Genomic DNA, 140,691 nt, shown 5'->3' with positions numbered 1-140,691 from the left:
CATACATGATGGCACAGAGGCATAATTTGCCAGTGTAGCATATTTGTTGCTGTCAGTTGCCAAAAACTACAAAGGAGCAAGGGAAACAATTATGCTGTAGTATTATAATTGCTCAACAATCTGAAGTAACAGTGTAATTGTTGACTCTCAGTAATTGCTCATGACTTATGAGTGGATGAGGTAAAACAAGGACTTTGCAAAAGAAGCAGTAGAACAGCTGTAAAAGCTAAGACAGGAGATCTGCGGAAACCATTAGGACGGCAAACTAGACATGGAGCTGGTGGACAATTGCGCTTTTTAAATATTGCACCTTGGGTCCAAAAATGTCATTTTTACTCATAGCTGTACTATTGCTTTTGGAAGATCTGGATTTTAGGTTACAATTTGCACTTGCTGTGGTTCCATGTGGTTAACACACTCCCAAAGCATAAACCTGTTGTATTTATAATGCTAGGATTTTTGAAGAGCCCTTTGCTCAGGGCATGACCAGTGGTCAGAGGGAGTGTGGCAGAAGGCACGCAGTGAGGGGACCTGGGGGAACAGGGTGGTTCCTACAGGGAGCTGGGCATGGTCTGTGTCTGTGTGGGTAAGGGCTGGGGCGGGCAGAGGCACCGGGGACGTGGGTAAGGGCTGGGGCGGGCAGAGGCACCGGGGCACTTCTCTCCTGCCCAGCCGCACGCCGGGCGCTGCGGGGAGGAGCCGACATTGCCCGCTCCTACATCATCCTTCTGAGGGAGCCGCTCATTGAATCACATCTCCCCTTTCATCAGCAGCATTTCCACTGCCCTGTACAGTCCTTCGTATTTACATCTGTGTACAAAAGAGCAAAATATGTCCCCTTCAGAATATACATTTCCCCTTGTTTCTAGAAAAGAACAAATTAAGATCCTGACATGGAAATTAAGGCGTCATCTCTTAATTGCCCTGATGTCTCCAGCATCTGGGGGAGCAATGACACCAGGGAGGGGGAGCTGACAGCAAAGCAGACATGCCTATTAACGTTGTTGCACAATTAGTGCAGGCAAGTATGCTCTGCAGCTGAGCAGGACCGGTAGCCTGCGGCAAGGAAACCAGGGCAGGGGAATTGAGTGCACCCTCAGCAAGTTTGCCGACGACACCAAGCTGTGTGGTGCGGTCGACACGCTGGAGGGAAGGGATGCCATCCGGAGGGACCTGGACAGGCTTGAGAGGTGGGCCCGAGCGAACCTCATGAAGTTCAACAAGGCCCTGCACATGGGTCGGGGTAACGGCAAGCACAAATAAAGGCTGGGCAGGGAATGGATTGAGAGCAGCCCTGTGGAGAAGGGCTTGGGGGTGTTGGTTGATGAGAAGCTCAACATGACCCGGCAATGTGTGCTCGCAGCCCAGAAAGCCAACCGTCTCCTGGGCTGCATCAAAAGAAGCGTGACTAGCAGTCGAGGGAGGGGGTTCTGCCCCTCTGCTCCGCTCTGGTGAGACCCCACCTGCAGTGCTGCGTCCAGCTCTGGGGTCCTCAGCACAGGAAAGACATGGAGCTGTTGGAGTGGGTCCAGAGGAGGCCACCAAGATGATCCGAGGGCTGGAGCACCTCTCCTATGAAGACAGGCTGAGCGAGCTGGGGTTGTTCAGCCTGGAGAAGAGAAGGCGCCGGGGAGACCTTAGAGCAGCCTGCCAGTACCTGCAGGGGCTCTACAAGCAAGCTGGAGGGGGGCTCTTTACAAGGGCACGTAGTGACAGGACAAGCAGTAATGGCTTTAAACTGAAAGAGGGGAGATTTAGATTAGATGTAAGGAAGAAATTCTTCACTCTGAGGGCGGTGAGGCACTGGCACAGGCTGCCCAGAGAAGCTGCGGATGCCCCATCCCTGGAAGTGTTCAAGGCCAGGCTGGACGGGGCTTTGAGCAACCCGGTCTCATGGAAGGTGTCCCTGCCCATGGCAGGGGGGTTGGAACTAGAGGATCTTTAAGGTCCCTTCCAACCATTCTATGATTCTATGAAAAAAGGAAAACAAAACTGAGGAATAACTGCGTTGTATATCTCTGAACCTGCCAGAGGTAAGGCACGTCCTGGGTCAAGTTGTCTGCAAATTTTACAGCACGTGCTGTTATTTTTGTCTTCTTGTCACCCTGAATAATGCAGCACTAAAGCCACAGGGAACTCTTTGGAAGTGTTCGTGCTGTGTTTGGGAGGCAGAAGATCCTTTTCTCTCTGGAATGTGCTGAGCTAGACTGTCTGTCCACCTCTTCCTAGCAGGCGTCTCTGGCTGAGACTGGTGCCCTCACTTTTCTGTTGCTCCCCCCAGTCCCTCTCCATCCCCTTCCGGCTCCCACCTCCATAGGACACGCAGCCCTATAGCTGCACACGCAGCCCTATAGCTGCACACGCATCCACACGCAGCTCCAGGCACATGGATCTCCCTGGAAATCTCTGTGAAACAGTGGAGAAGAGAGCATGGCTGGCTGGAAGGGTGGCTGCTCTCACTGCCACTAGCACCAGCTCTTCTTGCTTTTGGGGCATTTGGTCCCGTGCAGTGGAGTCCGTTTTTTCTGCAGGGGGGCTTGAGGGCATCCCCTGCCCTGCAGCTGCCTGCGGCAGTAGCACACCCATCCGTGGAGCCCACGGGTCACATCTCCAGGAGACATTTCCAAACACATTTCAGAATCAGTCATTTAGGGCCAGGTTTCAGAGAAGCCGAGCACCGGCTGGCACCCGTGCCTGGCACTGCCAGGAGCAGAGGACGGGCATTTCTCCCTGGCTGGAGCTCAGGTGAGAAGCTCAAAGCAGAACCCTGGAATGGAACTGTCAGGGACAGGACTTCCAAGGCAGAGGCTTCAGGCATCCTGAGCAACCGAAACTGCTGCCTTTGGGTTAATTACAGATCGTGAATCAATCTCCCACCGGCGCCGGCGAGGTGCAGTCCCAAGCTTGGACACGATTGCAGAAAGCGAATGGTGGGTGGGCGGCTGAGCCAGGGCCGCTGTGGGCGATGCATAGCTGCTCCCCGGGGATCAGGCACTGGCTTGTCTCCCAGCGCCTCCGCCACTGCCTTTCTGAATGGCTGCTGTGCTGCGGGGTGAGGGAGAAGACTTGTTGCCAAACAACTTTTACGGACAGAATTTGAGCCTTTAAATGGGCTGAAAAGTCTGAAGAAACCCCAGGGGGAGCTCCTGGGGGTGCAGTCACTGCAGGTTGCAGGACCCCATGCAGCCCGTTGGCTCCGCAGCCCATCCTCCTTCAGACGGGCAGGTCCCCTGCCGCGGGGACTCTGCTCGCCCACCATCGCCGCTCCTGCATGCAGCAGGGACAGATCTGACCATTTCAGGTATCTCTGTGAGGTAGGGATGCAAGACTGGAAGAATGGCCTCATTTTCATTTTATCAAGGTAACTTCTGTCAAATACCACACCAAACAAGTGACTTGCGGCTCGCCAAGATTAGCCTCCTACAAAGGCCTGGTCTCAGGTCGTGTGTCACTCGAGTTAGCATATAAAATATTAAGTACTGGAGAAAACTGAAGTCTCTGCTCAGTGAGACAGTTCTGTTCCCTCTCATCATTTTCCCCTCTGCAATATCTTATTTTGTTCTTCTTTTTAAGAGAGAGAGTGACAGATCCACTACTATAACCAATATTAATTTAAAAATGCAGTGAAAATAGAAGTGCTTTCTTTCCTGGATTCTGCAACCCCAAATTCTCCTTGGTGCGTATAAGATGCACACTCAGTGCTCCACGTGCGCTGGCAACTACAGCTCTAAGGGACCAATAAGTCAATTCGGGCAAAAGCAAAGTATCAAAACACGATATTTGCTATTAATTTTATATATTAGAAAATAAGGCTCTCTTATAACATAACTCTGGAAAAATAAAACTTGAGGAAAAGTTGTAGTAAGAGGGATGTTTCAAACCTGGCCATCTGGGTTATTTCACATTCTAGCAACGGGCTTACAAGGCAGCTGTGTATAAATTCAAACGGACAAGCTGACAAAGCAGTGAGAAGAGTGACACTGTATCGGATTTCTCTTTTAATTAGTCATTTTGATCACTGCCATTTACAATGCAGGCTGCGAAGAATTTTCTGATCTCCTTGATGACAGGTTTTTAATCCCTGAGGCATTTTGTAGAGTTGCTTAAGGAGATGAATCTGGACGGAACACATGGCTGGAATTGTTCCTTCATTTGTTCATGGCTCATGCTGCTGTTGTGGCAGCATCTGTCTGTAGGTGTATACGTGCCATTGGTACAGATAACAACCCTAATAGCAGCAACGTTTCCAGTGCACCCAGGTGGAGCTTGAGTCCTGTGTGGGATTTGTGCTTCAAGGGCTGTGTTTCCCTCGTCGTTTCGTGGTGACGTGAAATTCCCATTCAATAATTATTTGCATCTCCAGGCACTGAAAAACCTTTAAAAATCTGGGGGCTTGTCAGCTTACGAGGCCAACTGACATGGGGGCCTGAACACGGCATTGTTATTTTACCAATTACAGTTGTATATATGCCATCATTAGACATTATGGCATATATAAAACAATTCTAAAATGTTGTTGTTATCGGCAAATCCTCAACAAACCAATCTGCTTTTAAGGAAGTCCTATGGGCACACACACTGGTCCAAGGATATTTGACATTCACACCAGTTTCTAAGAAAAAAAAGAGGAGGAAGGAGCCGAGGACGGGCTGCAAGCACAAGCACATCTTTGGGCAGGCAGGAGACCGCCAGCTGAGATACACTGTGGAGACTGAAACGCATAACAGTAGTTTCAAGTGAATTGCAGAAATATGAACCCAGGATTTTCAGAGTTAATTTTGTAGGAGATGTATGGAAAACACCTGCAGTATGGAAAACCACAAGCAAGAACTCTGTTGAGAACAAGGGAACACCATGAAATAAGCATTCACTGACGGTCACTGCAGTTACAGCGGCAATGAGGGTCAATGTCCGAAGATGCATTTGGACTTCCTAGCCTTCCTTCTCGTCGTTGTTACTGAGGTCTCTCTAACATGGAGTTAGGACTACTTGGAGTTAAAATCCAACCAGTCAATTATACATTCAGAACTTCCTCTGTAGTGGTGTGGAAGAAGAGGTAGTGTCATGAGAGGCTGCTGCAGCTCCACGTCCCCAGGTCGTATCTCCAGTGCGGATTCCTCCAGGGCTGGGCTCAGGCACACAGCCTGCCTCGAGCTGCCCCTCGATCCTGCCATCCCCGGCTGCCTTCTGCACACACACACAGATGGGTCCCTTCACCAGCCCCCAGATGCAGGTCCCTCCTGCAGCTGGCCAGGAGTCCCCTGGTCCCTCCAGTCGCCAACTCGTCCAGGTGCCTCCTCCTCAGACACACGTCCCCTGGTCTGGAGACCTACTCAACGGCTGGTCTGGCTCCATCTTCGCCAGCGCCCACACCTGCGCTCGCACACCCACACTCGCTCTGGGTGCTGCGCCATGGACATGTGGGCCTCTGGCCCCTGGTCCCACCCCAGTCTGTGGCACTTGGAGCTCCCATGCACACATGTGCACACAGCATAGAGACCTCCTCACACAGGAAAAGGGTTAGAAATGGAGTTTGATGAGACAACAGGACAGGTGGCACTGGTCAGGCACAGGGCAAGGCCAGACAAGTGCACTGACCAGCAACACGTTTATGCATCGCTGGCTCCGCTTGTCTCCTTGTCCCTCTATTTTCCCATGCTTTTTCATCCCCAGACCGCCTGGATCCATCCCTTTCCCTGCCTTTCCTATAAGAAGTCCTGTGCAATCCCACACTGCTCTTCCCCTGCATCCCACGATGTCTCCCACACCCCAGGCAGTGGCCGCCCTCAGTCTGGAAGGCGGTCCAGAGAGCTGCTCCTGTTGACTCATCTTGATGGTCTTCACTAGAGGCCCATGGGCCTGAGCTTCCCCTGCGACAGCCCTGGGAGGGGCCCAGGCAGGGTGTCCTTTCCTCTGAACTCGTAATTTGGGTCTCTACCTGCTTCTGTGCCTCTGTGCTCCTCTGGGCTTGTGGAGATGGGCCTCTGATGGGCTGGTCCCTCTCCTGGGATGGGTCTGGAGCAGCCCAGGCAGGGTGTTACTTGTGCTCCCCACCACCACCGTGCCTTTGTGCTGCCACGCGTATGTGCACGGAGAGGAGAGTTTGCCACCGCCCTGACCAGGAGGCAGTGCCAGCGCCGTGTTCAGCCAGCACGGGACCACCGCAGCCAGTTCAGATGGCCTGCGGGAAGCGGCTGCCCAGAGCACAGGGGTCCCCGTGCTCCAGCAAGGAATCGGCACCAACGGACCCAGCCCATCAGGTCCGCTCCCGGTCACCGCAGAGATGTTCAGCAGCAGATTGGTGGCTCACTGTCACCTGCAGCGTGAGCATCGGTTACCTGACACAGGGCAGTCTTGTCATTGTAACGGGAGAAACAAACCCTGCAGCAGTAGAAAGTCAGAGGCTGAAAAGTGAAACCAGAAATATTCAGATCAGAAATGAATTGCAAACCTGAATGGCGGCAGCAATGGGTCCTAGTGACTCCCTGCCAGAGCCCTTCCATGCAGTCCTTGCCTTTAAAAAGTTCTTTTTCAGCAAGTTGCTGCACTGACTGCGGTTCTGCTGCACAGCAGTGCCGAACACCGTCTTCCAGCATGGGGGCAGAGGTAACATGGACGGGTTTTTGGAAAGCTCATGGTGATTTGGCTGTTGTGCTGCTGCGCACTGTGATACAAAGGCCTCTCTCTTGCATCACGTTTTATCTCTTTGAAGAGTTGTCTGCTGACGAGAGAAGTGGGTGCTGCTGGTGGAAGGGTGCTGCTTTGCACTGCACGCCGGCTGGCTGCGTACCAGTGACCACCCCTGCGAAACCGCCGGGCAGCTCTGGGCACGGCAGCGAGCAGCGGTGCCTTCCCTGACACATGCTGAGTTATCCCCTTCGCTGCAAGATGAACGGCCAGAGGCTCATTTTAGAATGCTAGCTATTGGCTTGGGAAAGCTAGCGCCACAGACCTCTCCGTGCATGGGGACCGTGAGTGCTTTCTACACAAGCTGGACTGCAGGTCCAATTCCTTTTATCTACTAGACAGAGTAAAATAAGGCAAATCAAGCCAATTGCAAAGACTTAGCAGGCTTTTAGTTTCAGTAGTGCTGAGGACTGTCTGCTTATCTTTGTATAGAAAGGTTTTTGTAATGGTAATTAGGCATTACTTTGCCACTGTGGCCTGCAACAAAAATGGGTTTCCCTGCTGTTTTCAAACCTTGATCAAGCCTCCCTTTGGATTGCTGTGTTAGTGGCTGTGGAAATGGCAGGGAATTCACATAATTTCTCTGATTTGTAGGCATCATTTCTGTTTTCAAACAACTGCTAGATAGTTCACAGCCAGCATGCGTTTTACTGGTGGGGTGAGAGGATTGTGGCAATTCAGCACGGTCTCTGCTCCTCACTTACAGAACCGCTAAGGACAAACTGACACTGCAGGGCTTGTTACCGCAGTGTAACGTGGTGAAAACTTGAATAATTGTCTGTCTTTTCACGGACCTGCCATTTTAATTGTATAGGTGCTTTTATTTCACTGCCCAGAGCTATCAATGAGGCTGGTAACTTATTACAACTCAAAACGCAGACTAGGCATCTATGCAGGCAGCAGGATATCTGCAGTTGCGCTGAATGAGCCCAGAAGCTGACAAAGGCAATCCTCACCTTTCCTGCCGCTGGGAGGGCTGGGAGGACGGGGAGACTCCCGGTGCCTCCGAGGGGGCCGCGTGTGCACCCCGGCGGAGCCCGGTCAGATCCTGCCTGGAAATCATGGGCTCCCATGAGGAGCGGATGTGTTGAAAGTATGGGGACTCCTGCTCAGCGTGGTGCTGTGGCTGCAGGGTCTGGCCACGGCTCGCCCCCGGGCTGTAGGGCAGACATCCCTGTGCAGCCCCAGCCCTGTGGCGGAGGGGCTGTGGGGGAGCTGTGCTCATCCCTGCCGGCACGGCGGGTGGAAGGGTGCTGCGGACACCAGTTTGCCCCAGGACTTCACTTCTGTCTCGGGCACGTCCGCGCCCTGCGCCCGCAGGGGCTCGCCCTGCGCCCGCAGGCTTGCAGCCCGTAGCTCGCTCTGTCTCCGCAAGCGTCCCCGCAAGCCCACGGGGCTCGTGCCAGCAGGGAGCTCAGGCAGAGATGTCCAGCCAGGAGCACGGGTGGAAGTGCTCTGCTGAGCCATCCCGGGCATCCAGCTGCGACGGCCTGCCCAGACCTGGGTCACCCTGCCATCGCTCACCCAGTCCCCTGAGCACAACCTCATGCTTTCTCCTGCCCTTTGGTCTGGGAGGGAAAATCTTTCTTGGACGTTTTCCCGTTGGCTGCAGTCCCCTGCCACTGGGAAGGCTCAGAGCAGCGCAGCCCACTCACAGCCACACCGCAACAAAGCTGCGGTGGCCTTCGCGTTCTTGTCCACCAGCGGTCCCCTACACGGGGACCGGGGACCTGATGAGCCCAGGTGAAGTGAGGGAGCCTCTTCAGTGGGGAGGGCAGCTCTGCGCAGCCGGGACACGGCAGCAGCAGCTGCGGGTGCCGACTGACCATGGCCCTGGAGAGGAGCAACCCAAAAATACGCTCGTCTTCCAGAAACCAGCAAATTTCGAGAGCATAGGAAGGAGGGGTTTGTTTTCCCACAACTGATGAATCCGTGCTCAGAAGTGTATAGGGAGCTACAGTGTCATATTCAAACACAGAGAAAGATGCTGGAGGGTATCTCATTAGCATACTCTTTTTACTAATCAAGTCAGTGTGAATAATTTTGCTTATGATTGTACTTGATTGTGTTAGTGAATTATAGATTTGAAAAAAAGTCCTTTTATTTAAGTCTGCAGAAAGCAGCAGCATTATTACTGAACCAGTTTTAGAGAATTTCGTAGATAGCATACTCTGTTCTTTTACTGTTTCATTATTTACATACAGACCTCCAAGGAAAAGGAAATGTGCCCTACACAGGTGGCTGTTAGATAGGTTGGTATGATGAGCGGGTACATTTTCTGAGTCATAAGTCATTTCACACCCTTGTACGGTCTGCCAAAGAGCAATGGTGATGCCATGCCAAGAATATTGCCCCCACCGATGTTGCTACTACTCCTGGCAATGCGGTAGACGTGAGCCAGATCTGTGGCAGGCATTAAAGCCCAGGGCCAGTGCTCACGGCTTTTGAGCAGACTCTGGCCTGTGGCTGCACCTTTTGCTAGGCTGGAATCGGCGGTCAGTAAGAAATCTGCTTTGTTTAAATCAGGTTTATGATCCAGGCTGAGGGTGATACACTGGATTGCAATATTTATGCACCCTGGAGATCTTTGATACTACACGTCTGAAAACAATTTTGATGAAGGCTGATATTCCATTGCTTCAACCAAACATACGAAACCACATGTGTACCCCACGTCGGACAAATCTTTTATTGAAAAGTGCTGAACATTACAAACATTAAGGCAAAAATACCGTGTGTTATTTTAGATGTGTAAATAACAGAGCCTGCTGTTACTTAGGCTCTGTTAATCAGCAGCACCCTGTATCAGCACAGAAGCCATGGAGAGGGTGAGGCTCTGGTGCTGTGCCTTCCAGCAGTCCCGGCGGGAAAGGAGAGCTGTGCAGGTCCTGATCACCATGCGGGTGTTGTGAATTCACAGTCCCTCTTCTAGGGATTGCTCGGGCCAGGTCAGTAACGAAAGGAAGGGCAAAAGCAAAATTTCATGATTTCTGGTGTGACTTCCACTTCCAACAGTTTCATAAACGCAAACCTTTCCAGATGATTTCAAAGTTAGAAGCAGGACATAAGAGTTCATGTGCTGCCACCTCCTACATCCGCAAGGCAGGTTATGAGAAATCCCTCTCGGTCCAGCCTTGCCAGGTATTGTCACCAATCACTGAGAAATACTGCCAGTAACTGGACAAAGAATAACCCCGCTCTTGTTTTCAGATCACCATTATATGCAATTGCATTTTTAGTTTGGTATTTTTGGATCCCTAAAATAAAATTCAGCAGGGTTGAAAGGGAGTTGGTCTACATGCTTACTGATGAAGGAAAAGATAACTCCTACCTCCAGTCTGTTCTGACTGCAGTGCTGCTAAATAAAACCCAATGGTGCCACTACAGTTTTAAAGCTCATAGACAAAATTGCATTTTTTAAATCACACATAACTTGCCTGCACTTACAATGTACCAAAATGAACGGGAGATGTTTTCTGCTCCAATGATAAAGAGTGATTTATCTGTCAAGCCTGAAGTTATAATTACAGGTGAAAACTGAGTGAATGTGGAAAGTAGATTTCCTTGTATCGTTAAACCTCAGCAACCGTCCTTTCAAGCCACAGAGGTTTTAAGGCCACCGCACAGCACAGCTTCAGCTGTTAGGAAGATTTATGGGTAGCTGCTCTCTTTCCAAGTGATTTTCCAGAAGGGGAGCAATCCAGGATGGCCTTGTAGCCCACCCGGACCGCTGGCATGCAGCGAGAGCCCCGTGAGCCGCCGGGGTGGCCAGGCCAGTCCCGAGTCCCCAGGGTGTGGGGCTGCAAACCCCTGGCACGGGCTGGGCATGGCCCCTGGCAGCCGCCGGCCGGTGGCCGGCCGGCCCCTGACAGTGGAGAGCATCGCCCCCGGCACGAGGCGTGCTGGTGCTGAGCCGGCCGGGAGCAGGGATGGCGCCTGCGGGCAGCGGGCGCTGGTGCGGGGCTGTGGCTAGAGGGGCGGCGGTGGGCCTCCAACGTGCCAGGGGAGCAGCGGGAAGAAGCAGGAGGCAATTATCCTCTTGTAAGACTGACACTGGACTACTGCACAGTGTTCTGCTGTCTGGGTTTTGAAGAAAAATTTTCCAAATGAATCACCAAAACAATTTGAGGGGTGGGAAAAAAAATCCTTATCTGGCAAGAGTTAAAGAGCTCCACCTGCTTATCCTGCCTGAAATACAATAAAATGCTGATTTAAGCATAAGTTTTCAGGGACATATTGTCTGGTACTAAGAAACCTTTTAACCTAGGTTAAAAAAACAAAATGAAGAGCCTGACTGAAAGCTAAAGCAGAGTTAATTGGATTGGCAACCAGGCGTGAGTTTTGAAAGTGCTAGAGACTAACTTTGGGTCACACAGCCAAGGTGACCAATACCTGCTCCAGCTCCTGCAATGAATCCACTAAGACCAGTTAGAACCTTTTCTAGAAGACAGATGAGAGAAAGCCCAGGCTGTTGTTTCTGCACTGGGAGGATGCTGCACCCGCTGCACGCGTTATGGAGGAGGTCCTTCTGCAGCGCTGTGATCCATCCAGCTGGGCAGGAGAGGGCTTTATCTCCAGGGACCACGCCGGAGCCTCGCACCAGCCACTGTGGTGGCTTACAAAATGCAGGAGCGATGGGTCCCCTGGACATCACGAACCCATGGATTCCTGTGATCCCAGCTCGCATTTATCCTCCACAAAGGTTATCTGTGACTTTGCAAACACCTTCTGGACTTTTGTGCCCACTCATGACAGAAAGGGCTCTGGGGGCTGTCCGGCCATCCTTGTGTCCCAAGGTCAGATGAGCTCCCCCGTGAACACTACCTCCTGGTTCCTGTAGTGTTGTTTTTAACAGAAGAGCACATTTTTTTTTAAACGAAAGCATGAGTAAATGTCTTCTGTCGTCCCTCAGAGACTCACAGCTTCTTGAAATTACCCATTCCTTTTGTGCTAGAACAGAGACTCATAAACCGTGACAAGCCATATCACTTCCTCAGTGTGCTACTTTAATCACGAGTTACACTGGAAAGTCATTCTTGCTGACTGCACTCCTGAGGCCTTTCAGTGCCGACACAGGCTCTGGGCAAGCTGCGCCTCCAGCCTGGCAGCCCCAGAGGGCTCCTGGCCAAAGGCTCGCTCACTGCCCGTCCTAGACCTGCTTACAGCACTCCTCTCTGTGGGAGCAATGGCTGGCTGAGAAACAGGCACAGACAGAAGGGATTACTTGTTTAGCTGGAAACAAAGGCACCTCTCTGAAGGTAATTAAGGAACATCTCTGCCTGAGGTGCTCCCTTGTAGTAGCGCTGCTCAGCTTTGTGGATTAAGAAGAAACTTGTGCACAAGTGAAACATTACCTAGCTCTTCAGCTGAGTGCACGTACGCACCTGCACACACATACAGAAAACTTGTATTTTTCTCCAGTGAATCCTGAAGAAGAGATTATAATAAGATTTTGAGCATACACTGTCATTACGCATGTTGACATCAACACTTCCAAGGCACATGGGAAGAGTGAAAGGAGATAAGATGTAAAATGGTGCTGTAATGGATGCTGAGGATTTTCTGGGGAAGAGACCTTTTTTTCTTTGTTTGCTAAGTTTTCAGAAATAACACTGACATTTATCTAAACAGGAGTTTTTAATTTTCCCTTGGAGATTAAAAGCCTGCAGTCTCTTGTAGTGAATTATCATATGGGCACTGCCAGCACAGGTAAAGGGATTGCTTCTAGTCATTCTATTAGCACCCAGCAAGACAAAAATATTCTGGAGTTAATTATGGATTTAATAACAAGCAATTATCAACAATTCCATCATCTTCACTCTGGTTCACGAACGGCAACTTCACTCATTCGTTGTGTTGGTGCAGGGAGACTGACTGCCCAGCAGCACACCTGCAGCGGCACTGGCAGCCCGTGCACCTTGCTGACACGTTTTGTACGTTGCCCAGAGGATGTATTGACTGGCACCAGCCCAGCAGGGTCAGTAGCTAATTGCCTGTGTCTTGGGCCCAGAATTAGGCAAACAGGTAGCCTGGGCCACCTAAATATGCCTGTCAGCAGCTGTGACAAAATTCGCATGACAACCAGCAGCTGAAGGGAAGAGGAAACAGAAGGACTCTGAGATTGAGGGTTGGCCTCCATTTCAAGAAAGGTGGCAGAGACGAGACCAGGGCATTAAAGCATCATGTTGAGCAACGGTGCTGTCTTCATTCAGTCCTTGGTCAGCTGAAACGTTGGCTCTTACACCAGTCGGAGACCAAGAAATTAGTAATTTCATTCCCACGGCCCATCAAAGAGCTAACAGGACAAGCAACCATTGAAATGGTGCGATGTATTAAAAAAGTGTGCAAGCCTGCATTAACTGCTGCTGGCAAAAATGACGCCAGACCATGTCCATGCAGTGTCCTGACCGAATGTGACTTATGTCTCAGATTAAGGCTTCCCTGGGGTTGCCCTGGGGCTGCGACCCACAGTTGTGTCTAATGACAACCACAGTCAAAGGACAAACAGTCTGAGTGTTTGCCAGCCTGCTTGCAAGACTCTAGCTGATGCTTTTGTGCCAAGTGAATTAATAAGTTTTACTCTGGTTCCCCCAGAAGGCAGATAAGAAGCCAAAAAACAAGTAAGAAGCACAGCCAGAACAGTAAACATGTTTGCTTTAAGGAGTGGAAACCATGGTTAAGTTTCTAGACCATGAAGCTACAGGCTTCCTCAAATTAAATTAATTTAATGGTTTATACATTTCCTCCATAGAGATACACAAAATGTGTATCATCCCCAGATGAGTGCAGGAAGATCTGGCAGATACTCCTGCCACCCCGCAGCAAGGTACAGATGCCACGTCTGCGCCAGGGACAGCTGGGAGAGGGACGGCCGCTCCAGGCAGTGCCCGGCGCCGGCAGCCTCCGGCTCTGGCCCCGCTGGCGCCAGCAGCACCCCTTCCCAGCAGACCTGGCCGAGCCGCCGTTGTGAGTAGGTGGGGAGCCGGAGGCTGCACAAGCCTTCCCGAGGAGGGGCCTCCGCAGGGACCCAGCGCTGCACCCGGCCGGAACAGCAGCAGCGGCACTGCAGGCAGCCCTGCCAAGGCGAGCTCCCACCTTCACCCCACTCCCAGCTTTGGCTCCTGCCAAGGGCTCTCTGTTGCTTCCTCGCCAAAAGGGTTCCGTATGCCCACTCTCCAAACGACTTTTTACTCATTTGGCCAAGCCCTAATTCATCTTCTGTCAAATATTTTTCCCTTGTGTCAAACGCTCAGTTCCTATTACTCTGTTCCTCACATCCACTTTAGCCTAACAGCATCTGTAAATAATGAATTTGCATAATGAACAGTATTTATGAAAACCAATCGCACTCTGTGTAGGTGACCTTGTGACTTCAAACAAGCTAATAACTTTTGAAGTACCGACAAGATAATGTAGTGATACATCACCGTTCCTTTGGACGAGGAGGGAGCCGATCATCGACAGCACAGGTACGCAGACCGGCCACTGCGGCAGTAGCGGGTTCAAAGAGCTGCTCACTGGATCTGTGAGCTACGTGCGTGCGCAAGCTCGCCTTGCCCAATTCCTTGGCTGAACACATAAGCCCAAAACATTGGAAACAGACATTCGCTGAACTCCCTACAAAGGAAAAGGCAATAGTGGTTGAATATTGCCAGTCAGCCCCAGCGGTGGTACCACCTGCCCGTGCCGGGGAAGCTCCTGGCACAACCCAGCCAAGCCCCGGCCGGTGCAGGGACAGCCCGGCAAAGCCCCAGGCAGCGCAGCGCCCAGGGAGCGCCGGGCCGCTGCTCCTTCCTCCCCTTGCTCGGCTGCCTTCGGGCTGCCAGCCTCCCCGCTCCTGGTTCCCTGCGCAGGGGCAGCGGTCGCAGGGGGATGCTGCAGACCCGGGAGGGCGCGAGCTGTGCCGGGGGGACGTGCGTGGCCCTGGGCTCTGCCGGTGCCGGGGCAGGGCTCGCTCCCGCTGGTGCTGCTCGGGATGCTGCAGGCACAGCGGTTCCCGGCCTCCTGCGCATTTGTAACCCAGGGGCCTCTTGTCACACGTGGTCCCATGTTGAACAAAGCACAGTGCTGCTGAAAATGATGAAAGAAAGTCAAATGACCCATTTCTTACGTTACGGGAAGTTTCTTGCACTGTTACAAGGTTTAAAAGCTGTATTACTAGATGATGCTTTAGTTTAGATTTTTGTAACATTTAAGTATTAGTGATGTTGCACAAATAAAATACATCCTATTTTGCCTCTTTTTCAGGAAAACTAAATTTGGTTGCAATATAACTCATTCCAGCCCTGAGACTTTATTCATATAGTCTCAATTTAAATTTAATTTCTCTCACTGTTTGTTAAATCACAAGCCCTTTCTATTCACATATTCCTACTTCGATCTCTAAGCTACATTTCCTTTTCTTTTCTTTCTTTATTACAAAAGTCTCCAGTCATCTTTATGAAATCTCTGAAGTGGAAAAATACTGAAAGGGATACTTCAGCAGTTACAAACCGCTGGAAGGGAAGCGACACTAAGCTGGAGGGTGGGGGACCTGTAAGAAACTTAAAAGAGTCACTGGGGCCCAGCGGGAGACACGGGCTGGGGGGACTGGGGCCACAAAGCAGCATCTGTGGCTGTCGCGTCCCGCTGGTCAGAAGGCGACTGCAGGGGAAAACGTTGAGTTCCCGGCCAGGGCCCGATGTTCGCAGCAGCACAGCAAGAAAGGTGCGGGAGACAAGAAAAGATTAAAAAAGTAATAACGGCAGGTGCCAGCTCCTGTGAACCGGTTAAATGTTCATCTGCTGGGGCAACGTGCACCCCCGTCGCTGAAGCCAGGGCTGCGCCGAAGCCAGCTGCTCTCCCCGAGGACCCGGGAACCCGCAGTGGCAGCTGGACTGCACGGGACAGGAGCAGGGTGAGCGACTCCCGGCCTGACCCTGGTGGCCACATCAGCAGAGCTGTGAGGAGTCGGTAGCAGGGGAACGTTGTGCTGGACGAGCAGAGGCTGCCGAGCTGTTCCAGCGAGCTGGGGCCAAGGAGGGCTGTGAAGAAATCTGCAGGGACCAGGCAAAGTGGTGCGACGGGCTCTACCGTGGCAACGGCCAGCCTGCCTCGGTGAAGACAGAACTTACCCTGCGAGGGGGAGAAACCATTCCTGGTGCCCCTTTCATGTCTGTAATGATGAAATCAAGAAAACCAGTGCGATGCCTTCCTTATTCTCTCATTAAAGATCACTGTGCAACTGTATTCCAGGAAAAGATTAGATTTTGGGGATGTGTACAATGTAGGGCGATAATTAATATCAGTATTATATAAATCAATAGTCTGGCCTTACCCGCAGAGCCCTGTGCAGTGCTGCCACCTCTCCCTCCATGCAGGCATATGCGACACCTGTATGGATATAGCAAACACGGAGGGGGGAAATATGGGGAGCATTAACACCGCAAGAAACGGCAATAAGAACATGTGCAACACGAATATGTAAAATATTGAGAGAGAAGACAGCTAGTTCTCTTTTCTGTGTTCCATAACATGAGAGTTGGAGTGTGATCACATAAGTTACAAGCTAGAAGTAATTGAACATAGCAATAAATAAAAGGAAACTTTCCTTTCACACTGCAGAGCTCACTGCTGCGGATGCTCTCGTCAAGAACTTCAGGTTAGAGAGGAGCTGGGTGCCGCCGTGCACAACAAGGTCCCCAGCCCAGACGGTGCTGGGTTTCTGTCCAGGCAAGGCTGCACTGGGATCCACCACCTGGGAGGAGCCTCCTGCACCCCACAGCGGAGGCCGGCTGCCTCCGTCTCCATCGGACCTCCCTGCAATGCAGCAGGTAGAGGAAACCACTGGAGACAAACACACGTGAGGTCAGACCCAGTCTGGCAACCAGTTGTATATCCCCTGCAAAACAGTTTAATAACTAGAGCTAATCAGCAACTGTGCTTTCTCCCATTAAAATTTCTCATAGAAAAAACCCATGAAAGTAATTTCCATTAAAACCTTCTGTAAAAACTGAAAGTTACTTTTTTCAGAGGGGAGAAGGAGTTGCTAAATTCCCAGATTTCCACCTATTCTCAAATAAGCTGCCTCTAGGGGAGTGTTTTCAAACTAGAGGTCTCAATTCTATGCAGAGCTGCAATACTTTTAAGCGGAGCCACAAGACTGACAGAATTCAGTCTAATCCAATATTGACGCGAAAATCCGATGTTGCACTAAATTATCAGCATACGTACGGGATTCTGACTGGGAAACGTCTTGGAGCTTCTGCAGCAGGGAGAGCCCCGGCCTGTGCTGCTCCTCGGAGGCTGCTTCAAGCCACGGTTTTTGCCAACCCCCCCGTTCCGACTGGTGCCCATGCTGCCCGGCTCAGCCTCGCTCAGCTCCGTCCTGTCTGACAGAGCTGGCGGTGCCTTATAAGAATATCCTTTGATCAGTTTTACAATATGACCTTAATGGCATTTTGCAGATCTTTAAGTGAACAACACAGAAGGCATTCGGACAACTGCAGCAGGGTGACAGCAACGCAGATCATTGTATTAACCGCGCGGGATGAGGCAGCCTGAGCAGCTCCCACCAGCAGTGAGCACTGTCCATCAGGCGCAGGGAACCACAGGGAGGACCAGCTCCTGCTGCTGCTTGCTGTCCTCCACAAAGGTATGTTTGCTTTTTGTGGACTTAAATGTGTGCTTGAAATCCATCAGCCACCTCTTTGCAGGAATGGAGCTTACACTCTCATCTGTGATCCACACAGAGCACTGCCATTTTATATCTAGTGATAAGTGCCAGGGACCAGCACTTAAACTGGGGTTTCCAAACCTAGCATAGGGCCTGGTGCTGAAGAGCTGTTCAGCTGTGACGTGGCCGGAGCGGCTCCCGCACTGAGTCCACGTCCCTGTGCCTCCCGTCCTCTGGGCTCAGTGGCTGGGCGGTGCACGGCTGGCTCTGGGAAACACCGTCGGCTCCGGGGTGAAGATGCACCGACATCAGGGCATCTCGGGCAAACTTACAAGGCAAACCCCTCAGACATGCCGTACGTGCCGTGGGGGCAGGTGGTCTGTACCTTCCTCTCTCTGGGGGACCTGTCCTCTCCACGGAAAACTTTCTGAAGTTCACTGTCCTTTCGGACGCCCCACCCAAGAGTTACTGGTATATAAATGGGCTTTAGGAGACTGTGGGCTACTGTCATGCAATAACAATGGGAAGTGCTTGACCAAAAAGACTTAAATGTGCCCCTTCTTAACTGTGGTTCCATTTCAAATGCACTCAACAAATTGCTCTTTCCAATGTGGCAAGATGGAAGCACTGAGGAAACGGTAAATGTGCATTACTCATGACACATAATTCACTGAACAATCCTGCAATTATTATTATTTCTGACAGGTCATAAATAATGTAGCAGAAGAAACAGTCCTGATGAGAGGAAAGGGATCCATGTCACTTCTGTTTATCAGCTCTGCCTGAAATGGGAGGAAGAAGGGCCTCTTTGACTCAGAGACCCTCCGGGCTGTTTCTCCAGAGGTGCTGCGGTGGAGCGCTGGCCTGAGCTGCTCTGGTCCCCCTGCTCGGGGCTTCACCAGGGCCGAGGAGGGGGTTGGCTCAGGGACCCTTATGGACATCCAACACCCGAACACAATCGATTGATCCCCTGTGAACTGCTGGCACCAACACTTGAAGGAGACCACCTGGCCAGGCAGTCCTTGTTCCACTTTAGGACCTGCAGCTCTTCTCTGGGAGCATTTATCCAGGGAAATTATTTTATGTGGCTCATGATTTTCAGGGTTTTACAGGAACAGTTTCCAAGAAATGGCCTCAGCCCTGAACCAGTCCAAAAAAGGCTTTCCTGGGGGCAGGAGGACATCTGTGCTGGGCACCAACGGGAACAGCAGAGCCCAGGGGTCTTACAGTTTTGCAGTGCCCAGGAATGGACTAAAATTCACTCCTCAGGCTTGGTAGATGTTGTGGTTTAGCCCCAGTCGGCAGTTAAGTACCAAACAGCCGCTCGCTCACCCTCCCCCCCAGTGGGATGGGGGAGAGAATTGGAAGAGCAAAAGTAAGAGAACTTGTGGGTTGAGATAAGAACAGTTTAATAATTGGAACATAATAATAATAACAAATTGTAATGAGAAGGAAAACAAGAGAGCGAGAGAGGAACAAAACCCAGGAAAAAAAAAAACAAGTGATACAATGGCTCACCACCCGCCGACGGACGCCCAGCCAGTTCCTGAGCAGCGACCGCTGCCCCAGCCAACTCCCCCCAGTTTCTATACTGGGCATGACGCCGTATGGGCTGGAATAGCCCTTTGGGCAGTGGGGGTCAGCTGTCCTGGCTGTGCCCCCTCCCAGCTTCTTGTGCACCTGGCAGAGCATGGGGAGCTGAAAAGCCCTTGACCAGTGTAAACACCGCTTAGCAACAGCCAAAACATCAGTGTGTTATCAATCTTATTCTCATCCTAAATCCAAAGCACAGCACTATAGCAGCTACTAGGCAGAAAATTAACTCTATCCCAGCCGAAACCAGCACAGTAGAGTTCTGCTAAGGAAAGTAAACATTAAGAAATATGAGAAGCAAACCAAAGTATCCATCACAGCGGCTAATGGAAGTCCTTCTGCAGGACGGAGGCGTGGAGGCCAGGCCTGTAGACGAGCTGTCTCCAGTCCTTGCGCCAACAGCAGACCGTCACTGGCAAGGGATGGCCTAAATCACACGTACAGCTCACTGGCCGACACACTCAAAGTGCAACACAAAATTTGCTGGTGTTTCCATGTGAGGAAAATACCCCAAATTCCCTGAACAATGGAGCAAGCCAACATGCTCAGTTTTTTTAATTTTTGGAAGAATTAGGATAAAAATTTGAATGAATGATGGGAAAGGTAACAAAAATTACCTTGTAGAAAAAGTTCAGGATTTCAAACTAGCGTCTCATTTTGGCTTGGAATAGGAGGAAAAAATTGCCTTTCTCATTCTTTTCCAGGAGATCTAGTTTAATGAATTTCCATAATGAGCCTGCCTCATCTTCATTTTTAAATAATTCCACAAGTGTAACATTGATGTGGAGAACTGGAAACCCTATCACGTATAAAATGTCCTTCCTGACATCTATGACATTTCACTGAGATGATAAAACTTCAGCTGAAAACTTTAGCCACTGGGCAAATACAAGGTTTCTCTGAGTTTTGCTGAAAATAGAGAGCTGGCAGTAAATTACAGCCTTGCCCTTACAGGTTACCTGGAACAGCTTAGCGAGTTCACCAGTGAGAATCTCAAATATTTTGCAAGATATCAGGCGTTTCCAAAAATCACTGTAAACTCCTCACTTAATTTTATAACATCAGATCCTGCCCTCTTTTTTACCTCCTCAATTTTCCATTTGCTCATGAGAGCATGGAGTCCCCTGCTGATAGCAAGCTGTGGTAAATTAAGTTTATCACTTTAAAAAAATATATGTTTAAGATATAACTGTTAACTCCAGCTGAAATAATTCTATAGCTTCCTCCTGCATGCAAAGAAATCCGTCAGGAGACTGTACCTCCATAACGATGTGATTTATATGCATAAATATTAAAGGCTAATCAGAAGGCTTTAAGAATGCCGGAAGCTCTGGGCGAGGCTGCGTGCCAGCATCCAGCACACCCCGCCTGCGCGTGCAAGCGGTGGAAAGGCGGGACGCCTGCCTTGCGACGAGATAACCCCCTTTGGCAGTGCACCCTGAAGCCCACTTTGAGGGCTCACCACCACGGCTGCACGCCCGGTACCCGGCCGCCCGGGGTGCCTCCGAGCAGGGAGGGTCGCAGGAACACGGCTTGCGGCCAGAGCAGCAGTCTGCGGGCGCAGTCCTCGTTTTGTGGGACTGATGCTGCTCTGCTGAAGATTTGTCTCGAGAACGTGTGTGCAATGTTTCCTGGACCTGTCAGCCTTTTACTGCCCGAAGAAACGTGCTTTGCGAAGTCCATGGTGTTAGACGCAGACCAGATTTCCAGACTGGGATCGTGGGGGGGTTACAACAACACTTCAATTCAGTGTTGGGTGTTTAACGATGCTCTGGCTGTCTTACGTAGCCATCCCGGACTCATCGGCACAGGCGTACCGGTGGCAAACCGCCACGTGCAGGGCTCACCCCTGAGCGGACGAGACCCTCGGCCCGGTCCCTGCACCGCGCCCCAGCGGGCCACGGCTGCGAGGAGCCCGGCCCCGCGGCCTGTCTTGGCCAGTGCGCGGCTGCCGAGGGAGGGGACGGGCGTCTCCTGCGTGCTGGCCGGAGAGCCGTGGCCGGGTGCCTTCGCCGGCTGCTGCTGCTGAAGCCCCCGAGCACTCCGGGCAGCGGAGATCCTCGTGGGAATGACTGCACTGTCGGCCACGGCCCCCCTTCAAGGGACAGTCATCCCCACGCTACCCCAGAGGCCTGACCCACCTCCCCCAGCCCCCAGCCGGCAGGGAGGACGGCCGGTTCCAGCCTTCACTGCTCGTTGGGCCCCAGGACCGGCTTTGTGCTGGGGGCTGTAACGCTCTCTGAGGGGCCTGGCCCTGGCAACGGCTCCATGCTGTGGGCCTGCCCTCACGCAGCCCCGCCGGCCCGCTCCCCGGCCGAGGCGTCCCCTTCCCTCCCGACACCTCTACGCTGACAGTCGCCGTCAGCGCCCAACAACAAGTGAAAGCAAAGTCCCTCCTGACACACGTGTTCTCGTTCAATATGCGTGGAAACGCAACGATCCACGGCTGTTCCCTGCTCCAAGCCTAAGGATGGTTGTGGTGACTCTGACAGGTGACTGGGGGGCCGAGGTGACCGACGCTGGAGGCTGCAGCTGCTCTGCCTGACCTTCTGTAAATCACTTATCTGTCAACCCAGCCGAGCGCCGAACTTGACAGAGATGAGACAGAAAAGTGTTCAAAATCCAATCATGCAATATTATTCCATAAGGAAAAAAAGCAGGAAGGTATCTGCGTCCTTGCTGCACACACTCCTCTAACAGCACAGCCATGGCTAGAAACCGCTTCGAAGGGTGACGCTTTTCTGTCTGTTCTTTCAATGTGCTGTATGATCATTTTTGGTGTGCTGCCTAGTTCACGTATTGTGAGAAACAGTAGATAATCATTCCTGATGCATCTTCCTCATCCCGTTGTTGGATATCATCACATCTTTCATGCAGACAGCTCTTCCTCATGCTGCAGAGTCTCAGTATATGTGGTTACATCTTACAGGAAAGCCTGTGGCCACTTCTGTGTCCTGCTCTGCACATTTCCTCACTCTCAGACATCCTCTCCGTGAGGGGGGACCACAGCTGCACGAAGCCCACCATGGGTTACACAGAGAGCAGCAAATGTCTGGTTTGGCTTCTGTCCTAGCTCAAATAGACTCTTTGCCTTTTGCTGTCCCCAAGAGCTAACCTGATGCCGGGTATTCACAGTGACATTTTCTTGTATTCCTAAGCAGAAATAGGTGATTCCTAATTATGCACAGTGAACAGTTCCTTTCACCCCTCTGCCTTGCCTTCCAGCAGTACTGACCTTAACCAGTTCATTTATTGCCTGGTTGTTTAAATCTGAAGCTGACTACAAAGACCTGAAGAAAGAGCTCAAAAAACTGAGTAACTAAAGAATAAAGTGATGAATGAAAGCCAACAGCAATGTCATTACTGCCACGATACCTTAGAGCTGTGTAGCCCAGCAGCAGAGCATTGCCCTGGCTAGTCACCAGCCGTGAGCCCTGCACTGAGTTTGCCAGGCCTCAGCACCAAGGCTTGGCACGCCTGCTCTGCCTGAACTCGCCGTGACCTGCCTGCAGCTCCCCTTCGCGGTGGAGCTGTGACAGCCATTTCTCTCCTTGACCAGGTGTCTGTGTCCGAGCTGCTTTAATTCTGTTTTCCCTTGTGCAGTGCAGCCACAGCTTTGCACAGGCAGCAGCAGCCACCAGCCGTTACTCCAGGCAGGACAGGACATTTGGGACTGACACACCGACATCCTGCAGGGCAGCACAGGCTGGTGCGAGAGCAGGGGCTTGGGAAGCGGAGACATGGGACGTGGCCCAGAGGAGAATGGGCGTGGGGTGATGAGACATGGGCGCAGGAGACCCCACGGCTGCGCACAACCCACCCACAGGCTGTTACAGAAGGGCAGAGCTGGAGCTGGACGCAACTGTCTTCAGGGTAACAAAAAGAACAAGAAATAGCATCTACCACATGTCAAGGCACTGCACATAGTGCGGTTGGATGTCATCTGGAGCTGCGGAGCACTGAAGAAGGAGAAAATGTGTAAAGCACATGAACAAACACAGAGAAAAGACCCCAGGTGGGTTCTGGGGTGAAGAAGAAGAAACCATCTGCATGGACATCACGTTCCTCCTGGTGAAGGACCCCCGACGCTGACACTCGCTGTGACACCCTGAGGGCCAGCCCCAGAGCCTGACTGCAGCACCTGCTGGGGAGCAGGAGGCTGGAATGGGGTAGAAACTACGTCTCTGTGCGTGCATGTGTGTGTGCGTAACGGCTTCGGCTGCAGTCCTCTGTGTGCGTAGCTCCCTCATCGGCGCTAATACGGGTGAGACCCTGAGGATTTCAGGCACACCAGTTAGGCAGTCTGGGATCTCCCCACGCCCGAGGCACTCGTCCTCTCTGCCCACAGCACGACCGGCAGCGTGCTGGGCCAGGCCAGGGTCTCCTGGGAGCCCCTGGGGTGGAGTGGGGACAGCCCCTTGTGTGGCCCTTTGTCCTGGCAGGGGAGCAGGGATGCAGGTAACGCCTGTCCCCATCCTCCCACCAGGGTCTCGCTCGGAGCAAGCAACTGACTCGTGGGCCACCTTAGGGGGCCTTTATAGAGACTTGCTGAAAATCTGGAAAGAGAGAAGAAACGGCCTTGAGCTGGTGAAACACGGAGGTGCCAAGCTGCTTGTGGCTGCCAGAAGGTTTCCGATGATACATCCTGCGGGGAGCCTGTTGTGTTTCTTGCATGAGCTCAAGAACTATGTGTTGCTGTTGTCAATGCTAAAGGTTCCCTTGAACTCAAAAGTGACTGAGTAAATTTATAACAGAAAAAACTATCCTGGATTTTTTTTTAAAACAAAACCATTTGAGACACAAATCACTGGAAACTGGAAGAATATTCTGGGATTGCATGCTTTAATCTCTTTTCTGGTTAAGTGCTGTCAGCCAGCGTGCAAGTCTGTCATCTTTGCTTTTACGTCTTTCTCATTCCTGCATTCTCCATATTTTGCATTAGTTTTGGCGCATTTTCTGCATTTATAAACCAGACTGCCAGATTTTCTGCCTTCACGATTTCATCTGCAAAGTCAACACGCGTTTTTGCAGACCTATGTTCTGTTATTCCCAGCATTAGGCTTTAGTTCTTTTCATGATATAGTTCACTGATTTGCACAGATTTTTAGGATCTGGGATTTGGAAGTACATTGCTTTCCGACCCAGCTCATGCTCGATAAATGGTTATATGGACTTTTGGTTGGAACCAGTGGCTGTTTGTGTGTTCTGCTGTCTCTCTCTCAGTGGAAAATGTGATTAGCTTTCCATGTTGCAGAAATAATAAACTTATAGCCCTGATAATCTAAATATATAAGTAAGGTAAAATCTGTAGAGAGAAGTTATATTTTTTAATAGAACCACTGATATGGTAGGTGAAATTTCAGATCTGAAGAGCTTTTGTTTCTGAAATATTGCCTGTTTTCTTCCAGCTATATCAGGTGGTAAGATAAAAGATCCTGTCTCTGCTATAAATCTCCCTTGCTTATATCCTTAGAGCATCATGGCTACAGCAGCCCTACTGCTGCACCACGTGAGACAAGCGACGTCATTTCTGTCCTCTGAAATGAGGAAAAACATGGCAGGTTTGGAATCCCAATCAATGGTTTTAAAAATAGTCTCCTGAAGCTGCTTACGTAAATGTTAATTTGATAAAAAATCCCCTGTAAGACAGAAATGTTTGCATTCCCTTCCTTTAGATTGACATAACAATGCATTCAGGAAGAAGGCCCTTTTACATTTGGAACTGCGCTGAGCTGTTGATAATGCTTGTAAACCTTACGTGTGTTAAGGATTACTCTGGCTAAGTATATGCGTCAAGCTCTATTTAATTGCAAACAAGGATACAAAGTTGAAATACCATAAATATAAAATGTTTCAGGGGTTTTCTTAACATTTGCTGAAGCAACGTTTTGTTTTGCTCTAACACAGGACATGCCGAATACGAACACAGTTTGTTGCATTGCCCACGTAGCTCTGCAGAACTGCCGCGGAGGAAACACAGGCAGCTCTTGCAGCTACCGGAGCAGTGCCGTGCCCCTCGCCACGTAGCTGCCCTCCACCCACCTCCTAGGAGAAGGCTCTGCTCTCCCTCAGAGGTGTCAGACGCTGCAAAGGCAGGGGAATGGGGAGGTCTAGGTGCAGCCATGCCTGGAATCTGCAGGGAGGTGCAGGGCGGTGCTCCGACATATCAACTTCAGTTCATCAATTCTGATCTGCAGAGCAGCACTTCCACAGCTGGGTGTGACAAATGTGAAAGCAGCAGCTTGAACCTGCTGAAGCCTGCAGCTGGGAAGGGAAAGCCTGCGGGACTCACCGGGCGGGCGCCTGCCTGGGCAGTGCCAGGGCCAGGTCACACCGTTGGGGCCACCGGGCATCACAGGGAGGGAAAGCTGGCTGTGGGCAGCAGCGGGAGCAGTGCCCGTGGCACATCCCTGCGGGACACCCCCGAGGCGCATCGCCCTGGCCAGGGACAGTCGGTCCTCCTCCTGGGGCGTGGGGCAGGGCTGCCGCGGCTCTGCAGAAGCACTTGACGAGGAATTAAATTCAGGGAATGCTGAGCATGAATGAGCGCCTGTGACCTCAGCAGTACCGGTGACATCATTTTCCTCCCCTTGAGGGACGGCGGGTTGTCCTGCTGGGGACTGCCCAGGCACTGGACGCTGAAGGAGGAGAACCACGCGCAGCAGCCATTGCAAGGGAGCCTCGCCTTCCAGAAACTAGCATTTATCATGATACAAATGTTATTGTAAGCTATCAATTGCTGACATAATTAATGGAATACAAAGCATACCTTGTATCATACGATACATCAAACAAGATCTGATATATTACACACATCAGAGAAACTATTACTTATTGCAGGCTCGTCCTCCACATTTTTCTAAACCTCACAGTCCAGTTTATGAGCCGCAATGTTGTGCTGTTTTGCCTGTTCAGGTGTCCTCTTCATGATTTATTTATTTTTCCTGATTTTTATTCATTTATTCAGTCTATACTGAATAGTGGTGATTATTTATCACTGGACCACACGGCAGTGAACCCTGCTTGGCTGGAATTCATCTGGCTGGAGGGACCTCATTTGTCTTGTGTTTGCCTTGAACATAAGTCATAAGCCACCATGGCTGCTCAGAAATACACCCTATTTTTCTGCAAGATAAATACATAATTCTGCAAAACAAACACACAAATGAAGTGTAAATATATACTTTAATATTTTTTTCTGCACTTTTGATTAAATAAGAATCAACCACTTTCCTCTTTTCCGGAAACTGTTCTAGTTCCAAGCCCTGTCCACCTGCAGTTTCAGGTCTCCCTTCCCTATGCTTCCCAGTTCATTTCCAGCTTTTTCCACTGGAAAAGAGGCATTAAAAAAGAAGGGCAGGAATGGAAAATGAAAAAAAAAAAAAAAAAAGGAAGATTTGAGCTTTCAGTAGAAGTGGAAAGCCATTGAGGAACCACTTGCCCCCACTTTTCACAAGAAGGTTCCCCCCCGCCCCAGAAGTATTTTCTCATCAAACAGAACAGCCTGATCAGAGCCTTTGCAAGCTGATTCTGCCACCCCCCGGAATAAACCCCCCTGGGTGCTGGGTCGCCACTTCCATCACCACTCACTTGCCATGAGATCTCCTCCCTGGCTCCGGGTAGGAACAACTGCTCATTTTCTCTCTCACTAATCTTAACGATGTTATTTTTGCCTCACGGAGTGCCATCGCTCTTCCATTTTCAACATTTCTACCCCTTGTGGGATGGAAGTTAGGGACTAACCCAAAGACAGGACTAGTGTCAGTTTTACTGCATAACTGCCCTGAATAAAATCGAAACGAGGTATTTTCTTTCCCTACGTGGCCTGCTGCAATGTACCGTGCGCATGGCCCCAAACTGTCATACGGGAATGATCAGCTGTTGGCTCTCATTGTCAGAGCACTTTCTTAGAGCTGTCATGAAGACAGCATAGGTAGACAAATCATCAGCCAGAAATTACTGGCAACCTGTCCTCCGTTAGTATTACAAGAAAGGTAATAGCTCTGTGTCCCGTCCTGTTAAGGCACAATCTGAACCGAGACATTATCTACTACTACTGAAACAGACAGGCTGTCCCTTGGAATGGGAATAGGATTATTCCAGGTAGCTCACTGCATTAGGAACAAAGTTGTTAGTTAAACTGATTAATATCAATGAACCACAGGATTAAGTGTTTTGCACCCCAGAGTTCTGTGGGATTCGGGTATGATACTGCCAAATGGCTAACTGTAGCCTATAGCCTACTGCTTACACCACTGGCGCCAGATTCCTTTCTGAGGGGCTCCGGGGGCCACACAAGACGCTGAAGGCCAGTGGGGCGTTACGCTCAAAGTCTTTCTCCTGGGCACACCTTCCATGTAAGTAAAGCCAAGACATTACTGTGAGTGTGGCTGAAATCTAATCGTTACTAGTCCAGACCCAATCGCTGCAGAAAAAGCAGCAGTTAAAATGGTTATACGCACACTTAGTGTCGCCGCTCCGCCGGGTGGAGGGGAGCTGCAGGCAGGGGATGCGAGTTCAGGCAGCGCAGGTGTGACGCCTCCGCGCTGAGGCCTGGCAAACTCAGTGCAGAGCTCATGGCCGGCGACTGGCCACGGCAGAGCTGTGTCACAGGGCTACACGCATACTCACTGCGGCAGCTATCCTCTCCTTTTCCTGGCAGTCTGTCTGGAATGGACAAACAAACAACAGTTTGCTTCGCTTTTGCAACTCACAGTCCACCCGGCTTTTGAGTTCGATCCTTTTGCTGCCCTCATTTTGGTGCTAATGAATGTAACGATATCTCCCGTATTTCCAAACTTAGTACTGAGCAGTGGCAACAAGCATTTTTTAGGGAAGAAATTAACATCTGGTGTGTGATACAATGAAGGGAGAAAGCAAAAAGGAGAGAAGAGAGGAGAAGTAAAACTTCATGGCTGGATTTCTTGCATTTGTTAGTACTGGGCTTTGGGAAAGTGGAATGGGAAAAAAACCTTAATTTAAGTTTTGTTCAGTGTCAGCCTTCTCACCATCAAAGAATTGTAATAATACTGGTGAGTTATTTAAATAAAGCACAAAACGCCCACAAAATCTACTCTGCAGAGCTAATAGGAAATCTAGTTGTTCCAAGCCATTGCTTAAGAAAAATATAAGGCCAGGCTGTAAGAGTGTTTTGAGTACCGTTTGCTTCAGGAATGTTGCCTTATTTGTTTCCACAGGATTTTCTCAGACATGTTTCCATCCTTGAAGATTTTGCAGAACTTGCCTGGAAAAAACCACAAAATGACCGTGGGTGTCCTCAGCACCTCTGTGTCCCAGGCAGCCCTCTTAATGGGACGTGCAATGCCAGGCTGGGCGCTGCACTTGGGAAGTAGTAGGGGACTCTGTCTGGGCGTGGACACTAGAAGGATGTGGAAAGCGGCGCATCCTTTTCATTTGGGGCTAGCTGGAAGGGAGGAAGGAAAAAAACCACAAAAATTGTTTGTTTGCCGTGAGAGTCTTCCCAGACAGGCATCCCTCTCCTGGCGTAAGGGCTCTCCCCTGTCGTGCTGGCTATCACTCTGAGTACTACTGCCTCGTTACACCTTTCCTATGAGTCTTCACCATCACCGTTATAGGTCTGAACTGCTATTTCCCTACTAATGAAAAGATGCTGGTCATTGAGTTTGACTTTACTATTGAAATGCCAACCCTTTTCAGACCTAGACAAAGTGAGTAACTGGCTGGCCAGGGTATAAGACTCATTTTTATAATGCAAACGTGATCCTTCCAGGAGGAATGGAAGCCCTTGAGAGTTGTTTCACAAGTCTTAAATTCATTATTAACAATGTAGAACTGCTAATTGTAGAATTGTAATGTAGAATTTGGTAATTGCTTACTATACAAAGACTTTAACGATTTAAGGAATGCATCTAATTACTGGCTTTTGACAGAAAGCAGGCTTGAAGTAAGTCCAGGGCTGGTAAAGTGAGCGGCTCAGCGTCCTCACAGAGTATTTGCAGATGAAGTTACAAGCCAAGGCTAAGTGGATCCACCAGCTGGTTGCCACTGAAGGGGGAAATCTTGCTTACCCACCTCTTCCTCATCCTGCTTCCACTTCTGGGTGTGCTGTATTTCTTCTGCAGCAAAGGGCTGAAGGAGATGCCAGGAGGCATTTGTGGGTACCACTTTCTGGCCTTAGTGGGAGTTTAACTTCAAAATTCATCCAAGAATAGCCTATGTTTTTTACTAATCATGTGGAAGCAGTGTTGAAGATTATGGAGCAGCTGTATGTGAATTAGCCACTGTGCTGGTTTTGGCTGGGGTAGAGTTGATTTTCTGCATAGCAGCTCGCATGGTGCCATGTTTGGGATCTGTGCTGAGAACAGTGCTGATACCAGGGATGTTTTAGTTACTGCTGAGCAGCGCTTGCACAGCGCCAAGGGCTTTTCTGCCCTCACCCTGCCCCGCCAGCGAGCGGGCTGGGGGTGCACGAGGAGCTGGGAGGGGGCACAGCCGGGACAGCTGACCCCAGCTGACCCAAGGGGTGTCCCAGACCATAGGACGTCGTGCTCAGCAATAAAAGCTGAGGAAGAAGGAGGAAGGGGGGACGTTCGGTGTGATGGTGTTTGACTTCCCAAGTCACTGTCACACGTGATGGAGCCCTGCTGTCCCGGGGATGGCTGAACTCCTGCCTGCGATGGGAAGGAGTGGGTGAATTCCTGATTATGCTTTGCTTGTGCGCGCAGCTTTTGCTTTACCTGTTAAACTGTCTCTATCTCAGCCACCAGTTTTCTCCCTTTTACCCTCCCGATTCTCTCCCCATCCCATTGGGGAGAGAGAGCAAGCGGCTGGGTGGGTTGAGCTGCCCACCGGCGTGAAACCATGACAGCCAGACACGTCAAGGCGGCCCGCCCGCATGTGCCCCGGTGCTGGGCTGGCGGCTGGAGGTGCACCGCGCCACGGCACCAGCTGATTATGGCTATTTACAGCGCACTGATCTCGTCACTGCCCTGAGACTCCTGCGCCTGGCTCGCGGCAGCGGGGACACAGCCTGCGGGCACAGCCTGCGGGCACAGCCTGCATCCCGGCTGCCCCCGGGGGCCCTGCCGCGGGTGCCGCGGTCCCTCTGGCCCCAAGCACAGGCCCTGGGCCGGGCAGCTCCTCTGTCCGAGCCGGCAGCGGCTCGTCCCCACTGGTAGGGGTTAGCAGGAGGGGGCTCGGGGCGTGCTGAGCCCTTGGCCCAGCTGGGGTCTGGGCTGGGAGCTGTCGCTGCCTTGCCGTGAGCATATGGTCTCCAGAGATGCCTGCCTCGATGCACACGCAGGAAGCAGCAAAGCCATATTTGGCCAGCAGGGTAGTTTTACACATTTTTCATTAAACCTATGTTAAATATGGAAATACTGCAGAAATGAGACTTGGTATTTCATGTGTGAGCTCTTTTGCACATTTTGGTGTTTCTTATGTTTGGAGATAAAAACAGGATTGACAAAACTCTCTTCTGGCTTTCTACTGTGTCCTGGTTTTGGCTGGGATAGAGTTAATTTTCTGCCTAGTAGCTGCTATAGTGCTGTGCTTTGGATTTTAGGATGAGAATAATATTGATAACACGCTGATGTTTTGGCTGTCGCTAAGTGGTGTTTACACTGGTCAAGGGCTTTTCAGCTCCCCATGCTCTGCCGGGCACACAAGAAGCTGGGAGGGGGCACAGCCAGGACAGCTGACCCCCACTGCCCAAAGGGCTATTCCAGCCCATATGGCGTCATGCCCAGTATAGAAACTGGGGGGAGTTGGCTGGGGCAGCGGTCGCTGCTCGGGGACTGCCTGGGTGTCGGTCGGCGGGTGGTGAGCAGTTGTATCACTGTTTTTTCCCCCCTGGGTTTTGTTCCTCTCTCGCTCTCGTTGTTTTCCTTTTCATTACAATTTATTATTTTTATTTATTTTATTTCAATTATTAAACAGTTCTTATCTCAACCCACGAGTACTCTCACTTCTACCCTTCCGATTCCCTCACCCATCCCACTGGGGGGGAGTGAGCGAGCGGCTGCGTGGTGCTTGGTTGCCGACAGGGGCTAAACCACGACATACTGGAAATGTACTTAGGTTTACTGAATTGCCATGATAAATTTGTTTTAAAAACGAATCTAAAATCAGATAGAGTTAAAAAAAGCTGTACCAATGCTTTTCCAGTCAGATGAACAAGGTAAAAGATTATTTCTTTTTTTATTCTTCTGGTTTTTTGAGAAAGAAAATTAATTCATTGTTGTTGTTTCAGAGTCAGAGCTTTCCTTGAAATGCAGCTCTCTCAGATGTGACCAGCAATACAATCCCATCCTGGACTGAGCCAGTGGTTCAACAAGCTTGTCTCAGAAATGAAGAGATTTTTGGTGGTCATACATGGAGCAGATTTTTGGTTCTACTGATTGAGAACATCTTATCCATGAGTATCTGTAGTTTTCCAGAAGGTAAAAAGCTTTTCTGGCAGCAGCTCCTTTTGCTATGTGGTTTGAAATCTGAGAGGGGAGTGATGAGAGAGAACGCTAAATGGAGAAACAGTACCTATTTCTTTATTGTATATGACATCTTTCCATTGGAATGAATACAGATAAAAATCTCACTCGAACATCAAAAAAGTCTTTCTGAAATCTAGCTGAGCACTGCTTTATTTAGGTTCCTTCACAAAAGGGAGGATTTGAGTGAAGTTGCCCCAAATGGATGAACAGTTTTAAAGAGAACATAAGGAGTGAGAAAACTTGCAAAGAGTAGAGGAAAAAAAAGATTATCCACCAAAGGGAACTACATCTTGGAGACAGTGAAAATCTTGGAGAAAGCAAACATTTCCAGAAGAAAAGTAAAAAGAGGTCTTTGCGAAGCATGTAGAATACCACGCAAAAGGTCGATCATCAACGCAGAGCAGAGGAAGGCAGCTAGTCTGTGTTATGGTTGAGGCGAAGACTAAAGGACATCTGGGCAAGGCATGCAAACCGAGTGCCTAATTCACTTTATGGTTATGGTTTTGGTAAGGCTGTGGTGTTGAACACCGAAGCAGACAGGTGATGGGGAAAGGAAACAAGTTTATGGAGACAGAAGCTGTGGAAATGGATGAGGATGAGTAGCAGCTCAGACCACGAAGTTTCCTATGCACAGAAACCAGGTCTTCATCCCAGCATACTGTTGTGACAGACCAGAAGCGAGGATTTTAATAACTGTCAAATTGGGAATGGTATCATCGGGTGGGGAAAAAAGCTGCGCTTGTTCCTGTATTTTAAGAAAGGGGGGCTGAAGCGAGAGGGGAAACCAGCAGTCTTTAGGTTAGTCCTCAGCAGTGTGCAAAGTTGCAGGAGAAGTTGAGAAGAAATAGCAGCTGAAGGCAAGTGGAAGTGGGTAATTTAGGATTCAAACAAACCAGGTTTCCGAGAGGCAAATTGCAGCAGAGTTCCCCAGCCAGTAACGTTTTCTTAATGACTGACTCCCCAGGCAGCATTATCACGGCCATAGTAATGTACGGACCTAACATGCACGGGCTTCAGGAGCAAAAATGTTGATTTAAACTTAGCAGGATGGAGACACATCTGATGATTGCTGGGCAGGCGAGGAGCTGGCTGCACTGGAGGGGATGGCTGGCTTGGGGAAGGGCTAGCGGGGAGCCCCTCGGAGGGGACTGCAGAGCCACTACGCTCGGTCCACAAGAGAAGCTGTCACAAAGAACTGAAGCACATGAGCAATGCTTGGAGAGGACAGCAGCAGGGAGCAACCCTCAATAGAGACAAAGGTCCTAATACGGAAAAATGGTCTCCGTTTCCACTAGGGAATAATAGTGTGAGCAGACGTGAGCCTTACTGTAAACGCAGCTTCCAGTCTTGTTACTTTTCTGCTCCCTGCCAGCCTTGGCTGATGGACTGGAAGTTAAACTCGGTGACACGCTTCTCCGCCATGCCCACCCAGCGCCAAGCCGTGGGGACGTGGGCTCTCGGTGGCACCTCCGCATCCTGCTGCAGCACGAACAGGAACTTGTAACACTGACATGGAAAAAAGCACCTGCAGGTTTTATTTCTGAGTGATCAAATGGGTGAACACCAGAGGAGTCTCTTGGTGGTGTATATAGAAAAGTGCTACGACAGGCAAAAGAGAGCCTGCCTCAGATGCTCCTGGGCCATCTCTCTGCCGTACCTGGAAACCTGAGCACAGCGAGCACCTTTGGGGCTTTATTTAGAAGAGAAATCTAGGGGAAATCCAAGGATGCATCTTCTCAAAGCAGAAGAAACCAGAATGCCCCCCAGGACGTGCCTGCTGCTCCACTGCTGCCCCCCGCCAGCGGTCTGAGACGCGGGCAAACCTCCGCCTGCTCCCAGCACCTCGACGGCCGATCCGCCCGGGGCTGCGTAAGGGTAGCGAGGCGTTAAGCAGAGCAGAGACTTTTGTGCTGAGTATTCGCGTTTCAGCCGCCAGCCGCCCTGAGCTCCCTCCTACCCAGAAATCAGGTAAGCAGATTTTCAGGTCAGCGCCAAACAACAGCTCCTGCGCGGGCTAATCAGGAGGGCTGCTGAGAGCAGGCTGGAGCCGCTGCTGACGGGAAGATGCTTTTCATTAAGATGTCTGCCATTGGCGATGCAGAATTCACACTGAGCTGCAGAAACTCATACAGATCTCTGCGAGTGGAGAGGCTGAGCTGAGGAGACTCTGCTACAGCAGGGCAGTCTCTCAGTAATGGGAAACGCACTTCTGCAGGGTATTATCTCTAACGCAGAGGGGAGTGTTTCCAGAACCGCCTTTTACTCGGTGCATAGGGACAACTGCTGTTCCACACAGCTATCTGAAGTGCTTGGTCATTGCCGTGTAAAGGACATTTTCTGGAGATATAGTTCCCATTTCCTGTGTAATTTCATGTTCTTATACACACAGAATGCATATTCACATTGCATATTCATATTGCTCACTGACTTCATACGGGCACTGCATCTTTGCAATCTTGCCTTCTAAGTCTGTAAAATAACAGTGGTGGAGGTTTTTTTTTTAGAAGTCAGAGCATCTGATTAACCGTTTGATAGTCACACACCTCATTCTGGAGAGCAGAGCTGGGTCAGGCAGATGCTTTGCAGGCAGGAAAACAAGCGTGTGAGCGGAGGAGGGCGATGCTCAGGAGCGGGGAGCGTGGCGGTGGCTCCAGACCCCGCCAGGAGCCAGGCTCAGGCCGGTGCGGGCACCCGGCTGCGGGGACCAGACCCCGCGCAGGGGGGAAGGGGCTGAGCCCTCGCCTGGGGCTGCCGGGGGTGCCTGGCTCCGCGGACACGTGCTGGCGGGAGGGGGGCCCGTGGGGTCCCTGGCTCCTGGGCTCTGTGCCGGCGCGTCAGGCGCCCCGGGAGCCCCCGCCTTCCCGAGCAGCAGCCAGGGCAGGGGGCCGTGGGCCAGGCCGGTGTGGGGAGGCAGCTGGCTGCGGGGCCGGGCACTCCCCATGCCCTGCGAGGCCCATTCATTGCAGCGAGGCAAAGCCTGGAAACCCCCGGCTTCTCCCCGCGCTGGGGCGGCAGTTCCCAAGAAGCCTCTGCCAAGAGGCTGCAGTGACCGAGCCTTTGTCACCCCTCGGGAGGGCTGGGGTGACGCTCCAGGCAGCGGACACTGTGCCCTTCAGAGGGGCCGAAGTGCCCCAGAGCAGGGTCTCGCCGTGCAAAGGAAACCCATTTCCCAGAGGGGACGATGGTGCGACCCCAGCGCAGTCTGGCAGTACTGACACAAGGGGAAAACCATCTGATAACTCCTTTCCTCTGATTTGCAGAGTTTCTCAACCTTTTCAGATGATCAACCCCCTTTTTGCAGCCACATTTTCTCAAGCCTGTGTGGTAGTATCAGCGACGCCTTCGTTCTCCAGCTTCCCTTGTGTGAATTTCGAGAGCTGGCGGATGCGTGACCTTGCAGGGCAGGACAGCTCGCGAGTGGGAAGAGAGGGGTTTTGGCTGGAGATGGCAGTTACAGTTCTTGGTATCTCCTGACACCTTCCTGTTGTCCCATGGCCATTCACAGCACACTAGCAAACATTACCCAGTGCCTGAGAAACATTTCTCTTTAGGGGATAGACATTAAAAAAAGAAAAAAAAACCAAACAACAAACCAAAAAACATGCCTGGAAGCTACAGTAGGAAACTTAAAAGTAGAAGTAAGATGCACATTTTTAACAATAAGAATAGTAAGTCATTGGAGTAACTTACCCAAGGGGCCATTCGAGTTTTGCCTATTGAAGTTGTTTTTCTTTAACCCAGCCTGGGTTCGTCTCCAGAAGAATTTCAAACAGCAGCAAAAACCATGAACGCATGGCTCTTGGCCTGTGCTCTGTGGCAGGTGAGACTGGGGATTATATACCTGCCTCTTTTCCTTAAGAAATAAAAATCCGTGTTTGCCACCTTTGAAGTGACCTGGGATGCAGCAGTTGAACCTGCTTCTGCACGGGTCGGCGCTGTCCGAGCAGAGTGCTGCGGTGCCCAGGACCGTGCAGGACTGAGCCTCCGCTCCTTGAAAGGTCAACACCAGCAGAAGCTGCGGCGAAGCTTGAGTTAGCAACGGGAGGAGTAAAAGGGTAATTAACAGTGACTGTTCTTGACCCAGGCGTCCCTGATCTCCCCGACTCTTGTAAAGGGAGTTATTAGTCAAATGGAGTGCCTGTGTGTGAAACAATTATCGCTAATTACCATCAAGTCATGGCATTCTGAGGTTTTTAAACACAGCATGGAAGTCTTGTGTGATCAGAAAGACCGTCAGGGCTAGGAGCTTTCTAAGGCAACTGTCTAAGTGTTTTCCATGCAGCATATTCCTGAAAGTATGAGATGATTCAGTGCCAATCAGGTGACTTTTAATGCCTTTTAATCTGTACATAATATTAAAAATAAAGCAGACTGGCAGACTGAGACCAAGAACGGGCACAGCTATGCAGCAGGTAGCCCTAGCCCTCCCCTTGTGCCCCCTCAAAAAAAAGAAATGATGGCAATACTTGACACCTTGTGACTATTCACGCAACTCCTCAGATTTTGGCTAACACAGCTCATACCAAGCAAGGCCTGATGTGAGCTGGGAGCAGCACTGTTGGGCCAAAGCAAGAGCACCAGGTAGGCAGGACGGGTGACCAGAAAGAGCTAAAGGGCCATGATGCAGCCACTGTCACCTGCAGTTGGCTGTCCCCTGCAGCCAGCATCGTTGCATATCGAGCGTTGGGCAGTTTTGTCAGAGTCTGCTAACTCTTGGAAACGGTATAGACCAAACCTCCAAGCTGGAACCTTCCAGCTTGCCCAAAAAGCTTTTGGAATGGACCAAACAGCAGCAGGAATGCGGAGGCTTTCGTGCCTGCTGGCGTGATGCAGGGGACGCCTGCACCGAACGGAGGAGGAAGGGTGAGCGCTCTCACCCTCGGCTAGGGAACTATTTTGCTCACGGGTGCACGAGTTAAGAGTTACAGGTTGTAAGTTATGAACAACAATGCAGTGCCTACACAAAGGAAAGGAGGGTGGGTGCCAGGGAGCAAGGGAGAGATTTTTAGCACCTCTAAATCTCTGGAAAGGTTTAAATCCAAGTGTGACTCAAGACCTTGAACCCCGTTTATGTTATGAACGTAAACAAGACCCATCTAGTGAATGTAAAATATTGCAACCCACCCGCCGACGAGCCCGTACCAAACCAGTGACCCCGAGCAGCTGCGGGAAACCCACGTGGAGAGCAGTGCGAGTCCCACTCCATGCGCAGCCCCTTGGAATCGCTGCCTGTGCGGGCAGGAGCAACACGGCCGCGTGCTGCCTGACGGAGCCGCGCGCTGTCTGCCCAAGGGCAGCAATCAGGGAAGGACATGGCGGGGGGGTGGGACGTGGGGGGCAGTGAATGAGCCCAAACACTCAGCGCAGCCCCAGCACACAGAGCCTGAGACCCTGCTGTCCCCAAACCACGTCTCGGAGCCCCAACAGGCCAGCTGGGGACTCCCCTGCCTTGGTGGCACTGTGGTGGCAGGAGAAACTTCCTGGGAAGGACACCAGTGCTCCCCATAGACTGCCCCATGGCAGCCATGTAGAGACAGACGGGTCTGAAAGGCCGTTACAATGTGCTCGCTGCCCTGACCTGACAGAGGAGTAAATCCTAGACTGGAAATACCGCGTCATGGTTAAACCGAGTAATTCAATAACGCTTGGAAATTGCTTAGTCTCTTCCTTATTAGATTTATCTCACAACTCTTCCTTCCTCCTCTGTAGGGTTCTTTATTCAGAATTTGCTCAAATATTTTCCTTCAGAAGATTTAATATCTCAAAGTGCAAATACCCAAACCCTGTATCATTTTGTAATTTCATACTCCATGGTTCTTTCATATGCATATCACTCATTTGCGATCCCTTTGAAGAATGCAGCTTGAGTAATGGAAGTGAAAGAAAACCCATTCAGTGTTGATTTTAATTGAACAAGCTCAGAAGCTGTGGGGATCCATGCCAGACTACAGCTCACTCTCTTTTGAAGAGTTATTACTAGACTTCTTTTGCCTGTGTGTCTCTGTATTTTTTTTCCAATTAGCATCTTCCCAAAAATATTAGTTACCTTATTATTTTTCCAGTTCTGCTTGTTTGGGATGCTTACGCCTAATAATCATTAAATACGCTTTATCCTCCTGTTCCAATGGAATATTGCATTCCTTGTCTGGGGAGCAAAACATCAGACAAAATTAGACCTTGCCGGCATTCAGGAGTAAAATTTTGCAGTGACAATTGACTCATTTTTGGTGTAGCTTTTTCACTTCAGTGTGGTTACGGCAGTGGTGAGCTTCTGTAGACTTTAAACTGTGACTGTAAAGACTGTAAATTAAAGTCTGTAAAGACTGTAAATGAAAGGTTTGGTTTTTTTTTTTCTTGTGTGCATAAATGACGTCTCTAGTAGTTCATTCTCCATCCCAGTCAGCGGAACATGAGCCCTCAGCTTGTTGCTTGGATATAAGAGAGGAGATGGGTCATGCAGGAGAAAGAAGACAGTGCAAATGGCTTGAATTATTGGATACTCTTTTCCATGCAAGATCTGGCTTAAGGAAAACACTTAAATCAGCAACTGGTAGAAGAGCAAACAATTTTTCAGTCTATTATGGAAACGAGCTCTCCACGTGGCTCTTACAGAACAGCAAGCATGCTAAGGGAATTCAAGCAGGCTGGTGATGTTGATTTTGCTATTTGCTACTGAGAAGTCACCTCAACAAAGAAGGAATAAATTGCATAAGAAAGAAATGTGAATAAGAAAGAATTTTAAAAGACCAAAACCCAAAAACCCAACACGAAGAGAGTGCAAGTGTTAAGGGAGCACGTTATTAAAACACCAAGGGCACACCCAAATCCTACCAGAAGAAGGGAGGAGGAGGAGGCAATGGAGAGCATCCTTAGCTCAGCTGCTCTGTTCCATTAAGTAGGCAAGGCGGGGGATGCTGAGCCCTGGTGAAGCAGGACAAGGCGCCTGTGCTACCTGCCAGGTGAAGCCCGTCCCATCCGCATGGCCCCCAACACTTCTGTCTGCTTAAATGCAGCAGAAGCCCGCTGGACCGATGGTACGTGGGCTTGAACGATTGCCAACTCGGATCAAAGGCATCTCGAGCGGTGTTCTGCCACTTCTCCAGCATCCTCCCTATCCTTTTGTACCTCCTTTGGCTTGAGAGAATCGGCAGGCTCCCTTATGCCACGCGAGGCGATCCTGCCACTGGCAGACAGCGGTGTGAGGTCTAACATCGAGAGGGGGCCCGGTGGGCGCCTTGCCGCGCACCGATCGGAAGCCTCCGTTCAGCAATGGGCAATCACTGCCCTTGGATCCAGTGGGATTAATCTCCCTCTGAGGAAGTTTAGAGCTGTTTTTCCCCCAGGCCAGCTCATCAGACAGCAGCATTGCACTGCAGCACTGAGTCCTTTCCTGGGGCCACTGGTCCGCTTTGGCTCCTGCCTCCCGTGGTTAGCTGAGATGGGGAAGTAAAAAGCACCCCTATGCCAAGAAAAGGGCTTCGTGGACTGAAGGTGAGATCTGTCCCCTCAAAACCACAGGTACCTGTATGTCTATTTACAGCTGGAAAAATGGGGCTGCTCGCGGTGTCGGGAGCCCCCTCCTTTCCATTTAACCTCTGCCCCAGCTCCAACGCGCACGTCGGCGCTGCCCTCTGGCCGCAGTGGCCCCGTGGCAGTTCCCCTACTGCTTCAGTCCCTGCCTGCCCTGGAACACTTGTCCCGTGGCCTGGAGGTGACAATGAAACCTGGCAGAAGGAAACAGCCTTTTGCAGGTAACAGGCTTTTTGGGGTAGGCTGTTTTTTTAAATTATGACTGGGCTTATTCTCTATTTTTGCTTTACAGCCCTGCAATAAATCTCTTTCTTTCCATTTCATGCGCAGGGTCTCCATCTGCCATATTTCCTCCCACTCCTATATCCGCGCACACCGAATTAAACAAGCCGTGCGTTGACGAGCTCAGGTCCCAGCCATGAAGCAGCCTCTTGGCCGCGGGGCTGGACGTGGCCAGACGGCCGCGGGGATGAGTAAAGCGATCGCGTGGAGCGTGAAGCTCTCAGAAGACAGCTGCGGCGCTTCGGCCGGACGCTGCCGCCATGCCTTGAGCTCGTGCGCTGGCTTAGAGGGTGGGCAGAGCCCTGCCCACGAGCTTTGGGGCTGAGGGGGAAAAGGCTCTTAGATGGCACAGCAAACTTTTCTCAGTTGTGCCTCAAGGTCTTTCCCAGACAAAAATGTGCTCATGTAATGCAAAATTGTTGCATGTGCTAGACCACTACTGGGCATCCAGCATTAATTTGTGTTAGTCCTCCAGCTTATATCTACAGATTAAAAAGTACTGAAAGATATAAACCACTTTTTTGAAAGCCAGGTACCAGTTGGTAGAAATCTTCATATAATCATGCAGGAGATTTCTGAAAAAGCAAAGCATATCAGTGCTTTATTTTATTTCTCAAAAAGCAAATCTGTTAAAAGATCAAGCAAACAGTGCAATTACTGTAATCATGAATTTGAATCTAAGTCGAACAGGGTTTTTTTAATAGATTAAAAATGTGAAAAAGGATACACTTCAGCTATTAAGTGTCTCTTTACTTTGTTTGGTTTCAACGGATGAACCCAGTCCACCTGAAGACAAACCCGGCGCCAGCCCCCCCTCCTCCCTGCGGTGGTTTCAGGTACGAGGACCAATTCACTGGCAGCGCCAGCGGGCAGGGACGGGCAGAGCGGGGCTGCCGGGAGGCACCCCAAGAGCAGTGAATCAATCAATCTGTGCTGGTGCTTCACCACTCGCCAACATACCCTGGATAGAAACCCAACGCCAGTTCACCTTAAACAAAATCAGAATTAATGATGGGGAAGGGGCCTCTCCAAAACCTGTTTGCCTGGGCCAGGTTTACGCACCCCTCGCCCCGTGCCTCCCTGGCTGGCGAGAGCGATAACTGGGTGCTCCGTGGCTCCGGAAAGCGCTGGTGCTTGCTGCAGCCTCGCGTGGCAGCCGGTGAGGCTTCTACCTCCTGCCTGCGGCAGCCTGGTTAAAAGGAGATGTAGTGCCTAGGAACTAGCAGGTCTGGTCTCTGCCATTTTTTGTACAATGCAACAGCTCCCCCATCTTACAGACTAAAGAACTTAACATGAAAAAAAATCCCCGGGAAATGAGTACCAGGGCAACGAACACGCTTCACTGCTTCTTCTGGAGGGAGAGGCTGGCGCTACGCTCATGCCCGCAGCGTTTCCCATTTCCCAGGTGCTCTGGAGGAGGGGGATCCACTCCACACAGCGCGGCACTTGACATTTCAGTGATTAAGGCTTTGAATTTTCTTCTTGTAAGGATGAGTAAACACTGCAGTTTCCCAATACTTTTTGATGAGGTACAACAATCTATCTTAAAGAGTAACATTTACCGCCTCTTGCCTTAGAGTTTTAGCATGGATGCTACAACTTGCAGCCACCCGTCTATTGCTCTCACTGCTACGCTGCACTGCTGTCGCTCTCCTTTAGGGTGTACACGCAGCACGCTGTATTAACGCTCGGAGGTGCCTACCGAGAAAGGGCTGCTTGTGCCAGCGTAAAGCACTTTGCTCGGTGCGGAGGGACGTATGCCTACAGTCTCTCCTTCAGACCTCTGCACAGGCATCGCCACCTCAGAAAAGAGGCATTTCTCCTTTCTTGCCCCTTGCTCGCCCAGCAGTTTGGCAGCGACTCTCAAGGATGCAACCCGCTTCAGCCGCAGCTTCAAGGACAGCTGTGGTTTATGACGTGGGGCCAGGGAGGAGGCCTGAAGCAGCCCCCGTGACCAACTGTGGAGGGCATACACGTGGGTTTGGAAGGTGTGGGGAGCCAGCTCTGTGGGCACAGCACCCCATAACCAGCCAGCTGCAGTGAGGCGGCGCTGTGCCCAGGCCTGAGGTCCCTCCTTCATGAGGTGATTAAGGGTGAGAAAGAGTGCATAAAAGCAGCTCTGTGTATTATTTGTACAAAGCACTTTCCTCAAGAAGCTCTCCTTATTTCAGCCAAAAAAAGAAATGATGAAATCATTTTAAGATGGTACCTATGAGGGGGGAAAGATTTTAGGTTAAGGAGTTACTGGCTCTACCAGGAAAAAGGCATTAATACTATGCTTGGAGGCTAGAGTAAGACAAAACTCACGGCAAGCGGAAGGGTAATGGGTGAGGTCCGTGGTGGTTGAGCCCCGGTGGGAGTGGGGGGTCCCCAAGGCAGGGCGAGTCCTGACCAGAGCTGCACGGGAGCTCAGCTGAGTAATCCTGAGCATCCCCAGCCCTGGGGGCCATGCAGGCCAACACCCTCCACGGGGGTATGCTGCCAGGCCATGCGGTGGCTCCCCTGGGCACAGACATGCCCCTTCCTAGGCCACTGAGGTCTTTCCCAAAACAGCCCACCCCCGGGCATCAAAGGGAGCGTGCAGGCACAGACACCCCCCGCACCCTCCCGGGCAGCCGGGAGCACCCCAGGGAGAGACCACAGCGGAGGGGCGAACCAGAGGGAGGGGAACGGTTTCAGGGCAAGACCTGCAACAGCACAACAGTCACACGTTGTCACTTAGGTCTGGGTCCAGGATTCGCTTGATTTGCTCTGACATGGAATAAAATGCAGTTGACCGCTCCTGTTTGAAAGCTGCTGGGGTTTCACTCCACTTCTAACTAGCCATGGAGCTATACTTGGCGGTGGGTACGCGCCCAGTTACGCCAGCACAAAGAGCCTCCAGGACAGGGGCAGCCGGGCAGAGCCGGACTGCCCAGCAGCATCACCCCCTGAGCAGCTGAGCTGAAGGCACGTCACCATACAACCACTGGTCCTCCAGACCCAGGGTCCACGCTTGTCACTGATGCTGTGCTCCCAGGAGGGGACACACATGATCTCCTGCAGCTGGAGCGGCTTGCTTTCTGCAAGCAGATCACAGCCAAGAGCATCCCGATGCCTTCGGGGCTGCCCTGCTTTCACACACAGACCCCCGCATCTGCCCTGTTGCTGCCGTGGGACAGCACCCACAAGGCAGCCTGACGGCAAGGCCGAGGGAGTGGGAGGTGGCTGGAAGAGACATGTTGTGAGTACACGAAGTCAGAGACATCACTGTAGACACATCCAGTGACCTGACAGACTGGCTGTCCATCTCACCCACCAGGGAGTGAATCTCCCCAGCACATCCACAGCTCCCCACGCTCCCAGACGCTCCAGGGAGGAGCAGTTTTTCCACGGGGTACATTAACAAGGCAGCGGTGCCATTTCAATCCCACATCCAACACGGATTTCAGGCTGGCGAAGAAGCCGCAGCTGCCCTTGCTCATACTGCTGAGGCCAGAGAGTGCAGGATGTTATCGTAACTGCCTGCAAGGATGCCGAGTTTCTGGACTGTGCTGTAACGGTACCAGTTCAGAATGGTCCTGAAGCAGTCCTCATGGTGTGTTTGTGCAGGACGGCAGCAAACCAATGTACCCTCCAGTATAGACAAGGCTCTGAGCGCAAGGTTCCACTGAGTTCCCACTGGGCTTTGTCGTTTCCCTGTCGCCAGCAAAGCCGTACCCAGACACTTGCTTCCTTTCCCGATGCCAGCCGCACAGCTGGTATCACCGTCACGCCAGCTATCCCGCTCCTGGGGCAGCCGAGAACTGACAGAGCAGCAAATGCTTGAACACGAAGCCCAAGAAGACTGTCTAATCTGGTAGACATCAGCCAAGACAACAGACGTTTTACCACGGAGCATCTTCTTGTCTCTCTGCTCTCTCCAGAGGAGAGCACGCTGTGCAAGCTGAATCAGGGCCAAGCATGAGACCGTCTCCAGCTCCAAAGGACAACCGTGCTAGAACCAAGTGTTAGGAAAAGTAACCGCAGAGCCAACCCTAGCAAAATCAGCTTATTGACATGAGCTTTCCCTCAAGGGAGTAGAAGATTTAGAGTCATTCCCTCCTGCCAGCATTTTAGCCTCTCTGCCCCTTAGCAGCAGGGGCAGCTCCATGAAATAGAAGCTGGGACATGGAGATAAACACTAACTTATGAGACCCAGCCTGGCTGCCAGGCCCTGGGCAGCTTCAGCGGCTGTTGATGGCGGCTGCTCTGGGAGGTGTGTTCCTCCCAGCTTCAGCGGCAGAGGATGGCTGCTGCTCTGGGAGGTGCGTTCCTCCCTAGACCAGGGTCACATGCTGCTGTGGAGACCACAAAAACAAACTCCCTTTCCACCTCAGAGTTTGCAAGGAGAGCCATTTTCTCAGGTCGCATGGACAGTCCTGAGCCTGGGAGCACTGCTGCGTTCCCTTTTCTCACCCGCACTGACGCCAGACGTTGCATCCCAGGGCACGAACGTCTTTTGCAAAGCGTCAGCAGAGAGGCGTGAGGACTGTCACTGCACCTTTCCTCTTCTGGGACGGGGCTCCCCCCACGTGCACGCCCAGCAAAACGCCTACGTGTCCCAGCAGCATTGCTTCTGTTGCCCCTGAGCGCACAGAGCAGTCGATGAGTTCTCCCCTGCACCCTGCGGCAGCGACTGCCCTGCGTGCTGGTCCGGCTGCAGACAGCATCCTGAGTGCTTAAGCTGGAGAAGCCAAGCAGGCCTGGGCAGCCCCAGCAGAGCAGGCAGCTGCCTGCCATCCCAAGAGGAGGGTGGCCGAGGAGACGGGGCCCATCGCCCAGCGGGTGTAGGGCGCGTGCCCGCGCCTCCCTCCATGTGCAGGGTCACCGGCGGCTGACGAGGTTCATCAGCTCCTCTTCAAGGCTCTACAGACAGCGCCGCTCCTGCTGCTCTGCTTCGGTCTGCAACATCACCGACATTTTCTCACAAAAGAGCGTTAGAGAAAGGTGTCAGTATTTTGTAGCATGAAATGCACTCTCCGGCCCGTTAGAGATCCCCGGAGGCAGATAACGATCACTGAATCCCTAAAAGCTCCCAAATTTATTGACCCCAAAGATAAGCCAGCCTTTCCTTTTCCTGCCAGGATCATCCCCTCCTACAAGTCAGGTGTTACGGCCCGTGTCCTCAGACCAGGCGCTCCGAGGACGGGTCCGCGGGGCAGGCTGCGGGCAGGGCGCGGGCAGGCTGCGGGCAGGGCGCGGGCAGGCTGCCGGCTGCCTGCCTCCCGGAGGGTGCGCAGAAGCCGAGCCACCATGCAGGTCAGAGCCGAGCCTCCGCCGCTGCCTCTTCCCCTCGCGTGGCTGCTCCTGGCGCCGCGGGGTAATTCCGCGAGTGCGTTCGCCGGACAGCGATCAGGTCAACCCCCGAACGCACCACGCAGGGCTACGGCGGCCCCCGCCCGGCCCCGCGGCCCCCGCCGCCCCGGCGCTCCAGCCTCGCGGGGCTCCCGGCCCCCCGCGGCCGCGGCGGCGGGCGGGCGGGGGCGGGGGCGCCCCGAGGGCCGCGGCCGCGCTCGGTCCCCCCGGCGCGGCGGGACAGGCGGAGGCGTGTCCGTGTCCGTGTCCGTGCCCGTGTCCGTGCCCGTGTCCGTGCCGGTTGCGCTGCCCGTGCCCGCTCCCCGCCCGGCGGAGCGCAGCCCCGTGCCCGGCGCGGCGGGGGGCGGCCCGGCGGCACGTCTGCGCGGCGGCCGGGCGGCTGCGGCTCAGCCGTGCGTGCGGCGGGGCGGGGAGGCGCCCGGCTCCTCCAGCCCGCCCCGGCGCGGCGCGGCGCGGGGGAGGCGGCGGCTGCCTCCATGCTGCAGCGAGCGGCGCGGCTGCCCGGGGCCGGGGCCGGGGCCGGGCGGCAGCCGGCGGCGCGGAGGATGGGCGCAGCAGCCGCCGCGGAGGGGCGAGCCGCGGGCGCCGAGCACCCCGCCCTGCCCCGCCGCAGCGTCCGGCGCCGCGGCGGCTCCGCCTGAGCGCGCCCGGCGCGGAGCCGCATGGCCCTGCCGCCGGCCGCCCCTGCGCGCTGCGCGGCCGCTCCGCTGTAGCTGCCCCCCTCCCCGCTCCCCGCCCCCGGAGGCGCCGGCCCGGCGGCGGGGCTGCCCGCGGCCGCGCTCCTCGCCCCGTCCCCGACCGTCTGTCCGCCCGCCCGTCCCTCCGTCCGTCCAGCGGCAGCGCCCCGGCGCGCAGGATTACGCAGCTGGGGCGCGGAGCGGGAGCGCGTTGCGAGGATTGACCCGGCGCAGGTACACGGCAAGGTCACCGGCCGGCGAGCGGAGCGGGCTTGCCCGCGGCGGGGCGATGCGAGCGGGCTCGGCGGGCTGCGCCGCTGCGTGCCCCGCGCCGTCCCCCCGCCTCCCGCCCGCCGCCGCCCGTGCGTGTGTGCATGTGCGCTGCCTGCCGCTGCCCGCCGCCGGAGCCGCGCCGCCGCGCCGCATGGGGCCGTCCGCGCGGGCTGCCCTGCCCGCCCCGGCCGCGGGCAGCCGCCGCCGCGAAGCCGCTCTAGGATGCGGCTGGTGAGCGCCGGCACAGGGCGGAGAGGCGGCCAGCCTGCCTGCCGCCAGACCCCGGAGCCCGCCGGAGCCCGGCCGCGGCCGCACCTGCAGGGGAAGCGCTCCGGACGCCGTCCTTCCCCGGGAGGCGCCAGGTAATCGCGGAGGGCTGCCGTGCCCAGCTCCATCTGCATTGCAGCCCGCGGTACTTACTCACGGGGGACGGGGCGCGGGGGGGGGGGGGGCGGCCGCGGCGGGGTCCTGAGCCGGCGCGGGCAGGGCGAGCCCCGCAGCGCGGCGGGCGGCGCCGGGACGGGGCCGGGGCCGGGGCCGGGGGCGGTGGCGGCGGCGGCGGCGGCGGCGGGACGCCCCTCCCGGGAGGGCGGCGGCCGCGGGGTGCGCGGGGCGCGGAGCGGCGCGGAGCGGCGCCGAGGCTGCGCGGAGGCTGCGCGGCGGGGCGGGTGCCCCGCGGCCGGGCCGGGCCGGGCCGCGCTGCCGCCGCTGCCCGCGGGACGGCGCCGGCGGCCGCCCGCGGCGGGGTGCTGCAGGGCCGTGTGGGCCGCGGCGGCCGCCGCCCTCGGCACCGCACCGCGGCGCGCTGCTGCCGCCGCCCGGGGAGCGCCGGCACCGCCGGGCCGGGCCGGGCCCTCGGCGGGAGCGCGGCGGGGCCGTCCGCAGCCGCGGGCGCGCAGTCTCCGCCCGCGCGGTGCCGCGGGAGCGCTGCGGCGGGGCGCGGCGCGGCGGGCGCTGCCCCTGCCCGGGCGGAGGCGCCGCGGGGCCGCCGCCGTGCGCGGAGCCAGCGCGGGGCGCTCCCGCGAGGGCCGGGGCCGGGGCCGGCTCGGCTCCGCCGGCGCTGGGAGCGGTGCGGCCATCCTCCGGCGGGAGAGGGACGTCCGCGGCTCCCCAGCTTCCTCTTCTCGCCTGCCCCTGCCCTCCTGACGGTCGCCCCGTCCTGCAGCCCTCGCCCGGGCACACTCCTGGCTCCTGGCTCCCCCGTCCTGGAGGGCTGCCGCCCGTCCCCGGCGTCCCAGGATACGTATGCGCTGCTCTGCCTTCCCCTCCCTTCCGTCCTCTGTGTAGCGAACGCTTCTCATCTGCAGGAAAGCGAATGTAGGACAAGATAAACCTTTTTTCCTGCTGGAAGGTTCCCATTAGGGGAGATGGCAGAGCAGTTGTAGAGGAGCCAGCGGAAACCCGACAGCCACGTTGGTGTCAGGAGCACACGGACCTCCTGGTTACTGGGAGCAGCCAGGGCCGAGGGGCCCGCGGAGGGGAGCGTGCACAGGCCTGGTTCGGGGGCCATCGCTCCTAGGGCGGCAGGGGCACAGTTCGGCTAGAAGCACTTAGGAAAGCCCCTTCCTGTGCTTGCCGGCTCAGGCTGGGAGATGCAGGGAGCCCGCTGAGGTCTGCCATGAGAGTTAACGTGAGTGCTGCCTCTCTCATTTCCATCTGTGGCACTGGACGGCAGTGTCTCCTCTCCTGCACCTTTGTCTTCTCCCTCTCACCTGGTCCAGCATGTCTCTGGGGCATGGACTGTTTCTCACTGCGTTGAGTGTCTAGAGCAGAAGCATGTGTTAGTCTCAGTTGTGGGTATGAACATGACCTCGCCAATCCCCCAGACTGGGGGTGGGAAAGCTGGGTGCCTCCAGCTAAGCCCAGCCCTTTACAGCCTCCAGCTGACTGTCACGGAGCTGGACAGGCCAGGAGTCCCTGCGCCTTCGTCATTGTGCTGTCTTGATAGTGATCTTTCCCATCCACACTTACATTTCACATGTTCCCAGAGCAATGGGGTGTCGGTTTGTTCCTTCTGAGCATCCTCGGGTGAGTGCTGGTGTGCCCAGGCCTGTTAAGTCAGTGCGGCCAGACGACGAACCAGTGAGATGAGATGGATCCATCCCTGGTCTTTAGAGCCTTTTTGGTTACCGTTGCTTGTCTACAGGTGGCTGTCTGTGTGGAGCGGCCCTGGCTGGCTCTGGCAGTACTGATCCTTGCCAGGGTGTGTCCAGGAGCACGGTGCGGAGATGCCCAAACTGACCACGCGTGCTGGGACCGGTTCTGCCGCGGTACGGTGGGGCTGCCTCCTGGCACGCCTGGGCTGCCCTGGACGTGGGTACTCGGGGCTGTGTGCACCTTGTGCTGCCCCAGGGACTCTGGCCGTGCTCCCTGGTGGCTTAGAGACATTCCCCAAACACCGTGGGCTATGTACGGGCTTCACCTTGGTGTCAGCCCCAGGCTCCGTGGTGCTGCCGCGGTCTGTCCTGGCAGGTGGAGGTGTGCCAGTGCGCTCCAGAGCAAGGCCCAGCGATTTCTCTGCTGATCTGGGAGTCGGGTTCGATTCTGCACAAAGAGCCATACCAGAGCCTGAGTGTTCTCAGTGCCCAAACACCTTCCTGATCTACGTTTCTAAATATATACTGTACTCAAGGGATTATACATTTGTTTAAATGCATAATAAATGCATTTAAATGCGTAAGACTGTATCAAAATGCATACCAGAGCTTGCCAGTTAGGCCTCAAGTCACAAGCCTCACTAAGAAGCTTTTCCTGGCATATTAGCTCCCCTTTCTGCTTTCAGAAAGAGCAATTACTGGTTTTATCATGGCAGTGCAGTCAGTGGAAGTGAACTCTGAATGTTTCAGGTGCCTAGGACGAGTTCAAAGCTGACCTGGTGAACCTGTTTACCGAAACACATGCAGCTGCAGGAGTGGACTCCCCACTGTCCTGTTCCAGCAAGAGCTGGAGCGCTCCTGTCTTCTGTTTGTGACCAGGAGAGGGGCTGGACCCTGTGGTGCAGCACTGTTCAGGATGGTTTCCTAGGGGCTTGGGTTGAATTTTTTGTACAACTCTTGTCGTCTGGAGAGGCTCCTGTTTGCCGCCGTAGGTAGAACGGTGGCAGGCTGCAGTGGTAAGACAGGGGAAGAAGGGTGGGGGTTGGCTGCCCAACCCAGGAACCGGGCTGACTGGGTGTATGGGACAAAATAGGTGGAACCCGAGAAGAAATGTGGCAGAGCAGCATGGCGAGGAGGAACCAGGTCTTCCCCGAACAGCTCTCCTGTGGGCTGCCATCACTGCGGGTGGCTGAGTGTGTGGTTTCTGCCCCAGAGTTGAGACGCAAAGGCAGGTGTGCCAGGAGGGACGGGCTTGGCAAGCAAGGGTGCCTGCAAGCTGAAAGCGCCTTGGGAAGGTGGAGCACCCCGAGGTGCCTGGAGGGCTTGTCCGTCCGCTGGGGCACATGCAGATATTTCAGATGCTGGAGAGCTAATGGCTTTCCATCGCTGATCAATATTGCCTATGCTTTCAGATGTGGTAACAGGTTCAGTTTTATAGAGCAATCTTTTGAATATTCTCTGAGCAAGCACCCAGTCCAGAAAATCATTCTAATAGCTTTGCTATTAATGGGCCTGCAGAACTTGAGCCAAATAGAAAAGGCTTGTCTAAGTGCTATTGAAGCATTTTGGGCCAGGCATATTCCATGCATTAGGGAAGATTTGTACTCCTTTGACCAGACATCACTGAGCGTTGTCTATTTATACACATCTAAATATATCCTGTGCAGTCTTCAGACTTTTCTAGCTAGTAGTAAAATTACTTTTCAATATCATGCTATTAAAATGTGCTTGCTGACACTATTTGATGAGTTTCGTGCTAAGAGAGGGGTGTGAGTGTGCCTTTGTGTGTTTTAAATAAAAACTGTTCTTGAGGTAGTTACCTAAACTGCTTTGGAAATAAAAGCATGTTGTCCATGTAGATGGATAGCAGAAAGAAATGTGGTTGAACAGAAACAATACTGGAGACACGCTCAAGCCTGGAAAGCCAAACCCAAACCAGTATAAGGTTTTGTTGCTTAAGAGTGAACCGTTCTTTCTAGAAATATATATCAACTAATCCTGTACTTTGCGGCGAAATAGAAACATTTCCTTCTAATTCGTCAGATATACCTTCTGGTACCCCGAAGTTTGAGACATCGTTTTGAAAACAAAATGACAAATCTTGAAGAAGAAGTAACTTCTCATTTGCTCGGGGCGCGTAGCAGGTCGGGGAGCCGGCGGGTGCCTTTGGTGTCGGTTCTCCTGCCGGGCAGCCCCATCCCGTAGGAGCTCTGAGGTGGGACCCACCCTGCGATGGAAACCGGGAGGAGTTCGGAGAGGAGGGAGTGGGATTCTCCCTCACAGATGAACTCAGCAGCCCCTTCCCATAGAGCTGTGGGTCTTGGTGCGCCGCAGCTGCCGCGGCTGGAGCCCAGAGCCAGCGGTGCCGGGCAGCCTGCTGCGTGCTGCACCCGCTCCGCGGCAGCACGGTGGGAACCGCTGGCGGAGGAGCTGATCTGAGCAGCGGTGTCGCTGCATGCTGGGGTGGAGAGGGGTAGTAATGGCAGTCCAGGTCGTGTTGTGGAAATGGTGTTACAGACGCAGGGGTGAAAGACAGTGCCCTAATTCCAGGCTATCGTAAGTATTCCCACATATCCCTGCTGCAGAGGGGTGAGTCTGTGTCCACGTACGCATTTCTCTGGAGCTAGCGAAGGGCTTGTGGGGCTCCTGAGGAGAGATGGAGACCTCTGATGTACTCCCAAACAACAAACAGGATCGCTCGTTGGGTTGTGGTGATGATAGTAATGGCTGTCTGACTGGCCTGCAGCCCGTCATGAAATAGTAATGACAATCATTTTTTGTCCTGTGGCAGCTCTCACTGGCAGTTCTTGGAGAACTAAGAGAGGCTCCAGAGGGAGGGAGAAGGATTGGTATTCACAGGGGAGGAGATGGGGCGAGGAGAGGGTGAAGGCAGGGCTCTCGGGGGAGGTCCTGGCCCACAGCCCCTTGGGCCGGGTCGCGGCATGCCCAGGGTAGCCCGAGGACAGGCGCTGTGCCCCCCCGGACAGCTCTGCCCCTTGGTCCAGGCTCCGCTAGCCAGAGGTGCGTAGCGCAGTGAAACGGTGTGGTGCCAGGAGCCCTGCCCTGACAAGGGCCGGCAGGCACAGATTCACATGGCAGCTGCTCTAACCGCTGAACTGTCTCATTCTTTAGACGGGTCTAAGGGAGTCCGTGGTGTCCGAAGGGCTCCCTGCCTGCGTGCCCCTGTCCTGGCTGGCCCGCCGTCCCCTGCCTCGGGGCGGCTGGCTGGGGCGCAGGCTGGGCACGCCGTACCTGCGGCCTGAGCCGGGCGGCGGGTCTCATGTTCCCATGGAATAAATCACTCTACAAATAATATTTGCCCCGAGCAGGCTGAATAATGCAAAAGGTGATTTGTCAAGTGGCTAATTCAAGCGATAATGGGAACCTCGGTGAATGCCTCTCTAATTGCGTAGCATGTGGCCAGCAGTAACTCTGAGTGTTTGAAGCTGGTTCCCGATGCTGCAAAACCCGTGTCCAACGCCTTGCTTTTGGGGTTGCTCTTCTAGATGAAGTTTCTCACCGGGAACTGTCTCTTAGCAAAACATTTCCATGAAAACTTGATTAGCTAGCTTTAATTTGAAGTGGAATATATTTTTTTTCCCTTAAAGTTTTTGTTCGGGCTTCTCTGTCAAGATCATGTTGGACTTCTTTTGGACTGGAGACAGATAAAACTCTTTAGTTTTCATTGCCTCAGCATTGTTGCGTTGCTAGATATCTGATATTCCCTGGGTATTTATTTCTAATTTTTTTTGTACCTCCTAGTCTCTGTGCTTGGCCAAGGGGGACAGAGGAGCAGGAGGCCTGAGCTTGACGGAAGAGCCCACAGCAGTGAGGTGTGACAGCTGAGTGCCTCCCGTAGCAAAGACTGACCTCCAGCTGTAATACAGCAGACGTACAAGGAAAACACATACAAGGAAGAAAAAGCACCGAGAGGAAGCCCCAAAATCCGTTTTCAGTACCCTGGTGACGGTGCTGCCGGTCCCAGGGTTTGGGATAGGATTTCTTTGACAACACTGAGAAGTAATGCAGAGATGTTCTGCTGCACGTGGGTGAGGTGTGGGTTAAACTTCTCTGGGTTTTAGCCAGAGTTAAGAGTTTACCCGTTACGTGAAGTCTCTGCCCCAGCAAAGAAAGGCACGTACAGTCGGCAGCACTGCCGGTGCTCTGGTAGCTGCATTGTTTTTGTTTTCACCAATGCGCTTTTAAAATACTTGATGTAAAGACCCCCTGATACGGCTCTGTGGGAGCAGGTCTGAGTAAGGCGAGCAGGATTTGTCGCCTTGTCAGCTGTGACTCAGTGGTTCTGCTGGGTACGTGGTGTTTCACAAGAGAGCCTTCTATTCGGGACCGTGATTCAGCTCTGCCGTGCTGTACGAAGCTGTTTCTGCTGTGCTGTGGGCAGATTTGCTGTGTGCGGGGCTCCTTCTGACACGTCAGCATTGCATCTCATCTCTGCTGGAGCCTGGCTGCGGCAGTGCTGCTCTCACGGGTCGGGGCCAGGCTCCAAACTGCAGCTCCAGAGCAGCGACCGCCGCTCTCCTCCTGCCAGCCGAGCCTCGGCCGTGGGAGAGGGGTCTGCAGGCCGGTGGCACCTGGTCGGGAGAGCGGCGGAGCCGTGGGTGCTACCACTGAACCCGTGCAGGCTGACACAGAAAACCGAGTGCCTTCCACTGCTGTGGCGTAAGGAAACGAGACGAGAACAGCACAAGTCCCAGTTCAGGCTCCAGTGCTGTTTGCCAATGCACAACGGCAGGGTCCTGACCGGCGCTGTGCAGGGGTCCTCTGGCACGGCCTGTGGTGGGGCTGGGGATGCGCTGCAGGTAGATCTGGATGACAGCCTTCCTCATACAGCACTTGGGCCCTATAGGTTATGGCTTTGGATCCTAGGGAGGTTTTCTTGCACATCCCAGCTCCGTGCTGCGCCTCCGTGACTTCTCTGTGTTCGAGCTGTGTGTGCATGCCCTGCTGCTGGGGGAAATAGCAGGAAGGGAGCCGGCGCACAGGCTGGGAAGAGCTGTGATGCGCTGGGGTGCATCTGAGATGTGTGCTGGGGACGGGGACTATGGGCTGTACGTGGAGAGGACCGGCCCGCCGGGTGACTTGTTGCTGCAGAGGCTCTGCCCGGCATCTGCAAGCAGAGCGTGCACAGAGGGACCCCTCCATGGGCTGCTCATCACTTGGTGCCCTGCCCGTAGCAGTGATGGACTGGGCTGCTCCAAACAGATGTGTCCTTGTCCCCAAGCTTGTGGCAAGGGTTGCTCTTAGTGACCAGTTCTGAGGGTGCAGTCTCCTTTCCAGCTGCTCCTTGTTCCCTTGCACAGAGCCCCCCTCTCACTGCGGGTGGGCACCGCAGATGGCCCACTTATGCCTCCCCTCTCTGCATCCTCATGTCGGCAAGCAGCGAGAAGCCCTCCCGTCAGGGTCTAGTGCATGTTGGAAATACCCATGGGGGTGTGGGTAGTGCCCTACGGCATCTCTTTGGTTGTCCGAGATGAGGAGGTTTGCTCCTGTTCCAGACAGAAAGAAGGTATTTCAGCTCCTGGTTTGGTAAACAGAAGTACGTGCATAGCCGCCTGTGCGTGCGGCGACGGGTGAATACTGTGCTCCCACAGTGAGCAACTCGCTGTAATGGCTGTTCAGCCCAGCCATTGCCCTCACAACTGTTTTTGCAATTAGAAGTTGCAGAGCAATGCTTTTGTCTTATCCTGGTGCTATAAAGCAGTTTTTTTGTTTTTTTTTAATAGTTTCTTCAGAAAATTTCCGTACCCCAGGGTGTAAATCTGTACTTCCAGCATCATTGGAGTAGCCACTGGAGGCCATGTCAGAGCTCCGCTGGTGCAGGAGCTGAGCGTGGCTTCTTGTCTCGCTGCGTCCTTGGTGAGGGCCCGGTGCACGGGTGGTGTCGTCCTTCTTCCAGACTGGCGCTTAACATACTTATGTAGGCTTAACTCTATACGCGAGTAATCCTTCTGCAGTCAGTGGGACTGTCCACGCGCCTCGGGGTGTTCCTGGCTCCGGGCCCCCTCGGCTGTGCCGTTACCCTTGTTACTGCAGGTGTGTAGGATCACGCTTAACGTCAGCCTGGGGCAGCCCCACGTGCGCGAGACGTGCGTTTGCCCGCGTAGCCGTGTCCCTGCTGAGGCGCGGTGCTGCCCGGGGCGGGGGGCACAGGGCGTTCTCTGAAACCCCTCGGTGCGGAGAGGCTCCTGGAAATAGAGGAGTTGTGCATGCTGTAAAACACTGGCTTTTAAAAATGTAATAGAAAGCCATAAAAATCACCGTGCCTAGCAGTTCTCTGTGTGGGGTGGGAGGTTTACAGTAAAACATGTCTCTGCAGAGGCTACGGGCTTAGGGGGAGGTTTGTGTTTCTTCGCGTGCCATGTGGTGGTCTTCCGCGAGTGTCGGCCGTTAGCGTTGAGTCCCGAGGAGTCACGACGCGGTCCCCACCCGACAGGGTGTGATCTGACCGGGCAGGGTGGCGGGACGCGCCGGCTCGCACCCGCAGCAGTGACTTGCAGGTGGCCTGCCGGGCTGGCTGCTTGTCACGGGTGCTGCCCGGGGCCGGGGCCCTGCCCGGGGCCGGGGCCCTGCCTGCCCCGACGCCGCGGTCCGGGGCTGTGAAGACGGACCCGGGGGTGCCGCTGCCCGGGCGAACCCTGGCGTGCGGGTGTCAGAGGGGCAGCGGCCAGGAGCCCCCAGAGCAGCGCTGGCCGCTGCCCGCCTCCGGTCCCGCCCCCCCCCCCCTTCCCGGAGCGGCTGCGGGACGTCGGAGCTGCCTGGCGCCGAGGTCACCCCCAGGTCCTCCCCCCCGCGCCTCGCCGCGGCGCAGGGCCTTGGGGCGTCCCCTGCCAGCCCCCGCAAAGCGCGGGGCGCCGGGCCCCTCCCGGGGAGGGCCCGCCCTGGCTGGGGGCCCGCCCTGGCTGGGGGCCCGCGGGCCCCGGGGCCGGCAGCGGGGCCGTGCGCGGCGTGGCCTCTCCCGCCGCCCGGCGCGGCCTCTCCCGCCGCCCGGCGCAGGGGCTGCCCGCCCGGCTGGCTGTGAGGAGGCAGGGCGCGCTCGGGCTCGCTGCTCGCGTTCCGGCAGCCTGACCTGTAGGCGTTTTGGTGCGGTGGTTGAAACGGGAGGTTACCTCCCCCAGGGCTCACGTTTCTGTTGTATTCATTATTGCCCATTGCTGCCCTGGGTCAGACACTCTGTTTCTAACTTGTTTTATTTAAGAAGCATTCTGCAAACAAACACCTTCTGTGGATTGAGGTAATCCCCGCTTCCTTCCCTGTTCATACAAGGAAAACACGATGAATACCGTGGAAAAAGACACAGGAGGTCAGGATGGTAGTTACAGCTGCCTGCTAGTTCCAAATGAAGACTGTATTAATTTCTAAGGGAACAAATTAGGAAAACAGTTTTAAAATGAGCTTTAGTAGCGTAGCACTGTGCAGTATATAAAAACGAGTATAAGATAAACTGCTTAGGTAAATGCCCCTTGATTGCTGGCGTTGCTCAGCCACGTGATCCGCAGGAGCTCTGTTCGAGCGTCGCAGCCCCTTGCTGCTCGCAGAGGGGCTGTATTATTGTCTTCCGCGGTTTCACTGAAGGGTACCCGGAGCTGAACTGAATAAGCTTAATTTCTTCTAGAAGCATTCAAGAAACCTATGTGGAGACCATGTGACTGTATTTAAATTGCATCTGGAAAGTTAAAATAATAACAATAAATAAATAACAATAATGAGGAGTGAAATTGTGGCCAGCAGGATGCGAGACTCAGAATGCCGTGGAGAGGCTAGACTTGCTCATCGCCAGCTGAAATTCAGGCCATACATGAAATCAGATACCCAGATGGTTCCCCGAAGGTCTGTAATTCTTCCTTGATTTATATTGAGAATGTGAAGAGAGGTGAAGGATAAAAGAGGAGAGTGAAGGGCAACAGCATTACCATTACCACATGAACCAGAAGAATCACTCGTACTCTGAGGGCGCAGTGTGTTTCTCCTGTAATGCTGGACACGGCAAGTCTAAACCAGGCATCTCTGCGGAGCAGCGCACGTCCTCCCGCGAGCGGGCGGCACCCCGTGAGCACGGCACAGCGCAGGGGAGGGCAGCTGCCGTGTGGGAGCGCGGGGTTCCAGCTGCGGCTGCGTTGCCCTGTGCCCTGTCCCCTCCTCAAGCTCGGTCTGGCCAGCAGTGCAAGCGTTGGAAGTAATGCTGAGTATTAAGATGCGAAAGTGGGGTTTTTTACACTAGTGGCTTGATCCTGAACTGACATTTGCGTGCACGGGTGTCATGGAGCAGGATGTCCGAGTTCTGCTAAGTGTGGCCTCCCTCTGCCAAGGCTCCGCTGCCTTTTCAAAGCACGCTAAGCTTCATGGACATAGTCGTAGTTTACGTCTATGTTAGCGAGTTGTGTGGTGCAACAGAAGAGGATTTCTAGGGTGAGATGATGGGTGAAGAGGACCCGATGTCCACACCGTGTGTGTTTGGGGAGTTAGGCGGGACTTGCGTTGGTAAGATCTGATGGACTGAGCGCGGGTTAGGGGCTGGAGTGCCCCGAGGAGGCTGCAGCACTCGCCTTCCCCTCGCGTTCCGCCTGGAAGGGGCACCATGTGCCTGCTCTGGGACGGCTCTGCAGCACGCACCGCAGCGGTGGGGTCACCCTGGCACACCGGGGTGGGCAGGCGGCCTGCGATGGGGGGTGCCTCCACGGGCAGGGCCGCGGTGCTGGCGGGACGGGGTCTGACTCACCTGCTCCTGCCAGCGGTGGCGGCTCCGCAGCCCGTGGGAGCGGTGCGGGTGCCGGTGCCAGTGCTGGCAGTGCGGTGCAGCGTGGTGTGGAGCAGAGCGGAGTGCTGGCTTGGCTCCCTTGCCGGCTCAGCCCAGAGCCGAATGCCGGCTTATGACGCTCCTTATCTCTCCAGCTCAGAAATGCAGTGCTCAGGGCATCCTGATGGATTTGTGACACTCCCCGTGGGACTCTGCGCTCATAAACCAATTAAAGGATTACATCGTTATAATGTGGAGAGTATTCTTTGTTTATTAAGTAATGCAGGTATAATTCAATTAGTGACAGGCTGACCTGCTGATGTCAAGATGTGGATGCCAGCCAGGTCAGAGTCTTGAGCTCTGCTTTCCAGCGCGGTGGCTCGCTCGTGTCTGCCCTCTGAACCAGAATGGCAATAGCTGAAGGGAGCAGCCGTCCCTCGGGTAGCTCTCCCTGCCCTGCACAGAGCCAGGGGGAAGCCAGGGGAGGGGGGACTCCCCAAGATTGCCCACTCTGCCTACCCTCTGCCAAATGGCTGCCCCTGACCGCTCTGGCTCCTAGCAGGAGGTGAGCTCGGATGAAGCTTTGGTCTGATCCTGTACAGCCGTTTCCTCACCCCTTGCACCTGCGCTCGCTCACCGCCTTCCCGGGGGAGGCCCCGGCCACAGGGCGAGCAGGCAGCAGCGGTACCCGCCATCACCACGTCGTATCCCACCACGTCAACCTGCTCCAGCCTCTGGTGCTGCCTGCTGGGGAGGTGAAACCCAGCGCTGCCCAGCGGCACTGGCCCTGCTGCCTTCGTTGGGCTGAGGAGCCGCAGACGGGGCTCCTCCAGGCACGGGGCGTGGATGGGTGGAATGGCAGGGGGGAGAGCAGGACCTGGCTCTCCTGGTCTTCCCGAGCACAGATGTCCAGCCCCTGCACCTGCACGGCTTCGCTGGAGTAGCTGCCCTGGGTTACTGCCGAGCACTAGGTAAAACAGGGGGTTTTGTTAAGGCTTTTACTACCCTGTTGCTTTATGAAATGCTTTCAATCTAGTCTGGGTATTTAATGTTCAGCATGGCTCAGAAAGCACCGCTTCACCAAATGGTGTCCAAAACGTGGTCTGTCTGAGGGCATGGCGTGTGCCCTCTGTACCCCCGACGTGGGTGGCCATGGGTGACCACGCTCCCCTCCCCGTCCCGAGCTCAGGCTCTGCCGTTGGTGCTGCACCACGTTTCCAGCTGCCCGTGGCACCACGGCGTGGGCTTGGGAACCACTGCTCGAGTGCCACGATGCAGATGGAGATGTAAATGGGGGCTAAAACATCTGTTCCCTGTGGTGGGGTCCTAAATGCTGTGAGTCCTGTACACAGGGAAATCCTTCAGATCTGGACCGTGTGATTACATCCCAGAAGTCCAGGGAAGGCAGAGGACTGCGGATGTTTTCCATAGCGATTGCATGGCCCTGCTCTGAAAAGGGGAGCTCAGAAGTATTTGTGTCTTGTGGTGCCTTGGCATCAGAGCCATGCACAGGCTGGGCACACCTCTGCCAGCAAAGAGGGGTGAAGAAATAGAAATGTAAAACCTCCTTTACATCAGTAAGACCGTACATGAATAACTCAAGAGTAGAACATGGCTAATTCAGTGGATTTGGAGATTAAAGTTTAAATCTCAGTGAGAGGCGATTGCTCCCAGGTGAGAGGCATACCATGAAACTTGCCCAGCCCAGCCCAGCCCCAGCGCATAGCTGGGACCGGGCAGGTACAAAAGGTGTTTCCAGAATACCAGAACTTTCCAGAAAGACCAGGAGGTTTCACTGTCCAAAATAACGAATACTAGTCAGAGGCAAGCTCTGGTTTTCCATGCAATCTCATGACGGAATTACGCTTAGTTTGCAGCACAGATGAGGCAATGCCTCCCCCGTTGCATGTTGAATGCAAATATGATGCGAAGAAAAGGGGTATCTACACACGTGTGCAAATACAGACATGAAAGCAGCTCATGTAGCCTGGCAGTGCTGGAGTGATATAAGCACCTGACAGCAGAAGAGAATTATCTCTGAGGGCCGAAGACTGATTTGTAAACCCTGGAATAAATTGCCGTTATTTTGTAGCACTTACTTTCTCGGTTGCACTTTGCAGGGAGTTTGCTTGTCTGCCAGTTACTGTTTGTCAGAAGGAAAACCCCAAACTGCCAGTAGTCTGGCAGCTGTCTTTACAGTATACTAGGCACAGAAGGTAAAATAAATAAGGCCCCGGCAGTAAACTGCTCCCCCTGCCAAAAAAAGTAAACGGCAGAGGAGGGTGGGAGGGCGGCCCTGGGATGCAGGCGCGGAGGGGAGCGGAGCAGAGCGGCTGAGGATGCTGCAGAGGAGGAGCTGCCCTCGCCCCCGCTGCCCTCGCCCTGCCCTCGCCCTGCCCTCGCCCTGCCCTCGCCCCCGCTGCCCTCGCCCTGCCCTCACCCCCACTGCCCTTGCCCTGCCCTCGCCCTGCCCTCGCCCCCGCTGCCCTTGCCCTGCCCTCGCCCCCGCTGCCCTCGCCTTGCCCTCACCCCCACTGCCCTCGCCCCCACTGCCCTCGCCCTGCCCTCGCCCTGCCGTCGCCCTGCCCTCGCCCCCGCTGCCCTTGCCCTGCCCTCACCCCCACTGCCCTTGCCCCCACTGCCCTCGCCCTGCCCTCGCCCTGCCCTCGCCCCCACTGCCCTCGCCCTGCCCTCACCCCCACTGCCCTCGCCCCCACTGCCCTCGCCCTGCCCTCGCCCTGCCCTCGCCCTGCCCTCACCCCCGCTGCCCTCACCCTGCCCTCGCCCTGCCTTCGCCCTCCGCAGGGTAGGGGAAAGCCCAAGCCCTCAGCAGACTGACTCCTGCCTTCCAGGGGAATAAAGCCTTTATTTCCATCCTGACAGTTTGCAAGATATTAGATCGTAAAATCGTGACTCTCCTTATAGAAAAACCCATCACAGGAGAAAAGCCTGTACTTTTTTGGGTGCAGGGGGAAATTAATGCTGATTTCCCAGTTGCTGTGAGGCCGTGCGGTAGTAACCATGGCAACCGGGATTCAAAGACGGGTTAAAATACAGGTTTCCCAACTTTGGTACCAGCAGAGGAGACGTCCTTTCCGTGCCTTTTCCCCAGAAGATGGGGGCTCAGGGGAGCGGGAGGGAGTGTGGCTCTCGCCCCTCGCAGCCCCTCTCCCAGGGGACGGGCGGCACCGGCGCTGGCGCGGTGGGCACCAGCAGCGCGTCTGCCCGAGTGCTCAGCCGGTCAGCGCCCTTCACAGCAGCCTTGTTTTCCTGGGACTGACGCCTTCCGCTGCAATGTTTGTAATGCTTTACACCTCCCAGGTGCCGCTTCTCTCCATGAAGCTCAAGGAGCTGCTTCAAATCCTTCCCAAAGTTACGAGACTTGAGCCTGTTTCCTGGGAGGACAAAGGTGGAAGCTTGGGATCTCCATGGGCAGTCACAGCCTAGCAGCTCTCCCATGATGCTTGGAGTGGGTTTCCACGTGCTGGCAGTGATCAGCTGTCCTGAGAGTTTTCCTTTTCCGTCCTTGCGTGATGCAATGTCTTACTTTCTTTTTACCTCTGCCGTGCCGCTTCCTTTAAAATGTGGAGTTGGTTAAGGCTGTAGCTTTGACATGGCATTCATTCCCATAAAGAAGTTTGTACACTAATATGATACAATCACGTTGCAGTAGGACGGTATCTAAATACTTCTAAATGTCAGTTCGTGTTGATGCATGAGTGCTGTTTCATCATGAAATTAATTGCAAGCACACCACCTCTGGGCATCCGGGAACGACGGCCTCCGCAGCGCTCCCAATTACCAGCCAACACTTGCGCAGCCAAGATAATGGCGTATGACTGAGTTAATGGTAGTTGGAGGGGCTGAGGGGGGGAGGATACCTGTTACCGGTTAATGAAGGGGAAAAAGACAATGGAGGGAAGTCAGTTCCCCAGCAAATGAGGACAGGAATGGAAACGGCAATCTGCCTACATCCCTGACTTGATTTGAAGTTGATGTTATCGTCCTTGCAAATGTTAGCTTTCTCTCTGCGTTGTCAGAGCAGCGGCTCTGTTGGTCGGTTCGAGCTGTGCCGGTCGGTTCCAGCTGTGCCGGTCGGTTCCAGCTGTGCCGGTTGGCGGCAGCTCCTTGTGCCCAGCCGTCTGGGTGTGCTCGGTCCCTGTGCCCCAGCCTCTGGCCCCTCGCTCCCCGTGCTCACCGCGCCGAGCCCGACCTTCGGGGCTGAGGGGCTTCTGTGTGGCCACACATTTTGGGTTAGTGAGCTGACCCTGGCTCTGCCTCCCCGCCTGCCACCCTGTGCCCAGGGACTGCCGGTGAGCATCGCTCTCTGAGGCAAGAGTTGTGCACCTCCCGTGCCGCACCCGTCACCCTTGGGGACCCCAAAACTGGGGCTGATTCCTGGGGCAGGGCATCGCCCTGACAGCAGCGCCGTGTCTGCTGTGGCAGGGGGGCATGGCCTGGCGCGTGCGGTTTGGCCAGCAGCACCCGGTGCGCTCCTCCCAAAGGGTTAACGTGGCCGAGGCTTTGGGTGAGGAGAGGGCAAGTGGGATCCCCAAAGGCGAGTGGGATCCTAGCTGGGGTGGCAGCGGGTGGCCAAGGCTCAGGCCGGCCCATGCTGGCTGGGACTTCCGCGGTTGCTCCTGAGCACAGTGGGGCTTTCCCACTCCTCTGGGCCGTGGAGGAGGGCTCACACAAGCTCTTCCTTTCCGGCAGTCTCAGACCAGCTTTATTTGTGTTAGTGATGCCGAGCACGGCAGCTGGCCAGCACCGTGCCTGGAGCGTGCGCTGGGCAGGGAACTGCTGTGGGTCCGGCGCTGGGCAGCCCGGGAGGCTGATGCGACTTCTTGAGCACCAGCTACGTGCACTTGGAGCAGCAAACCAGGGGCAGAGCCCGGGACTGCTGAAACCCTGCTCTGTGCGATGTTTCACTCGGTGCAGTGGGCTGAGACCGCCTGTGCCTCGCTAGTGCTGTCCCATCGAGTGATGACGATGTTTTCATTGAGCCACGAGCCTGGTGGGTTAGTTGTGTCAGCCAGGCTGTGAGTGGGAAGGAGGGCAGGATCCCAGTGCTCCGAGCGCCGTTTTGGTGCAGGGCTGGAGCAGCAGGCAGGGCTGATCACCGTGTCTCAAGGGGTAGCCTCAACACGTGCTGATGGGTGGTGCAGGTTCCCGGGGCGAGAGGGAAGGAGGGGGCATTGCGTAACCTCCATCATGTGCAGCGTTGTTGGGCTTCCTTCTAAACTTGGTGAGGCTGATGCTGTGGGGAGGAGGAGGATGAGCGCGGTGGGAGTGCCCCGGTGAGCGGCAGTGCCTGTCGGGGCGACGTGCTCCCACGTACCTGTCCTGCCAGCGCAGGCAGCCGGGCGGTGGGGTGCATCCTTCTGCAGGATACCTCCGTTTGTTGGGCCGTGACGTCTCATCGCTTCTGCGGAGGTGACGATGCTTGTGTCCCACACGGTGCCCATATTCCCCATTATATCAATCTATTCCCACGTGTTACCGCAGAGGACAGAGCTGATGGCTGAATCCTTCCACTGTGAGCGTGGGCCGCTCTGCTATTCCATTAGACTCGGTTACTGAGGGGCACCAGCCTTCAAAATGGAATCACTTTGCTTTGTGAAAAGGCTTTTCCAATATATTTCCAGCTGTGCCATGGTGGGTGCATGTGCTGAGTGTCAATATGTCGGAAGGAAATTGCACATAAAGACAGTTCTTTACACCGACAGGATGCAGTAAGGACAGTCAGATCTCATTCAGAGATTGTGTGAAAGAAAGGCTGCTGTGGTATGGCTAGGAGATATTGCTCAGTGCTTTGGGGATTTGTTTGTTTGTTTTTCTGTGTGCATATGTAAATGAGAGTTTAACTGATTGCAAATAGCAAAGTAGCACATTCCCCTAATTTAAACGGGTAAAGCAGAGTGAAGCATTGCAATATTCCTTTCTAGTGGTGTGAGCTGTCTTATGCCGTGGCTCTGCTGCACTGCTGGGTAAGAAACCCATTTCCCCCACGTCATGTCTAAATGCCAGAGCCTGGCAGATAAGACCGCGCTTGTGCTGCTCGGTACCGATCCACATCTTCCGCAGCGCATTTCCCCCGTTCTGCTGTGGCTGCTGCTGCTGCTGGCCAGTCAACGCGTGGCTGCTTCTGCAGGGGGCTGGTGTGGGCACCTGATGGCAGTCTGGTTGGGGGAGCCTCAGCTGGAGCCGGGGCAGCCTCCCTGGCAGGGGTGAAGGGGGGTCCCCAGGGGTGGCTCGGGCACCCGAGACAGATTGCTGGAGCAGGCGATCGAGGCAGATTGCTGGAGCAGGCGATAGCAGGCATTCGCTTTCTTCCTTTCCTTCAGTTCAAAGACAGTAATTTCATGCCTTAAGGGCATCGCTCCTGAGAACAAAAGGGTTCATATTTTCCTGGGCAGCATTCCTGGCAGCTCTGCTGCCTGCTGTTTCCAACACAGCCTGTTGTGGCTGCTCTTCTCCCTGCAGCTCCTGGGTGGTACCGGTGGTGTTTGGGCAGCGATGGACGTGTCACTGGTGCCTCCAGGTGCTTCCCCTGGTCACGGCTGATCCGAGAGCGGCAGGGTGACACTGGGCTGCTGCTGCTCCTGTCTGGTGTCGGTTCTTGCCCCGTCACTGTCAAAGCCGAGCAGGTCCTGGTGCTGGAGCAGGGACATACCTGCCGCTGCGGTGTCCAGGCATCACCTCAGGAGCTGGCCGGGCTGTCAGTGCTGCCTCCGGCAGGGTCCTGGGAGCACTGTGGCTGCTCTTGGTCATGCTTGAGAGATGCTGGTCTGCCGCTACTGGGTATTTACACGTGCCCATAAAGTTTCATGATGTTTTTCAGTGACTAGATAAAAGCAAACCCAAGGGTCAGCTCCTGCCCTGTAGTGTTTCTCAGTCAGTGTTGCTCAGCCTGGGCAATTCCGTCCTTACGGCAGATCTCGGCTGGGGGGAAGCTCAGCACCCGTCCCTGCGCAGGGTGAGGAGTTGCCTCCGCAGGGGCGGCAGGTCGTCAGCACTGAGAGGCAGGGGCTCTGCCTGCCGGCTTGGTCCTGCCTGCAGGCTCTGGCTGGCCTACAGCTCTTCTTGTCTGTGGAGACCATTTATTTATTGCTTCGCTCTCCCCATACACAACTACCCCTTCTTTTTTTCGTCTTTGTCTCTCCATGCTGCTTGGCCCTGGTTGTTAAAAGTAGGGAACAAGAGGATGGAGATTACTGCCTCTGTCTGCTGGAGCAACAGCACAGTGGCTTTCTTTTAAAAATAATAATAGTTACTGTTACCAGTGTTATTGGTTTTATTTTTATATTTTTTTCTCAAACACTTCAAGGAAGTTTATTCTGGAAAGTTTATAATTAGCAGGTGCTGCCCAGTGGCTGGGGGAGAGGTGCTGGGTGTTCCTCGCAGCGGTGGAGTGCCGGCGATGGAGGAGGGAAGGTGCTGGTTTGGCATCCCATGTTGGGAAGGGCTTGGACACCCGTTTCACAGGTCTGCTGCTGGCGAGCTGGTGGCATGACAAGGGGACTGCACCGAGAGATGTTGTGGCATGGAGGTGTCCGAACCGGGCAGAGAGCTGCTGCTGACGAGCGCAGCACACAGTGCTGCCGGTGCCCAGGTGAGTGCGGTGTGCTCCTGGCGCGCAGGCGAGCGCAGCACACAGTGCTCCCGGCGCCCAGGCGAGCACAGTGGTGGGCTTTGCCCCGCTTGCAGGCGACAGGCGTACAGGCTGCGCCTCTGCCCAAAGTGGGTGCAGGTTGTGGGTGATCAGCAAGTGACGTGCGTGTAGCCGTCGGAGCGGAGGGCTGGAGCTGGTGTGCCAGCGAGCTTTCCTAGGTCACCGGCTCATTCATTTGCAGCAGGTGCCTCTGCGGGAACGGGGTGGGCACAGCAAGAGTTATTTTCCAGCAGAGTCACCTGCAGCAGGCATGTGCCTTGTTCCAGCTCCTCTGTGCTGCCCTGGGCACATGTGCCCTGGCATGTGGCCGGCATGGCTCTCCCGTCCTGGGAGGACGAGCGGATGCTGGGGGGGGTTCCCAGGCAGGTGCCCACTCCAGGGCTCAGTTCTCCACCCCGGGGTTCAGTCTTTCCACCCCGGGGTTCCCCCTCCACCCCAGGGCTCAGGCCCCAGCTCAGCCCAGCCGGGACGAGCACTCCCATATGCAGATTGGTTTTGGAGTGCGGTCACAGTGCTCACTCCAAAAGCAACAGGCAAGATGGAGGCAGATTACCCCTCTGCCCTGGCCCACAGCAGAGTCAGGTGTGGCTGTTGCGGGAGCACCCTGGGTTGTTTCAGACCTGCACGGTTTGTCCACACCTGCCTGGGCTTGGCCGATGCCTGGCCGGACCCTGGTGCCGCGGGGCCGGCAGAGGCTGCGTGATGGTGGCTGAGTGCCCGAGCCTGGGCGGCCGAGCGGCAGTGAGGGAGGTAGGTCTCGGCCACCAGCCTCTGGTCTCTCCCCTCTGGTACGGCGCTTTCTGATGAATCCCGATGTGACAGTTAGCCTCATCTGTAGTGCCGGGCCAGTGCCAGTCGCTGTCTCCAGCCAGTTCCAATATTAACTTCCAGCTCGTTAGCGTCTCAGTGCAGCAGTGGGGCTCAGGAAGAGCTCGCGTGGCGCTGTGGGGCAGGGAAATTGCGGTGCTGCTGCTGGAGAAGGGGAGGAGGAGGAGGGATGGCTTTGCCTTCGCCCTCAAGCCAGCGCTTGGCAGCTCCTTGGGTGCTGAAGTGTAAAGGAGCCCGTGCGTTTTGTTTGAGGAGAGGGAGCGACGCAGAGTGGTGTCTGGGCAGGAGAAGCCCTCTTCCACACCGGGTGCTGCGGAGAGGGAGGCAGAGCGGAGAGCAGCAGCCTGGGACGGCTGCAGCAGCCCCTGAAGACAGACAGACCTCCCCAGGTGATGGCTTTTCAGGCTTGTGACACGGAGCGTCGGCGGGGCTGTGCCAGTGGTTTGGGGTCTGCATTTGCCCTCTCCGTACCGGGAGCAGGGGGTGGACGCTCACTCGCCACGTGCCACCGTGTGTGTGCTGCACGCGCAAGTGCTGCTCTGAAGAGCTTGCAGCCAGATAGATAAAACTGGCAGAAGAGGGATTTCCCAGTAGGAACTGAGCTCTGAAGCAGTCAGTGACTTGCAAAGCGCTTCAGAGGCGTCTGTGGCAGCCAGGGATGAAGCACTGGCTGAAAAGGCTCGTCCCAGCCAGGGAGGGAGCTAACCTTCGTCCCCTACTGCAACACCGGGCTAGTACCTGTGAGACAAATGTAGCACCATTATTACCGCAAAATAGTCTCTTTAATGAGTAAAATGTGCAACCCTGACAGTGAAGCGTAAGTGCAATATATAGAAGGCATATATCTTTCAAAAGACTTGAAAGTCCTGTTTCTGGGAGAGGTGTAGCATTACCGTGCTCACAAAATCAGTGGTACTTGAACTGCTGAGTGGCAAACTAACTTGAAAATGATCGTCAGACCTGTGAGCGCTCAAAGTGCAGCCCACAGCATTGCTCTGCTCTTATCTGTCCTCATGCTGGAAAACCGAAGTACTTTATTTTTCTCCATCTCCCCCACCCCATTTTTAGTTACCAAATTAAATAAGAGCACAAAGCAGAAGAGATGGAAAAGGGAGAACTTTGATATCAAAGCTGAAAATGTAAAAAAAAAGTTTTGGATTCCTTAAAATAAAATTTTATTTTCAGCAAAAGGCTTTCTTCTTGAAAGACATTCAGTTAGCATCAGTTCTTTGCAGCAGAAATTAAGCGCATGAAAAAGTATTTGCGTAGCTCAGAGCCTTCAGTGCAACGGGAAGGGTAAGTTGCTTTTGCTTTGCCGTTGCTTTCTTCGGTACAGTGAAACTGAAAGAGAAAACCACAGAAGTTGTGATGTTGGCAAATTATAGTGGCACGGTTACGGTAGCTGTGGAAAGCGCCGCATTCGTGGCGCGATTGCCAAAGGCAGAGCTTGCGCCCTGCCGCGGAGGGCCCTCGCTCCCGCCCGTGTTACCGAGGGGCTGCGGAAACCTCCTCCCCTGCGCGGGGCGTTCGCGGCGGGGGAAGCCCGTGGCTGTCCGGGGCCTCTTCCCGACGGGTGCTTTCCGGCCTTGGGTGCCCTGCGGCGGCCGGCGCGGGCAGCTGCCCACGCGTGGCGGGCGCGGGCGGTGGCGGGCGGAGCTGGGGCAGCCCACTGCCGCTGCTGCTGCCGCTGCTGCCGCCGCTGCCGCCGCTGCCGCCGCTGCCGCTGCTGCTGCCACTGCTGGCGCTGCCGCAGCCCCGAGCCTGCCTCTCTCTGCGCGCGGCCGGGCGGGGCCAGCTCCGGCTTCTGCTGAGCTGCTCGGCCCTTCGGCGGGCACCGCCGGCACCCACCGCACCAGACCTGCCCCGCCGTCGCCTCCGCCGCACCAGAGCTGTCCGGCTGTCCCCTCCGCTACACCGGCACCTGCCCCTCTGTCCCCTCCACCAGCACGGGGACCTGCCCCGCCGTCGCCTCCGCCGCACCAGAGCTGTCCGGCTGTCCCCATCCCTAGGGGCGCAGGATCCACGGTTTAGCTGGGCTTGAGCCTCTGGGTGTTTCCTGCAATTGTCACCGACAGGCAGGCTCTGTATCAGGAAATACCTTGGAAGTTTTCTGAGTAAACTTTTCCGCTAAAAAATGCCATCGTTTGGAATACAAAATGCTCTGCTCAAAATATTTCAGGTTTGGTGACTTTTTCTTACATTTAGGACAAGTTTCGGAATGACCTGCCCCAGGATTATGGGTTTTGCGGGCACCTGCAGTGTGTGGTGTTGGGCGAAGCTGGGATGCTGGCATCCCTCTGCAGATGCTGAGGACTGCTGCACTGTTCCGCTGCTGCCATGGGTGCTGTGGAGACTGCCGGTGATACTGGCCCCTTGGCAGGCTGAGGTGTTCGGGCTCCCCAGTAGTAATTTTGAAGAAAAAAGATTGATGGTTGTTCAGTTCAGAGTGAAACACCACTTAAAAAACTCGTAGGAAAATCCCCTGTCGTCATCTCTGTCTCAGCTGTGCTGGTTTGCAGGTGAGGGCACGCTGCTCTCTTTTTTTGCTGTAGCAAACACAAACAGATGAAAATCTGCTGAATCTCCAAGCACGGACTGTCCCCTCCCCCCTCAACAGCAAAGGATGAGAAAGACTCATACCCCATCCCAAACCCCTGCAAAGGGTCCCTCTGGGCAGGGGTAGCTCTCCCCCCCGCTGCGGTCCCTTAGCAGTTGCTATTGAGCTGCTGAGCAGGGTGCTGCGGGTGTTGCACAGGGAGGAGCAGCCCCGCCTGGGTTTGGCTCTCCCTGTCCCTCGCTTCCCCACGTAAACGTAAGGGCACCTGAGCAGCAGGAGCGATGTGTGGGAGACCTCGTGCCGGTCTAATCGGGAGTCGTGCCGGGTGCTGCTCCCTGCGCTGGGGACACACGGGGACGCGTCCAGCCTGCTCGGGCTCGGGCGGTGGGCTCTCCTGTGCGTCCTCCCCTTCCTTCCTCTTGTTCAGCTCCTTTCTGACAAGCTTGCTGGGGTCGGTGAGTAGGATGTGACATGCACCGCATCACGGAAAAATGCATTCCTGTGCCTAGAAGCCTAGAAATGAGGAAAAGTAATGCATTTTTAAAGAGGACATTCTGGGGAGAGCAAAGTACCTCCTTTGATTTCTGTGCATAATTTAAGGATAACTCAATTAGCTTCAGTAAAGTCATGCTAATTTACCTGAGGTAAAAGTTTGAGGTTTCTTGTTTCTACAAGCGTTTTCCCGCATAATGCTGCTCTTTCGCCTTTTGTGAAAAGGGAACTGCGTAATTTTCCTGATATTAATTAAGATAAGAGGGAATTATACCTAAATGTATTCAATGGAAAATAAATAAGTTTAAAACATGCCCGAACTCCAGGTTAAAATCACGGGCCTGGTCACTGATTGCGCCCAGGCATCCTGAACAGCAGGGGATTCTGCGGTTAGATGATACGGTGACATAGCCAGGGGTGCAGGTTGCAGAGCCGCTTGGGATCTGCACGGACTTCATTTTCGTTTTTCTTTGAAAATAGTGGAGGGTGGGGAAGGCTCATTCAGGGAAGAGATGCAGCAGAGAGCGACCGTGCTGTGGCCACCGGCCGTACAACGATGCCTGTGCCGACGCTGCTGGCTCCCCGCCGCGCCGGCCCCTGCGCCGCAGAGCTCCGGGGGGGCTGCCGAGCTTAGCGCGCTGCCCCCCGCCACCCTTCTCCCCGCAGCATCTCCGTGCGGGCGACCGGCCGCGCTGGTGCGGGAGCTCGTTGCCGCGGCTGGCAGAGCTGCAGGCCCGCACGGGTGTGTTTGTCCCCTCCCGGCATCGCGCCGTGCGGGCAGGCCTGTGGGCTGCCACCGCTGCCCCCGCAGCGCTCGGGGGACCGCGTCCGCCCGGCTGCGAGCTCCGGCGTGCGAGGAGGTGCTGGGGCGCCGGCGGCTTGCGTGCGGTGAGCGTGCCAGGGCTGGCCTCCACCTGCTGCCTGCCGGGAGCCGGCGTGAAGCGCTCGGGAGCGGGGGCTCACGCCAGCCGCTGAGCCGTGGCAGTGCCGCGCTGGCGGGCACGGGGAGCCTGCCCGGCGAGGGGCGAAGGCGCCGGCCCTGCGGGGAGGGAGCAGCCGGCTCTGCTCCCCGGGAGTTGGGAGGTCTCGGGGAGCCTGTGCGGTGGAACAGGCGGCTCCCAGGGACACGCTCCACGTGTTGAATTCCCTTTTGCAAACTAGCGAAGGATTCTGTTCTTCTGAGCTGGCAAGCTGCAGATTGCAGTGCAATTCCAGCCGGTTTTGTTCACACCTGATGTAACACAAGAGTTGCATTTTGCCGTTGGTCTGGAGCGCACCGCGCTGCTCCTGTGAGCAGTGGAAATACAGTTTGGGTGGGAAGACGTGGGAAAAGGTCATCAAGATCTCCCAAGATCTCTGTCTTCTCCAAGCCATTATCAAAAGCGGTGATGGGATGCAAGCTGGAGAAACGCACCGCACGGCTGCAGGGCGTGCGGCCGCGATGGTCAGAGCCTGGCCTGGTCCTTGGCAGCCGCCGCGCAGGCTCCTGCACAGCTGGCCCATGGCTGGGGGCAACTGAATTTTGGCATAAAAATAGTGCTTCCAGGTGCGCAGCCCTCGCGAGGCACTGCTGATGGCTGAAGCCAGGACTGGTCTCAGCTTGCTGTACGGATGGATTTGGGGGGGTGTGTAGGTGTCCATCCATCAAGCGTTCGTTTCCCGAGTTCAACAGAAATCTTGCAACAGCAGCACGGTTGATCAATTTTTGAAGCAGCAATTAAAATCTAAACTTCTTTGCCAAAGCCTTAAGTATGTCTCTTATCTAAAATGCTCAGACACATTGCTGAGTTAAGAACATTAGGACCAAGAGACCCATTAAATTATCTGGCACAGAAGAGATAGCTATAAAACCTGCAAACTGACTGGATCTCACGCTGCAGGTTTGATGGTATCTTCTTTATACACTAAGATGTAGAAAAGGAGGGAAAAGACCTTTCAGAATAATTCCTCTGGGCTAGAAGTTTTGAAAGCGGCTAAGGATTTCTTTTTCCTTTTCCAAAACTCTGTGTAAAATATTTTTGATCTTGTCCAGCTGAAGGGAAACCCGCTTTGTTTGCGTATTTTTACTTTTTCCGCCCTATAACATGTTTGATCTGTCTTTTGGAAAAAGACAAAAAGATACAGCACTGTCTGTCAGCCCTTCCGCAGTTAATTAAAATGATCTGTGATAATTAGAGTCAGAAACTGATCAAAACGGTAACTCAGAAATGAAGTAAGGTCATAAAAATAATCACCGTACAGCTTCTCCACATTTCAGCGATGCTGTTCATCAGTGATCCGGTGTCTTTGCAAGTTCTGAGTTGCGGTTTATTAAAAGAAATAGCCTCACTTTACGCTGTAGGCTTTATTTATTAGCCAAAGCTCAGTGCTTAATGACCAGTAGACACTTGTGTCGACACTACCCCAGTAGCCCAAACAACGTGGTTTATTAATGTGAAGCAACAGAGGATGGAGAAATGGCCAATTAACACTTGAAATAACGATGCACTCGCTTAGGTGACCACTTGTTTAAAACCGCGGGCCCAGAGCAGCTGTCTGGGAGCTGGGGTGCTTTCGGGGTGCTGGAGGAGCCGGGGAGCTGGTGGGGTGCTGGAGGAGCTGGGGTGCATTTGGGGTGCTGGAGGAGCTGGGGAGCTGGTGGGGTGCTGGAGGAGCCGGGGTGCTTTCGGGGTGCTGGAGGAGCCGGGGAGCTGGTGGGGTGCTGGAGGAGCCGGGCTGCATTTGGGGTGCTGGAGGAGCTGGGGAGCTGGTGGGGTGCTGGAGGAGCCGGGGTGCTTTCGGGGTGCTGGAGGAGCCAGGGAGCTGGTGGGGTGCTGGAGGAGCCGGGGTGCATTTGGGGTGCTTGAGGAGCCGGGGAGCTGGTGGGGTGCTGGAGGAGCCGGGGTGCATTTGGGGTGCTGGAGGAGCCGGGGTGGATTTGGGGTGCTGGAGGAGCCGGGGTGCTTTTGGGGTGCTGGAGGAGCCGGGGAGCTGGTGGGGTGCTGGAGGAGCCGGGGTGGATTTGGGGTGCTGGAGGAGCTGGGGTGCTTTTGGGGTGCCGGAGGAGCCGGGGTGCATTTGGGGTGCTGGAGGAGCCAGGGTGCTTTGGAGGTGCCAGAGGAGCCGGGGTGCTGGCAGGGCCGCACTGCCCCATCCCTCGGAGGCGCGTGGGGCCGGAGGGCGCAGGCTGCCCGTGGGTGGGTGAAGGGGAGCGGGTGCTGCTGGAGCCGCCCTTCTCGCCACCCTTTCATGAGCCACGCTTCTGCCAGACCACAGTTTTAGTGCTCAGCCCTGCTCCCCAGAAAAATTTCTGCATGCTGAGGGCCTTTTTTTGTGCCTGCATATCTGTCTTCTGAGGTCAGTGGAAGTTTTCTAATTAAAATGTTAAATATCCCTGGGTCAGGTACCAGGTGCAGAAGAAGGATTACATTTTGGAAACAAATAAAAGCCTGTCATAGGACTGGACCTACTGCTAGGCAAAGAGAGAAGTACCATCAAGGGTGATGCAGAAGAGAAGGAAGATTTCAGTGATTATTTCTGTTTGCCATTTGCAAAGAAGCAGAGAAATGCAAACTCACGGAGACAGTGAGATGTTTTCTACCTCTACAGGAACTAAGAAAGAGGTTAAAAAGTGACAGTTTAAGTAAGGCATTTTAAAAGTGGCAAAACTGGATAACTGGTACCCAGGAGTATTAAAATAATTGGCCAAGGAGCTCCCCGAGACAGTAATAGTTTATTTTTAACAAATCCTGGAACACTGTGGACGAACCAGAGGAATGGGAAAAGGCTAATGAAAATTGATAGAAAAATTAAATATGATTGGGTCCGGGGGGAGTTGTGCTGTCAGCTCCTCCTGGGCCAGATCCCTCTCCTCTCCCTGCCAGCCTCCCACTGGCTTTGCTCTCCTCCCACTCACATACCCGCACAATTTCCACCACAGGCTCTTCCCGCAGACCTGGCGCTGCGAAGCAGTGGGGTCTCCTGCCCTTCCTGCTCCTGGAAAGCCGGCCGTTGTGCTGCCGGGACCGTGCCAGCCGTGCTCAGCCCCCTCTCCCACGCCCCGTCCCGGCAGCCGTTCCTACCCGGACGCTCTGCCTTCCCCGGCTCCTCTGTATCCCCGTCCCTGCCCTCCGCCGCTGGTGACTCGGTGGTGGGCACGGGAGTTCTGGGCTTCTCCTGTGCTTGCTTTCCCCAAGGCACCCTCGGGGCAGCCGGAGCCTGTGGAGCCATCCGGGATGCGAGCCCACCACCAGACAGCAGTCCCCATCGGCCCCGCTCGCCGTCCCGGCTGTGCCAGCGGGGCGGGGGAGCGATCCACCGCAGACCTGCAGCCTCCTCTCGGCAGAGCATCGGCGTGAGGCACCCCCTCGCTGGCGAGCGTTTCTCTGTGGGTCGCTGTGCTGACTGCGGCTGCCGCCGGCTGGGGCGCAGGCTGCCACGAGCAGGAGAGGCAGCGGGCAGTGCGTAAGGTGCCCAGTGCTCTGAATGTGGAGCCGCAGGTGCCAGCCAGCCCCGCGGCCCAGGACCCGCTCTCCAACCTCGACAGCTCAAACTGGGTATTTTTCTGGAGCTCGGCTCATCCAGCGTGAGCGCCTGCTCCTGGCATGGATGCCCGCGGCAGCTAGAGATGCTCTCGGGGTGCTCCGTGTTTTGCCATGCTGTTTCAGGAGCGTTCTTAGTTTTACAGGGGCTCGGGGTCTCTCGCTGTCAAGTCCAGCTCCCGATTCCTCTCTGGGGTTTTCCCCGAGCCTTCAGTCTCATGGCTCCCCTTTCCACATCAGAAATAGGAGTTTAATTGTCTCCTCTCCTGTCTCTTTCCAAAGCCTGTCTCTCAGCAGTCTGTGTTTCCCAGGGGTGGTGATGGCCCCTCTGGTACCCTTAGTGTCCCGAGCTGTGCTCTCTGGGCTCGGAGACGTTAAGTGGCATGCATCTCTTGTTTCTTCTTGTCTTTGTTAGGTACAGTTAGATTTTACTGTATCTTGACAGAGTAGGAAGGATGATTTCCAGCTGTCAGTTACCCAAAATCCTACCCGGTGGCCGGGGACCTCCCTGAACTCCGCCCTGGGTCAGTGGTGGTGGGAGCTGCTCCAGACCTGGCAACCTTCACAGCAAGCTCCTCGCTGCTGTAGCTCTTTGGAGAGTTTCACGTTCGATTGATTGGCAGTTGTTTAACTGATGATGTCAGAGGCTGTACGTCGACGCTGAGTCCGCAATCCCGGAACGCTGGTCCCGTTGCAGCCCCGCAGACCGCTGCCACACCGAACTGCTGGTGTCCCGAGCCTCGTAAGTGCCGGCTGGACGTCTGTGTGATGTGACCGTGTGATGGTGCAGTCACAGGTACTGATCTGGCATAACGGCGAGTCCCTGTCCCTCAGTACATGTACGTCTGAGCCTGTTTGACGGTTCTTGCGTGCCCTGATTTCTGCTCACAGACCTTCGTTCAAGAGCAAGGCTTTATGTTTCACAGGCTTCTGCAAGTTCTCCTGTCTCCATCCTGCCCGACGCAGCTTTCCTTACACATTTCCCTATACCCAGGGACCTCATACAGTCTCCAAAGCATACCAGGTTTTTAAGCCCTTTGGCATCATTATTCTGTTGCATCTAAAGAGTAAGCCAGCAATCATGGAAGGAACCGATATGAACTGATAGTGCGGGCTTGGCGTATAATTTCCTGATTGCACTAAAGAGAAAAGCTTAATGACTTTCTGCAGTGTGTTATCTTCTGCTGTGTTCTCTGCAAATTTCCTTTTCACTCTTTCTGGGAGGGTCAACTCCCTGATTTTTGAATTCAGTGGAGGCACAATGAGTTATGTTGTGTGTCACCCGAGGGAGCGACTTGCCAGGTTCCTCCAGGGTGGGGCCGCTGGCAGCGGTCACCGGTCACCACAGCCTGTGCGGCCAGAGCTGGTGTGTGCTGCTCTGCCCAAGGTCTCCCTCCCAGACCTGGCCGAGCACCCCTGTGGCCGAGCACCCCTGCGGCCGAGCAGCCCTGCGGCCGAGCATCCCTGTGGCCGAGTAGCCCTGCAGCCGAGCATCCCTGTAGCTGAGCATCCCTGCGGCCGAGCATCCCTGCGGCTGAGCATCCCTGCGGCCGAGCATCCCTGCGGCCGAGCATCCCTGCGGCCGAGCACCCCTGCGGCCGAGCACCCCTGCGGCCGAGCATCCCTGTGGCCGAGCATCCCTGTGGCCGAGCATCCCTGCGGCTGAGCACCCCTGCGCTCGCCTGGCCTGCCCCTGGCAGACAGCGCAGGGCAGTGGCTGGGGTTCAGCGCCTCTCCCCGAGTAACCCTTTCATTTCTGTCTTCCCCGACTCTGCTACTGATCCCCAATTTGCTGTCTGTTCTGTTTCCAGAGCTCTGCTAACATTTTGTGCAGCTTATCATTACTTTCTTCTGTTGTTTTTCCCTATATCAGGAAACCATAAATATGTATTTTAGAGCCGTCAGTTTTTTCAAGCGTGCAGAGGACTACCTCCTGAAAAAATCCCAGCAGCAGATTTTGAGCCAAAGGGAAGATTGCAAAAATAGTTTCTCCCTTATGGCACATTGAAAGTTTCTCTTTTAGGCAAAATTGCCCAACCCTGACAGATGTATCTGAAGTTTTAAAAAATATGAGTCCCAGTATTTCACTGAAACTGTCATCCTTGGTAGGTAAAGGAAAATACTGCTTTTAGTATGCCCATTGGTTTCCTTTGGATCTAAATACGGACCAAGATCTGTCCGTTTCCTGCTGCAGCTGTGTGCACGCGGTCAGTAAGCTCTTGTGTTCGTGTTTCGAGTAGTGCTGTTTCAGGCTTGCTCTGTGGGCAAGCTCCACTTTGAGTTTCCATGTGCAGCCAGAGGGATGGCTGAGAGCTGCGGCCCCTCGCTGGCTGCATGAGCCTCTACAGAGATCTGGGCATCGGCTGCCTGCGTCGCGGTCCTGAGCCTCTTCAGTGCCTGCACTCTGAATCAGCATGGAGAAAGGCAGGGCTTTCCGCTCGGTGCTGGCTTTTTGCTGGGGACTAAATCACCTCAATTTCTTCCCTGACCTTCAGCTGCGGGGAGGCGGGCACCGCTCCCAGCCTCACCCCCTGTCCGCAAGGTCCCCGGCAAGCAGGGGTGCTGGGACAGGACGTGGGACAGGATGCTCCCGCCCCGGCTGCATCCCCGGTGCATGGGACCCTGTCCTGGGGGCTCTCCCCAATGCCCCGGCACTGCCCCGTTGCTGCTGAACACAAACTGTGCGTGGTGATGGTGCCATTCGCAGTTGTCACGGGGTTTTCAGACGCTGGGTGTTTGCCGAGTTGTGGGGTGCTCCTGCATCCCAGCAATTTCCCATCTCCTGGAAGTGCTTGGAATTTACTCCGTGGTCGGTCAGAGCCTCTGTCAGGGACTCGCCTCAAACCGTCCCTTCGGGGAGTTTCCTTCCCCGGGGCGAGCCGTGCTCAGGCTGCAGCACCACGGCTTGGGGCAATCAATGGCTGAAGCAGCGGCAGCTTTGGGGCCGGCAGTTCCCAGGGAAGCAGGCCCCTGCCAGGGCTCTCCTCCCTGCCGGAGCCCGGCCGCGCACGCAGAGGTGCCCAGCTGGAGTGGGAGCATCACGCCCAGTGCCGTAGCTCCTGTGCCTGCCATCACCTTTCTTGGGCTTCGTTTCTCAGATCACACAGTTCCTCCGGACTCTGGGTACTGTCTTGTCCATCGCTCCCCCAAGAGGGGGCCCTGGGCTGGGACCCTGGCAACGTGCTCAGCCTGTCTGAGGATGTGCTGGGCTCCTCGGGGGAGGCTGGGGACGGCTGCGGTGGGGCTGTCCGGCCGAGCGCCCTGGCACCCGTGCGCTGCCTGCCCGGGGCAGCCCACCAGCACCGGTGCTGCTACCCTGCTTTGTAATGCTCTTTCTGAAACATGGCTTAAGGCAGGCTGGGGAAAACCAGCGTGGTCACCTCGAAGCTCTGGGGGTTTAACGCGGGGCGTTTCCCAGGGGGCTGGCACTGCTGCTGGGCTGCAGACCCCTCTGGGCAGCCAGGGTGGTCTCCGTCTCAGCCTTGGTCTCGTTAATGCTCCAAAGCACTTTCTCTCTGCATCGACCTGCGCCCCAAGGCAGCCTCAGCTTTGAACTGCATTTGGATTGATTTTGCCCCCGGGACAGTGAGGAGTGGAGCTGTCTCGGAGCTGGGGAAGGATGGAGGGGGGAGCAGCGCCGGGGGGCTCTACTCTTGGGGCAGCCGGAGGCTGCAGGCGGGGTGGGCAGGTGCAGGCAGGTGCGGGCAGGTGCGGGCAGGTGCAGGCAGAGCACAGCCCTGCCAGGGGCTCCGCCGGGTGCTGCCGGGGCAGGCGGTGCTGCCTGCCAGGAGAGAGCCCCGCGGGAATCCCCCCTTGCCCTGCCACCTCCCTGCACCCAGGGCTGTGCCGGCAGCCGAGCCAGGGCCGCGGCGGTCAGTCCCCTTCCCATGAAGGGGGATTGCTTGGACTTCCAGGTGAGATAACGTAGTGGATTAATTAGATAGTTAAGTGCTAATAGCAATTGAGAAGAGATGTACTTGCTGTATGCCCCTAAGTTTGAATTTATTAAAACTACTTTCTCTATGGCCTATTAATTTTTGATGACTTTAGATAAATTGCACTCAGCCTGAAATAAATTAAAATAAGTGCATATAAATCATTTACTATTCTTGGCTTCTGCAAAACAAATTTCCATTTCAGCTCTTGTTGTCCTTCTTTTATTACATGTATGCTGCTGGTGCACATCATTCGTTATTGTGATGAAAATGTTTTATCTCCTTGAGATTCCCTGGTTTTGTCTTTGAAGTGTCAAGGCTGCTGTAGACATGGCACATCTTATATCATTTCAGTAGCTAATTTGACCACATCCGCTGTGATTTACCAGTTAACAGGCCAGGCCTAAATACTAAATAGGTATTCTTTCATGGGAGAGAGCTATGGTTTGTACTCGGTATTTCTTGATGTTAAATTAAACTTTAGAACTTAAAATCCAGCTTATGTTTTATGACTCACATCCACAAGTGATGTTCAGGCAAGTGTAGAGGCAACCCTAATAAATGCCCGTCTGGTTTTAGATCATTTAATTTACTATATGTTTATGCAAGAGTATAGTGACTAAGAAAAGAATTGGCCTCAGTTAATCCTGCAACGATTGCAAGATATTATTACTAGGATAGTAAATGTCCATCTGGAGTAAATCATTGTTAGTTTACTTTAATTTAATTTTGTAGACCGTGCAGAAGTGGGGCAGTGGAAGAAATGAGTTATTTTTACAGTGCTTGATAAAACTTACAAACTGTTTAGGCTTAGAAATCTGCTTATGACTAACGCCCCCCAATTTTACTTTGACATGTCCTACTGATGACCTCCCTCTTCGACCACGCTGTTTCCTCTGCTGTCGATCTCTCCCGGCCAGACTGCACGTGTCTTCGCCGGGCAGACAGTGCCTCGGCTGCAGCCCCACGTCCCCGGGTCCCCTTCCGCACCCGTCCCCTTTCAGTCTCCGAGCTGGTGCCCGCCGGGAAATGCGGGTGTCGGTGCGTTAAAAACCTTGGCGTTTGTTTGGTGAAGGAAACCTTGGGAGTAATTTTACTACCTTTTTGTCACAGCACTAAGTTAGAAATTGCCAACGTTGGGCATCCTGTACTGATGTATGATGGCGGTCAGGAACAGGTAATTTCAGGGACTTCAAGGAGTGTGTGTGGCGGGCTCTGTCAGGCAGGTTATACATCCATCTGTCTGTCCTGGGCCCATTTGCTCACCATTGCTGCAGTAACTGGAGGTTATTCGTCCCCCTGTCTGTCCTGGGCCCATTTGCTCACCATTGCTGCAGTAACTGGAGGTTATGCGTCCCCCTGTCTGTCCTGGGCCCATTTGCTCACCATTGCTGCAGTAACTGGAGGTTATGCGTCCCCCTGTCTGTCCTGGGCCCATTTGCTCACCATTGCTGCAGTAACTGGAGGTTATGCGTCCCCCTGTCTGTCCTGGGCCCATTTGCTCACCATTGCTGCAGTAACTCGGCGCCTCACTTCCTTGTGCCTGCCCCCATCGCTCCCCTCTGCAGCACGGCAGTTACCTCTCGGCTTCCCTGGGGAGCCAAGGAGCAGCGAGGCCCCGCTGGTGAAGGGTTTAACCACGCAGATGGGTTCAAAAAGAGGCAATTGTCTGTTTTGAAAATCTCCTTGGGTCTTCCTCTCTCCTGCAATAACCAGTCACGCTTGCAAAGCAGATGCAGAGTTTGTGCCAGACCTGGGGTTCGAATCTGTGACTCGATGCCTTCGCGCGTGCTCCTGCCTTCACCGCCGCGCACGCCGTGGTTGCGGAGTCGGGCGTTCGGCCGCTGCCGGGATGGGGCTGTTGGCATCCCCCGGCCTCCCTCCGGGGTGCTGCGGCACGGTGCCAGTACGTGCCAGGGCATCGTTCCCCATTCACCGCCGGCCCAGGCCTCCTGCCCCGTTTCACAGGTAGGACAGCTCACGCAGTCGGGATGGACGGAATATTTTGATTTCTTTTCACCTTTTGCTGCAAGGCTCCAGGCCCTGCTGTGCGCTATTCAGACCTTCTTTTTGAGGTGTAAGTACTCACTTTCTCATGGGTCCTTCTGACAGACCCAGCAATGCAGTATTTTAATGCTTCACAAGCAGTATTTTTTGACTCTCCTATTGTAGGATGAATAGAATTGAAGTTGGTGGGGTTTATTTCACTTAGCGAGTGCTTTCGTCCCTGTAGAATGCATTTTCATTAATCAAAATTGATTGTTAATGCTGGCCAGATTTTTCAAAAAAGTAGCTGGAGAGGAGCAGACGGAGTAGCCCTTGGGGTCACCGGCCTGTGTAAAACCGAGCACCGTGCCTTCTGGGCCTGCCTCAACTCACCTCCTCGCCGGCCGCTGCCCACTGCCCCCTGCCCCGTGCCCCCTGCCTGCTGCCCACTGCCCCCTGCCCCGTGCCCCCTGCCCGCTGCCCACTGCCCCCTGCCCCCTGCCCCCTGCCCCTGCCCGCTGCCCCCTGCCTGCTGCCCCCTGCCCCCTGCCTGCTGCCCACTGCCCCCTGCCCCGTGCCCCCTGCCCGCTGCCCGGGGCTCAGCTCCTGAGCGGAGGGCAGCAGGCTGTGGAGGAGCGTGCCCTGTTGTGGGGCGAGCTGTTTGTCGCTCACAGGCTGTCAGAGCGCATTGCCCCTGCGTGTTCGGCTGCACACCAGACCAGGGGGAACTCCCGGGTTTGGTTCAGGGTTAGATTCAGCGGGTAGAGCTCCCGGGCCTGTGCGATGAGCGACGGCGACCTTGCCGAGCAGCGCTGTGCCCTCGAGCATCGAGGCCTGCGAAAGCAGAGCGTGCGTCGGGCAGAGGCTGCCCAGAGGTGCCGGGGGCTTGCGCCGGCACAGAGCTGCTCCGGCCGCAGGGCCACGCTGGGTCTGCGCCTCCCGCGGCAGGGCAGCGCTGCGCGCTGGCAGCGAGCGCTCCTTCCCCTCCCCAGATCACGCTCCTATTCCTGCTCGCCAGATTTCATAGCAAAGCCTGGCTGCGTGTGTTTCTTCGTGCCTTCGTGCATACTCATGCCTTTACCGCAAGAGCACTCCGTGGTTGCAGATCTTCCTTGTCAATTAATTAGAAAAAGCATCCGAGTATCAACAGGGAGGAAGCTCCTCTCGTGCAGAGGCGCGGGGTCTCGGCTGCCCGCCCGGCGGGGTGCACGGTGCCCCAGCGCTCCCGAGCGAGATCTGCTCCGGGCGCAGCCGTTGCAGAGCCGGCACCCCCAAAGCACGTAGCTGCAGGAGGCTGCGCGGTCGCTGGAAATGGGGTTGGCGACCCGCCGCTGGCTTGTGGCAGAGGGCAGTCTGCTGCTTTGTGCACCTGAACAGTTGGGCTCCCAGCTTTCAGATGGCCCCAGCACGTACCTCCGCGCTCGGGGCTCTGCGGTGCGTCAGCAGGTGCCGTCCCCAGGGAAGGCGGCTGTGCAGGGGTTGCAGCCGGTGCCAGAAGTGGGTCTATTCGTGAGCATGGACGCTGGGGTAATCCTAAGAGGAAGGATGAAGGACTGAATCCAGAGGCAAAGATGAGGCTCCTACTTGTTGTGGATGAAACACTGCATTTTAACTTGGAGGTATGCAGACATTTTTGAAAATACAGCCTTTTTATTAAAGAGCACTCCCCTGAATTTGAGGGAAGGGCACGGAGTCTTTGTGGAGCTGTTCTGGGAAAGCAGACTGGGAGCTCTGCAGCATTGAGTCTATCTGTTGAGTGCTGGGGCAGCCAGAGCAGTTCCTGTCGATGCCCGTTTAAAAGACAAGGGGCCCTTGGGTGCCCCTGGGCCTTTGCATGTGGATATCTTTGGCCGTGGATAAATCTGAGCTTTCTGTGCCCCAAAAGCCCTCGTGTGACACAACCTCGAGTAAGGTAAAGCTTTCTCCATCCCATATGTTTTTTGCAGTTTCCAGGAGTGAACCAGTGACTCTGAGGTGAATCCAAGACTTGGTGGAGATGTTCACTTTGCTCTTTTTGGGGAGGATCCCTGGAGCTGGAGTGCTTAGTCGGGGAAGCAGAGCCTGCCGCAGCACTTTGGCGTGTGCACTCCCTCTCTCTTGCTGCGGCTGTGTTTCGAACAGCAGTGTCCGGGCTGGTGGGGCAGTTGGTGCAGGAGGCTGCACCCGGGCGTACGGGCATTTCTGCGTTGTGTCCCGCCTCCTTTGCAGGACCCTGTTGCCAGGAGCCTCCAGTGCCGGTAGACATCGTCCTGGCTTTGCCACTTCCGTTGTCTCTTCCGTGTACCTGCTCACAGCGGTGTGTGCCAGGGTTGGTTTGGCACGCTGTGTTTCAGGTTTCACCATGCAGTGGTACCAGCCTTTTGTCAGGATCTGATCTCGGCTGGAATAATCCTTCTGGATGATTTTCATGCTGAGTCTCCTGCTCGTCCATGTGTGGAGGGAAGAAAGGACATTCTGGCATCCCTGTTTTTGGGATATGTAGTTTCACGCTCCCTTTTGCTACCGCAGGTCCATGTGGGTACCTGAATAAAATGGCTCTCCTCACTATTTGGAAGATAAATGATCAGATCCCCATGTGTGTTTGTGTGCCGTCTGGGGTTCCCCCCCCTCGCTCGCTGGCCGTGGCACTGAGCGGTGCAGCAGGGGTGGGAGCAAGGGCCTCCGAGTCAGGCATCGGGACTGGGCTTCAGCCTCCAAAACGGGTGGGGGGGGAAGATGAATCTGAGCTGAGGCACCATCCACCAGCATGCCGGGGCACAGAGCGTCGCACAAGGGCATGCTGAGTTGGCTGAACGTGGGAGATGTCAAGGCATTTTCTTAGTCTCTGTTCAATTTAATATAACGTATAATTTCAGAATTATCCAAGTTAAACTACATGTTGTTTTGAGCTTTGCAGATCTTTCTGCCTGTGAGCCTCTGTCCTGTGGTGTGGTTTGTGCTGCTGCCTTCGTTCCCACCCCGGGGTGACAAGGAGATGCAGACGTTGACTCCGGTAGTGGAGCGGAGCCCCGGGAGGCAGTGCCGGCCACAGGCAGCCCTGGCCACCACCACCCGGCACCGGGAGCAGCCCGGTCGGACGGGGAGGCTGCCCGGGCGGGAGGGCTGGGAGTGGGAACGGGCGCAAGGTCACAGCCAGGGTGCGGCCGGGGGTTGTTTGGCGTTGCTGGACCCCTGGAGCAGCTGCCGCCCTTCCCGCCCCTGCCGCTCACCCCCTCTCCCCGGAGCCGCGCTCCCCCGAAGGGGCTTTTGTCAGCTCCGGCAGCTGCGCTCGCTGGGTGCAGGTGGGCATTTGACGAGAATAGTCGCAGATTATTCCGCGATTATTAATAAGTCGTGGATTTCCCCACGACGTGACTCGCCAGCATGTGGAGCGTGGCTATCGGAGTGCTTGGTCACAGCCGCTGGAAATGGCGGGCAGAGCTGCAGGGAGCGTTCCAGGCAAGAGCAAGCTGGTGCCCGGCCCTGGTGCTGCTGGCCCTGCCGGCGCGTTGCCCCCGCGCAGGAGGGGCTGGGGGGAAGCGGGGCAGCGCCGGCAGCGCCCGGCTCTGTGTCGGGCTCTGGCAGCCCTTCGTCCTGGGGAGCGGGGCCCGCACAGGGCGGGCGGGTGCCGACCCCTCGGTCGCTGCCCTGGCCGGGGAGGAGCGTGCCCAGCCCTGCACTGCCTGGGGCTCCCTGGGGACAGGCGGGGGTCCGGGACCCTGCCTGGCGTCTTCTTAGACAGGTGAGAACGCTGGGGTCGTTCGGCAGTGGGAAATATCCCGATTAGTGTCCGAACAGGCTGAAACAAAGTGTTTCGTTTTGGTTTTCTGAATGGCAAATGAGGTTTTTTGATAGGAATAGTGAGATTTTCCTCGTGGGAAAACTGGGTTTGGGAAACGCGGTTTGCTGTCAAAAGCTGTCGAGGTGAAACTGCCCGGCCAGCCGCGGCGCTCGGAAGGCCGCCGTGCCGCCTGCAGCCATGGCGGTGGCCGAGGGCGGGAGGGGTGGCGGCACGCTGGGGCGGGCAGCACCCCAGGGGCTCCCCATGGGCTCCCTCTGGGGCTTTGTAAAAGGCAGCTTGTGAAAAAAGAAAATCAGAGTAATCTATTTTGAGGGTTTTCTGGTTAAGTTTTCTATGCAATTTTGTAATCTGAGATTAAAGCTCTAGCAAAGCAGATCTGCAGTTTAGCTTTGGCAAAACTCCGCTCTCTCAAGAACAGTTCTAACATTTTGATTTCAGAAACTCCTCGTGTTGAGGAAAAACGTCGTGACTGTGCTGATTAGTAGGGCTGTTGGACTTTTCCACATCTTACCCTTATTTTCACTAGTTTATAAGAATGTTGTACATGTTGCGCTGAAGCGCTGGGTATCGATTGCCTACCTCCAGCTAAGGTCTGTCTTGTTGGATACCTAGAATCACAGAATGGTTTGGGTTGGAAGGGACCTTTGAAGATGGTCTAATAATCTGGCAGAGTTCATTTCAGCAGTTCCTGAGATGACTTGAATTTATTTTTAAGTAGAAAACAAACTGGTGACTTATTCTGGGGAGGGCTTTGCCATCTTCCTTGCTTGATACCCACCAAAACTTCACAGCAGGACTTTGGATGAGGAAGAGCATCGCTGGTGTTGCACACGCTGTGAGCGTCACTGTCCCGCCCGGCCGGGGCCGGGCCGTGGGCGATGGGAGCCCTTTGGGAGCGGCCCCACCTTCTCCTGCACCAGCAGGTGCCCGTGCCTCTCCTCCCAGCAGCTGGGACGCAGGGCGCCGGGGCAGGCGTCTGCGGGGGGGGCAGGAGCAGAAGCAGGGGCAGTCCTACGTCTCTGATTCCAGATCCTACGTGTGAAATGGGGATGGCATTGCCTTCCCTCTCAGGGGAGCTGAGAAAATAGGTGAGTGTTGTTGGGCATCCTTCAGAAAAACCAAAGGAGAAGATAATAACTCTCTTCAGAGCAAGGCTTGAACAGCGAGCAGTAAATAACTCCTGATGCCACAAGTGAACAATGCAGATAAAACAAAATATTTAATGGCTAATTATCAGGCCGGCACCATCCATCCTGATTCCTCGACAGGACAGGGTCCTTTGGCAAGTACCGAGCATGCACGTGGCGGTGCGTCAGCAGGAGGGAGCTGAGCGGCACCGGCTCCGGCTTGGCCTTACCGGGATCGGTGTGTCGGATCCCTGCACCCTTGCTCCAGCCCGTGCTTTCTGGGCTTCGGCGTTTGGGCAGACGTTTCTGAAACAACCAGTTTGTGCTGAGTTTTCAAACCTGCGTTTCCTTTAAAACAAAAGTAAAAAGAAAAAGGGAAAGCTGGAAGTGCATGTTCTGGGATCGTCCTAGGATTTGTGCTGTGAAGCGATGTCAGGGGAGTCCGTGCCCTACCCCGGCCACGGCAATGCCAGCCGCTGCTGCTCAGGGCTGCCAAGGCAGAGGGGACGTGTCTGCGCGAGTCGCATGTTTTATTGGGAGAGCGGCAGCTGCTTGGCCAGAAATCCTAGGCTGTGGCAGTCTCCCTTCCCTTTGGCTTCCTGCCATTCAGAAATGCTCTGTTTCAGACAAATCTCTCGACTCTGCACCCTTTCGCAGCAGTTCCGTAGCAGTATATTCGGGTACGCTCCCCAAGGACAGGTACCCAGGACAGTCGTCCGAGTACGTGACTGTTTCCGCAGCTGGTGCCCGGCCACCGCAGCCGCATCGGGTGCCTCTGCCTGGGCAGGCTCCACGCCGGGGAGGGGTCCAGGGCGGCGGTGGCCCCGAGGAGCCTCTTCCCCCCGCGTCAGGGCTTGCCACTCGCCCCTCCGTGCGCAGACCTGTCTGCTGTGAATGGCCGCGGGGAGCACGCCCGCTCCCAGCAAACTCTGCTGGCCGGGAGAGCGCAGGGCGGATTTTGCAGGGGCGAGCGCGGCAGCCTCGCCTCCCCACGCCGCCTGGGAACGCGCTGCTTTGGCAAACTTGGTGACAGAGAAGTGTCAAAGCAAATCCCTTCGCGTTTGTGTTGTGTTTTGATGTTGCAAAAACACTTAGTTTTGAAAATGCCACAATATTCCAATTCAATACAAATGTTTTGATAAGTTAAAAGCTGTTTTGTTTAAACAATTATTCACTTTATTCGCTTCGGCTTGCTCACGTTTTTCAGCTGTGCAATTAACGCCGATATTACAGTCAGCATTGAGGGTATCTTTATAGTATTTCGTGTGGTAATACCTCAGAAGCTGGGAAGCGCAATGGCTTGGTGTTGCTGACTCTGACACCCAGCGCTCGTTTGCGGACGTCCTCGAGGTGGTTTTTGCGAGAGCCATCTCTGCGGAGCTCGGCCCGAGGGGCTGCTGCCTGCGGGGGGCTGTGCCCCGGCCCCAGCCCCGCGGCGGCTCCTGCGCTGCGCGGGGCGATGGGTGCTGGGGTCGGGTCTGCCGGGGGGCACGGCCGGCCCGGGCCGGGGTGCGGGCAGGGGGCCGGGGCCGGCCTTCCCGCCCACCCCCGGGTCCTGCCTGCGCTGCGGGGCAGGGAGCCTGAGACCCGGCGTCGGGAGGTCGCAACGGCGGTTGTGCTGCCTTTCCTGCAGTGCGTACGGAAGAGAAGAGGAAGGAATTCATAACGCGCATTTTATAGAGGGGGGGCCTGGGAAGACGAGCGCTCTGTCTGTCTGAGCCCACCTGTGTTTGCCAGCCAGGACAGCAGGCGGGCAGCCCCGGCTGCTTGCGTTTTGTTACTGCCCGCTTCCTTCAACGGGTGCACAAGGAAAATCGTGTGTAGTGGTGGTGGACAATTCAGGTGGTAGGCCCGTTGCTTGCTGGTAATTACTAGCGTACACATGCCGTGGGAAGCTGGTGTTTCACTGGGAGGGAACACCGCTGCTGGACCAAGAGGATGCATTGCCGAGACTTTCTATTTCAAGGACAAGGAGGAAATGCAATGAAAAAAGCCAAAATAGGCTCTCAGCTGCACCTACTTGAGCCACAAACATAGCGCGTTGGGTTTTACACTGGACAGACGGGAGCGCGAGTATCTCCCTTACTTTTTGTAAGTATAAATGAAGCCAGGAGGTGCTTTCCCCTACAGGTTAAACACCTAAAAGCAGGGGCTGGATGCCAAGAGGAATGCTGACGCAGGAGGGGCCGGGGCGTGCGTGGCCAGGCGCTTTCCCAGCTGGGTGTGTTTCGGTAGCGGAGTATCACGATCAGCCCTTACAAAACCGGGGCCGGGCAGCAGACCCCGTGTTGCTGGGAATCCCCACCCGGGATGGAGCAGCAGCCGCTGCTGGTGCTGGGGTCTTGTGCGGGAGCGCCCGCGGGGCCGGGGGGAGGCCCTGGGCCCACCGCCCACCCCGGGCCAGGCGGCCCCCGGGGATCCCACAGCCCGCCCGCGAGCACGGTACGTTTCTTACCCTTCTGCTTAGTGTGTATTTTTGTCACAGCATTTTAACCAGCGTCTTTTTCAGAAGCCACTCTGGTTTGTGCTTAAGTATCCATCTCCCCAAGCCATGGTGGACTGCGGAGAGGTGCCCCCCGAGCCCCACGTATCAGGGGGCCACGGGGGATCACCCGGGTCATTTTTCTCACAGCACAGCTATTAATAAATTACAGAGCTGCAGTCGTGTTCCTGCGCTGCCGCATTGAGTCATCCCATGTATCACTCTCGGCTCCTCGTCTGTGATACAAATGCCTAATGAGCTGCCTTCGCTGCCGCCCCACATGTCGGAGTTCTCCTTCCTCTAGGACTTGTTCAGTTTTTAATTCATTGCATTTCAAATGCATTCATTTTAGCCAGCAATGGCAGTAGCCGAGCAGCATTGTGCATAGCTCTCACGCGTGGCCGTGGGCTCGGGGCCACGCCAGCAGCAGGCGTGCAGGAAGCGTGCAGGAAGCGTGCTGGAAGTGTGCTGCCACCTTGTCTGCCCGGTGCAGGGGACTCACCTTGACAGCCCCGCCACGCTGTTGTCAGTGCCTGTGGCAGGCAGCTGGTGGTGAGGGGGCCGGTGCCCGTGTGTTCAGAGCGGCTTGCTGGGACGTGCGTGTGCGCAAGAGAGACAGTCAGCGGGGGGGAGTAGTGGGGAGCAGAACAACAAGGGAAAACAAACCAAATTCCTGGAAATCCCTGTGTGCCTGCTGCGTTAGCTGCACTCACCTCGGTGTCACCAGGGTGTACGCCGCTGGCGTGGCACGTGCCCCAGGTGAGCCTGCTGCGAGCCAGCAGCGAGCTGGTGCTGGAGGCTGGGGGGCTCACTGGCTGGGGCGGCGAGCGTCGGGCAGACCCCCTGAGCGCGGGGCCAGCTTCAGGCTTGGGATCCTGAACCTCCCCACGCCTCCCGGGAAGGCTCTGGCACTTCTGTGGAAATGCAGGACACAAAGAGCTGTGTCAGCAGAAGTGAAGGAAGTGAGTGCCTGGAAAGCGTCCGTGTTCCCCGGCTCCTGCTGGGAACTCTTCAGCCGTGACTCGGGAGCCATGCTGCATTTGCACTGCTGCAGAGAACCCAGTATTGTTTTTACCTTTTTGAGGACTTGGCATTTTTGAGTGTTGTCTGCTCCAGACAATACGAAACAATTCTAAAATAAAGTGCTTTAAAAGTAAATAAACGATAATTACCCTATTTTTCTCCTCAATTTCTGAGCTTTACGGGCATGTTTATAAGCTGTGCTCTGCAAGGGCAAGAGCTGAAGCATTTTATTGTGTAGAAGACAGGTGAGAAACAGCACAAATCCAGAAACGGAGCTTTTGAGGAAGAAACGTACATTGTGGCGGGAGGTGCAGCATCCCTGTGTGAACTGGCAGCACCGCCCTGGGCCCTTGCTCTGAGCCTGCGTCTCACCTTGCGCCCGCTTTAGCACGTCCGAGGGACACGGCCCTGGCAGTGTCCTTGCTTTAGCCCACCCTGCCTGAGCAGGGGGGGGATGGACGGGCTGGTCGCCGGAGGTCCTGCCAACCTCAGCAGTTCTGTCTTCTGCGGAGGGATCTGCCTTCACGTGATTGAGTGAAGGCAATACATTTACATCATACATACATCACTTCCCTTTACATCATTTCCCATTATTTCCTGAATAAGCTGGATAACTGTGATGATGCAAGGGAGGTTTTCTACCCGGGATGCAGCACTGTGATACAGTATATGTGAAAGGCCTTTGAGGTCAGTGACCAAACAGGGAATGGGGAGTGAGGAGGGATAAGTAATTTCACAATCATTGGTGACAGGCAGAGATAATTGCATCCCACATAGCAGGGCACGCACGGGAACGTTAAAAACAGGCAGGAGGTCTGGGTCTGTCCCTGCGAGAGGCAGGTGTCTGCACGGTCACGTTCGCTCCGGGCTGCCTTCTGGAAGTGGGTGAGGATCAGCTGCTTCCAGCAGCAAGGTGCAGGATGAGATGTCCCAGTGATCTGATTTTTAGCAAATCCCGTGTTCCCCGTTAGCCGTACCGGTGCTCACCAGGTGACTTTGCATCCATTGAACTCTAACACTGCAAACCACCGGTGTCCCTGTCCCTCCCCACCCCAGCCCTCGGTGCTTCTCCAAGGCCGGGTCCGAGGCAGCGGGAGGAGCGGGGGCAGTGACGTGCTCAGGCATGGGTGCCCGTCCCCGCTGCGGCGCTTCAGGTCGGGATCCCTGCCTGTGGGGCAGCGGCTGGGCGGGAGGACGGGGGCGCAGGCGGCCGGCAGCGGGCGCAGGGGCTGAGAGTGCCCTGGCCCCACGGGACGGGTAGGCTCTGCACCCATGGGAGCTGCGCCTGGGGGTCCTGCTGCGTGGCTGTGCCCCCCGTGCCGAGACCCTGTGCCCAGGGTCAGGAACTGACGTCCTGGATTAAGGCTGAAGCAGATGTCCGCTGACCTTCCTCGCTGCTCTAAAGGGTCGCCCGTGCGCTGGGACGATCGCGGAAGGACGAGGAGCAGCCGGTGTCCCAGGGAGCTGCAGGCGCAGCGGATGCAGGGCAGCGCACCCGCCCCGAGGCAGCAGGAATTTGGTGCCCTTGATGCATCGTCAGTCTGTGGTACACTGATGAGATTTTGAAACAAAGTATTCTATCAAAACACTCTAATCTTATGGCTTATAATAAAATCAGCAGACAAAATAAGTGCAAGTGACAACTTGCGAATTATGTTGAAGATGACAAACAATTGAAGGCAATAGAGTTGCTCACGAAACAGATGAACTGTGGGGAATAAAAAGCCAAACTGCCGCGACACCTCGATTCTCTTCTGGCACGCGACAGCCCCTTACTGCTTGGTTGTCTCCAGGGCAGATGGACAACTGTGGAATGTGTAAAATTAACAGCGATAATGAGTTTAGTATCCTTTTAATACAGTCCAGGACACAGCCTCTCTTCTACCACAGCAAACCCCCGAGGCTGCTTTGGGCTGTCGGGTGTTTTTCTGGGTGGGTGAGAAGCTGCACACCTGAAACAGCCAGTGCTTCCCCTCGTCCCCTGTCAGCCCCTCCTCTGCACGGGTGCTCGTGGGTCACGTCCTTCTGGTGGTCCTTCAGCAGAGACTTCGAACCCCTCAGTGAAAGGTCTAAGCCAGATCGGCCACTTGTGCCAGGGCAAACGCTGCTGGCTGTTAAAAGTCACAAGAAAATAAATTGGGAGATTCAGGTCATGAGGACTAGTAAGTAACTGTGGTTCTGTGTGCACATTTATAAATGAAAATGTCTGAAAGAGTCAACCAACTCCATGTGAAAGTTTTGTTGCACGTGTGCTTGAAATATGCTAGCAGCTTTCTGAGCTACATGTAATTGGAAACTTCAGAAATAAAACGTGGTACGATATATTGTGCCATACACCAGAGCCAGGCGTTAGGAACTGGGATACCCCCAGCTGTCCCGTCTCACCTGCGTGCCAGAACACTAGAGGGATGCAGTGATGGGGTGGCTCACACCCCTCTGTGCTACTGCCCATCGCAGCACAGCGGGGGAAAACTCAGGTGCATCTCGAAACCAGACCTCACTGAAGACGAGGTGCAAGGGGGCTCCCGTGACTCAGTGTGGAGCCCTTCGTCGGCCGCGGCTGAGCTGCACGAGGCAGCAGTGCTGTGCCGGGGGCTGTGCCGGCTGCGTAGGGCTGGCGACTGTCGGTAGGGACAGTCCGGCGGTGTGACAGTCACACTGGTACCTGTTGTTTCCATTAGTCCCCCGTGAGCTGTGGGGTCGGTCCCTGGTCGCAGGTAGCACCCCTGGCTTTAGGGGATGCATCCATCGTGCCCAGTAGGTGTTAGCTGGCTCCCGCCTGAAGGTGCTCATCCCTACCCAAGCTCCTCATTCTAGTTTGCTCACATTTGCCTCTGCTTGCTCTGTGTCACTTACCTTGCAGCTCTGGCCCTTCTCCTGGGAACACTGTTTTCCTGGGTTACAGCTTGGTCTGGTTGTGGTTCCCCCTGTGCCAGACCAATGATCCCGGTGCCCTCGTGCTGTGTCACCAGGTGTCCAGCGCCTTGCCCTGCCATAGCTGTGGGTGCAGCCAGCACTGCCTGTCTGTAACCATACACAGGCAATAGTCTCAAGGTACAGGGTTTTCTTACAGTGTCTTTAGGACATCGGTACGCGCTTGAGTGAAAGCCTCCCTGATAGTTTGCATTACTGTGCACATGAGAATGCAAAAAAAAAAGTGCTGTGTTTGTGGATCAAGGCATTAATCACTTGGAGATAGTTGGCGTTTCATGGGTTTGTTGCTGGGTATGCTGCAGTAGTGGTTTCATGCTACTCTCTATACTCGGTGCCCTGGATGATGTAATTATTTTTTACTGTTGTCGCGCCTAACACTTCCTAGTGCGAAACCTTTCGTCCGGGTAGCTCCCCGCGGAGGGAGCCCAGGGGCAGGGGAGATGGGGGGTGCTGCCTCCCCCACACCGGGGCTGCCCTGTATTGCCGGGGCCTTGCCACGCAGGGCCGGGGAAGCAGATGTGCCAGCACATACTATCGTTCTTATTATGCAGCAGCTGATATTTTTCCTAGCAGGTTAATATTTGCACTCTTCCTCAGAAATTTAGCTGTGCCAATTCAGTAAATAGTTAATTGATTAATAAAGCAATTAAGAAGTTAATATACTGACAGGGTGGGCATTTTGTCCTGCTTTATAAAGTAATGGCTGTTCCATTATCACAGCCGTTTGGTTGACACAGTCCCAGACTGAAGCCGAGGGTAGCCGGAGCTGGGGTACCCAACCCGGGCTCTGGCTGCCAGCGCTGCTCTTCGGCAGGCCGGACCCCCAGCCCGCGGCTGCCCGGTGCCACGTGGTGGTGGTGCTGTCACGGCCTCGCTGAGAGATACTCGGGCAGGAAAACACAGGCTGAAGCAGGCTCAGGTTTGGGAGACCTGCTGCTGGCTCTGGTGCAAGCATGGCTGTGGCTCGGTGTGTCGCTCCCGTGCAGGGTTCCTGCAACGCTCCGTGGGCCATGGGGGCCGGGACCCTGCCACGGCAGGCTGGTGGGAGATCCGCCCGTCCTCCCCTCCGCAGCCCCGGGCAGGACGAAAGGGCCCGGCACCGAAAGGCAGAAGTGTCCCCTGCCCTGGTCCTCGGCTGGGCCAGACAGTGTGGGGAGACTCACCTTCACCTCCCCTCGCACCCTGCCCTGCCTTGCCCTCCTTGCTGCCATTACTTGCTGATCTAAGCATCCTCTGCCTCCTGGAAGCTCTAGTTTGCAGTTTTGCTGTCCACACTGCAGCGCTGTGGTCATCTTATTTCTTTCTGGAGAAACCTGGTTGATTTTCTGCCTCAGACAGAACTGGAGAGGGACTTTGTGGCTCGGATGAAAGGTCAGTCTCACCTGTGTTTCCAGCTCCGGCTCTGCGGCTGCTTACAGAAAGCCCCGGTGCGCTGATGTGGTCCTTCCTCGGGAGCACCTTCCCAGCGCTGCACAGGCAGCAGACGGAGGATGCCCAGCGCTGCTTCCCGCTCCCGCGCCAGTGCCGCGCGCTGGCCCGCGTCCCCCCAACGGGGAAGCGCTGCGGCTTCCTCGGCCGCCTCCTGGGGAAGAGCCGCTCCCAGCCCTGCCGCTGCCAGCTCCGCTGCCGGGTCCTGCTGCCGGGCGTCCCCCCAGCTGCTGCCCCCCTTTCTGCGCCTGTCCCGCTCCGTGCCTCTGCCCGCCGTGGAGGCGGCACGCTCGGGGACAGACCCCCACGAGCTCTGGGGCGAGGACCACCTCACCCTCTATTTTCGGCGCCGTGCCCTGCCGCCGGCTGTGAAATCAGCAGAAGCTTTGCTCTCAGACGTCAGCCAGGCGCACGGTGTGGTCTAGGACTTACTGATATCGGTTCTGCTTTCTCTAGAAATCTCTTTAATTAAAATAATTGTTATTGCTCACTTTAATCTTGCCAGTTTAGACCTCATTACGTGGAGAAAAATTGCCTCCCAGAATGCATTGCTTTGCATGCGTATCGTTTACGGCTTAAGGCTGGAGGAAAATGAGAGCAGCTACATGAAACAGCTCATTAGCCAGCCTGCCTCCGGCGCTGGGCTGTACTTCGTTATTTACAGGGGGACGCAACCTCTGGAGCGCACCTGACGACCTCTGCGGAGGCATCAGGCGCACCAAAGGAGGCCCTGGAGCAAGCACAATTTGATGTCCTGTAGCTTTTAAAATTCCCAGAGGTTAGAGGGGGTGCAGCTGTATTTGTTGGAGTGTTTGAAGCCCTTTCACAAAGGCTGGGCCACAGTATTTCCTCCGTAGCATGCCTCCCTGTGGTGATTAACCTGTTCAGTCCTACAGCAAGCATTACAAGCGTCAAAGAACCAAACCAGCTCATCCTCCCTGCCAAGCAGACAGGCAGGCCGGGTATCAGAAGGAGCTGCCTTGCAGCTGAGGGCTCCTTGCTGCCCGTATCGGGAGATGTGGATTCTCAGTGGCGCGAGAGGGCTTTGCGGCTGGTGGGGAACTTCGTGCACTCCACTGGGGCAAGAGCCCGTGGTCCTGGCCCGTGGTCCTGGCCCGTGGTCCTGGCCCATGCAGCAGCTGGGCAGCCAGCAGAGACCCCAGGGAAACTTCTTGGTGAGGTTCTGTGATCTGAGTGTTTCTGTTTTCTTAAGTGCTTTGCTTCCGATTCAGCAAAACACTCAGGAGTGTTTACAAATCATTGACCTTTGTGAAATTGAAGCTCCTTGTTCTCTGCTTAAGTAGGTTTAGCAGCTCGTATGCCATATATCACAGCGTCTTCATTTATATGCACCCATTTTAGCATGGCTGCAGGATGCCTTTGGTGACTGGTGGCAGCTATTTCCCCATCCTTCATCCCCAGCAGGTGAATATCATCAACTTCTAGACTTCCCCCCCCCAAAATTGCATTAGCAAAGACCTTGAAAATCACAACTTTTGCTGAGGCCTGGAAGGGTAGCAGAGGCAGTCAATAGCTTCTGTCATGACCTTAGTGATGACAAATTATGTCTGAGCCAGGCACCATATTAGCAGCTGGCTCTGAAGAGCTACCGCTGTGCCGCGTTGGGTTTCCCTGGCACGCTGACTTTGTGTAGCACCTACCATCTGAACAGAATCGGATGCAGTGGAAGTCGTTTGCTAATTAATTACTGTCTCCTGGATCCCGCTGCTTCTGTGTGTTACGCAATTCGCAATACGCAAATGACCCTTTGTAGCACCGGACACAGCGGCAGATGCTGCACTAAGTATCATAAAACCTATTGCTCCCAAAACTGATGGGAGCAAAAGAACCCCAGCAAGCTGCACATCGGGAAAAGGAAGCAATCTCAGCCTGGCGTACATGGCATTTCATTCCCGTGTCCCTTGGATCAATTCCAGGCAGAAATTTCAAATTCATTAGCTCTTTACATGACCTCAATTTGCTGCTAGGACCAGTGGGTGGTCATTTATTTTCATAGCCTGCTGCCGATCGGGGCCCTTTGAGGCGTGCACGGGCGCTGCCGCTCGCCCCGCAGGTGCGGCGCGCTGGCGGAGCTGGGCGGGAGGCTTTGGTGTGGCAGTGCCCCGAACGGGCTGGGGCCACCCCAGCCCTGCCCCTGCGCCGGACCTCGCCTGGCAAAACCCTGCAGAGGTGTCTGATACAGGTCTGCCTCCTCGGGAAATCCTGGACGGCTGGGTCCGCGCGTGCCCGGGGAGGGCCAGGGGCTGCTGGAGTCGGCCGTCCTCGGAGGAGAGGTGGCTCCTGACCGCGGTGGCGTGGATTCTCTTGGAAGCGGTGGGAGAGGGCTGCCAATGCCTGGCTTGGTGCCGGTGAGCCGTCCCCCTTCGGCGGGTCCTGCTGTGCCGTGTGCGGTGCCGGGGGGCTGGAGGGCCTGTCCCGGCTCTCCCTGCACCCTGCCTGTGCACGGGCTTTGTCCCAGCCGAGCGCAGGGTACTTCCTCCATGCTGGGACGGCTGCTTTCAGCCCCCAGGACTGGGGCAGCGTGACCCGAAAGTCCGCGCTGGGAGCACAGCTGAGATGGAGAAACACCCAGTAGGGGAAGAAATGCTGAATTTGTGCCCATCGCGTCGGCACACCCCACCTGAGAGCTGCCAGGGCAGAGGTGGGAAGGGGTGACAGGGAAGACGGGTCCCTGTCCCCACAAGCCCAGGCTCTGCCGAACCACTGTCGGACCCGCTCTGTAGCTGGGAAAAGTGAATAAGGGGAAGGACTTTGTCTGCTCTGAAACAGAAACAGCAGTCTGGGGACAACGCCTTAGTTCAGTCGTTTCAGGTCGACAGGAGAGCAGCAGGCAGGTCTGCCCCAGCCCCGAAGGCAGCGTGCACCGGGGGAGATGGCGTTGTTTGCCCTTGGGAGACACAATTTTCGCACCCGTATAGCAGTGAGCTGGGCAGCCCGCTGTAGTTTGTAGTTAGTTTTTATAGACAGATTGAATAACTCAAATTATCAAATGTAGCAACAAAATTGATTTAAAAATTCATATTTGAGAGCCTTTTTTTGCATGAATCACAAATGTCACATGAGGAGCTTGACTATCCCTATCTTTTTGCAGACACCGAGTAGTAAATGAAAGCAATGAGCACCTTCCTAGGAAAGTAGCATTTCTCTATTTGTTTTATGGAAATAATGTGCTTTCTTTTTCTTTTTTATTTTTTAAGCAAATAATGAGAATCAGATAATGCTTTGCCTAGTCGAAAAGGTGTTTTCTGCAACGAGCTGTAAGCTGCGTCAGTGCTGCTGTCGCTGCGAGTTATCTGTTTGTGGGACGAGGTGCACTGGGAAAGGAGAGGACGTACGGCCTGGCTGACTTTCAAGGGACATGTCTTCTTTCGGTGCCTGTTCTTCTAAGCCACCAGATCCTGCGGTTCCTGCCGTCTTCTGGAGTATCTCGTTCTGGGCCATAGCCACGAGACAGGGTACTACGCCGAGGAACCCCATGAGGAAATACTCTGCATTCTTTCCGCGAGGTGGTGAAACATTTTTGCTGTCCCTGCGGCGAGGGGGTGACGTCCAGCCTGGGGAGGATGGGCTGTCCCTGTCTCTGTGCCGCGGAGGCACGCAGGCTGGGGCACCGGCCTGGTCATTTAGATGCAAGCGTGGTTTTGCTGTTGCTGTCCGTTGAAGTATCCAGTGCTGTTCTTCAGCTGCAAATGTCAGTACCTCTTTGTGCGACACACGAATCTTAGAGCACTTGGGAGCATTGGCGTGAACACACAACTTCTTTTACACTTTGCCACGTTTCTATTGCAACTTATGTGACACTAAAAAAACCTGATAAGGGTGGATAAGGAACTAGGAGGAACAGCTGGACGCTGGGCAGCCGTGGGAGCCTGCGGGCACCTCTGGCTTTCGTTAAGACAGCTCAGCGTGGAGAGAGGCTCCCACGCAGGGCTGGGACATGGTCCAAGAGAAACGGCGTGCCTGCTTTTCTCTGCCCTCCTCGTTTCCCCCGCAGCACCTGCCCCGACAGTTTCCCAGGCCGCAGTGCGAGAGAGCTGATGGACGTGACGGGGTTTTGACGGAGTCGTGCTGGTGCTGGCGCAGCCCCGTCTCTGTGGCGCAGCCGCTCGGGCAGGGTGGAGCTGGGCAGAGCTGCGTGGACAGGGTGGGCCCGTCCGCCCTCCCTCCCCAGGTCAGGCTGCCCCGGAGCCTGGCGCGGTGCCGGGAGCCGCTCGCAGGCGTGTGCCGCCGTGGTGTGCTCTGCCATGGGGCCCGGCCCCGGCCCTGACCCGGCCCCCGCCGGGGCTGGGCGCAGGCCCCTCCGGGAGCCCCTGCTCCGGGCACAGGGCCGGGGCTGCCTTCTCAGGCTGCTCTTGGCAGCGAGGGCTTGGAGCCCGACTGCCCCAGAGCAATGGCTGATGTCCTGGGACCCATCACCCATCCCCGCACGCTCTCCCACACCTTGCTGGGAACGCCGTGGTTATTGAACCGGCCCCGTGCAGCCGTCCTGCCGGCAGGTGCCAGGGCCCGGGGCTGGCAGAACTGCTCCCTCCCCACGGGCACTGCCCTCCCGCAGGTGCGGTCGCTGTAGCCCTGAAAAATAGGAAGCAGCTCGGGGTGCTCGTCCATGGTCCAGTCTCCCTCCTCTGGGGAGCCGTGGCCGTGGGCCGCGTTCGCAGGCCGTGATGCGCCGTCCTCAGCCTGTGCCTGTGCCCGCCCGGCTGCACCGGGGTGACCGGCCTCCCGGGCCTGGCCTGCTCCTCGCCTGTGCTGCACCGGGACAGCCCAGGGCCGGGACGCTCATTCTGCAGAGGGGTGCTCGGCGCTGCGGTGGGTGCCTGCGGGGCTGGAGCGGGGCGGCCGCGAAGAGGAGCTCGCCAGGGGCCTGCGGTTCTGCGTGAGGGCACCCTCCGCTCCTCCCCGGCTCTGACTGCCAGGGGTGCTCCAGTCGCGGCTGCAGCGTCGACGCCAGGCAGCTCCCTGCGGGCACAGTCTCCTTGTCCCCCCTGCCATCTTCGCCTGCGGGCAGCTGCCTGCCCTGCCCAGAGCTGACCCTGCCGGGGCTGTGAAGGTGCTGCCGTGGAGGGCTGGGGCGCGCGGGGAGGAGACGGGCAGACGGATCGGGTCCCAAGCACTGAATGCGCATTTGTCCTCGTTACAGTCGACGGGGCTGGTGACTGCCCGGCGCCCTGACCCACCAAGACCTCTCCATAAGCCCCCTCTGCCCTCGAGGGACTCAGCACCTCCTCCTAATTCAGTGTCGTTGGCAAGCGTACAGGGCGTGCACTCGCCTCCCTGTCCAGGCCACTGATAGAAACACTGGAGAGGACCGGCCCTAAACCTGAGCCCTGGGGGACAGTCACTGGCCACCGGCCAGGTGTTGCCCCATTTGCTACAACCCTTTGAGCCCGACCCTTCAGCCCGCTGCTCGCCCATCACATTGTGTCCAGCTCTTGCCGCATGCCGGGCATTTTGTCCAGAGGATGCTGTCAAAGACAGTATCAAAAGCTCTGCTAAAATCCAAAAAAACCCATGTCCGCCGGTGGGTAACCTTGTCATAACCTTGTTGTTCCAGCTATGGTTGAAGTTTACGTCTCCTTATGTCGCCGTTTCATCTTGTAACAGTATTTCCAAACTTGTAAATGCACCTTGCTGATTTGGTTTTAATCTTGCATAGCTCTTCAAATGAACTTGGCTGAATCCAAGCACATTACTTTAATCACAGCTACAAATCTAAATTAGCAGTATTAAGTTAGCAAATCTAAATGAGCGTGGTGTCCCCAGCCAAGACTGTCTGGGGACCCTGGCAGTTGTGCTGCAGATGCCCTGAGCCGCTGAGTCCGTTGGAATCTGGTACGTGCCAGATCTAGGTTAAAAGAGAAAAGTCCCGCCTGGAAAGGCTGGGTGACGGCCCACGGCCGACGGTCCGTTGCTTACGAATGCACAAGTTCCCTCTCAGACACGTAGGTGCTTCCCCGCAGGACTGTGCCCCCTCCCGCCCGCCTGCTCCGCGGAGGAGCGCCCGCCTTCCCACCCGCCTTCCCCGCGCCGCGGCGGGGACGCTGACGCAGGGCTGCGCAGAAACCAGCGCCGCGGCTCTCGCGGAGCTTTTGGCGTAGTCACTGATAGATGATTTCATTTAGCTGGTGTGGGCACTGTTGTTATCTTCCTTGTTTCCATACTCTGTGAGGATCCTGGATCTGGCAATGTAAGAGATAAGGCTAATTGAACTGTCAGGCTTTCTGGGAGAAGAGTGCAGCGCTGCTGGTTGTGGCAGCCGAGAAAACAGCGATGATCTAAAATTAGCCCATGTTCCATTTTTATTTAGATCCCTGTTGTTCTGGGGGCTTTTCTTGGGGTTGTTTTTCTTTGTTTGTTTGTTTTATTTGCATTTTTGGGTTTTGAATGACATAAAATTAGCTCCTTCGGAGTTTATTCTGAAAACAGCATTAAGAGCTTAAACGTTTGGTGGAGATGGCTATAAACCCATTGAATTGCCATGATTTAGAGGCTGCTGAGAGTTTTAGCTTAGCAAGTAAAGCACACATGAAATATCCCTCATTTTCAATACATAAATGGCATTATGGCAAAGTCACTCCAGACCGTGAGGTGAGGAACATCTGTCTGAAAGCTGAGTGCCTGGAGTAGAGGTGCGTTGCACGGCAGGGATGAGCTCTAGCAGGAGCAGCCCCAAGGGCACTGCTGGCACCATGTGCGGTGCCACCAGCTTCCAAATGGCTTTGTCATTTGTATATAAGTGTCTGGGTCTCTGTGTGTATATATGCGTGTGTGCAAACATATATATCTCTCAATTGTTCTTCTGGAAGGTAGTATAGAGGCTCCTGTGTCAGGGTACGGAGAACGATAAAGACATCAGGTAACAAGATGAGGATGACACACCATTATGTGAACCTCAGTTTCACGGTTTAACCACAGACGGTTTGTCTTTGCTGTTTTATTAGTGATTTGCTTATCTTGCAGAGACTAACAGACGTTTGCTCTCCCTTACAGGCTCTTGAACCTGATCTACAATGGAAAAACTGCTTTTGTTTCTGCTGTTCATTGGCATAGCGGTGAGAGCTCAGATCTGCCCAAAGCGCTGTGTCTGTCAGATTTTGTCTCCGAACCTTGCCACCCTTTGTGCCAAGAAAGGGCTCTTATTTGTTCCTCCCAACATTGACAGGAGGACCGTGGAGTTACGGCTGGCAGACAACTTTGTTACAAACATTAAAAGGAAAGACTTTGCCAATATGACCAGCCTGGTGGACCTGACGCTGTCCAGGAATACAATCAGTTTTATTACACCTCACGCATTTGCCGACTTGCGCAATTTGCGGGCTTTGCATTTGAACAGCAACCGATTGACTAAGATCACCAATGACATGTTCAGTGGACTCTCCAATCTTCACCACTTGATACTTAACAACAACCAGCTGACTTTAATTTCTTCCACAGCTTTCGATGATGTTTTAGCTCTTGAGGAATTGGATTTGTCTTACAACAATCTGGAAACCATCCCCTGGGATGCGGTGGAGAAGATGGTTAGTTTGCACACTCTCAGTCTAGACCACAACATGATTGACCATATTCCCAAGGGGACCTTCTCCCACCTCCACAAGATGACCAGGTTGGACGTCACGTCTAACAAACTGCAGAAGCTACCACCTGATCCTCTCTTCCAGCGAGCTCAGGTACTAGCAACCTCAGGAATTATCAGCCCCTCGACTTTTGCGTTGAGCTTTGGTGGGAACCCTTTGCATTGCAACTGTGAGCTTTTGTGGCTGAGGCGTCTTTCGAGGGAAGACGACCTGGAGACCTGTGCTTCTCCCACGCTCTTGTCCGGCCGGTACTTCTGGTCGATCCCCGAGGAGGAGTTCCTGTGCGAGCCTCCTCTCATCACCCGGCACACCCATGAGCTGCGGGTACTGGAGGGCCAGCGGGCAGCACTGCGGTGTAAGGCCCGGGGGGACCCCGAACCAGCAATTCATTGGATTTCACCTGAGGGCAAACTGATCTCAAACGCAACGAGGTCCGTGGTGTACGACAACGGGACGCTCGACATCCTTATAACGACAGTGAAGGACACGGGCTCCTTCACCTGTATTGCTTCCAATCCGGCTGGGGAGGCCACGCAGACGGTGGACCTGCACATAATCAAACTCCCCCACTTGCTGAACAGCACGAACCACATCCACGAGCCCGACCCCGGCTCCTCGGATATCTCCACTTCCACCAAGTCGGGCTCCAACGCGAGCAGTAGCAACGGGGATACTAAAGTCAGCCAAGATAAGAAGGTGGTCGTTGCGGAAGCAACATCGTCTACCGCTCTGCTGAAATTCAATTTTCAGAGGAATATACCTGGGATACGTATGTTCCAAATCCAGTACAACGGTACTTACGATGACTCCCTTGTTTACAGGTAAGGCAGCCCCAGCCCGCCTGTGCGGGGCCCTGCCAGGCTGCTCAGCGCTGACGTGCTGCCCCCGGCTCCGGGCAGCCCCCTCCGCCCGAGCAGCAGGTTCCCGTGCCACGCCGGCCGAGCAGAGCCCTGCCTGTGGCAACAGATGGTGGGAGTCTTGGGAAAGACTCATGCAATTTTCTACTCGCAAATAGGGAAATTACCTTGAACGGTGTTATTTTTAGGTAATCCAAACGGACCTCTAATCCTCTGAACTAATCTGATTGGCAGAAAGGTTGTAAAGTTAGATGAGTTAAATGGATCTTAACGCTCTCGGCTTTATGAAAACACAGGGCGAAAGGTGTCTGTAAACGCATTCCTCGTAGTGCTGGCGGCGTGCAGAGAGGTGCTGTGCTGCCGGCTGTAACAGTCACGCCGTTCAAAACTGTCTTTGCTTGGTAATTTCTTTTACGTTTTTGAAGTGGTCACTCTCATGGGGGGCTCTGCCGTGCCGAGCTATGCCAGGGGGCTTGGCGGCGACTGCTGCCGCACCGAACGCAGGGCAGCAGCTGCTGTGGGACAGTGAGCAGCCCTGCAGGGGCGGCGGCAGGAGCGGAGGAGCCGAGCCCCGGTGGTGGTCAGCACGGCCGGGGGCTGCAGCACACAGCGGGGAGGTGCCTGCGGGTCTGCTGGGTTCATTCACGCTGATTTCCTTCTCCCCCAGAATGATACCTCCCACAAGCAAAACCTTCCTGGTCAACAACCTGGCCGCTGGGACTGTGTATGACCTGTGCGTCCTGGCCATCTACGACGACGGGATCACCTCGCTCACCGCCACCAGGGTGGTGGGCTGCACGCAGTTCACCACCGAGCAGGATTATGTGCGCTGCCACTTCATGCAGTCCCAATTCTTGGGTGGGACCATGATTATCATCATTGGTGGGATCATCGTGGCCTCCGTGCTCGTGTTCATCATCATCCTCATGATCCGCTACAAGGTGTGTAACAACAACGGGCAGCAGAAGGCCACCAAGGTCAGCAACGTGTACTCGCAGACGAACGGGGCTCAGATCCAGGGCTGCAGCGGGGTGCTGTCGCAGTCGATGTCCAAGCAGGCTGTCGGGCACGAAGAGGGCATCCAGTGCTGCAAGGCTGCCAGCGACGGCGTGACGCAGTCGCCGGAGACTGGCTCCAGCCAGGACTCGGCCACCACTACCTCCGCTTTGCCTCCCGCCTGGACTTCCAGCGCTTCTGTCTCCCAGAAGCAGAAGCGAAAGCCGGGGCCAAAGCCAAGCAGCGAGCCGCAGAGTGAAGCTGTCAGCAGTATCGAGTCCCAGAACACTAACAGAAATAACTCCACTGCCCTGCAGTTAGCTAGCCGTCCCCCCGACTCTGTCAAAGGGGCCCCCACGTACAAAAGAGCACAATCAAAGCCAAGTAAGTTCCTCACTTTGCCAGCTGACGCATCCCGAGCCAAGCGCAGGCTCTCCCTGGGCGGCGAGCTGATGGAGTCCCACTGCCCCGGCAGCGCGCGGGGCGCAGGTGGATTGCGGTCCAAAAGGAGCATGTCCATGAACGGGATGCTAGTCCGGTCAGACAGCTCTGATGTGGATAGTGGAAAAGCAACTTTCTCCAGTTCTGAGTGGATATTGGAAAGCACTGTGTGACCTGCTTTTTTTTTCTTTTTTTTTTAATTTTAATTTTTATTTTAATGAAAAACAAAACACCAAACGTTGTGTGAAACTCCCTCTCCTGGGGAATTGGATTTGGAAGTCCACTGTTGTCTCGCTGATTAATGGCTTGTTCATGCGGGGTTCTGTATAAGTCACCCAGTGCACACAGGGTTTTATTTAGTTTTCATTTGATTTTATTTAATATCAAAACAGAAGGCAACATTCAGAGATTAAAAAAAAAAAAGGAAAAAAAAGATTAAGGGGTGAAAAAAAGCATGAAACAGCACCAGTGCCTTCCCTACTCTAGGACTGGCTTCCTGGTTCTGCAGTAGCAGAAAACAAAAGAGAGAGTTTTCACAGAAAAAGCCTTTTATAAAGGAAATGAAATTTCCTCCAAGCTAACAAATAACCACTTCTGGATCAATCAGTAAAATGATATTTTTTAAAACGGTCAGACTGTATATTTCTTTTCCGTGACAATGGTGTTGCCTTTGTTTTTAGGCAGATGCTGTACAGAAACAACAACGCTGTGTTGTTATGTTGTGTAAAATAAAATATTCACTCCGTACACCAGCCAGCCTTGCGGTAACTGCCCGCCCAGGAGCCGTGCCCGGGGCCCGCAGGCGCCGCTCGGCGGGTGCCGCTGCGGGGTCAGGAGGAGGAGGAGCGTGCCCGGGGCGAGGGGTCCCTCTCCTCCCGACGGGGTCCAGCTTGCTGGGGCTGGGCGCCGGTGCAGCAGCCGGGCTCCGCTGCCCGGTCTCCCCGAGAGGGTGCCCGACCCACGGTCCCCGAGCACCCTCACCCCGTGGCGATGGCTTTGCCTAGTGCCAACGCTGGAAAAAGACCTTGCCCTTCAGCACCAGCGACCAGGCAGGCGTCTGCCCGTCGCTCCCAACACGCGCAAGGCCTGGTTTGCTGCTCCGTTTGCAGAGCTGGCCCCCGCCCGGCGGTCCGTGCAGCGACGGCTGGCCCCTTCCCCTCCGCGCAGGTGCACGGAGGTGTGAAGCCGGGGCGAGGGGAGCCCACGGGAAGCGTGGGAGCAGCCCCGCATCCCAGCCGCAGCGGCAGCATCACTGCAGTCCGGCAGAGCTCCCCTGGGGCAGGGGAGCGTGACTCGGTCGAGCTCCAGGCAGAGCGCCGGCACCTTAGGGTGCAGGGGAGAGAGCCGAGCCGGGGCAGCCCGCAGGGCCGGCAGGCCGGCCCCGGTGCTGCAGGGCAGGGCTGCAGCAGAGGGGTACGTGGCTGTTCAGCAGCTCACAGTGATGACTGGTGGGGATGATGATGGTCATCTCCTTCTTTCCTAGACTTTTTGGGGCGTATTTCCTGTAAGCTCTATGGTTTGTTTCAGTTCTCTCTAATCCCTGTGCACAGCGAAGGGACTGGAGAGTGGTCTCATCTTCAGTCTGCTGTTTGTGGTGCGTGTGGGATAGAATAATTTCAGGCCACTATGTAAGGATGTAAACATATGGCAATAGGTGATAGCAGCTGAAAACCCCACGTTGTGAGGATGGCAGACATGCTCCTGCTGCTCTGCTCATTCTAATGGAAAGGCTGCAATTAATATTAATTAACTCGTATGGTCATCATGTTTAAATCAGAGACAGCTTTAACTCTGCAACATTAGTGCATTCTCAGATGCCCAACAAAAGGTTTCAAATGGGCTTTGCGGCCATTAAAGTGATAGAATAGTTAAACTTTACACCCAGCGTGCTTGTTCTTGAGGGCAGCGTAACCCAAGCAGATGCCTGAAGACACCCTGGCTCTAACCAGGGCAGCAGGCTGGCCCGAGGGCAGTCGTGGCAGGGACCGTCCCGTGGCGGGGACCGTCCCGTGGCAGGGAATGGCCCGTGGCAGGGACCGTCCCGTGGCAGGGACCGTCCCGTGGCAGGGAATGGCCCGTGGCAGGGACCGTCCCGTGGCAGGGACCGTCCCGTGGCAGGGAATGGCCCACGGCAGGGACTGGCCCGTGGCAGGGACCGTCCCGTGGCAGGGAATGGCCCACGGCAGGGACCGTCCCATGGCAGGGACCGTCTCCAGCAGCCCCAGGTCTCTGCCTCCCAGGCCCCGCAGCTCGGGGCTGATGCGCACCGGGTGACCCGGCTGCTCTCAGCCGTCGTGGGCGGCTCTCGGCGGTTTTACTGCCTGTCGTGGGAGAACAGAGTCTGGGTGGGGGTGGTGTGAAGGACATAAAAAGAAGAGGGTATTTCTTTTTTAGGAAGCCCTTTTCTTTCCTTGGGAAGTGCAGAGACCAAAAAGGAAACAAAGCCTCAGAATTAGAATACCCGCTTCCTACTGGAAAAGTTAAAAAAAAAAAAAAATCCCTCCTTAGATTTCTCTGAAAGTCCACGTTCTTCTGTATGCACAGAAACTAGCTATTAAAACAGTGCACCGTCAGAGGCAGTGATGTATTTGTCCAAGCTCTGGTAGTCTGACAACGAAGGTGTTATCGAGTACAGGACAAACGAGTGCTTCCGTGCCCCAGCGAGGAGCTGCTCTCTGCAGGCAGTACCTTCGCTTTGCGCTTAGGTACGGAGATAGCTTTAAAGGTTTTCTGCTGAGGTATTTGTTTTAATTGTGCATTTTAAAAACATCAAACGAAAATGCTTTATATGTTGTCTAAAACTGGACGTAAATGTGTCTAATGTTTTGTGAAAGTGCTAAAATATTAATAGCTTTTTGGGATTTAGGGAGTCTTATTTTTATATTTTTAATTTTTTACTCAAAGGAATCATTTTCTAAACACTGAAGCTGAGCGTTCTGTCCGCAGTGCATCTGTATAAGCAGCTTAGAAGGACCATATGTCCCTGCGTTTGATTTAATTCTCTGCTAGTAGTGTAGGAACGGTCAGACCTGGATAGCTGAGCGTTTGTCTCGTGCAGCTTTCTCTCTTCGGCAGAGGGGAGAGTCCCTTGGGAACACACTGGGCATGAAATCTGCCATTTCCACTGGCGTAACTGCAGCAGGACACTTCATTTCATTCAGGCTTGATTCAGTCAAAGTGTGGAAAGCCGTATGAAGGAGGAAATTCTCTGTCCTTTCTGTTCTGCAAAACCAGAGGTTGCCAACAGTTCGAGGCAGGAAGTGCTGCGATACTCCTTGATCAGAATAACGTTGGTACGTCTTTGTTCAGAGTGCAGTACTGCAACGTTTTCTCATGCTTCAGAAATGAGAATATGAGTTCAGTAAACCCAAGCAGAGTGTTCCCCGTTGTGGGTGATGGGAGCCGGCGCGCAGGGCAGCCCTGGGCTGTCGGGGGAACGGGGGGTGCGATACGTCTGCGGCTGGCCTGGCGCTGCACCCTGGCTTCACCCCAGGCTGCCGACGGGAGTTTGCGGAGACTTGAACCGGGGTGCGAAGCTGCCCCTCGGGGCACGGCCCAGCCCGCGGGTCTGCGCCGTGTGGTGGATGCTTCTCGAAAATAGATTAACCGAGGGTTTAGCCATGAGATGGTGTCTTTTTTCACAAGCACCGGAGGAGGAGAAGCTACTTCAGAAATATGTTTACTCTTATTAAAATTGCTGGCACATGCTTCCTCTTACACCTTTTCCTAATCCTTTTCTCAGAGCATACGTGTTGTGTTAAAGAGGGCTGGTACAATATTTGGATGAGAAGCAGGGCTTTGTTGGGTGAAAAGTTTGTTGTGTTAGTTGTTTTCTGTGCTGCCTTTCCGCTTGTGTTCTGGGCATGTTCTTTACAGTGAATATATGGTACTGCTCCGCTCTGGGTGCCAATGTGGCTTTATTTCTGCCAGCGTGTTCCCGTGTGTTTGACAGCCCTCCCCAGGCAGCCCTGCAATAACGGAGTGAACTGGAAAGGGATGGCCCTGTGCCCCGTGCCTGGGAGGGGGGCACGGCCGCCGGCACACACCGCGCGGGCTGGCAAGGGCCCGGCAGCCCCCGCTGCCTGCACCGCTGGGGGTGGCTGCTGCCGGGGCTCGCTGCCTGCCCGAGGGGGTCCTGCCGAGGTGCTGCCGTGAGGTTGGCTTGTCCCCGCCGGCTGCAAAGCTGCTGGAGGCTCGAGGCTTGCTGCCAGCAGTACAGGGATGCTCCTGCCTCCTGGGGACCACGGAAGTCCCACTGTTCAATGCTTTGGGACTGCACAAAGCGTAACTCCTCAGGCACCTGAGCACGGTCGCTGAGCCAGGCAGCCGCCTGGCATCGAGCATCCTGGGCTGGTGGAGAGACACCGAGCCGTGACGGCCGACAGTCGTGCCGCAGCCGGTGCTCGCTGCGCGCGTGCCCTCAAGAAGGCGCGCCGCAGCCCTTCCTGTGCCGCTGTGAAACCGTACCCCCAGCCGCAGCAGGCACCCTGCACAGAGAGGGAGTGCGTTTCTTCCCCAGTAATTGATTCAGCCAGCAGAAGTAACGGCCACAGCTGCTATCACTTACTATCGCTTCTCTTCCTATTAATTGAGAGGAACTGGAGTCTCGGAGATACCGCTCGCGGAGTGGCAACATCTGTCAGCATTGCAACAGCTCAAGAACATTTACTGTCCTGTTCTAGGGTGCTGCTTGCAATCAGGGGTGTGCTATTGCTCTCTTAAAGCAGCAATAGCAACAGCCACGAAATCACACAGTGCCCTTCCCCTGGTAACTTAGTAAGTAATCTTAATGTTGGTCAAAGTTCTGGTTTAAAACCATGGCAAAGCCATGCTTTGCTTGACAGGGTCCTGCTTACAGAAACCGTGTATCCCATATTTTCCCTTTGCAAATGTGTTTCTGTGTGCCTTGCTGCGTGTCGGGGTGTCTGGACCTGGTGCCAGAGCCTGCGCTGCCGGATCCAGCCCGTGCTGGGTAAGTAACCTGCCACAGCACCTCTGCCCAGCCGGGGCTTCCAGGCGGCCAAGTGCCGATTCCTTCTGTAGGTCGTTCTGCAGTGCTACACGCCCCGCTGCCGTTGTTGCCCTCAGAGCTGAATCGTCCCTCCAGGCATCGGGCACCCACTGAGGGGTCTGGCTGGTGCCAGCCCACCCACACGGGCAGCAGTATTCTTTCCTGCTGTGCAGGCTGCGGGCAGGTACATTGCATTAGGCATTGAATGTCAGATTAAATCAACTCTGTAAATAAGAATACACATGCCCTAGACTGACTTTCACTGTTTGAATGTGGCTGTGGTCTTGCTTTCACAATGGTACAGACGTCCACGAAACAAAAGTGTGCAGGTTAGTGGGGCTGAAGTGGTACGAGTTAAAGCACCTACGCCCCGGCATCAGTAATACAAGACCAACAAAAGGCAAATCATACTGGCCTTGCTGACTAGACTTTTTATATAACTGATTTATTCACAAAAGCCGGGCGTGAAGGCTGCTGCTGTAGAAGAAGGAAGCTTAGCTTGGAGGGAAGGAAACTAAAAAGGGAAAAAAGCAAAGGTGGCACATGGCTGGCTGCAGAGCACCCACGTCGGAAACTTTGTCTGTATGAAAATGAACAGAACAAGGTCCTGGTTTTGTTGTGCTGGAACAAGCTGTGTCACCTCAGGTCGTTTCAAGCACTGCACTTCAGAAAGCATTCCTGTCATAAATCTGGAAGTTGAGACCAAGTTGGTGTGCCTAGCTTGGTCCCAAGCTGGTTTTCCTCCCGGACTGCCAGTTTTACGTGTGAGTGCCAGGTCTCTAGAGGTGCCCACTGTGTTTTCTGTGCAAGCCGTGCAATCTCTTCTGCAGGGGAAATTTCCATTGGGAGAGGGAAATGAGGACAACCGGTGAGGGCTGTGGCCCCGGCCCCCTTGGTTCCCTGGGGAGGCCCTCGGAGGGGGTGGCGGAGGGCAGTACCAGCCTGCCCATGGTGTCAGCACGCAGGACCGGCAGACCTGAGCCTTGGCTTGACGTGGCGAGTCTGTAGGCAGCTGGGAGCTGTAACCCGCAGCAAACCAAGGATGAATTTAAAACATGGTGTCTAGTTTGTATTTCCATACCACAGCTGCAGCTTTGCATTCCCTAAGGTAAGTGACGCCGTGCCGGGGTGGCAGGGAGAGAGGCCGGGCACGGTGGGACCGCAGGCGAGGCCGTGCTCCTCCTGGTGAAAAATAGCTGCCCCGTGGGCTGTCTGCTATGCCATGGACCCCTTTGGTGCAAACGATGTGGGAGCTCAGGGCAGGACAATTAAACATCTGCACATTCTGTCTAAAGCGACGCTTTCTCTTGCCTGCAAACCTCGTGGAGGCAAGTGCCAGACTCGTGCCCATCCACTGCTCCGTTCTGTTCTGGTCTTTTCAGTTCTGTTCAAACTTCTGAAACTATGCGAAGAGTTGAAATCCCTGCCATGGAAAAAGGCTTGGCCTCAGTGAGGGCAGAAGCAAATCTAGCAACTGGAAAATTCTCAGATTCTGGAACAATGGGCTTTATGGGTTCCTTTTTGGGTTTTGGGGAGGGTTTTTTTGTTAGTTTGATTTTCCCTTTAGCAGCAGCACTGCTGTGCCAGCACTTCCAGCTGGGGCCGAAGCTGGCTGGTGGTGGCTTGCTGAGCCCCAGGCTGGGGACGCCAGGTGCCATTAACCCTTTCTCCCATTAGCCGCCGCGCTCTGCCTTCCGCACCCCCGTCCCCGCGGTGCTGGCAGCGCCCGAGCCCGCAGGGCGCGGGGCCGAAGGCAGGCTCTGCTGCCCACACCCTGCCCAGGGCGGCTCCGCGGGCAGCGCCGGGGCTGTTGGTGCCGTGCCGCGCTCGGGCTGGCCCCGCCGAGCACCTCCCAGCGCCGCCTGCCCCACGGCAGGCCGGCCTCAGCTGCGGGGAAGGGCCGCATCCTGCTCCTCGTCCCCTCACTGTCTCCGTTTTGTCTCTTTGCACAGAAGCCGGGGCTGATCCGCAGGACGCCTGCCCGCCTCTGCTCCCCAGAAACGTTGCCACCGATGTTCTTACTCGGCAGAAAACAATACGGTTCCAACTCACCGAAGATTAACGTGTCGCACCACGCTCACCCTGCTGAAACCTTTACTTGAAGCTGCAGCCGAAGCCAAGAGGCCGTCGAGGTTGGCTGCGTCGGATAAACTTTCTTCCCCCGTTCACAGATTGTCCATCTCCCATCTGCCACATTAAGTCTAAATACCTTTTTTTCTGGTGTCCAAGGTTTTTATAAAACTAAAAATTACAATGAAAAATCTGGTGGCAACAGCTGCAGTCCCAAGTCATGTTAAATGTTGCCAGTGGTGAGTTCACAAACTGTAAACATGGTAGCTTATATCACCTGAACAAATAAATGTTTTACTATGACGGCGTGGGCATGTTGGTTGATCCGGAGGGTCTTGCCCAGTGGCGGGCACGCCCTTCCGCGCACGGTGCCGCTTCTCCACACCGAAGGGCCCCGCGCTGCCGGTGGTCCGCGCGCCCGGCAGGCGATGGCGGGGGTCACCTGTGCCTCTGTCTGCAGCGTGGGGCGGGCGAACGTCTCCTGCTGCCCGCGGAGGCCCCGGGGCTCTGCTGAGCGAGCGGCAGCGAGCCGTGCCCGGCCCCGGCCCGCGGCCACCGGTGCCGCCTGCCCGGGGCGACCAGCTGGGTCGGGCACCGATGCGGCCAGAGAGCCGCCCGGCCTTGCCCCTTTGGCTGGGTGAGGGCGCGGGCGTTGAGCGGAGACGGAGCACCCCGTCTGCCCCTGCCCGCCGCGGGGAACGCCCTGGGGCACCAGGGCTGCTGGCCCCGCGGAAGCCCCCTCCCTTGCGGCCTGGCGAGGACCTGGGACGTGGCGGGTTATGGCATGGCGGGCTCCTGCAGCACCAGGAGTGCCATGCAAACAGGCAAAGCACCGAGCACCGGTGTGCCGCTAGCTCTTGTGCTGTGTCGATTTTGATCAGGAGTTGGACTCATCACTCTTATTCTCACAAACCGTGATTGGGGATCTTTCTGGCGCTGCACGTAGCCTGGATTTTATGTGGAATATAACAACAGCACGTATTGCTCTTCCCTTTCCTAGTGTAATTGGGGCTTGAATTCTGGAAGAGGATGAGCCCAAAATAAACTGCTTTTCAATAAAATGTTTAGTGGAAATTGAGTCCACAATCTCATCACCTCTCTTACTGCAGACCAAAGTGACTTCCCTGGTGAAATTGCAGGACAGCTGACCTTTCTCAGAGCAAGCAGATGACACTCGGGTCTGCGAAACAGCCGGGCAGAGTGAATCTGTGACTCAGAAGTGTGAGTTACAGGAAGAGCTGAGAGGCTGCTGCTTCCTTTTGACATCCCGCATTAGGCTGTGCAGCTGCTGAAGCCCTTATTAAACCAACAAGCTCCAAACTCTTGCTGCACAGACCGTATCAGCTCTCAGGATTTCATTTCACATTAATATCATGTTATTACCCTCATTCAATGGCTCCAATTTCAAGCTTTCATGCACATAGCAGAGCTGCTTTTCCCTTGCTGATTCCTTTTTATATCCATTTATTTAATTGTCAAGGTAAGTTCCACCTGTCAGCTCAATGTTAGTTAGAAATCCAACTTTTGCTGTGGCAAGATTTGCTGAAGTTGTGAATCAAATTTTCAAAAAGCCCCTGGAAGGTCTGTGGAGTAGAGCATGCCAGCTGTACACGGTCATTAACAGTCCTGCTGGTGGACCAGCAACAGGGGCTGCTTTGCCTAGGATGGCCTTGGTAGCATTTCATCCGTACATTCAGAGATTAGAGGAATATCATCGTATCAACAAGCGAAAATGACCTGTTGCAGAGACCTGGAACCTGGATACTTACTGAAGAATCATGCAAATCATCTCAGTCGATAAAGCTGAAAGAAATTCTGGCCCACGAACAGCACTTTCTTATTCCTGGTGGGCCCTGCACCAGCTGACATTCTGGGCATCGGCATCCTCAGCCCAGCCGGGGACGCGGGGTGGGCTTCTCTCCAGAGAAACTTTCGCTGTGAGTGACTCCGTGGGCCTGACGCCACTCGGTGGTCAACACCTCGGTGCTGCCACTGGTGCTCACCGAAGTAAATGAATGGGTTAATACCGGAAAATGCTTTTCTTAATAGGTTGGGAGAGGTCAGGAGAACCTGTCTACAGGCACCGAGGAGCTGGTGGTGAGTCAGTGGCCCAGGAAAGGCAGACGGGGGTGCAGCAGCCCCCGCCCCAGCAGCCTCCTGGGGAGCTCAGGCTCGCAGGCATCCCGGCACGCTGCTCGCAGGGTCTGCGTGAAGCCCAGGCGATGGTGGTGTGATGGATTACGTCTTAATGCTATTCCAGGGCATCTTCAGTGAGAAAAGCCCAGATGTTACAGCCTGCCAGCATTCGTTACTGCAGCGTGCACTCAGCTCTTGCAGTCCCGCAAGGCACTAGGGAGAGCTAGTCAAGAATTTTCTGATTAAACCTTGTTTTCACAGAAATACACAGATTTATCATGGTCTTATTCTGGTTTTGTTGTTGTTTTTTTTCTTTTTTTTTCAGCGGGGGAAAAATTAATTGAAGAAAAACTTTCTGTTCAGAGACAAATTAAACCCTAGAGCACCCTGTAGAGGATTGGTTCCTGGGAAGTGGGAAACCAGATTTGATTAGATTTGCAGTGAGGATGTGAATCTCCGTTTTCCATGTCTAATGCAAAGTTCACTCAATATTGGCCCCAAACTGTAACCCCAAATTAGTGCGGGCATTTTTCCTCCTCCTCCCTGCTTCTGGCAGGAAGCAATTGCCTCACCACGTTCTTACTGCAACCGGAGGACTGCAGTGAGGGCTTCAGTCTTACTCAGCTGCCATGAATTGCTAATGAGTTACGGATGACTATTGCTGCACGGCACAGCTGGGCCTTTGGCTGCTGTGCCTGGGGTTCCCTTTTCCTGCTGTCCCAGGAGCGAGGATTGCAGAAGTGCCCTCGCACTGCGCTTCAGAGAGAGAGGCCGTGTCCTGACTGCGGAACAGCCTTACCGCGTGGCCTGAACCTCACCGCGCTGAGAGAACAGCGAGGTGCCCTGGTTTAACCATTGCAAATAGGGGCTCAGGCTGTCCCAGCAGAACGTGCTGCCCCGGCCCCGAGAGGCCGTTCTCTGTACGTCTCTGTGTCCTGTGAGTGAAGACGTGCTCTTTTCACGCTGATGGCAGAGTGCCGTTTTCACAAACCTGTGTACCAGGCAGACAAGCCTAATGCGTGAGGAGGCATGGACCCAGGGACCGGTGCTGAGGATGCCTCCTTAGGATTAACCAACACCGCGTTTAATAGACACTGCTAACAACTTACTTGGTCTTTTTTGGTAGATTTTTTTTGTTTGTTTGTTCCATTTTGGGGTTTTTTGTTTTCTTTTACTCTCCTGGAAACTTCATGAGACTATGGAAGCACTTCCAGGCTGCACTGCCAGGTTGTCCACCTGCCCTCGGATGGCCGGGTCCTGGGGCAGCAAGGAGTCGGCTCCTCCGGGATGTTTCCGCCTGGGAGGGGAAGTGCACGGCGCAGGAGTTGTGTGCGCTGCAAGCCAGCCTCCTGATGGCTACCCCGGCTGCGGGATTTCCAGAGGCACTTTTACGGAAGTCTGAAAAACCGTCCATTTTGTTCACGCATCCAGTGCCAGTGCCTGTTGTCTGTTTAGCATGTGTGTGGGAAGAAAACAGCCAAAGAACCTGCTGAGTCCTACTCACTGCGATGCTGGTAAATATCCTCCTGCCCTTACCGACTCAGAGAGTTCATTTTACAAGATCTGCGCGCTGGTTGCTCCCTACGCACCCCTGCAGACCACCTGCAGCCGCTGTGCGTCATGGTGTGTGACAGTACCCCTATGCATCTCCTGCTTAGTGTGGAACTAGCTCACCTCCCGAGATCCCCCAGCCCCAGGAACTGGGACGCTTCGGCACAACCCAGCGTGCCACTAGGAAGTCTTTGCCGTGGGCTGGCTTGTGTGGCAGCCCTGCCTGTTGTCCCTGCACGTGGTAAGGTTTTACACCACTTGATTTCCGGAAGCATCATCACTGGCCATTTCTGAAACAGGATTTCCTTTGCAGTTGTTTGTTTCCCATTGCAGTTAGTAGTCATTTCTCCTAGCTTGGTCTAAGACCACGGTTAATGGGCTCCCTGGACACGTGCAAGCACAGTCCCCTCTCAGTGCTCCTCCAGCCGGGGGCTGCAGACAGGCTTGTCCTCGGTGCGAGGTGGAACGTCTGCCGGTGGGCTGGGGGAAACTTAAATGGGACACAAACAGGCTGCCCTGGCTCCGTTTCTTGCTGCCTCTCCTGTTTCCTTCTGTCCTGTCAGAGCCTACCGCAGACTCGGAGCCTGCTGCAAGAGTTTGGTGGTGAAGGCTGTGGCACGTTCCTGCTTACACGCTGGTCCAGGGCTGCTCTCCAGCGTCAGCTCTGAAAACTCATCAACGAAAGCCAGTGGGAGAGAAGACGAGGTGGTAACATGTGGTCAAGGAAGCCCCCAGGACAGCCGCTGCTGCCAGAGCTGCTGGTGCTCCTTACCCACGGGGGACCCCAGGGAGGCCCCAGGAAAGCACACGTTGTCCATGGACCACAGAAGGACACCAGGCAGCTGCTGAGCCTGCTGTCAGCCCCCCGGCACCCTTTCAACACCTTGCAGGGGGTCTGTGTGTGCCAGAGTACTGCCAACAATAGCAGGATACAGCGTCTTTGTACAGGGTGATGACACCTTTCCCAGCTGCACAAGATGGACACAGTGACAGAGCAGAATTTTGTCTTCATCCAAAAAGCCTAGTGGAAATTAAAAGGATGGGAATTGAATACAGAAATAGTCCGACAGTGGGAATCAGGAGGACTCGGAATGGTGACTGGAGACATTCAGTCCCCTCCTTTCCAATTGCAGGGAACAGCGTCCCATAATCTTGGGAATCAGGCCCTGCTCAAAGCCTAGTTAGATCGCTCCCCTCTGCAAATCCTCCTGAGGGATCTTTCCAAGATGTCCATCAGACATTTCTATTTGTTGCCTGCTCATGCCATTGCTTTTTTGCTGATATTGCCTCATAACACAGATAACTTTTTTCCACTCCTAGGTGTTTTTCTTACTAGCATACCTGTAGACTGTGTCATACCTGCTCTTGTTCAGCTGGTTTCCTTTACTCCCTCCATCCCCCTTGTAATTATTCCTGTTCCACCTCCTGCTGCCCCCCCGCAACTCCTCTTTCTTCACTCTGATAGTTGGGCTATTGCACACCAAGGCAAAATTTGCACGGTGTCACTGCGACCACAGTTACGGCTCAGTGGGAGGGTTTGCGTGGGCTGTGGTTGCCCGTGGCTCTGTATCCGTTCCTCCCGGACTGCCCCTGTGGAAGGGGCCACTGCTCAGGGCCAGGCTGGGCGGGCATCCACCGTGTCTTCGGGCTGACTGTGCACTGCGACTCGCTCATCATCTCGGGCATTTTTTTCTACAACACCTATTACATTACATAGTCATGTCTCAGAAAATCTTTAGTACTCTGCCCTAGGATACCAGGCTCCGTCAGGTGTGGAAAGCAAACACATTAGACTGTCCCAGGGCAAGAGAAATACCAAGCACAACCATGCCCGTGTCCCAGAACAACCTGTGCAGCAACAGGTTTGAGGGACAGGATTGAGAGCAATGAAGATGCCTTTCCTCCAGAGTACGTGCAGTATCAGCCTTCCTTGCCAGTGAAAATGTGTGCAACTGTCAGCACAGATACAGTGAGAATGACTGGGTACGCTGGGAAATCGAGGCAAGGAACTACCTGCAGTCCCTCTACCGAAATGCCAGCTGTCTGCTGCCATCTCCTTTGGAATCAGCACCATCGCTCTTGGTCCTGCCTGCGGGGAGCAAGCGACAGTCCGCGTCCCCAAAACCCAACCGAGGTAAGAGGAAGGAAACTGCCTCTTAACCTTGGTGATGAGTACAAGTTTCAAAATATTCAGAAGATGGTCTTTGACCAAGTGGGTAAACAGTATGGGAATGTGGAAATGATTCCCAGTAACCTAAGTGATACATTCCCAGTGCTGCAATCTCATTGGAAGTGGTGCTTTGAACAAAAACTGTTTCAGCAAAACCATAGCTATAGCTTACAGATACCAGACACGAGTAACTCCCTTACCTGTACTGACGAAGATTGAAACCAAGAGGTCAAAACACAGTTTTAATCTATTAAAGAAGTATTTCAGAGATTCTGTGGTGAAGAAAAAAAAAAAGGAAAAAAATTGCCAGAACTGGGGATAAAGCCTAGAAGACACAGGGACGAGTGGTCATAAATTTGTCCTGCCCTTTTCCTCGCACCTCTGGCAGCTCAGGCCGGCGTCCCAGCGGAGTCTGCCGGCTGCTGAGCGGGGTCTCGGGAGGCGCGGGGTGCCCTGCCTCTGCGGGGCGCGGGGTCCCGGCGCAGGGACTGCACCAGCCCCGTCCCACAGCCCCGGCTCTGCGCGGAGCCCTCGCTGGGAAGGGCTGCACAGAGCCCTGTGCCACGCCTGGGGACGAGCTGCGGCAGGGCACGGCGCGAGGCACATGTTAGTGTGTTAATTGCGGCCACCGCCCGTGAATTAAGACACCTCCCCGTGCGCTGGTTTGGCACTGGAGGCAAGTGTTGGTGACGCAGCATTGGTTATCAAGGAGCAGAAGGCCCAGCCATGCATTCCCGTGCCACACGGCTGGTGCTGACCCCCCCTTTCCACCCTGCCGACAGCCCCTCTCTGGCGTCCGCTTTTCCAGCCGCTCCCTGCCAGGTCTCATGTACCATGAGTGCAAAGAGAAAAGTCAGGGGGTGAGTTAGAGCCCCCAGAAGGGGGACGCGAGGGGTTGTCACTGCCTGTTAGTCTGCCCGAGCAGAACGTGTCCCCGTGCCTCTGTACCCGTGATACATGCACGCTGCCCAGGAAAGACCACGCCAGAAACTCCAGCAAAGGGCAAGCTGCCTTCAGGGGCACTAAGGTGAGGACTCGGGGCACCAAAAAGCTTCCCAGGCAGGTTCATCCGTCAGCCTGCGACAGCACGTTTTTAGGAGAGGTCGCACTGACCTTCCCAACAGCACAAGGAAGCTGCAAACGCCCCAGAAGGTGCCTTCCTCGGAGCAGTCCCACCACTGGGCTGCAGCCCCTCCTGCGTTACCGCGGGCTCGGGGTCCCGGGCGAGAGCTCTCCGCTCTCGGTGAGTCTGGGGGCTGCCAGGGGACCTGCACAAACGGAGGCGGTGAGTGCACCCTCCAGTGCGCCCGGCTGAGATACACTGGGAGGTCTGAGGCCAGTGGGAAAAAACTTTAATCTTTGAATTGTAGGCCACCTTTTAGGTTACCACGTTTTCCAGTAGCTTTCTCCATAAATTATTTTGTATACATGAAATCTGAGGTGGACTGGTTCAGCGTTGACACAAGCCATTGGATGACGGTTGTCAAACAGGCTCCTAAGAGACCTTCCCTGGCTACAAGACAGTAAAAAATGTGTGAGATAAGGAGGACGTCAACGTGCTGCTGTCATCTGCCTTGATGCAGACGTTTCACTGTTGATTAATGACATGGCAACCCCTTTCTCCAGTTATGTTGGAAATAATGTAGTCCTTTGGAATTACTTCAAGTTGCAATATCCACTGCCGCATCTGTGCTCATGCTTCTGAATGGCAGTAATTACACAGCTCTTGAACATTCATTCTTTTCTGAGTGGTCTAATATTCATCTTCATTATTTAGGAGTATTCATCCCTAAAAAATTGTCTGACCTTTAAAGTCCTAAAACTCTACTGAATTTTAAAATACAAGGAATCTAATCTGTGTCTGGACAGATCTCCTGTCACTGTCTCGGAGGACAAATGTGGTGGTAGCGGGTAATTCCCTGCTGGGACTGAACCTTTCCTGAACGTTAGAGAGAGAAACAGGTTTTTGTGTATCGGCATTTTGTGCCCAGCCTCTGGGGGAAAGGCGGGGGAGAGGGAGGACTTGTGTGGTCCTGTACTGCCTCGCCAGCTGCTGACCGAGTGGTTCGGGCTGGAAGTGGGGAGAAACCTTCCCCCTCTGTGCAGCGGAGCCGGGAGGAAAGCCATTGGGATCTCTGTCCATGGAGGTTTGTGAGAGCCACGGGGCAACCCCTGAGCAACCTGGTCTGAGCCCAGAGCTGCTCGCACTGAGCAGGGGCTGGGGCAGAGACGCCCCCCGGGGTCCCGTCCCACCTGGGCAATCCTGTGTTTCTGCGAGTCTGCGCAGGACCAAGGGGTGCTCTTGGCCGAAGGTAACGGTTATGCTGGTTTGGTTCACTTTGCTTCCGAGTTTACTTCCTAAGGAACAGTCATGCCCTGGCCACGGCAGCGCATCGCCCTGTGCTGACTGGGACTGATGGGGAAGGGAAGTTACACGCATACCTGCAGAGGAGGGGACGGCACTGCCTTTGGGGAACGGCCGTTCCCACCGCTTCCACCACTCCGTCCATACAAGTTATTTCAACGTTTTGGCTTGCCATTGTGCAATTTTCTTGAACGGGCAAGTATAGCACTAATGGTCTTCTCGCATCAGCTGTCATTGTGCTTGGCAATGGCACCGCTTGGTAGCTTTCTATGGTGACCAGCCTGCACCCACAGCATACTCAAAGAGAAGAGGTGAGTCAAGGTGTGTGTGATTTTCAGGTAAAACCAATGTGCTGTAAATCAGTGCTGATGCATCTCAGGCCTCTTTTATAGAACCTTTGGTAAGGGGTCTTTTTAAGACAAAGCAGAACAGCAGTCTTCGCCAGCAGCAGCATGATGGCCACCACGGGGCGCGGGGCTGGCGTGGGGCCGGGAGCCTCTCCCGCGCCGGCACAGCCTTGGGAAATTTCTTGGAAGTCCTTCCCTCGCCTTCCCAGGTCCTGCCCAGATATGGTGGGGGTTTGGGTCTGAATCAGCAGTAAAGTGAATGCAGCATCACCAGCAGCGCCTGCAGCAGCGGGGCTCTTCCCCTCCCGTTGCTGTTTGCCTTTTGTGGCCCTCCTTGTTCGGGAGGGAGGGAAGGCGAGTCCTTCACATTACGGCTAGCTGATAGCCAGCTTTCCGAGCACATCTGCCACCAGTTCAGTCTTGAACCCCCCTGCCTTGGCACATAACTCATTGTCTCGGTTAATTCAGTCTGCAGGAGACGCGGGCGTCCCTCTGCACCCGCCTGCTCCCCTGCTGTGACACTGAGTCTCCGCAGCCCAGCGGGTCCCGGCAGAGTGTGACATCCCCTCCCAGGGCAGGCGTGGGCTGCTAGCTAACCCGCTGCAAGGGGAAGCGCATGCTACGTCAAAAGCATCTCCAAAATACCAAACGCGCACTTGTGTTTTCTCCCAGGGTTTCACATTGTCTGTGCCTTGTCCTAGGGCGATGAAGCCCAGCACCGGCCAACAAGCGGTGCCTGTTGCAGCTGGAGAGATGAGGATGACAGAGACCAGCTGTCTGCCCTCCCAGCCCACAGACCAGCCCTCCAGCGACCTGGTATAAAAGTGGCCCAGCTGGGGCTGGGGAGGGAGATAAGGAAGGGGGGGGGGGGGGGTGAAGGGGCTGCATTTGATTTTATTTGTGAAACTGGGCCAGGAGCAGCTTAGTGCACACGAGCAAAGTTTGTCTGCTTTGCTGGGATGAAGAGATGCCATCCCAGAGCACGTCCTGGACAGCCTCTTCCTTCGGGGTGGGTGGCGAGAGCCCTGTGCAGGTGCTGCCCGTGCTGGAGGAAGGAAAGCAGCCCCAAAGCCTGAGGGTGGCTCTGACTTGTGCCGTGCTGCACGGGCAGGCAGGAGAGCACGCGCAGGTCAGTGCTGGTGCTTTGGCTGGGTTTGTGTGAACAGCTTCTTTCCAGCTGCTCTATAACCCCCCAGGGCCAGCTCTTCACAAAACTTACGGATTTTTGGATGATAATAGATGGTGGGAAGCTGAAGATCCAAGGCAGTGTGGTTTCTTGCACAGGCATCAGGGCTCCTGGCTCTGCTAAGTCGCTGTTTCATGTGCGTCACAGAAACACTGTGCTGGGTGAGAGCAACGGCTCTGTCCCTCTGGGCTCTGCCCTCAGACTAGGTGGGCTCAGTTCCCTTGTTTGATGGGATGGTCTAAGGCTGTTGAGCTTCTGTTTCTGGGTGGTATTCAGTGCTAGGAATGCAGGACTCCAGATGTCTAGTGCTTTCCCCAGCCAAGCAAACAGCCTGCTGAGTTTTTGTCTCCTTGGCTGTAAAAGAGGGGGGTGAGGGATTGTTCTCTTGTCTTTGTTGTTTTTTTACTTTCTCTGATCTCTTACTGCTTTTGCGTTCGGGAGGGTGTGGAGGGTGGCAGTGCCGGGGGGCCTGCAGGCACTGGGCTCGCTGGGATGGTGTGAGAAGGGGACCAGGCTGGCAAGCACACCTCTGGGCTGGGCTGGAGGGCTCAGCTCCTGTGTCAGATTGCTCCTCTCCTACCCTGAGTGTTGGCTGCGTCTAACGGTAACTGCAAAACCCAGTGCAGTCCATGGCTTGCTTCTCAGAGGTGTTTTGGCCCCCAGGGCAGGCTGCCCACCCAGCGTGTCTGGGTGTGCTCTGTGCTTGCTGCCGATGTGCTTCCCTCTGAACCCTGCAGCCTTCACAACCCCTTTAGAGGAAAGATTTCGTTCCCTGCAAGTGTGTTGTTTGTTGTGCAGTTCACCAAAACCAGAGAAAGTTTAAAATCAAATACGTGTGTCTAGCATTTTTGTCAGGTTGAAACCAGTTAAAACAGGTAGGTGGAAGACAAACACTTAAAAGAACATTTATTTTGTAATTACATTAAAAAAACATTCTTGAAGTAAAAAAATAGTTGTAGCTTCCTGAGAAAGCTTCTTTCTTTATAAAATCTAACCTGGGGTTCAGATTGACCTGGCAGTCCTTGCACAGAGGTTCATAAAATACATTCAAAAAAGTAGAGGAGGGTAGGCAGCCGGAGGAAACCCGTGGCTTTCCGTGCGGTGGCAGTCCCTGGGTGCTCTCAGCTTGGTGCTGGTACGCTCTGCAGCGCACTGCCAGCTGCGTGCTGTGAAGCTTTTGAAGTTGTTAAATAGCGAATATATCTGACACCACAATTAGAGTAATCTCTGGAGAATAATCGTGCTATAAAGCACAACTGTGAAGACCGCTATTTTAGAATATGCTGCATTGTAGTTCCTGTTACTTGTGCTGGATAAACTTTTGCCTGTAACTGTTGAATAACAATGCTGCACTTTAAACAGGGTTGAAATATATTTGTGTATTTTTGCTGATGTAGTAGATAAATACAGTGCACCAGTATCTTTTCTGTCCCTATTACTCCCTAACATTAAATGAACAAATAACTAGTCTAGCTCGTATGTGAAGATGCAGGTTATACTTCAAAGTGATACAGCAGGGTACAAATTGTAAATAGCGTTTTTGACAGGCTGCAATAAACTGAACGTAAAAAATCCCTGCAATATAGAAGAGCTGAATCTGTTTCTTGTTTGGAAATAGAGGCAGCATTATTAATCGTGCACGGACTTCGCCCGAGGGACGTGGGCACGCTGGCCCGGCGTGCTCCGGCTCTGCGGAGGTGTGAGTGCCTGCCCCGCTCTCTGCCCTTCCCATGGCGCTGGCTGTGCTGCCCCATTCCCCTCTCCCAGCCTATCCGCAATTAGGCAAAACTGCTGTCTAATGGCAGTGTAGAACAACGCATTACTGTGTGCTTTAGATGCAGGAAACAGGAATTCGACTAATAAATGACAGGTGAAATGCAGCAGTAAGAGGGGACAGAGTGCTGCACCAGCAAAGGTACAGCACTAGCCCCTTGGTTCAGGCTGCCTGCTGTAAAAACTGGGACTTTGGTTTACGGTGCATGAGAGGGTGTCGGGGGAGGCTGCCCAGAGAAATCTGTCTGTCTGCTGGCGTTGAACGCAGTGCCTGGATCTGCTGGGTGCGCGCAGCCTCAGCACGCTGCTGCTGGGCCGTGGCAGAGGACGTGCACGTGGCTGCAGTGCAATAATTAACACCAGCTCTGTGCATGCTATCCCTAAGGCAAAGTCTGGCTTGAACGGTGCAGAGGAGAGCGTGGTGGGACAGGCAGTGTCTCGGAGGGGACCTCCCGGTTCATCACCGGTTGCTGCTGGTGGCAAAGGCTGTGTTCCCGTTGCTGTAGTTAATGGCAGATCATCAGTCCCTTTCCAGCCCTAGCTGGTCAGGGATCTGAAATGTAATGCTAAAATAAGATCTAAAGCGTGATGCAGGTGAAGAGCGGAGGCTTTTCTGCAGTAAGAGCACACTGGTTTTGGTGCGGTTCAGCTGTGGGGTCGTGGCTGCTAGCTTCATCCCTAAATGCCTCGGAACACAAGGAAACGCTCTATAACTTTTGTGATACTGAGAGGAGGACTTGGTAAATGGAAACATTCAGAAATAACCTCGCAGAAGAACCCCATTTCCTGGCTGCTGCTGTGGCCCCGTGAAGAATCGGCACAAAGCATCCTGGCAGAGCTGCAGCCGGACGGGGTGCTGCTGCCCGGCGCAGCTGGGATGCCAGGAAAAAGGCGGTTGGCTCTGCTAGAGTCCTGTGAGAGCTCCTGATGTTAAACTGCTTCCTTCCACTACCTGTTTACATTCAAAATTGCCACATAAATGCAGCTACAGGTTAATTGTTCTTCCTAGATTAACAAAATCATGTGACCTTTTGAAACTAGGATAAATGTATATTCCATGCTTAGGTCTACAGTACAAATCTGTATATTACAAAAACTAGCACAGCCTTTAGTTGGGCCTCCCAGACAAGCGTGCTTTTTCTGCTTATGAACTAATGCCTGCAAAAGCATGAGTACACACTGTACGTACTTACCCCTGCCAGTGGCAATGGCATACGAGGAAGGGTGTGTGACCCAGAAAGAGGGAGCATGTGTCAATGTGGCTTGTTTCTCTAGCTCTGTGAAATCGTATTTCCATAGTTCCCCTGAAACCAGAGTCCCGGGTGCTGGGTGAGCAGGGGCAGAGCCCAAGGGCTTGCGCCCCACGGCTTGGTCGGTCGGTGCACAGCCAACTGTTCGATGCAGAGCTCCCGAGGTGCGCTGCGTTGCTGGAAGCCCCTTCGCTGCTGGAAGCTGGAGGAAAGCCAGCATTTGATCCTACCTACTTTTTAATTATTTTTTTAGTAGCCCTTGTGCCTCCTGTCAGATGGATGGGCACTCTCATGCTGGGGCTTTCTGCCCCCAGCTGCAAGCGTGACTGTGGGGGCACCTCCTGGTGCTGAGCTGTGGGGCTCTGCTCCCTGCCCGGGTGTGGGGAGCGCTGGGGGGAGCTGCTGGGCTTGCTGTGGTCTGAACAGGTCTGAGGCTTGGGCAATGGATGCACACGTGTGCAGGGGCTCACACACCGATCCCACCCATGTGTGCAATACACGGCAAGGCGTGCTGTTTGGCCAGGCTACCAGGGGTCAGGCTGAAGGCAACGGCAACGGCGAGCGTGCACGTGGACATCTCCTCTCCAGAGGTGCAACAGCTGACTTGGTTTTATGTAGACACAGAAACTCTGAGATTTCCTTTCCTCTGCCCACACAGAAGCAAACCCTGACCTGTTGAGCATGGGATGCAGGCAGGTCCCCTCGGACTGCCGGTGGCCCTGGCACACTCTGTGCATCTTATTAACTTGTGCTGGGTGAGTTGCATGCTTTTTTCTGCTCTGCTCCTTCTGTGTTTGCTCCATGAAAACCCATCCAGCTGCTAAATATTTTCCACCTTCACCCTCTTCGAAATAAACAACAGCAGAAGCTGCTGTTGCGTGGTGGCAGGTGGAGTGTATGAAATGCTCTCTCTGCTGAAGGTTTGCGTGGTGCAGAGCAAACACTGCAGTTCTTGCTCTTTAGGGGAGGCGTCAGCTCAGAGCCAGGGCAGGCTCTTGCTTCTGCACCTCTGCCAGGAAAGGGCTTGTGCAGCATCTTGCCGCAAAGGGCTCTGTTGGGGTCATTTTCCTCTCGGTGTCACCAATACCAACCGCTGTGCTAAGCGTCATGACAAATGCCGTGCTGGGGAGCAGACCCCGGGGAGGTGGCAGGAAAGGCTCTGGCCACTGGCCCTGGGTTCCCAGCTCCAGGGGAGAGGCAGTTTCAGCCTGAGGGCTGTGTGGGAGCAAGCAAAGGGATTGCCTTGCGCAGCCTGTCCCAGCGGTGCCTGGCACTGACCCCTCCTGCCCTGGCCAACCTGTGATGCCTGGGCCAGCGGCGCTGCTGGCAGCAGCTCCTACCTGCACGCTGCTTCTCCCTCTCACGGCCCATGTGCACGGCGACAGTTCTTGTGATGAGGAAAAAAGTGTCTGAATATATTTGAGCATTGCCCTCGATGCTGTGTGGGTCAAAGCGGAATAGGATGGCACAGCAGAGACTTGTAGAAGGTGCACAGAGGGTTGTGTGCGTGCTCTTGGGTGAAGGGCTTTCCTTCATCTTTCCCTTGTTCCTTCAGACTCTGACTTGCTGCTGTAACATGAACTTGTAGACAGGCTCAGGGTTCAGCCTCTGAACAGAAATGAAAAGCCAGTTTTGAAGCTTTTCAGAATACGGTTCCTCCCTTTCTCTTCTGTTTTGCCTTTATAGCCAATACCTGGTGCAATTCAGAGATTAACTGGTTTCCCACGATGGCATTAAATACTTGGCTTTGTCTCCACACCACCAAGATGACCTGTGCTGAGCGACGTCAAGCAGAGCTCAATTGCCCGGGGAGTGCTGGTCCCGCAGCCCTGCCTCGCCGGGAGCAGACGCGCCGGGCGCAAGGCGCAGGTGTGGGCAGGAGTGCCGGCGTCTCCTCCTCTCGCAGCGCCGGATCCGCCGCTCGGCCCCCGGCACGCGTAACCCTCCGGCAGACCGAGCTCTCCGTCTGGAGAGAGGCAGCGGGCGATGGGGAGTGCTATTTTTACGTCTCGCCTGCCTGTCGTGATGGTGCGGATGCCGGCGCGGAAGCAGCGTTCGCGCGGCTCAGCCCACGCAGAGGTATTTTTGTGCTGGAGGAATGTGTGGGTTTTGTTGCCGCCGCGTTCCTGGAGTGCCGACGGGCATGGCTGGCAAAACACAGCCCCCTGCTCAGGGGGTGAAGGCTTCGCCTGGGGCTAGCCTTCCCAGCTTCTGGCAGGACCCGGTTTCCAGTGCTGCCGGATGCTCAGCTGACTGCCCTCGCTGCGTGCGGGAGTCGGTATCCCAGTCTAACACCTGGTGTTGGGTGGGCAATCACAGGCAGGGCTGGCTGGAGATGGGAAACGGACGCTTCTGCACCCTGTCCCCAGAAGAATGACCCCCGCCCCAACTCAGAGCTGTCATGAGCAAGAGTGCGTGCGGAGCGCTGGACCAGGCACAGCTTTGCTCCGGCAGAGAAAAGGGCTGCCTGATTTCTGGGAGTTGCTTGCGGCGGCCGGTGAACACGGCCCGTGTGCTCAGCTGAGAGCGAGAGGGCTTTGGCTGATCCCAGGCAGCACGTCCGTGACCCAGAGGACAGGGCTGCAGGCCTGAAGGAGCCAGCGCGAGGCGCAGAGCTGAGGAGTGCTGCGGGGGCTGCGCGGCACGGGCGGGGGGACGAGGGCGTGCAGGGCTGCTGAGATCTGTGTGCGCGGCGGCGCGGAGGGCACGGACCACGGGGGCTTCAGCCTGGCGAGGTGGGCAGGCTTGCCTCTGCTCCTCGGAGGGCTGCGGGGGCTTCTCCCTGGCTGCGGGTCCAGCTCTGCCTCCCTCTGTGAGAGGAGGTGGGCAGGCTGGGCGGTCCAGGGATGGCATGGTTAGCCACCTGTAAAAATACTCTCTCAGGAAAGAGCAGGTGATTTACTTTTTGGATTAAATATAAACCAAGAATTGACATTTTGGGACTGAGGGCTACCAAATGTGCTAGCAGTCTTCAAATGTGTTTCAAGGAAGAAGGGGGATGGTGATTGAAAGAGGAAAGGAATGATCTGCTCGGTGTCTCTGAGGGACGGGGAAAGGCCTCACGGGCTTGCAGAGCAGGTGGCCCGGAGCAGAGAACGGGGAACTGCCGAGGTGGTGGGGCTGGGGGGCCCGGGCCAGCGTGCTCTGGAGGACTGTCAGGTCTTCAGGAGACTTCTTCCAGGGCAGAGACCTCTGCCAGGAACAGCGCAGGTCCCGCTTGGGCAGAGCGCTCTGAGGCCATTTCCTGCTATTCTGTCATTCTGTGATAAGAAAAAGTACTTCCCTCTAAACAGAAATCTAAAGTTGGAAGGAAACCAAACGAACTGAGGGACTCTCTTTTTTCATGAACCCATCGCATTTGTCTTTGCTGCTTTTAAGTAGCTGTTTTGCCCAGCATGCAAAATGAGGAGCAAGTCTGTGGCTGAAGCCTCTTGTCCCACTGTGCCCCTACAAAGGTGCCTTGAGGTGGATCTAGGGGAAGAGTCTCAAATCACACTAGCAATCCCTTTCGAAGGAATGGGTGGAAAGGAGGAGTTCAGCTGCTAAGAGAATGGCGGTTTTCTCTTCAGAAGACAAAAGTGCGCAAGCAGGCACTTACGGAGCACTAAAACAAGAGACCCCACTACCGAATGATCCTGTTACTGAGCATGTACAGGGCACGCAGTACCCTCTGGTTAAAAAGGCTTTCCTTCGTCGCATTTCACTATTCCAGCTACAACATGTCACCTTGGGCTGGTTTGGAAGATGCTGACAGTGACTACAAGTGCAAGGAAACCATCGCAGGAAACATCGCAAAGACTGGGCATGAATCTTGGGGCCCCTTTTTACATGTAATTAAATGGTGCTGGCAGTAAGGTGAGTGCCTGTGGTGCTCCACTGCTGCACTCTGTGAGGATAATTGTGGTCACCACGCAGCTGGCTTCCAGCTTGTGTGACTTCTCCGGGTTGAAGGCTCCAGGGTTTATCCCACCGGAGTTTTCCTCTGGCGCGGCAGAACCGCCCTGGGCTGTGCCAGCGCGGTAGCTCCACATTTCGCTTGCCGTGTGTTTAGGTACCGCCCTAGGGAGCCGCCTCCGCTTGCCGCGCTCTGTCTGTCCTTCTGCCGCTGTAGAGTTTGGGACGTGTCTGCCCCACCGGGGAGGTACTCGCTGCCACTTCAGTCATTCTGCCCGCTTGGTTCTAATATCAACAATAACTGCGGAGCAAAATCAAGTGTCCTTAATAGGCTCTTGTGGGGATTTTATCAAAAGGCATTTGCAATTCTTCAGGCATTTTCCTTCTGCTTTATATAAAGTGTATTTGTGGCATGAAACAACAGTGACTGTCACTTATGATAAAATACTTATTACCATTCACGGCAGCGCTGGCCACTGCGAAGCCAAGTGCATGAAGAGAGTGGTGAATACTGAGTGGGTGCTCAATCATGATGGTTTTCTTTCGCTCAACAGATTTCACAGCGAAGTTGCCCAGGATTGCTATTTTAACAAGCTCCCTTCCTCTCTCTCCTGGGCCAGTTTAAGAAGAATCCCAAATGGCTTGTCTCTCCAGCTGCGGAAGTGCGGTCTGGCTCCGGCAGTGACCTTGCCCTGGCTGGGCACCCCAGCCCAGGGTCCGAGCCGTTAGTGCCTTCCGTCTACCTGGCACACTCGGCTCAGGTGGCTGGGGTGGAGGAGTCTTTTTGAAAACCCAAATCCCTGTGATTCCTTAAAAAAAAAAAAAATCAATGTCACTTAAGAGAATTGAGCAGAGCTGATTAGAGGTTTGTAGAAGGTTGTATGTTGGTAATTTTTTTACGTGGAGGAACTAGGGATGGAGTAGGAAGGGTTTTTTTCTGGTAGATTCCATCCTTGCATGGTGAAATAGTAAAATCCAGTCCACCTCTGACCCAGGCAAATGCATTCCAGTTTCCAAGCACATACTGATGCTTTAAAGAAAAAGAGGAGGAGGAGGGGAAATCTACAACACTTTAATAGTATGTTTTTACATTAAATCTTGATTATCTTTCTTCCAGCAGGGGTGTGGGATACCACTTCATTTGCATGCTGCTGAGCAGCTAGATGCTTTGGAGCACAGCGAAACACTGAGACACCTGATGGCCTGGCAGCGTCCAGCGAAAGGATGGGAGGGCTGGGGAGAGAGGGCCTCGGTTCCACTCCCGTTACCCTGCTGAGGTCCCCAGAAGTGCAGGCTGGCTCCCCGGGTGTCGTGGTGAGGACGAGGCCCAGCCGTGCCGGATCGCTGCCTCGGAGCGTGGCCCCAGGCAGGTGCCTCCGAGTCGCAGCGCTTCCTTCGCCGAGGGAGGAGGCGAGGGAGGGGGTGCCCACCCACCCCCGACCCACCACCACCTCTGAGCATCAACCCGCTGCCGCCTGTCTGAAGCTGCGGGCTGCCTGCCCTGTGCCGTGCCGACCTGCAGACCAAGGACCGGGTTGCTCACTTGGTCCCTTCTTACTAATAGCTGCCATTAAATGGGCTGTGGTTCATGCTGCGGCTGTTCATAGCAAGCCTCTTTCTCTTCTCCCCCAGCTGCAAGCCTGTGTCTGAAGCAATAAAAATATTTAAGAAATAATAGAGTAAGCGGGAGGAACTGGTGTTTCTGCTTTCCCAGATTATCTCTATGGTGAATGTAACTACTTGATATGAAAAAAGAAATTGTCATCTTTAACAGCTCTGTTTCATCTCATCTTATCTTTTTTTTTTCCTCCCCAAAAGGTTGTTTAGTTTTTCCTATTTGGTGTATCTTCCTCTGCTTTAAATTTAATCTTAGCATTATTCATCTTTACACCCTATTCAGAATCAATGAAGCAGTGAAAAAGGAAGATTTACGTGAGAAGCAGTTTGTGTATTTTAGCAAGTGTACTTGGAGCCTTCCCCTGACAGTGGTCTCAGTTATTTCAAAAGTGGGATAACCAGCTCATTTGTATATATTTCTTTTTTAAAGAACCTGCTTTTTTCCAATCCCTTTGCTGGCTGGAACCTCTTCAGTTCTCTTATGGTTCCCACTGTTGTTCTCACTGATACCAAAGTCACTGCAAATACATTTTTCCCATCAAAATGTGTTAAGAAAATAAATCACCACTGAAATGCTTTTTCATGTGTGGGCTTTTGCCTTCAGTGGCTTCCCTAAGCTGAAGTGAGATGTTCCCCCAGCACCTCCTCTGCTGACAGGAGACTCGAACTTGGCAAAAATGGTGATGGATGGGGAGACAAAACACTGTGGGTGTCGAATGTGTCACCTGTACTTTGTGTCGCGTGCAGTCTCTGCAGACCCCTGACGTGGGAACCAGCGTGCCGGTGAGCGGAAGTTTATCAATCAGCAGCGAGCTCCGGGCGGGAGCTGGGGCTGCTGGAGGAGCAGGGCTGCAGCGAGCGTCCTCCCTCTGCGCTGGACGGGCGGGAGGAGGGACCTGCGGGCAGGGGCGTGTGAGGGCAGAGGGTAGTCGAAACCAAACAGCGGGGACTAGAAGGAAGATGCGGTTGCGCTTGCGTGGTTGTGTTAAACACTTTACCCGTGTAAGCCTCAGCAAGGAATTACGTGGTGACTTACGCACGCTCCCGACTTGTTCCCAGCACCGTCACGTCCCCCGAATCCAGCCTGTCTGGAGACGAGCTGACTTTCCGCTAGTTGCTCTTTATCATTTTTGGGGAAGGTGCCAGCTTACTTCTAACGAAGGGAACGAGCAAGGTCACTGCACTGCTGGACCTGCTATTCTGCACAGGCTCATTTTTTCCTGCTGCATTCGAGTCCAAGAAGTCAATCTTGTGCTGTGAGTTGCCATATGGTCCCCGAGTCAGACCAGGTGAGCGCAGAGGGAGCAGCTGGTGCGTCCCCTGGCTTACGACATCGAGTGAAAGGCAGCGCCCGGCTGCTCTCGGCCGGGCTGTGCAGTCACCAGGGTTATTGAGTGGTCCGAGACCTCGCGTGGGATTGAAGGAAAGGTTATTCTGGGCTGGAAACAGATCGTGATGGATTACTTTAATATTTTACTTTTGGTTCTGTTCAGAAACTTTTGACAGTCATGCTGTTTATTACAGATATTTTGTTGTAAAATACTAAAAATGCTGCGTCCCTGGCTGTTTACAAGTAAACTTGGACTGAAAATGTTTCCTGACCTTGGAGGGGTGAAAAAAACCAGAGGCAGGCAAATGCATCCATGTGATGTTTGAGAAAGTCATAAATCCAAGCTGGAATGAAAAGTAATTTAGTCATCCCTTTGGAGTTATTTGGAACAAGAAAATACATACTGAATATCAAATTTACATCCAGTTCCTTTGATATCAATGGTACTATACTGTATGAATTTCTTAAAAGACAAAATTTAAATTTATACCCTCCATCTGACTTTGCGGGTAGCCCAGAGCCGAGCTCGTAGCTGGAGCCGAGGCCCGAGCAGGTTCCTCCGGGCAGCTCTGAAGGCTTTGCTTCGGATGCAAGAAGCCGGTTTGCACAGAGTATGTTCTTTGAAACGCTGTTGCCAAAACAGTTGGGCCAAAACTATGAGTACATTGCATTTAAAAGATTTCTAAATCAAAGAAAATTCTTAATTAGTCCAGCAATTAGCTTAGATGCACGATATAACATTGTAGGGCAGAGTGCCAGTGTGAGAAGCTTTCTGAACTCCTGTTTACTCATCTAATGACACCTGACTGATCGTTTTAAACATTATACACCATTAACGGTGAATAAATCCCAGAGGGCAGGGTGCTGGCTGATGCCTGCCACGCGGCCACGCCAGCGTTTCCTTGTTCCTCCGTTCTGCCCGAGCCTCCCGCCCGCCGCTGTGTGTCTGGGGGGGTTGAGCTCCTTCCAGGGGCTACGGCGGGGGGCGAGCAGGGGCAAGCAGCCCAGAGCCTCGGACCGGCTGTGCCCGCGCGTGCCCGGAGCTGCCGCTTGTACCTGCTTCTGCGAAGCAGACCCGGTGGGGAGGTGGGAAGCGTCCGCCCTCGGCGCTGGCTGCCCTCGGCCGTGTCCTGCGGGAGGAACGCCCGTGCACGGGTCGCTTCTCCGCTTCCAGCAAAACCGGGACGGAGATGGTGTGTACGGCTCTGGGCTGGCTGGTACCTCCAGCCATCGCCCCACTGCATACGTCCTCCTCCCCTCAGTATCTTTCCAAGTATTTTATAATGGCGCAGCTTTTCTTGATGTTTTTCCTCACCAAATTAACTAACCACTATCTCATTAATTTTAATTTTGCTAAAAAAGTGCTGTGGGCTCTGTACCGAGCAGGTGGTCTCAATCCCTGCATTGGCTTTGCGTGGTGTGGGATGGCGTCACCGTGTTCGCACCGGGGCAGTGGCTGCCCGGTGGTGGTTGGTGCATGTTGCCCGAGTTTGTTTTGGCTGTAGTTTAACTGCTTTTGGTTAATTACTTGCTAGTGCTAACAAGGAGCTCTGCTGGTTGGTGTGAACCATCTGTGACCCCGTAATTAATGAAGCTGTGGTGCGGACAAGCACGGGCGCAGGAGGGTGCCGGCAGCCCGGGGTCCCGGCGGGAGCAGAGCCCCAGGGCTGGGGAGCTCCCCCTTGCAGAAACACCAGGGAATTTACCTATAAAAGTTTTAGCTGTATTTTTAATGAATTTTTAAATAATGATTAGCTAATTTGGAGTGTAAGTGTTAGTGCTGTTGTAACTGGACTAATAATAACTGCTTCTCATATTTTGATTAGGCTGGTAAAACGTTAATTAGACTAGCAATAAATTCCTGGCACCTCAGATATGCGCTCCATTTTGCCCGTAACAAGATTTTGAGTATAACAAATGAAGTGTATATATTTTTATGGCAAGCCATAACACTTCCTCTGAGGTATCTTACGTTTCACTGGATGATTCCAGCTAATTGTCCTTTAATTCATTATGGAGAAAACTCTCTGCTGTTATTTGAACTGACTGAGATTTTTAGACAGGGAAAGTGACCGTTCAATGGTCATAACCTGCCAGAATTTCTTAGTGCAGAGTCCTGTGTTTAGTATCTTGGCATTCCTCCTTTGTTTCTGCTAATGTAAGGCAAGAATTATCATTACCGTGTCACCTGCCTGGAGCGGGGCTTGTCTTCCGAACTTGGTAGAAGAGTAACTCCGTATTTCCTAATTGCTGGATTAATGTTTTGAGCTGGCGAGGTCGAACAGTGGCAGGAAGGGAACGAGCCGGGCAGGGACCGGGCGCAAGGGGAGAGCGACAGAGCCCGGCCACGCTGCTTGGCCGAGGGCAGCACCAGCGTCCTTTTGAAGGGCAATTATCTTCTGTCCACAGCAGCTTTGGTTCATAATATACAATCCACTCACTAGGATTATTTTGCAAACATGTGAAAGCAATTGCGTTTACATGATTATAGACACACGTGGAATATAAAAACAGAAAATGAGATTTGCAGAGGTCAGTGCGACAGCTGTTCTTCCTACTGGTGGCATATCTCTTCTTTGAAATGGCTTTTTTTTCTTCTTCTTGGCATTTCAGTGAAGAAAGTATTTAAAATACAGCATATTTTAAGGGTATGAATAATCATTCTCACTATCTGATTTATGTTAACTTATGTAACGACTAAGAGCTTAGGAAAGTCATCTTGTCATTTGAGGTTTTCTTTTACCCTGTTTTTGTTGAATATTTTTTGATAGAAAAACAGATGCAAAGCAGAGTACACGTAAGGAACAGCCACAGCCACAGAACTGATGTTTTGCAAATCCTTTAACACTTTCCACATACATTGATGTAAAACCTGTGATCAGACTGCACCAAACTGACATATGGATCTGTGCCATTTTTATCTGTCAAGAGCATAAGAGATGGCACAGTGAGTCAAACACGGGGGGATTTGAGAAACAGCGGAGTTCTGGTCCTAAGAAAAGTGAGAATTAATAAATTTATGGTACGGCCCGTGGGAACCCGTGCTCCCTCAGCCCCGCGCTGGGGCTGGCTGGGGACTCTTCGCGTGGAGTGACCATTGGTGATCAGGGAGTAAAGGAACGGGGAGAAAATGCAGCTCCCTCCGGGTATGCCGAGACCATGCTTACGCATTAGCGTGGGGATTTTTCTGGTGCCACCGGCAGTAGCAGCTGGTGCCTTGGAGAATCTCACTTTTGATCCGAAAAGGAATTTACTTCAACTTCAGGTGCCTTCATCCACCTTAGTTCACTGAAAGAGCAGAGTACTCACCCAGCCAAATCTACATCCCAGCTTGGGCAAAATGCTGGTTTCTTGCAAACAGCTGCTCCCTGACTGCAGAGCCATAATCTTACACCTCACACCAGCTTTATTCTGCACTTCCAGAACCGCACTTAGCTGCAGAGGCGAGCCCCTGGCCTCCGTACTCCCGGAGCACCCTGTTCATCTTCAGAAGTTGTCTTTGCCCTGGCATGCAGGACATCCGTTTTGCAGAAATTGAAGCTGAAGTTGTGTCTAAATTAATTTGAAATTTTTCAGTTTGGTTTAAAGAATAATAAATAATTTGACTGCACTTTATTCAGATGCCTGCCATTGCTTTTGTACATTTTGTGCCGATGTCTTGTTGCTATTAGTATGAGGAGAAAGCGCCTGTGCTGCAGTGGTTTTGTAAGTGACGTGCATGATTATAAGGGTCTTGCGCTCCTTGCCATAGGTATTGTGCTGTGAGCGGCAGGGTGACGCGCGCACAGAGGTCGGGATTGCTGATGCCCTGGCGTGGGTTAGCTGCAAGCGTTCCTATAGAAATGGGTGCCGGCAGCTGCAGGGCTCGCTGCTGCCAGGCTGGTTGCTGTCCCCGGCACGAGGGTGGCTGTCCCCGTGCACCGGGGCGGCCGTTGCTGCTCTGCTGGGTGCAGCCTGCGTGCTGCAGGATCTGTCCCATCCCGCCGGGCACCGTCTCCCTTTAGGTGACTGCCCTGCTCCCGGCAGCGCTCCCAGCTGCTGCTGCAAGCGCTTCCCTGCAAAGGCGTTGAGGGCCCCCAGGAACAGCCACCCCGGCCCCCGCCGCAGGCAGCGCTGCAGGCAGGAGCGGGTCTGGGCAGGAGCGGGGGGCCCCGCTGTGCTCTGCGGGCTGCCTCCTCCTCTGGGGCCTGCAGCCATGGAGCAATGTCCCCTCTCCACCTCTCTTACCCTGTTTGGTTTTCTATTTTTTTGGGTGTCATTGAAGAGGTAAGCCTTGTCTCAGCTCAGGAGAGTGTCTGGTGCAAGCTGTTTGAGGTGCTCCTGTAAGGGCCAGGCTGAAGGGACCCGACCTGCCTTGGAGCCGGGGCAGGAGCAGGCTGGGCGGTGAGAGCTGCAGGGCACCCTGAGCGCTCCTGTGTGTGTTGAGCAGGGGCTGTGCCTCAGCTGACAGTTGATGTATTCATATCAACTTGCTAACGCTACAGGAGAGACTCATTAATTGCATTGAGAACTGATAGGCAATGGCTGAGACTTGTTATCCCTGCCCAGAAAGGATGCTATACAAGCTGACATGCGATTTCAGACAAAGTATGATCCCAGCAGTTGTCCTCCTTTATACACGTATCAACCCACGCACGGTGCAGCGCGTACTCTGAACCGGCCGTGGGACGCAGCGGCAGCTCGATGATTGGTACCACTGTGATTCTTCTAATGCCAGGGGCAAAACCTGAGCATCCCTCCGAAGGCGAGGCGTGGGTGCTGCACCCTGCCCGTATTCCTGGCGGGGCTGACATCCCTGCTTTGACACAGCTCGTCCGAAACGGGGGGAGGCTGAGGCTGGTAAGTCAGCGAGGGGTGGGGGGCTGGGGGGTCCCCGCTGGCGGCGGTGGCCTTGCACGTGCCATCGCGGGGTGCCATCGGGGCGCAGGGCGTGGGGCGGCAGGGCCGCGGCCGTGGGGATGGGGTGCTGCATCCCCCATGGAGAGCATCCCCAAGGAAAAGGCCGACGGCTCGCAGCCGCTCTGCGCCTTTCCATCGCTTCTGCGGCCGCGGGACTCTGGCCTCTATGGGGGAAGAAACTCCGGCGTATGCCAGAGGGGCTTTGAAGGGGCGTTAGAAACATTCACAGCAAAGTTAAAGTACATGAAACAGGCTTTGCCCTGTGGGTGGCTTTGGGCATATGGAAAATAGACCAAGCAAAAATAATTTATTTTCAGTTAGAATTTGAAAGAAGCTTTGCTCGTTTTCAGAAGTGTATCGGCTAAAGCATAGAGAAGAACAAACCACAGTGATTGAAAAGTTATCTGCCCACTTTTGGCAAGACCAGCCCTCTGCCTTGATGCTAAGGCCATCTGGTAGGTTTATACCAGAGTAATGTTGGGAAATTGTGACTTTAACATTCCTGTAAGTGAAGGAAAGGCTCAATTCCTTTGTGTTTCAGATTAGTAGGAAAAGATAGCATGCCAGACTGCCCATTTAAAAAAAAAGAGGAAAGAAAAGAAAATCACCTGTGCCTAATGCAGTGCCATTATAAAGCAGTAGCCTCTGAGCTCAGTTTATCTGTATACAGGAATTTGGTCTCCAACTGATACTTAAATGAGGCACTCTCCTCAGTGAATGCATTTTCAGAGAAAGTCCAGTGTTGGATGGCTTTTTATATAAACGTTTCAGCAGAGAAGACCCCAGAGTGCTGGTCTGAAGTTGCAGCTTGCATTTAAAGTGTATCTACAGAAAAGCATTTTCCTTTCTCTCTTTCTTGGAAAAGCCTCCAGATGAAACGATTACCATAATGGCACAGCACATCAGCTGTGTTGCACCGACACACGAACCGGAGTGTTTCTTAAAAATTAACTAATTTATTGGGATCTTGGCGCAGGATGTTGCACGGACAGGGAAGGACATCTCCGCTGAGCCTCGTTCCCCCCGTTATGAAGGCCCCTGCGAACCCGCCCCAGCCAGCGCCTGCCCTTGCCATGGAAGAAGGGCAGGGGGCCCAGCTCCGGGGTCGTCTGTGTGACCGTCCCGTGGGCGGCGGAACGGCCCCGCAGCGCCGTCGCCAGCTCTGCCCCTCTGACTTCGTCTCTCCCCTGGGACCTGTCTCGCTGCTCCGGCCCTACGAGCAGCTCCTCCAGACGGATGAAGGTGGGACGCGCCCGCTGCACGGCTGCTCGCTGCCGCTGCGGGGACAGGGACAGGGACACGGAGCGGCAACGGCCCGCGCTCCTCACCCGCCGAAGGGGGAAAGGGGCTGCGCTGCTCCGCACAGCCTCGCACCCAGGCGATGCCGTCGCCGACCGAAACGGAGCAGATCCAAGGGCACTGCGAAGCCTTAGAAACGTCAAATACAGGAAAAGCATGGCTGACAGAAAATGGCTCTGGCAGGTCATTTCTACAGGGACGCTTGTTCAGAGGACAGCACGCCTCGCTCCCAGTTGCGCTGCGCTGACCGACGCTTACTGCCGGTCCCCTGCAACGCATCGCTCCTGCAGAGCTGGGCACGGGCGTTCAGCTGCCTCTCACCTTAAACCACTTCCACACTGGGGAGTGAAGGGCAGAGCAATGCTCCGAGAGCTTGGATGCAGAACTGCGGCTGGGGAACAGAGAGGAAAGGAGAAATATTTTCTCCACTGACCTTGTTATGACTTTTACTCTCATGAATCTTTATAACAAGAAAATAAATAATTTTTAACGCAGTAGTGGTGCAGATAAGTCACAGGGAAACCTCGGGGCTCAGCCCAGCCGCTGAGCCCTGCAACAAACGCTGTGAGATTTTAGGACTAGAGTGCAGGATGCAGGGGAAACCTTGTTTTGGGATCTGAGGTGGGGGAAGAGCACTAGATTCCTTGGACAAACTTCATTTCCCTGGGTTTCCCATTCCCATGTATAATCAGAAGCAGTAATGGCCCCTTACCATCACTTTTTTCCCCCAGATTTTTAAATCAGAACATTTTGCAGGCAGACCGTGCTTTTCCCTGGTATTTCCACATGTGCTGCATCTAGCAGAACAGAGCCTGGCTCATGCCAAAAGTCTTGGCAAATATTACTGCAAGACAAAGGCCTTAATCCCAATCCAAACACTTCCTGTGTTTTGCTCTAAAGCCTCGGTCGGGGTTTCCGTTGCTAACTTTCTCTGTACCTGCTCAGCTTCTGTTAGACATCTGGGGGTTGGTGTCTCTCACACGTATTTTGCGCACAGTACTTTGATATCATGGATTGAATTATAAAATGAGCATGCGGATGACATAAATTAAACTACCTTTAGTCATCATTAAATCCAAAGGAATTCCTGCATACCATTGGGCCTAACACCTATGAAACGAATACGCAGGTCTCGGTTAGAAATGTTAGACGCACCAGGAGGCTGATAATCTCATGTAAGGTACATGAAGTCGCTAGCGCCCAACTGCAACAGCAGGAGGAAGAAGATATCCTCCATTCCGACTTTCCTATATGCTGGAAATAAAATCAGACACTTAATATGAGAGCACTATGCTGCCGTTTAATCATCTGTGCAGTAGGTAAAACAGGCTAACGTGGTCCTTTCGTGAGCCTGATGGATAGCTTTATTTCATCGTGATGCTACTTAGTTAAATATTGTGTCCATGATGAATGATTTGCCAAGCTAAGCGAATGAGGACATTTTGATTAAACCCCTTGCATTATTTTATCTTCTTAATTATTTGCACCTTGGTTCCATTAAACCATTATAGAAATATATGTGTATATGAATACTGACTTTTCCATTTAACTATAATAATTTTAAAAGTTCCAAGCCCTAAAAATAGATTGCAATGGAAGTATGAATTCAAATTCTGCAATAAATTACAGAGCATTGCACATGTCTCTAAAAAATCAAGCCATCACAAAAATAAAGCCATGCCACGTGAATTGGCGAACCTCAGGTATGAATGCAAATGAAGTTTCGTTACCTGATAGCAGTGCAAATCCGTGCTCTGTGGAAGGCCATAACCAAGAAATGTTTTGTCTATTACTGAGGCTTCTGGAAGGCAAACAGTGCTCTGTATCGCTGGCTGCAGAAGCCTGGGAAGCGTGAACGGAGTTGGGGAGGCAGGCAGCGCCAGGGCCAGAAGAGGAACAGGAGTTGCCGTGTCTGTGCTCACACCGCTGCTTACGTGGCCGCGTGCAGGACCCTGCCTCTGAACTTGTGCCGTGTCAAGGCTCGGCTAAAGGCTCGCACCGCAGTGACTTTCTGAGCTGGTTGCAGAGCCATTGCAGCTGCCCGAGAGCCCCGCGGTGGACCCCCGAGTCCGATGCGCAGGGCCCCTGTGCAGTGGGCACCGTTGCTCTCGACACTGGCCACGGTGCAGTGCAGACGCTGCTGCAACACTGAAACGTGTTCTTGCAAAATCCGGATCGTGCAAGAGACCTCTAAGCTCCTTAGCACCACAAGTACGTCGCTTCTGGGGCACTGACCTGCCCTGGGCTCGGCGGTGTGGGGCCGATGCCTTGCAAGAGGAAGGGCTTGTCAGGGAGCACAGCCTCCAGAAGGATCAGCCTCACCCAAAATTGCCTTCAGACATGCACAGGGCTTCCTGCAAGTGCACTCTCAGCTACTAAGGAGAGGCACGCGGAGGCCAGACTGCTCACAGGTGAGCTAAACCAGCTAACCACACATCTGCTGACTCAGCAATTACCAGCCACAAAGGCCTTCTATAAAACTGGGTCCAGCTGCCTTTCCCCACCCCCCATCAGTTTTTCAGGTCTTGCTTGTGTTCCTGTGTAAGGTACGTCAGGAGACAGTAGTGAGCCTTGCTTATTCCAAAATAATGCGTTATGCTTTTATAGGAATTTATAAGTATGTGCTTGCCCTTAGGCCATCTAGAAAGCTGACTCCTGAGGCTGGAGAGGGCCTGGCTCCTGGGAGGGATCAGGGCATTTGTGAAACGAGTACTCTGGTGAATTGCCAGGCTGCAAGCTCAGCATGCATGAAAATAAATAAATAATCTGAGCTCTGCAAGGCAAGGCTGCTTCTGTGTGTGCAGGTGGGAAGTGCATGTGGGCAGGAAGGCAGGTCTTAATGAAATTTTCTGTGGTGTCTACTGTCAGTGTCCAGAAGAGATAGTGTCTACTAAAAACTACCTCTAGGTCAGTTAGGGCATTTACTTCTGCATGTGCAGAGAAGTGCTTCTTCTCTTCTCTTGTTCTCTAAGCGCAGTTCATTTCCACTCGTTGACACAAGAAGGGAATTGTCAGGGGCTTGTTCTTTGTTAGTGCCAAGTTTCCATCCTACAGGCTTGAACATCCTCAGCTCTGTTCCAGTATTTCACTATTTCTACTGCTTTTTGGCTGAATTCTCGACCTTGGCAGACCCATTGGCTCTCCTTGCTTCAGGAAGGGCAGGTGTGGTTCTCCTGGGCTGGGTGGTCCTGCGTTGGTTCTGCGCCGCGTCCTGTGCCGGTGGTCCTGGTGTCAGCGCGGCAGCCCTGTGCTCAGGGACCGGCTCAGCGCCTCCCTCAGCCCCCCCTGCGTTGCTCCGGGGCAGCCGGGACGCTCCGTGCATTCCTGTGCTGCCTGTCGGGCAGGGAGATGTGGCCCGACCCTTGGCAAGGGCCGGGGCACGGGGCAGCTACCTTCACAGCAGCAAAACTTGCACGGGAGTTTTCTGGCTCCTGTGCTGATGCTTTCCACCTCTGCCAGGATCGTTGAGCCTGGTAACTAGCAATGGTGGTTGGAGCTTAAGCCTTCTCAAAGGAAACCGTCTCTGCTGAAGGAAAGCTGAGCTGCCGAGCCAGGAGGCGGAGGTCTCGGACAAAGCTCCAGCTCCTTTGGGGAATGCTGCGTGCCTCCTGCTGCCTTTGCACGCCATGGGCGCGGAGAGGGCCTGGCTCTGCACAGGGGCCGAGGTGCTGAGTGCCAAAAGACACGCGGCGAGGGATGGCTCCTGCCACAGCAAATCGCAGGCAGAACTAGGGATGCTGGAATAAACTTAATCCCACCTTTGCAGTGGTGCCAGACATGCAGTGCTCTTAGTACTCGGCTCAAGAGCCGTGCCTTTGCATCCCAGGCTGGGTCCTCTGGTGCTGGGTGCAGCGTGCCGTGGGGGCTTCGAGGGCTGAAGTGCCTGTGCTGCTGCCAGCTGCAGACCTTTCGTACTGAAAGCTGAACCTCAGCTCCCTGGTCCGAGCGGCAAAAGGTGTGAGGAAAAGGAGGGAACGCTGCCCCATTTCCCAGGTCCTGCGTCTGATGAAACCAGCCTTTCCCTCATTCACAGGCTGCAATGCATCCCCCAGCTCTGTCTTCTAAACCACATGAATCATTTGTTTGTGTGGATAGGTTTTGTATAGGAGGCTAGTCATTCCTGCAGCGGGGATAATACTCTCCTACTTACATAAGCAGGCACAATAGGCTTCAAACCCGCAGTTTAACTAGAGCATCTCCTTCTCAAACTAAAGGAAAAAAGTATCTTCTCAATTTGAAGACACCAAGTGCTGATCAAATGATACTGGCCCACTTCAGAGGATTTGTTTGATCCTTTTCTAAGTGGCTTAGTCTCCTTTACACTGAATATACAAAATCTTTTCTTATATCCAATTAAGATTTCTTCTAGGTATGGGTAACATTTCACTCCCTGTTCAAAGGATCTCCTCTCCCTGCTGCAGGAGAGCTCGGTGCACAGAGTGAGCTGGCACTCAAAGGCAGGGGGACCGTGGGAAGTTCCTCGCTTGTTTTTCTGGTCAATTTGTCAATTGAACAGAGCATTTCACAGAGGCACAAACACAAAATAATTGGCTACGCTGCACTTTTCTGCATGAGTACCTGACATCACAGTGTCAGAGGGAAGCTGGGTCTGCTGGGGTGATGCTGCGGGTGAGCAGCGAGCGGCCCTGGGGCAGGAACCTCGCCCCGCTCTTTTCTCCCAGTGCCCTGGTGGAGGCACGCTGGGGAGACCAGCGTGGTTTGTCTTTCAGCTGTCAGGGCCAAACTGGGCGGAGGGGCCTGGGGAATTGCCTTGGCAGGAACCACCCATGCTGTCCTGTGCCCTGTCCCCTCGCCTTCTGCAGGGGGTGACCGCTACCGCACCGTCCCTGCGGGGCTGTCGCATTCGGGTGCAACCGCACAGGGCTGGTCCCATGTCCTCGTCAGCTGTGGGTCGCTTCCTGATGGGGGAAATGGATGCACTAACACGCTAAGAGGACACTTTTCAGAGAGATGTTCTTTTTCTGTGAGCAGTTCCCTGATGTCCGAGTGACATAAAACCTATCTGCACTTTTTTTAACTCTGCTGCTGCTGCAGACCCCGTGCAGTGGGAGCAGTGAGCTGAGTCGTCTCCTTCTGCATCTTCATTTGTTTCCGCTTGCATGGCCGGTCAATTATATTTTAGCAATGCCTTTGAAGGCATTTTGTTTGCACAGGTGTCACTGAAGATTAAGTTTAGCATATGAAGTCTATTATTTGGAGCTCATGCTTCCCCCGTCCCCAGGAAGAAACTTGGCTCAATTGTCAGAGCCTTGGAGAGGTTTGCAGAGCTGGCAGCTAGAAATATAAACATCTTTTAACAGCTCTTTTAATCTAGCAGAAATAAAGTGTAGCAAAAGCTAGTCAGTGAAAGCTAAAACTTGACAAACTCAGACTAGATATAAGACACAGGTCTTGATGGCTGACTGTGATTAACCAGAACTGCAGCTCACCCTGGTGTATAGTAGGCTTTCTGTCACCTGAAGTCTTTACATCAAAACTGGATGTCTATCCAAATAGCTGGGAGCTGGTGGGTGGGTGGTTGGGTTGGTTGGTTCACAGAAGATCAAGCTCCGAGGCTGAGGGGGACTTTGCTCCTCACCCCCCTCAGAGGATATTTCCCCTAGGATCCTGGTGAGCAGTGACCTCTCAGTGCAGCGTAAAGGCGGGGGGTGGCTTTATTTTAGCGGGGTTCTCTCAAATGCTGGAAGAGGAATCCGTATCTCTCTTGACTTTTTATTGTTTCCCTCCTTCCTTGGGTTTAGTGATCAATAACGTTATTATTGATGTTATTATTAGTGATCAATAACGTTATTATAATCTCTTTGAAAGGTGGCTGAAATGCACAGTAGGACAAACTGTTCATTCATTGCTCATTCATGACTGGGAAACTTTCTTGTATCATAACCTAGGCTAGTGGATCAATTGTAGATGCAGTATGTCTGATAGCAAGTGAGAGATCCCAGAGCTGAATCCCCAGTGCTTCAGAAGATGGGGGGATCTCCCGTGGAGAGCGGTGATACTAGGCGGTTGGTCCTCCTTCCTCAGGAGACATCACACCCCAGTTATTTCAACACTCTTGCCCTAATGAAGTTCCTGTTTTCCTCTTTGTAGACTTCTTCAGCCCCACCTTTAATATCTCAGCTCAGTGTAGCTATTTCCCTGTCTTCGTGGCTGCCTTCTGACAGGTCTGATAGTTTTGCACACTACAAAACTACTTCTACTTTTGGTTATGCGTGGTCACAGTTTCTATTGAGTTTTTATTTATTAAAATTATTTCATAACGTGCTATTGAACAAGGTCAGATATTTGAAGGGATTAGTTAATATATACTCTTTCAAGTAAATACAAGCTGATCTCACCTTGTTTTCTCGATATGTAACCTTGTTTTCTGTCTATCTGATGTATTTAGATGGTGAGCAGTTTGGGGTAGAAATGGTCTTTTCCTGAGCACAGTCAGTACTGGGTACAATGTTTTCCTCAAGGTAGCTGAAGAATCTAGCTGCTACCACGTATGTTGGTAATGTTGCCAATGACAAGTAATCCCAGAAGTGACTAAAAATCGAATACTCGCTCCTAAATCAATCTGTGAGATTTATATGAAGTTTTATATAAATTATTATATCCTTAGGAGTAAAATTTCAAGACTTGAAATTCTCCATAGAGTAAGTTCAAAGATCCTTAATCCTTCTAAAAGTGGTTTGCTGGCGTTAGCCTGATTAAGCACTTACAGATATACTAAATTTCTATCATTGAGAAGCCTCTGCTGCAGAGCTGGGTTTGCA

General features: G+C 54.3%; 1 protein-coding gene across 5 annotated transcripts; it reads left to right on the top strand.

Moving 5' to 3' along the window:
• The first annotated feature begins 45,230 nt into the window (after window positions 1–45,230).
• On the top strand, window positions 45,231–108,346 carry LRFN5 (leucine rich repeat and fibronectin type III domain containing 5). 5 transcript variants are annotated; one of them, XM_072864505.1, is made up of 4 exons: window positions 45,231–45,865; window positions 98,131–99,538; window positions 100,242–100,515; window positions 107,975–108,346. In XM_072864505.1, exons 2-4 carry the CDS (start codon window positions 98,151–98,153, stop codon window positions 108,122–108,124), a joined length of 1,812 nt encoding a protein of 603 aa, XP_072720606.1. In that variant the 5' UTR covers window positions 45,231–45,865; window positions 98,131–98,150; the 3' UTR covers window positions 108,125–108,346. The 5 variants fall into 5 exon arrangements, with proteins under 5 accessions (XP_072720606.1, XP_072720605.1, XP_072720602.1 ...); XM_072864504.1 differs by having other exon boundaries at window positions 100,242–100,954; XM_072864501.1 differs by lacking the exon at window positions 107,975–108,346 and having other exon boundaries at window positions 45,231–45,464; window positions 100,242–101,704.
• Window positions 108,347–140,691: the final 32,345 nt, after the last annotated feature.

The sequence above is a fragment of the Ciconia boyciana genome, chromosome 6 (genome assembly GCF_034638445.1).
Source record: "Ciconia boyciana chromosome 6, ASM3463844v1, whole genome shotgun sequence".
Classification (NCBI taxonomy): domain Eukaryota; kingdom Metazoa; phylum Chordata; class Aves; order Ciconiiformes; family Ciconiidae; genus Ciconia; species Ciconia boyciana.
The sequence above is the reverse complement of the archived record's forward strand: the minus strand, read 5'-3'. Positions and strand labels throughout refer to the sequence as shown.

Excerpts from the sequence above, each read along its gene's own strand:
- LRFN5 (XM_072864501.1), top strand. The coding sequence starts at position 98,151 with ATGGAAAAACTGCTTTTGTTTCTGCTGTTCATTGGCATAGCGGTGAGA. Across the intron at positions 99,539-100,241 it reads GATGACTCCCTTGTTTACAG|AATGATACCTCCCACAAGCA; the intron begins GTAAGGCAGCCC and ends CTTCTCCCCCAG.